Source organism: Diospyros lotus, chromosome 2 (genome assembly GCF_014633365.1).
Source record: "Diospyros lotus cultivar Yz01 chromosome 2, ASM1463336v1, whole genome shotgun sequence".
Taxonomy (NCBI): domain Eukaryota; kingdom Viridiplantae; phylum Streptophyta; class Magnoliopsida; order Ericales; family Ebenaceae; genus Diospyros; species Diospyros lotus.
The window spans coordinates 20,460,980-20,596,568 of NC_068339.1; the positions used below are offsets into that span (position 1 = coordinate 20,460,980).

The 135,589-nt window shown below is 36.8% G+C and overlaps 7 protein-coding genes across 14 annotated transcripts; 3 read left to right on the forward strand and 4 right to left on the reverse strand.

Annotated features, from left to right (window-relative positions):
* The first annotated feature begins 1,789 nt into the window (after positions 1 to 1,789).
* Positions 1,790 to 3,591, forward strand: LOC127794593 (stem-specific protein TSJT1-like). Its single transcript, XM_052325829.1, has 4 exons — positions 1,790 to 2,125; positions 2,356 to 2,593; positions 2,708 to 2,828; positions 3,188 to 3,591. The coding sequence occupies exons 1-4, from the start codon at positions 1,902 to 1,904 to the stop codon at positions 3,373 to 3,375; spliced, it is 771 nt and encodes a 256-aa protein (XP_052181789.1). The 5' UTR covers positions 1,790 to 1,901; the 3' UTR covers positions 3,376 to 3,591.
* Positions 3,592 to 3,879: 288 nt separating this feature from the next.
* On the reverse strand, positions 3,880 to 22,165 carry LOC127794592 (uncharacterized). The gene is made up of 12 exons (XM_052325828.1): positions 21,735 to 22,165; positions 21,555 to 21,639; positions 19,429 to 19,559; positions 19,181 to 19,283; positions 18,968 to 18,982; positions 18,075 to 18,220; positions 17,747 to 17,942; positions 7,619 to 7,693; positions 5,626 to 5,742; positions 5,157 to 5,201; positions 4,730 to 4,828; positions 3,880 to 4,469 (listed from the first exon to the last, which is right to left on the reverse strand). The coding sequence occupies exons 1-12, from the start codon at positions 22,037 to 22,039 to the stop codon at positions 4,449 to 4,451; spliced, it is 1,338 nt and encodes a 445-aa protein (XP_052181788.1). The 5' UTR covers positions 22,040 to 22,165; the 3' UTR covers positions 3,880 to 4,448.
* A 946-nt stretch (positions 22,166 to 23,111) lies between these two features.
* On the reverse strand, positions 23,112 to 67,167 carry LOC127794277 (mediator of RNA polymerase II transcription subunit 16). 8 transcript variants are annotated; one of them, XR_008021593.1, is made up of 19 exons: positions 66,683 to 67,167; positions 66,401 to 66,475; positions 55,211 to 55,279; positions 51,308 to 51,396; positions 47,044 to 47,156; positions 45,916 to 46,017; positions 45,747 to 45,831; positions 43,931 to 44,527; positions 42,648 to 43,248; positions 42,390 to 42,469; positions 34,327 to 34,409; positions 33,911 to 34,147; positions 33,603 to 33,774; positions 32,899 to 33,401; positions 32,484 to 32,660; positions 29,422 to 29,793; positions 27,338 to 27,511; positions 24,260 to 24,349; positions 23,112 to 23,451 (listed from the first exon to the last, which is right to left on the reverse strand). XR_008021593.1 is itself a non-coding variant. In XM_052325252.1 (18 exons), the coding sequence occupies exons 1-17, from the start codon at positions 66,958 to 66,960 to the stop codon at positions 27,365 to 27,367; spliced, it is 3,756 nt and encodes a 1,251-aa protein (XP_052181212.1). In that variant the 5' UTR covers positions 66,961 to 67,165; the 3' UTR covers positions 23,112 to 23,451; positions 27,338 to 27,364. The 8 variants fall into 8 exon arrangements, 6 of the variants coding, with proteins under 6 accessions (XP_052181212.1, XP_052181211.1, XP_052181217.1 ...); XR_008021592.1 differs by having other exon boundaries at positions 24,260 to 24,353; positions 66,683 to 67,166; XM_052325252.1 differs by lacking the exon at positions 24,260 to 24,349 and having other exon boundaries at positions 34,327 to 34,385; positions 66,683 to 67,165.
* Positions 67,168 to 86,172: 19,005 nt separating this feature from the next.
* LOC127794700 (uncharacterized) lies at positions 86,173 to 87,318 on the reverse strand. The gene has a single exon (XM_052325946.1). It carries the CDS (start codon positions 87,316 to 87,318, stop codon positions 86,173 to 86,175), a length of 1,146 nt encoding a protein of 381 aa, XP_052181906.1.
* Positions 87,319 to 96,640: 9,322 nt separating this feature from the next.
* LOC127795015 (putative serine/threonine-protein kinase) lies at positions 96,641 to 104,892 on the forward strand. The gene is made up of 7 exons (XM_052326412.1): positions 96,641 to 97,051; positions 97,691 to 97,818; positions 100,330 to 100,442; positions 102,539 to 102,749; positions 102,832 to 103,066; positions 103,507 to 103,657; positions 104,281 to 104,892. Exons 2-7 carry the CDS (start codon positions 97,743 to 97,745, stop codon positions 104,611 to 104,613), a joined length of 1,119 nt encoding a protein of 372 aa, XP_052182372.1. The 5' UTR covers positions 96,641 to 97,051; positions 97,691 to 97,742; the 3' UTR covers positions 104,614 to 104,892.
* A 1,123-nt stretch (positions 104,893 to 106,015) lies between these two features.
* On the reverse strand, positions 106,016 to 111,814 carry LOC127794701 (DNA-directed RNA polymerase III subunit rpc31-like). The gene is made up of 11 exons (XM_052325948.1): positions 111,672 to 111,814; positions 111,101 to 111,146; positions 110,448 to 110,560; positions 109,692 to 109,773; positions 108,973 to 109,096; positions 108,589 to 108,711; positions 108,409 to 108,462; positions 107,259 to 107,305; positions 106,976 to 107,089; positions 106,604 to 106,661; positions 106,016 to 106,514 (listed from the first exon to the last, which is right to left on the reverse strand). The coding sequence occupies exons 1-11, from the start codon at positions 111,812 to 111,814 to the stop codon at positions 106,498 to 106,500; spliced, it is 921 nt and encodes a 306-aa protein (XP_052181908.1). The 3' UTR covers positions 106,016 to 106,497.
* Positions 111,815 to 120,312: 8,498 nt separating this feature from the next.
* Positions 120,313 to 133,490, forward strand: LOC127795078 (wings apart-like protein 2). The gene is made up of 13 exons (XM_052326526.1): positions 120,313 to 120,983; positions 122,121 to 122,220; positions 122,600 to 122,936; positions 123,443 to 123,555; positions 124,116 to 124,244; positions 124,404 to 124,497; positions 124,633 to 124,743; positions 125,061 to 125,659; positions 126,184 to 126,461; positions 130,147 to 130,297; positions 132,103 to 132,200; positions 132,281 to 132,362; positions 133,048 to 133,490. The coding sequence occupies exons 1-13, from the start codon at positions 120,427 to 120,429 to the stop codon at positions 133,129 to 133,131; spliced, it is 2,733 nt and encodes a 910-aa protein (XP_052182486.1). The 5' UTR covers positions 120,313 to 120,426; the 3' UTR covers positions 133,132 to 133,490.
* The last annotated feature ends 2,099 nt before the right edge of the window (positions 133,491 to 135,589 follow it).

Sequence of the window (135,589 nt, forward strand, 5' to 3'; positions counted from 1 at the left end):
AAATTTTCTAATCTTTCTCTAATTAAAAACTAAAGATTAAAACTTAAAAAAAAAAAAAATGAAAGAACCGTTTTTGGGGGCTAAATTGTCACCGAGGAGAGAGAGAAGAATATATGTATTAAAAAGTTAATTATGAGATACAATTTTAGATGCTTAAAATTTGTTAGATAATTTTTTGAACTTGTAATTTTACCAATACTTTTTATTTAATATTAGGACATCAGACATTTTTTTTTCTTAAGTTAAAACGATTTTAAATTGTTTATTTAAAGTTAATAGAAAATTTAAAGAAATAAAATTTATCACCCATAAATCTCATATATATATATTTATAATTATTAAAAAACTAAATTATTTAAATATATGTTCCAAAGAATGTTAAAACATACTTGAGTAAAATTCTTCCTTCAAGATTAGAGTTGTAGTTTAGTGATAAGTATTGACTTTGATAAGTTTTAAGATCTTAAATTCAAGTTTCTTTGAGTCTTATTTCTCTATAAAATTATAAGTGGTATAAATCTTACTTGTAAAAAGGTGTAGAACTTTTTCTCACCCCATATTTATTTTATTAAAAAATCTTTATTGTTGCACAAACAAACAAGGATATTTACGAGTTGACTTGATGATACTGATCTAAAATTAAACTAATTTTCATCATGTTCATAAAATTCAAGATTGAATTAATCCAAAAACAAAATCCAACCAATTCAACGGCCCTAACGCCACCCAGCGGCCACTTTTTTTAATTTCATTGAACCCACCACTCCAGTGACTAATTTTTTTTCAATTTGTTGTTATTTTAGTTTAATTCTACTTCTTTTTTTTTTTTTGTTATCGTTCCAAGATAAAATTATGTCACTTTTAATTAATTTGTAATAGATCAGGAAACGTTGTAAGATTGATGGGAGAAGTGAGTTTATAGAAAATTACAAGTATAGGGATTTCAAAACCAATTCTAGAATACAGAAAACAAAACATGCATCATATCTGATGTATGTGCATCCAAAAGAGACCCTTTCAATCCTAATCCCATAAGGAGTAGAACTTTTTCTTTCTTCCACCCACACGCCATGTTAATCCCTTTTAAAGAATCATGATTTATTCTACAAACAAAGCAAAAAGCAAAGTTGTTGGGCAGACAGACTAGGAAATTGGGCGCCTCATTACATATATATATATTATATATATATTTTTTTAGGGTGTTTTGGACAAAATAGCAAATGGGTCCTGATTTGGTGAGGCCTGAGAGTGAGATTAAGGTAACAGGCAGTCACTCTCACCAGTGTTTGGAATTGGATATGATGGTGATGTGGTGATGATGATGATGAGCCTCTTTTTGACCCTTTCCAACTCTACCCGCCCACCGAAATTATTCCATTGTCATCCGCCCATCTCTTTACTAGAATTTTAATATAATATGACAACATAATTTCCCCACCCTCCCCTGTGTTAGACGACAGTTAAAATGAATGGTTAGGCATGCATGGAAATAAGATATATGTATGTTTACAGTAAGTAAATTGTGATATGATATGATATTGAATATATTATGTATCATCCCTTCCTTGTAATTATGAGAAAAGTCCTCTCTTTCTTCTTCTAACTTTGTTAATAAATGGGACACCAAAGCCCATAGATATATAAATTCACAGCCGCAGACAGATTTCTTATTATAGTGCTCTCTCTGACATATGATCCGCTAGTTTGGATAAGATTGCCACATCACCCCCCCCCCCCCCCCCCCCCCCCGCCCTCTCTCTCTATAAAAATGCCTGCCCGCTGCGGCCTTATATATTCTTCATCTGGATCGTGTCCGTTGGGGTACATTGGTTGTTTTTGTTTTAGATCTGGGATTAGTTTCTGGTTGAAGAGAAGAGAGGAATTGAGGAGGAACAAGAAAGATGTTGGCAATATTCAAGCAGGGATTGGCCGATCCGCCAAAGGAGCTGAACAGCCCAGCCTCCTTGCGATCTTCCAAGAAGCCAAAGCTTCCCCAAGACATTCTCAAGGATTTCTTGGCCAATTGCAAGTCCAAGGACGCTCTCTCCATTGCCTTCGCAAACAATGCCTTCCTCGCTTTTGCTCCTTCCGATAGCTCATCCTCCTCCACTGATCAACAACAGAGGTAACCCACCTCCCTCCCTCTCTTCCTCCCCATCTTTCTTATGATAATTATCAAATAGAGATCATCATCATGATGTAAGCAGCATATATGTGTGTCCAATTACCAAAAAGGCACATCATGTAATGATAAACACGCCTATTGGAGCTTTAATTTCATTCTTGGCCCTTGAAATTCTCTTTGCTTTGCTTTATTTGATCACCACCTAACAATACCATGCATAAGATTTGCAGGTTGTTTTGTGTTGTGGATGGGATATACTGCATCTTCATAGGGAGCTTAAATAACCTATGCAGCCTCAACAGGCAGTATGGGCTGGGCAAGGCCAATGAGGCCATGTTTGTGATAGAGGCCTACCGGACCCTCCGGGACCGAGGCCCGTACCCGGCCCACCAGGTCCTCAAAGAACTGGAGGGGAGCTTTGGGTTTGTGCTCTTTGATGTAAAGGCTGGAACTGTCTTTGTTGCACAGGCAAGCCTTCTTCCATCCTCTATAAAACAGAAGACAGTATTTAATTACATACATATTTTTGGCGTCATTTCCCTTCGAATTATCTGAAGTTTCTAGGAAAAAATTGGTGGGCAGGGTGCAAATGAAGCTGTGAAGTTCTACTGGGGGGTAGGAGCTGATGGGTCTGTTGTGATCTCTGATAACCAGAGGGCTATGAAGGATAGCTGCGCTAAATCGTTTGCCCCTTTCCCATCTGGTAATGTGATTTGCTTCTTTTGCTTGTATAATGTGCACGCCAATTCTAAACATGTTTAAAGACAATTAATTATGTCCAACCTTACTCATGTAAGAAAAATTCACTTTACAACATGAAGACACCAAGCCTTATTTGTTGAGAACCTATACAACTGAATAAACCAATAAAACCGGCCTGTCTTCGACTTATTTGACCAGTTTATACACATTCCGATCTGTTTTTCAAGCGGACCGGCTTGGTTCCGTAACTAACCAGATCTGGTTTTAGTAACTATAGAACCAAGACCAAGCCAATAGCCTATGTTACCAATGGATGCATGAAATTGGAATCTTAATTTTGGGTGTTGGTGAATGGTGCAGGGTGCATGTACCACACTGTGAGGGGCCTGATGAGCTTTGAGCACCCAATGAACAAGATGAAAGCCATGCCTAGGGTTGACAGTGAAGGCACCATGTGTGGGGCCTACTTCAAGGTGGATGCCTTTTCAAGGATGAGCAGCATGCCAAGGGTTGGAAGTGCAGCCAATTGGGCGACTTGGGGACCCTAAGCCTCAACTGGACTAATTAACATTGACCCAAGAGTCCAAGACTCGGCGCCTCTTCCTCCTTTTGCTGGCTGGCTTTGTTTTTTTGTTTTTTTGTTTTTTTTCAGATTTCTGCGATGCTCTCCTTTTGCTTGTTTCTCTTTCTGTAGCCGTTCCCCGGTGTAAATTTGGCTTGGCACTCTTTTTAACACATGCAAAAGCAGTGCTCCTTCTCATGCTTATTATTTTTCAACCATATCAACTCTATCCCTAATCAAAAAAATCTCACGAAATCATGAAAAACCCAATTAACAATTATAATTTAATTATTTTTAAAATATAATAGACAACTTTTAATTGAAATATGAAAATATAGTGATTTAGTTGACTCTTTTTAAAGTACAATAATCTATTTGACTCTTAAATTAAAATACAATTCTTTATTTGACACTTTATCTTTAACTGTCAGACCACACAAATAATAAGAATGCATGAACATGTGACAGGTTTCTGATAGATGAAATCAGGTGACAATAAAACGTTCATATAGATTGAGGCTATGATACAGAAGCACACATCAAGTTGGTCAGTTAAAATCTGTCTCATTTGTATACAAGTACACTAAAATTGGACTTAACTCCAAATGTACTCTCAGAGATGACACACCGGGAAAAAAGCAATCTGCCCATCCAGATAATACACCATTGTTCCGTCCATGGGAAAAAAAAAAAAAAAAAAAATTCTGATACCTAAGCAGGAAAAAATAAATAAATAAAACCATCAAGTTTCCGATAGGAACTTCAACAAGGAAGAATTTTGTCGGGCCTGCCTTTTATTGGAATGGTAGGTCTTTCCTTGAAAACAAGGGCCAAGAATCCGACTTCCTGGGGCAGTACATAATATCAAAAGAGAAAATGTTGCCCTAGACAACTTGCAGAGAATCTGGTTGATGGTTCCAATTTGTTTGAACAAATGAAGCTTTAGACAACAAATAGCCATATCATGACATCCAATGCTCATCCAAAGCAGCTATCCCCACCAGAAGAGCAACCAAAACTGCCTCCGCTCTGCCATCAATTGCTAGTCCACCAACTAAACTAATCCAAATTGACAAATATCTGCAGCATGTAAATACAACAAATCAGGATTTTATCACGAGTCTCGGAGAAAGCGAAAGCAATGGTCTTGAAACTGCACAGGAATCAGTCTGATGGAACTAGATGAGCATCCAACAATGTTAAAAGGGGGCAAACATTCTCATGGGAGATCCAGCTAGGGAGGAAACTGATTAAGTAGACTTTGCTGAACTGGTGTCAAGAACATCAACTTAAAGCAGTTACAGAACCCTGTTTGTTTACTACATAACAAGATTACTCACCTCCAAATCTGACAAAGAGTCATACGTTCTCTTCTCTTTTGTGTCAAACACTGTTATGCCAGCAATTTTCTGAACCCCTAGTTTCGTAGCAATTAGATTCTGCAGAAAAGCATGGTTAAGGAATCGCTTAGAAATGATGCAAAAAGCAGTTAATGGTAACTCAAAGATACATATTAGCAGTTTAGGCAGAAAATCACCACGATGCTACCGGGGTTCCAAGAAACTTTAGACAAGGAAAAATAGTGGGAGATGCAAATATCACACCAATTACTTAATTCACTCACGGCCTAACTCAAGAATTTCCACCACCCAGGCAATGAAGTATGTGGACTCTTACTGCTGTTTAATATATCTCACACAATACTTTTCCATATTAACCTTTCCCCCTCAATTTTATTAGCTTGGCAATTGAGCAAATTATTCTCACCATTCGGAAACTTGTAGAATTAAATGCTTCCACCTGAGGTAAAGCCTGCACATGGGTGTCAAAATTTACACATCAGTATCACACAATAACATTGTCAATGGGAGGATGACAGCGAGATGAATCTCCCATGTTTGAGCTTGGTCTGCTTTTTAAGCTTAAAGTTGATATCCTACAAAAATGTTAAGTTCATGACTTCCATTTTGGGTTTTGAATGAGAGCTAAGGTATATGTCAGAGCCTTCATTTTTTTTTTTTTGGCAATAATTATGCTTGAGAAGCTTGCCAGAGGAAAAAGAAAATGCTTGAGGCAAATGCAACATTGTGACTTAAGATAATTAGAAGTACACTAGAGAGTGGCATTTGGCATTACCAAGGCATGTGCCAAATAACATTCTCAATAGAATTTCCCTTTACCACAACTAGGAGGGATTAGCAAATAAGGAGGATGAAGAAAGCCTCAAATGTTTTACCAGTGTCTGAAGACCATTAACCATAACAACCTTCTCATTAGGTTCATCACTTTGTGATAACCAGACCTCAAAGGGACCCATCACCCTATCTGTCTGGTTTACAAGATTCAAGTGAACCTACAAAAGCATAAAGCAAATCAAGTTAATTGCATAACCTAAAAGATGATAATATTTTATTGGAGAATATTCATCAAAAAGAAAATGATTGGAGAATATAAGTAAAAGAGGTGAAATAAGATGAATATTTAGTTTTTATCATCACAATCAAAATTTTTAGCCAACTGCACCTAATGAGATTAAGGCTTGATACATTGTCATCAAAATTTTTAGCCAACCGCACACAATTTATGAACTCTTAACAAATAAAAGGTATACATTAAACAGTAAACATGTTAAAGAACAAGTTACCAGCACAATAAAGCAATAGTTTTTGCACAGAAGCAAACTGTTATTTACAGAGATCTCATTTACCAAAAGTAGTGTGAGCAACTCAGGGTGGCATGCCTATTGTGGAAATTACTTATCTTGTAACCTTGCAAGTGAATCATTTGAAAGATGTACCTATTCAAAAGCAAATTGTACTATTTCTTCTGCAAAGCAAATAAACAGTCTATTCCAATTAAATTATACAATAGACTATACTAGCTACAGTTCCTCCAAGGAAGTAGTCCTCTTGAATTTAAAGATGGATGCTAAGACTGTCTATGTAGACGCGGTATTTTATAGGTTACCAGTTCTGAAGTGACAACCAGATTGCATTCATAGATGCATAAACCAGATATGATTAATGCCCATTCAATACAAAAATAGTGGTAGGAAGTGGTTTTCGTCAACCACTGAATGCCTACACTATGTTTGTTAGTCTCAGTTCATCATACTTGTACCCACTTTCCAGCATTGAAGATAGTCCAACCTCCATGAGAACAAGGCCAAAACAGGACAACTACTCAAAAGGAACTGAAACACTGCTGGTTTTATAAAAACAAGACCAGAACTAGAATTTAGAGCTTGAATATGCTCTTCAGATAACCAAATGGGCGTCATCCAAATGATTGGACAACACATCATTAACAAAAAGGAAAATGATATACAACCAGGCTTGTCAAAAAGAAAATGACATACAACCAGAACTTCTACACAAACAGACTGTCCAAGATTGTGTGGCAGGTAATGAAATTTGAATTTGAGGTGAAGTGTAGAAGAAAGGACCATAGTAAGTCGCATCATTTTACATAGAGCTATTTTTAACGCAGAGAATGCGAACTTGAGCAACTCCTTTAAACAATCAAAAGTGGTGACTCAAATATTTTTAGTTAAAAGAATGTTAAACAAAGATGAAAACTATGAAATTTTTTATGTTTTCCCTGTCAGTACAGGATCTTTAGATATTAGAATGGAGGATCGGGTTTAACAGTTAGCAGAGTTTCATTAAAAGATTGCTACCATGGAAGATCACTATGGATTACGGCCCACATTCGTATGATAAAATATATTAGAATATGTATTTCAATGAAAGGAAAAGGTGTATATTCTGATAATTGTTCTGGATGCTGAAACAAAAAGGTTTTCAGGGAGAAGAGCTACTGGTGAGACACATATCAGCAAATTAGGGATTGAAGACGGCTAAAGGGGCTATCTCCATACTAGTAACAGGATAACTAGTTATTTAAATCCGTTCAACTTAAATTCCTTCCTCTGTTTTTTGGAATCTTTTCTTGACTAATCGAGAAGCTGCCTTACATCATTAACCTGCCATTTTTCTGTATATCATGCCACATCTAAGCCTGGTGAATCATTTTTTTCCCACAGGTGAGTCCAGTTAGGTATTGGTTTAGATCTTGCAAAATTACCTCAAGCTTAACAGTATTAGTTTGGCAACAAGCAACTGATACAATTGAAGGAGGAAGAATGATTCAAAATTACAAAGAACATTATGTCATTCTCATTGTAAACTCTGATGCATAACACATCACATAAACAAATAGAAGCTTACCAAAAAGGGCTTTTCCAGGATGATAACTGATGGCACTTCTACTATCTGTAGCTCGATCTCCTTGTATGTGATTGGCTGCAGAATAAAACCTTTTAGATGTAAAATTAAAAAGCATGTCCAGTATATAATGTTTAGCAAAAAAGTTACATGCTTTAAGTGAAATCAATGAAAATGTCCTAAATTGACACTGATAACCCAGCTATTGACTCCTTACAACTGGAAGACATGACAATTTAATTCTATACAAGTTTTCTTCCTCAATGATTACTGTAGAAACAGACTAAATTCTTTCATAAAATCGTATGAATGATACAGCCCCTATTAATAGAGAACTAGAGTACAACATAGGAAAGATTACATATACAAACAATAAGGAAAGCTAAGCTATACAAGATACAAAAGATCAAAGATACAAAGGATCTAGAATAGGAAAGTATTTAAATTTGGATGAATACTTTCCAAAACACTAAAGATTAGATCAGTGTAAAATCAAGAAAGAATTGACTAATTGATCATAGCCAATTATCTTGTGATCCAACACTCCCCCTCAAACTGGTGAATGATCTATCATTCTCAGCTTACCTATAAGCTCTTTGAATCTCTTGGTAGGCAGACCCTTTGTCAATATATCAACCAACTGATTTTCAGAAGAAACAAAAGGTATACAAATCAACCTAGCCTCCAATTTTTCCTTTATGAAATGCCAATCTATCTCAAGATGTTTTGTGCGATCATGTTGCACTAGATTATATGCACTGCTGATGGCTGACTGGTTGTCACAAAATAGCTTGATTGGACCATGACTAGGAATCCATAGATCATCCAAGACAATCTTTAGCCACAACAATTCACATAGACTAAGAGCCATAGCTCAAAATTCAGCTTTTGCACTGGATTTAGCCACTATACTTTGCTTTTTACTTCTCCAGGACACTAAATTTCCTCCTAAGAACACACAATAACATGTTGTAGACCTCCTATCCACAAGAGAACCCCCATAATTAGCGTCTGTATATCCAGTAACAGATAAGTTCTCTCCTAATTTGAATAGAAGGCCTTTTTTAGGTGTTACCTTTAGATATCACAAGATCCTTCTCACTGTCTACATGTGCTCTTTAGTTGGACTATGCATAAATTGACTCACCAAGCTGATGGCAAATGCAATGTTCGATCTTGTATAGGATAGGTAGATATTATAAAGGCCAATTTCAAGAAACTGCAATAAAAGACACTGAAAAGGACTGAGATTTTTCAGCACTTTAGAAGGAACCTGGTTAATAAGATAGGTGACAGTTAACACACACTCACCCCAAAAATATTTAAGAGCGTGATGGTGATGTAGAAGGGCTCGAGTAACATTAAGTAAATGTCTCATTTTCCTTTTAGCAACCCCTGTTGTAGAGTATCAACACAAGAACATTCATGGATGACACCTTCTTGTTGAAAGAACAAATGTAGATGTTGATTAAATTAATCTCTTGCATTATTCGCTCGGAATCTTCTAATAGAAACTCCAAATTGAGTGGAAATTGTCCTATGGAATAGTGGTAGGATTTTGCTAATGGTTGTCTTATCTTTTAATAGATACATTAAAGTTATTCGTGTGCAATTGTCAATAAATGAAATGAACCATCTAGCCCCAAAACAATTGGGAATTCTAGCTGGTCCCCAAACATCATAATGCACCAAGGAAAAGGGAATGGAAGAGAGTTTATTCCTAATAGAATAGGATACCCGATGATGTTTAGATAACTCACACACATCACAATGAAAATTAATAATATCTAAACTCTGAAATAGAGAAGGAAATATAGTCTTTAATAAGCTGAAAGGTGGATGTCTTAATCAAAAGTGCTAAAGCCAAGCATCTGTCTTGGTGGGAGTAGGTTGGGATGAACAAGCGAGAACAGATTTATCCCCTATAGAAAGCTCATACTCTCTCTGTAACTAGTACAGCCCATTCTGTTCCTTAGCAACACCAATCATCTTTCCCGAGTTCAAGTCTTGAAACACACAAGTATAAATAGAAAAAACCACATGGCAGTTAAGGTCTTAGTAAGCTAATGAACTGAGATTAAGTTGGTAGAAAGGTCAAGCATATGAAGCACATGCTGGACAGAAAGAGAAGAGTTCAAAAACACACTTCCCTATCCTGCTATAGGAACTATATGGCTATTAGCTACCGTTATTCTTTTGGAACTAGCTACTGGTTTATAGATTGCAAAAGCATTTAGGTCATAGGTCATGTGGTTAGTAGCTCTGAAATCCAAGATCCATAACTCATTCTTAACAGTGTGTGAGGCAATAGAAGACTCAATTGAAGTACATACCTGTTTGAGCTAGAAAGCATGGTCCACCTTGAATGGTTTTAAGAAAAGACTTTAGCTACTCTCAAGGCATAGGTCAAGTGGCGGACAAGTGATATGTTAGGGTTAATATCAGTAGATCACGAGTTCGATACTCGGCTTAGGCAAGGGGCAAGGGCCAAAGGCCCGCCTGCGATTTACCTCCTCTATCGAAATCAAGGGTACGAGCGGTGAGGGACAGCGCAAGGCCGGTAATCCCAAGAAAAGACTTTAACTTACTTATCTCTTCAGCATTCAATTCTCCCAGATCAGAAGTGGCAGTAGAATCAGCCTTTTCTGTAGTTTCCTCCTGCTTTTTAGTTGTAAGGTGAACCTTGGCTTGATTCCAAGACTGCAAGATTCTGAATCCTCCCATCTTATTCAAAACAATTTCTTTTGCATGCAACTTGAAGCATGTCTCTCTAGTATGCTACGACTTCTTGCAATATAAACACAATAAACCTTCTTTGTTATGCTGCTTAGATTGGAAAACATCCCTCCCTTGTTGTGATTTAGTCCAAGATCCTTGCATCGTGTTGGACACCATACTTGACCCCTTTGGTTTATGATCATTAAACATTGCTATCCTCCGATGTTCTTAACTGGGAATTATGAAGAACACCTCATTTAGAGATGACAATTTTTCTCAACTAAGAATCTATACCCTTACTTGATCATACTCAAGATTAAATCCTATCTCTTCCAAGCATGAAAGTCAAAATAACATCATATTCACTACACACCATTTTAATGTCCTGATAATGGTCTAACTCAAGCCAATATTCATTCATCCTATTGTAGTAATCAGTTACCAACAATGACCCTTGCTTAGTACTACTAATTTTTGTTTTAATCTCAAAGACAACATATGCATCTTGCATCTTAGAATAGGTTCTCTTAACTATCTCCCAAATACCCTTGGTTGTAGATAGAAACATATAATTCTAGCTTACCTCTGGTAGCATCAAACTTCAAAGCCATGACACTAGCATTGAATCCTCTATATCCCAAGCAGCAAATGCTGGATCAAAAGTCTTGGGTACTAGTCCAGTAAGGTGAGCTATTTTCCCACGACTCTTCAGGAATGTTCTCAAGAATTGAGACCTTGGAGGTAATTTCCATCATCTAGGTGGTATGAGTGATGCATCCTCGGTAATTCACCAGTGGGAGCCACTTGGTTGCTCAAACGGAATAGCATCTCCCACAGAGATGGGAGGAGTTGTTTCAAAGATTTATGACATGATATAGAACTATAAAAAAAATTGGCAAAGGAAAAACACAACAAAGGAAGACAATTGTGGCAATGAAGGCTCATAGTAGACGAATCGAAAGAACGATGTATAGCTTTGATACCATGTAAAAACAGACTGAAATTCTTTCATAAAATCGTATGAATAATTCAGCCCCTATTAATAGAGAACTAGAGTACAACATAGGAAAAATTACATATACAAACAATAAGGAAAGCTAAGTTGTACAAGAAACAAAAGATCAAAGACACAAAGGATCAAGAATAGGAAAGTATTTAAATCTGGATGAATACTTTCCAAAACACTGAAGATTAGATCAGTGTAAAATCAAGAAAGAATTGACTAATTAATCATAGCCAATTATCCCGTGATCCAACAATTACATTGCACACAACCCTCATCCCCACTTCCTTAGACTAAACCCATCGGAAAGAATCAAACTGGTTAGAGAAGGTTAAAGTAAGAAAGTAAAGAGACAGCCACATTTTGGTGAACATTTGTTATCGGGGGCAGTGGTTCAAGGTATATTTAGCATGGGATAAATGATAGAACTCTTCTCAAAATTTGATTGAACTTTCACTCAAAAACAGTAGGAATTCCTCACTTACAGTAGCTTCAACAATGGATGTAGCAAAAACAATGAAAGAAAAACCAAATAGGCCTATTCGAGAGGGCCTCTCTCTCCCACGACTTCTCTAACAGAATTTTCCACCCCTCTCTCTCCTTCTCTTCTCCCTTATATACTTACTCCTCCCACTCGTTCCAGCCACATGCTAGAATATTCTCTTCTAACTAACTTGTGACTTTTTTTTTTAGCCTTGGGTCATTTACTTGGTTGCCCCCCCCTTGTGGTCCCCCCCCCCCCCCCCACCCCTTTTCCCCTCCTCCTTTCTCCTCTGATACGTTTGTTTAATGGGAGTCCTAACAACACTCTCGCCCATAAGTCGCACCTTGTCCTCAAGGCGAAATTCTGGAAATTGAAGAAGAATCTGATGGTATGGCTCCCAGGTTGCTTAAAATGGGGGCAGCCCCTTCCATTGAATAAGGACATCAAGGTTCCTTAGATTTTCCTTTGTGCCTGGCCTTATTCCCAACAGAAATTCCGGAGACACTTTCATTTCCATCTCGGCTGAGAGCTGATCAGGGATTTCGAGGGTTTCCCTAATTGCTCCTTCCGCCTTGCGCAGCTGCGACACATGGAACACGGGATGGATAGCACTAGAAAGGGGTAAGGACAGCTTGTAGGCCACATTCCCGATCCTCTTCTCCACTGGAAAAGACCCATAGAACCTGGGTGATAACTTCTCATTCAATCTCTTAGCCAATCTCTTTTGTCAATAGGGCCGAATTTTTACATAAACCATATCTCCCACATCAAATTGCACATCTCGCTGCTTCCTATCAGCTAACTCTTTCATCCGAGCTTGAGCCTTCAACAGTTGGGACTTTAATTCATCAAGAATGGAGTCCCGCTCCAACAACTGCTGTTCGATTGCTGAAACTGTTGTAGTACCCCTCTCAAATCTCAATAATGGGGGAGGTTCACGCCCATATACAATCTGGAACGGAGTTAATTTTGAAGCTGTATGAAATGAAGTATTGTACCAATATTCAGCCCATGGCAACCAACTGCACCACGCTGTAGGTTTGGACGAGCAGAAACAGCAAAGATAAGTCTCCAACATGTGGTTTAGGACCTCTGTTTGACCATCAGACTGTGGGTGGTAGGAGCTGCTCCTGTTCAATTTAGTGCCTTGCAATCCAAACAACTCTTCCCAAAAGTGACTAACAAAAATTTTATCCCTATCGGAGACAATTGAGTTTGGAACCCCATGTAACCTGACAACCTCCTTCACAAAAATCCCTACTATGCTTGCTGCTGTGAAGGGATGTTTTACAGCAAGGAAATGTCCATATTTGCTTAATCGGTCAACCACCACCAATATTGTATCTTTCCCCCCTGACCTTGGCAGCCCTTCAATGAAATCCATAGACACATCCTCCCAGATTTGGCTTGGAACTGGAAGCGACTGCAACAACCCACCAAGTGATAATGCTTCGTATTTATTTTGTTGGCACACAGAGCAATCTCGAACATACTGTTGAATATCTCTCTTCATTCCCACCCAAAACATGTTCGAAGAGATCCTTGTAAAGGTCTTGAGAACCCCGAAGTGGCCTCCAATTCGACCATCATGCCCCTCCTTCAGTATTAATGGAATCAAGGTGGAGCCTTTACAGCTTCCCTTTGAACATCAAGTGCCCATCCACCAAGGTAAAACCCGACTTTCGCATGGGATCAGCCTTCACCTCCTTAACTATTAGTTGGAGTGGCACATCCTCCTCCACCTCCTTCTTAAGTTGGTCAAGTTGCACCACTCGAGGAACGATGAGAGTCAATAATGAAATGAAAGATTGGAGACGTGAAAGGGCATCCGCTGCCCGATTCTCCAACCCGGGTCGGTATTGAATCTCACACTCATATCCCATCAACTTCATGACCCATTTTTGGCACTCCGGACTGATCTCCCTTTGTTCCATTAAAAACTTTAAGCTTCGTTGATCTGTTCGAATAACAAATTTCCTCCCAATCAAATAATGTCTCCACTTCCTCACCGCAAATACCATGGCCATCAGCTCTCTCTCATACACAGACCTTTGTCGACCTTTGGGATTTAGGGAATGGCTGAAAAAAGCTATAGGTCGTTGCTCCTGCATCAAAATAGCCCCCAACCCATGCCTGGATGCATTAGTTTCTACCACAAACTCTTTGGAAAAATCTAGTAAGGCCAACACCGACAGTTTGGTCATCGCTCCTTTAAGAGATTGAAAGGCATGTTCTGCAAATTCATCCCAAAAAAAATTCCCCTTCCGAAGGCAGTCTGTCAATGGCCATGCTAGCTTCCCATAATTCTTCACAAACCTCCTATAATACCCCGTAAGGCCTAAGAATCCCCGAAGCTCCCGTAAGGACTTAGGACTAGGCTAGTCCACGACTGCCTTAATTTTTGAATCATCCGCAGCCACCCCTTCGTGAGAAATGACGTGTCCCAAGTACTCAATCTTTCGCTGCCCAAATTGACACTTCTTTGCATTGGCATACAGCTGATGCACTGCTAACAACCCCAAAACGCACTTCAAATGTTCCTTGTGCTCAGCCATATCCTTGCTATAAACCAAAATGTCATCAAAAAATACCAAAACAAATTGCCTCAGTTGTTCCTTAAAGATCTCATTCATCAAGGATTGAAATATGGCGGGGGCATTGGTTAACCCAAACGGCATAACCAAAAATTCATAATGTCCTTCATGTGTGCGAAAAGCGGTCTTAGGAATGTCCTTAGGACTGATTCGTATTTGATGATATCTCGATTTTAAGTCCAACTTGGAAAAAACAGAAGCCCCATTCAATTCATCCAACAATTCTTCAACAATTGGAATGGGAAATCTATCAGGAATTGTTACCTTATTTAAAGCTCGATAGTCAACGCAAAATCTCCAGCCACCATCCTTCTTCTTAACCAACAACACCGGGCTAGAAAATGGACTAACACTCGGCCGGATCAGCCCTGCTGCCAACATCTCCTTAACCAGCCTCTCGATCTCATTTTTTTGAAAGTGGGGATACCGATAAGGTCGAACATTCACTGGTGGTACGCCTGATTGCAGTGTAATCACATGGTCTCGCTTTCGATGCGAGGATAGACCCCCCGGCTCCCCAAACACATGTTTGAACTCCATGAGCAGCTTCTGCAAGCTGTCTGGAACTGCCCCTCCAGCCTTGTTTTCAGCAGCAATCAAGCTGCCCAATTCAAGTAACACCCCTTCCCCATTTTTCCTGAATGCCTTCATCATTGATTTCAAGGTTACCAAGGTCTTACTAAGACTGGGATCCCCATGCAGTGTCACAGTAGCTCCCCCTGCCTTAAATCTCATCACCAATGAGCCCCAATCAACTTGTGTCTCCCCTAAGGAAGCCAACCACTTCATTCCGAGGATCACATCTGAACTCCCTAGCTCCAATAGCAGAAAATCCTCCACTATTTCCATATTCTGCAGCCTTAAGACCACCCCCTTACACACCCCCGCCCCTTAAACAGCCATACCCGACCCCATAATCACCCCATAACCTTTTGTCTGTGTCCTGGTCAGCCCTAAATTCTGCACTAATTCAGCTGCTATAAAGTTATGAGAAGCCCCACTATCAATTAAGACCACCACCTTTTGTCCCCCCACTTCCCCTTTTACTTTCATGGTTTGCGGAGGGGTTAATCCCACAACCGAGTTAAGGGATAGCTCCACCACCTCCCTTAATTTGACCTGGTCTCCCCCTTCCCCTGATTCATCCCTTGTTTCAGTCTCCGGCACATCTTCTTCTTCCTCATCCCTTTCCTCCTCATAAATCACTATTACTTGCAGCTCCCTATTCTTGCATTTATGACCCACCGAATACTTATCGTCACAATGGAAACATAACCCCTTCGCCCGTTTGGCCTGCAACTCACTCTCACTCAACTTCTTGAAAGGAGGAGTGCTCCACTTACCTACGGCTGATAGCCGATGTGAGGTGGCAGTGCTGGTTGTCGCCCACTTCGGCTGAAGGTTGGTTGTTGGAATGTAAGGGGCTGATACCTGAGTTGGGTTTGATCCCAAGTAACCCCCACGGACCACCCGATTCCTCTCCTCAATCCGTTGGGCCAACTCCATCATCTGCTCCAATCCGTTTGGCCGCAATACCCTCATCTCCGCTCGAATGTCCGTCCTCAGGCCATTTATAAAGTGACCCTCAAGGAACGCGTCTGGCAGCTCTTCAAGGGACGAAGCCAACGTTTCAAAGCAGAGGCGATAGTCCTTGACGGACCCGGTCTGCCTAAGCGCGAGGAACCTCTCCTCCGCTGTGCCTTCTTGAGTCGATCAGAATCGACTTACCAGCAGCACCTTGAGCTCCTCCCAACTCCTCACTCGCCATCGCCTTTGCTCCCATTGAAACCAGGCGAGCGCGGCCCCTTCAAAATAGAGCGCGGCCGAGTCCAGTTTCTCTGGGTCGGCCAAACGATTCACAGCGAAGTAACGCTCCGCCCTAAAGACCCACCCATCAGGGTCGTCTCCCTCAAATAGGGGCATCTCCAAACTCCAGCCCCTAGTCTCCAGCCTTCCGAAGCCTTTGGTCACATCGCCTTCGTCTCTGGCCCGTTCTCTCACCCCCGGTGTCTCGTCCATGGTAAAAGAAGAACCCATGGGTACATTGTCCTCTCCTCGTTTCCCCTTTCTATCCTTCTCTTGCGACTCCCACTTCTCTATCAATAAGTTGAATTGGTCCAGCATCCTCGTCATGTTCTTCTCTATGTTATGCACCTTCTAGAATTCATTCCTCATAGAATCCAACCCGACTTGCAATCCCTCCATTCGTCCTTCTATCTGCCGTTGATAATTCTCCAACCTCCCCTCTAACTCGCCCACTCTCTCAGAAACGGATATCCCCATGAATCAACGCTCTGATACCAAATGATAGAACTCTTCTCAAAATTTGATTGAACTTTCACTCAAAAACAGTAGGAATTCCTTACTTACAGTAGCTTCAACAATGGATGTAGCAAAAACAATGAAAGAAAAACCAAATAGGCCTATTCGAGAAGGCCTCTCTCTCCCACAACTTCTCTAACAGAATTTTCCACCCCTCTCTCTCCTTCTCTTCTCCCTTATATACTTACTCCTCCCACTCGTTCCAGCCACATGCTAGAATATTCTCTTCTAACTAACTTGTGACTTTTTTTTTAGCCTTGGGTCATTTTACTTGGTTGCCCCCCCCTTGTGGTCCCCCCCACCCCTTTTCCCCTCCTTCTTTCTCCTCTGATACGTTTGTTTAATGGGAGTCCTAACAGATAAGTGCATCAATTCAAATGAAATAAATCCATCCAAACATAAACCTACTAGACTTGTCAACAAGATTGTAAAAGATCCTTAAAGAAAATCCTCTCTCATTAAGTTACCGGCTATTCCAAAAAATGTGAATCAATGTAACAGCCATTCCTTGGGCATGTCTATCCATGTGTTTGGAGGAGCACCGTGTGAGTTTCTAATATAGTATTTTCAGAAATCAATGCGGAGAAATTATTATAGATATGACAGCAGTGGGCAAAAAGGAACCCTCCTCTTTATTGTAGTGATCAACAGATTAGGAGATAGCAGAAAGCAGTTGAAGTTGTTTCAACTGCAATTATTACAATTACAATAGTTGGTAACAATCCACTACAACTAATATAAGTTGTTAGTAGAATCAGTTACAAATGTAACCAATTAACCGCTGAGGATAGCCATATTTAAGGCAATAACACCTTGTACTGAGATATTATGAATGAATTGATTTCAAGATCTATCATTTTTTCTGTATCCATTCTCTATTTCCGTCTATTTTTCTCTCTGTTGTCTCCCTAATTTCTCTCATTTCTTCTTCCACGACTGCCAACTAGAAACCCTAGATTCAAAACCTAGGGTCCTAACATTTACATCTGCAGTTCAGAATATTCACTTACACTGCCAAGAATCTGCTGTGTCTGCAGACGCCCTGGTTCACCCAAATTGGTGCGCCATGTAATCTGAAGTTTTCCAAGCACATTGCTTCCATCAACTTTCATTTGAGCAGGCCCTTGAGAAGATGACTTCAATTGGTACAGATAGTAGTGAATTCCTCCCCCGGATTTTATGAGAATGGGAGGCTTGAATATCTCTCTGCCGGACCAATATAACATGAAAAGGTCAGGGTAAACAACAATGCAAGTAGATAAAAATGAAGTCACAATACGGCTACAATGAAATATTGCAAGAGAACATGTAATGGTCTTTCAATAAATTAGTCACCACCTAGTCAAAGCACTTTTCTCTGACTCATGATCATCAGCTTTAAGGACTGTTGCACTCCATTGTTGAGCTGGCTCAAAGTCAACTTGGTCCATATAAAGGTTTGATTTTGTATGATTTTCAAAGCAAGCCTCCAAAAATGTAGTTTCCTGTGATTCAAGGGATGTGGCTATGATAGAAAGGATTAATATTAAACAAAAATTTCTTAACATGGATTGGACCTCTTATTACCAAAAAAGAAGAAAAGATTCATTTACTTCATGGCCTAAAATGAATAAAAGGACATCCCCAATGCATGAGGCTCCTATCTTTGCAAGGGTTGGGAGAGGGTCATTTCTCTGCACAACCTTGCCCTTGCTTTTTGCAAAGGGCTATTTTCATGACTCAAACCTATGACCTTTCAGTCACAAAGGAGAAACCATATATTGCTCCCAAGGATTGCCCTCATGCTCTAAAAAGAGCAAAGAAACAAACTAAGCATATTATCCCAATCAACGTAGAAAGAGCTAGACAATGACTAAAAACATTGAAATGGAGGCCATATGACCGCCCGATTATTCTATTGGCCATAAGATGCTTAAAAGGAGTTAGAACATCACATCTCATCAATGTGAAAAGTTTCAAAAAGAAACAAAATGATTTAGATGATAGAAACCGAAAAAAATCATGTGTCGCCTACTAGTTTGGTTCCAAAGTCTAATCATAACCTAAGAAACTGAAGCTGGCATCAGACAGAAACCCCACCAATCCTGTGGTCAATAATGAAAGGACAGATGTGAACACACACCCCAATCAAATCTGAACTGCTTAGTTTCATAACTTCACACTCATAAGCTAATAACTAGCTAGATATGATCATTGACTCACACTAAAGTTTTCAATTGATATCAACATACCTTGACAATGCGGACCTGCATAGGTAAAATAAAAATTAATTATGTTTCAGAAAATAAACAAGATACATAACAAAGACAAGGATCACTTGTGTCAAACCAGCATTCCAATCAGAAAGCATCTCCCAAAATTTGTTAAGCATAGCCATTTCTATCAAAATGAATTTGATTGACATAAAAAATACTTTGGCCAGTGTGGAGGTCATGAGGTGATACCTTTGTCCTAACTGAAAGCGGATTTGAAACTATGAACTTAAAGAACTGCGGAAGATATTTACGCTCACCATCACCATCATTGTACATGGCAGTGCAGACAAGCCTGAACAAAATGGAGCAACATTAGACAGTCAGACTAAAATACAGCCAAAATAGAATGCCAAACCTTAAACCCTAAACTTCACAACCAAGACAGAATGATAAGCAAATAGCAAAAAGATGGGTCATGTTAGCAAGTTACATCTTACGTGTGTGCACCAAGTTCTTTCACATCATGTTCCACGATGAAATCATAATGGCCTCCAGCACGTATTGATTCAACAGGTGATTTTGATGTATCTAAAAGCAATATTCTCTGCCTTTCTGTTTGAATTTCAGCCTGCAACCAATTAAATATGAGAATTTCAGACACTACTCATATAGAATTGTCTAAGATTCAGCTAGAAAATTCATAAACAACAAAGTAATTGTTTTCCAACTAAGTGCCAACCCATGTTCTCCAAGAAATTATTCGAAGGTTTTCTCCCTAGTTTCTTGTGACCAGTGTTTTGAAAAGCGCTAAGCGCACTTGAGCGCAAAAGACCTACAGAGCTTAAGCACAAAACAGCAAAGTGAAGTGCATGCTTAAGCAAAGTGAAGCGAATATAAATAAAATAAAGAGTACAAAATTTTATAAGCAAAAAAAATTTATATTTTATAAAAACGAGGGTTGCAAACTTAACAAAAGGTGAGATACTATTTTTCATTTATATTTTATACTAGTTTACAAGTTCATGCAAGCAACCATAGCAAAAACACATGGGGGAGATATAAAAGAATACAATCTAGCTAGTTACTTGTCCTGATGGAACTTGGAAGACAAATTGGTTTGAACTCTAAGTTGAAAGGATCTGAATATGCTAAGGCTTCTTTTTTAATTTTTTATTTTTGATTTTGTTGAGTCTTCTTTTGTTTTTTGTAAAAGTTTGGCAAAAAAAAACCATTCTATTTCATTAACGTGATTTATACAGAGGATTAAATAGAAGGATAAGGAAAAAAAAATCATCCCTAATTTACAACAATTAGGAATCAATCATCAATCGCTAATTTACACCTAATTACATGTTTCCTTCAATATTTGATACTTGGTAAATACAGCTGAGTTTCCTTTTTTTTTATTAAAAAAATTTATATATGATTTTGTTTAGATCTTTCTAAGATTTGATAATAGCTTTTTTGGGGTACAGTTTCCATACAAGCAGCCATGCTATTGCAAAATTTAAACAAATCAACCATTCATATTGTGTGATAAGAAAAACCAAGCATATTTCTAAAGCGCTCTTTATTGTGCTTTGGAGCTCAAGTAAAAGCGCAACTTAAGCATGCTTTGCCCTTAGCTAAAGTTGCTGAGATTCACAACAAAAAAGGCCCAAGCATGCTGCGCTTAAAGCGCACTTTTTTAAACACAGCTTGCAGCTATAGAAGATTAGTAAAATGTACATAACAGGATGCATATTTGAACTCAGGACAATCTCAAAAGATCCTCTCATTTAATGGGGTATTGAATTTAACACCTATTCTCAATTTTAGACTGACAATTTTGAAACAAACATTTTCTGAAAGTTTAATCAATATGAAAATCAAAAATCATTGCAAAAGGCATACAATCTACTCATCAAAAGAATGTGCAAGAAACACAACAAGAGGCACTGGAAGGTAGAAACCAGGTGGAATAGGATCAACTTGCTGTTCATCCATACAATCCTTTCACAAATTTCATATTTCACCACCAAGAAGGAAAGATGGGGGCGGGGGAACGTCTTTTCTCAGTGATTGAGATTCTTAAATTCATTATTACATCCATTTACTTTCTAGATAAAAAAGAGGAAAAATCAGATGGAAAAAACAACACATACATCTGTTAACTAAAAAAGCAATAATCAATAACCACGAGCGAAGCTCAATGATTAAACAATAAGCATCAGCATGATGAGCGGATCAGTAATCAGAAACAAACAGGGCAATGAATTATCTTCGATGCTCCATCATGACCAATGGTATCATGAAATACATACAGATATGTATACTGCACGGGTCATCTGAAATGAGTTTGCTAAGAAGAGTCATTTATATGTATTTACCACTTCTGAAAATGTATGAATTATATTATCCAAACAGGTTATCAGGCAGTTGGCATTGCACTATTTTCTGAAGGCGACAAACTTACAATGATAGGCTTTCCACTTTGCAAGATATTCACAATCTAATTAAAGTAGTAACCACGCCATAGTTGTGCCACTGCAGACACTCTTTTCTTTTGTCAGACAACCACAATTACTACTAGACTATAATCCGCAAAGTCATTGTTTAGTACACGATTCAGGAGAGCGACCACCTTAATTACAACGTCCCTGACTTCGAAATTGGAACTGTTGTTGATACTGATGTAACTGCAGAAAGTCTCTCCCAGGTAAATTGCCCTGCCAATTCAAATCGCATCATCAAAAATCGAAATCTCAGGGTCTCCAATCCATCAATACATAATACACATAGAGAGAGGGAGGGAGAATGAGACCCGAAGGCCTGGGGGAGGACGAGGAGGCCGGGGAGGCCCATGGCGTCGGAGGGGTGGTGGAGGAGGAATCGGGAGCGGTAGGTGAGATCGCCGGAGGCGTCGGAGGGCTTGGCAGCAGTCGAGAGGGTGGGGTTAGAGAGAAGGCGAGGGAGGTGAGAAGCGGCGGCGGGGTCGTCGAAGAGGTCTTCGCCGGCGATGAGATCGCAGGGATCGAACCGGAGGGGGTTGTCGACCTGGAGTGAAGGCCGGCACAGCCTCATCACTCGGAACGCTAGCGAGTGCTGTACCTGCCTGTTACTGCTCATCTCTCTCTCTCTCTCTCTCGCTCTATGTGTGTGCGTATATATATGTAATGAAGTAGTAGTGATGAAGGTACAAAACCCAAATGGATGGAGAGAGAGAGAGAGAGAGAGAGAGAGAGAGAGACGTGTGATGTTATGAGGTTCCATGATTCGGAGGGTTTTGGTAAGGCTGTGTTTGGGAGGGACTCGGAAACAAAGAAAATATGTTTCTATCCCATTTCATTTTCATCCAATCCAATTTCATTACTTTTCCAGCTTTAAAGGAGAAGAATAGTGGAATTATATAGATTTTTTTTTTGTTTTAAATTTGAGAGAAGGGAATGAAAGTAATAAAAAAAAAAATACTTTCATAGAGTTATGAAAAATGTATACTGTTCCGTTATTTTTTTTTGTTTTTTATTTTTTAAATTTGAGAGAAGGGAATGAAAGTAATAAAAAAAAAAAATACTTTCATAGAGTTATGAAAAATGTATACTGTTCCATTATTATGCAACAAAGGTTAATTATATATATATATATATAAATTTATAAAAGTATATATTCCTATTTACTTTTTTTTCGATTTAACTCTCTTTAATTTACAGAGGTAAAAAAAATGTTATTTAAAGGAAAACACATTTCCATTTAAACAGTGAACCTCTATGAGTTTGAACCCAACAAATCCATTCCACCTTTTTTTTTCTTTCTTTCAGTTTTTTACCATTACCCTCTCTCCAAATGATAGAGGGAAGCAATGTCTATAAAATCATAACTATCATGTTGATAAAAAGGAAGAATGAAAAAACACAGGTAACCCTAGACTAGACGTGACCTGAATCTTGAATTGTTCATCTAATTTTGAATTTGATAAAATTATACAATCAAATGAGAATGCTATGACTGAGAACCACAGTTCCAATTGAATGAAAAAAAAAAAAAAAAATTTAAGTTAGATTTGATTAGGGCCATTTGCCCAAATCATTTCTACTTCTCATTTGAAAATTAAAATTTATTACTTAGTTATTGAAAACATTAGAATTTAGATTCAAATTTAAACCTAAAAAAAGATTTAAAATGATACCCTACGAAAGTATAGTTTAATATGAAAAAACTTAAAATATAAACACTTCAAATGACAAAATTCTAAATAACATTATTCAAGGTTTCTACATCCAAATGCTATATCTACACATTCATCTTGCACCGCTCAAGTATTTACATTTCCAAATGCTCTCATCTTCTAAGTTTAGTTAAGCTTTAGCTCAAAACCCGTGTTTGATCCCAAATAATAAAAAGGCGCAGCAAATGGAATAACAACAAGGCCTTGGCTCTCCTTCGAATTTGAACTAGCCAGCCAGCCAGCCTGGCCAGAGATCGATCACAGCGACCACGTAATCGGCTTTTCTTTGAAGTTTACAGTCAAAAGGATATACAACCTGCACCAGTTAGAACAAAGAGTTTTAGAGGAAGGCATGACTTTCATTTGACAAGTTTTGACGACTGGAATCTGAAAACAGAGATGTAAGTACGAGCTTTTAGGACAGCCCGAATAATTTGCACGATTACATTGTAGATCTTCATATATATATATCAAATCCTTTTGATATTTATGGGATCAAAAAGTAAGATAAAAATTATGAATTTTCGTCCTGCCACATGTTGTTTCAGCTTAAAACCACTCTTTTCATCCTTAAAAATTAACATCCTCAAAGTCATTCCAACTTTCTGTTGTGCCTCAGAAGCTTGATCCGAGATCCCTTGGTGAGATGCAGGGATGTCTCTGAGTTTGCGCTTAACTAAGCCACTAAACGCTCGTTATGACCGGAATGAACTGCCCTCCATAATCCATTTGGAATGATCACAGTACACCAAATTATGGAATGAGGTTGTAAGAAAAAAAATAATAATCTATTTAAAGTTGAACAAAAGAATAGCACAGTAAGAAAGCATCTCACAAGGTCGGCCAGAACAACTCTTTGGTGAACTCCAACGGGTAAAGTTAGGTTGGTCTGGGTTTGATTACAGGACCCAAGCATCAACCAAAAAGTAGGCGATTACTAATTTTCCAGCTATGCGGCGATGCCGTGAACGGGCAGATTCTTGGAACTAATACACCCACTTCAACAAATACTTAGGTCTGGCCTATGCTCTATTTGTTGGGGTTCTAAAATCCTAACATGAAGTAATTGTCCAGAAAGAAGAATGAAGCAAAATAGGAGATGTCCTCCAATGTCAGTCTATCACCTGAACGGATTGAAATATCCCTTCGATTTGCTATTTCAATTAGCTCGAAAACAGAAATGTCTCAGAGATGAGATTTGCAGAAAGATAAACCTGCCTAGAACAAAAGAAGACAAGATAGCAAGACAAAACTTAATTTTAATATAATCTCTAAAATCAAACTGAATCTAAATATAATCAAAGAGTATCCCTATCATGCATCTTTCTACATTAAAGTTTAAACAGTAAATTGAACCCATGTCAAATTCATTGTATGAATAACAAATACTACTTCTATATATGAAAAAGATTCCAAGTTTATAAAATTTATGAAAATTATAAGATTATTTATGATATGGTTTGTAAACACATGCTACAAAATTTCAATATTCTATTTACAGAATAAAAAAATTCAATATTCTAGAGGTATTTGGTGAAGTGACAACAATAGTTTCATTTACAATGCAATAAGAATAAATTTTGATGAAGCGGGGATTGCTTTAGATAGCTAACAGTCAGGTATAACTCATTCAAGCAAACATGACATATGACAAAAAAGCGTCAAAGCAAAAGTTCCAAATCAAAACGTGTCTTGTAGTGAAATGAAGAGGTACAAGAAAAATAAGCAAATAAAACTTAGAGAGTTAGCAACAAGACTTTACACAAATGCTGTAATGAAGAAGATCTAAAGTGGTATATTTTCGCTAAAAAAAAGGCAAGGAAAATAAGCTAGTGAAGTTCATACTGACTTGACACAAAAAAAAAGAAAAGAGATATCTACTAGCTAGGACTTTACACAAAACAAATTTGCTACAAGACGCTACATAAATGCCATAATTAAGAAACCCTAAAGTGGCAAATTTTTGCTAAAAAGCAAGTAAGGAAGACAGCTAGTGAAGCAAAGTCAAAAGCTAAAATTTATACTGACTAGAAAATGGGAAGGAAATACAAGACATTTGAGCCAAGTGAAATGCATAAAAGAGGAAAACTAAAATGTACTAGTAAATGAGGGGGTGATCAAGAAGAGAAGCAAATGTATGTTTCTCTAAGTTATTCAATGAAGGTGGAGAAACAAGTGTCATGTTGGGGCATCATAGTAAATCTGAAGAAAATAGGATATATGTCCAAACAAAATAAAGGAAACATTGAAAAATAGGATGAATAGTAAAGCTGTTGGACCATATAATATCATGATAGAAGGATGGAAATGCATGGAAGGAGAGGGCATTTTTCAGTTAACAATTATTTAATCTGATACTTAAATCAAGAAAGATGCATGATGAGTGGAGAAAGAGCACTTTAATGCCTATTTATAAGAATATAAAGGTTCAAAGTTGCAAAAATTATAGAAAAAATTTGAGCTAAATCAGCCACACAATGAAACTTTGGGAGAGTGATAGTGCAACGATTAAGATGAGGAACCAAGGTGTTTGAAAACCAATTTGGTCTCATGTCTAGCAGGTAGGTCAACAATGGAAACTATATACGTGCCAATGTGCCTAATGAAAAAGATACAGAGAAAAACAAAATGACAAATGATGTTTATAAACTTAGGAAAACCTTAAGATGATGTTCTTAGAGAAGTCTCATTAAGGGTCTTAGAAAAGAAAGAAATCTGAATTGCTTATTTACAGGTTAATGGGGGCATGTATCATGGAGCTGAGGCCTTTCTAATTAAAATTGGATTACATCAAGGATTTGTGCACTAAGCCCTTTTCTCTTTGGCCTAGTAATGGATGAACTCACTAAACATATCCAGGCAAAAGTGCCACGGTGTATGCTAATTGCAAATGGCATTGTTTTAGTGGATGAGACAAAAGAATGTGCGAATCTTAAACTCAAGATATGGATGATCACTCCAGAATCTAGAGGTTTAAAGTCAAGCAGATTGAAAATCAAATATATAGAATGTAAGTTTTGTAAAAATACAAACGTGGATGATATTGCAGTAGAACTTGAAGATCAAGTAATCCCAAGAAAAGATCAATTTAAATATATTGGATCGATCAAACAAAAAGATGAGGAGATTAATGAATGTAACCTGTAGATTTAAAAAAAAAAATAGTTAAAATAGAAAAGTGTATCTATGTTTTATGTGATATAAGACTCCATTAAAACTAAAAGGAAAATTTTATAAGATCAACTTTGTTGTATGGCACAAAATGTTGGGCAATAAAGCACCCAGATGTGCAAAATATAAAGCAGAATAGAAATAAAGATGTCATACTAGATGCATTACCATAAAAGAAAAGATTAAATTAGAAATGAGATTATTCATAATAAAATTAAAGTGGTTTCTAATGAAGATAAGATGTGTGAGAGATGATCAAGATGACTTCGTTGTGTGAGAAGGAGATCAATAAAGGATCCTATGAGAAGAATGGACAGAATGAAACAAATCTTTAACACAACAACTAGAGGAAAACGGATAAAAACCTGGTGGGAGCATCCTATGTATGATATGAATTGTAAGAACCTTACAAAAGATAAGGCCATTGATAGAAATGATTGGTGAGCCGAATTCATGTGGCTGGCACCATATAGTGTTATCAAGGCACGATATGTTTTTGTTGGAGGTTAATGAATACTAAAAGCTTGGAATCAAAAATGTATTTGATTTGTCATGGAACAATGTTCACAAAATATCCTAGATTATAAGTTGTAGTGCAACACAAGGGGCAGTGAGAGGAACTAATGATAACATTTGTATAGAAAATGTATCTACTCATAATAACAAAGAATAAGAAACATAACAGAGAAAAAAAAAATCTATAAGTTGCAGCAGGAAGCAGGAAAACTGATGATAACATTTGTATAGAAAAAAATGTATCTACCTGAAATAACAACATATAATGCCGAATTCATGTAATGGAAGCAAGTCATTCTGTCAAAATGTTTTCTAATGCTTTGGTGAGTTTCAGTATGTTTCATAATATTTCGTCAGAAATATTGGAAATATCATTTTTTGGGTAAAGTTTCATGTCATTCTCTTAGGAAATGGAATTCGTCTGTTTCAATGGAAATTAATCAAAATTTACCTCCTTCATCAACCAGTATATCTAACTCAGCCTTTCTAAATCACAAGGGAGAGCAGGGACGCACCTGATAAAAGAAATGGTACTTTAAAGACTATACAACTCGAACCCAAGTCCCACCGCACATTGGACATCCATAAGCCCAGCGGCTGATCCACCACATTTCTCTCTCATTCTGATTAGGTGAATTGCTGGAACCTGGAGAGGCAAAAGCTGATGTCTGCCGCAAGCATCTTATACACTGTATATGAGGGAAAAGAGTAGTTTCAGATCACAGTTTTTTTTTTTTTTTTTGAGAGGGGGGGGGGAGAGAAATTTTAAAGATGTTAAGAATTCAGAAATAAGAACTCATGCGGTAGCTTGTATCAATGCCTCAAAAAGGAACAAGTTAGGAGGTCTTGTTCAGTGGCAGAGCCAGGATTTTGCTGCAGTCTGGCCAATTAAGAGTGCATAATTTGGTCGAAATCACTAAACCAAATTGAATCAATTAGTTTGGTTGAAATTTTTTAAAACACAACTTAGTTTGTAAATTTTGGGAAATAGGGTTTACCATTTCAGTTAGTGTTACAAAAAGCCTTAAACAGAATCATAATATATATTAGATAATATTTATTATATATTTATCTAAAAATATATATCTAGTAGCAAAAATATTTTAATGATAAAAATTTTAGACATCTTTTAAATATTTGTATTAAATTAGACAAATATAATTTTTATTATAACTTCTCATACAAACTTATATAAAATGACTTGATTCACTTTAAAATATATGCAAACAGAAAATTATAGTTTGGTTTCTAAATTCTTCCAAACCAGACCGTGCACATCCCCAAGGTTAATTAAGCATAACTACCAAATAAAATGAAGTAATCATAAATAAATCTATACTTCTAAAAATATACTCTTAAAACAGTTCCCAATGAGTTTCCTTATTGAAAGCATTGTATAATTATTTCATTATTAACATTGTTAATCATAAAATTTAAATAATCTAAATGTAATAATAGGTATCCAAAAACATCAATTCAATACAAATCAAATCATAAGTAGCACAATCTCTATTGTGTTTGTTTCTCGAGCAATTGATTATTTTTTTTGAAAACCAAAGCTAAAAATTTCTAAAGTTAGGGATGTAATAATTGATATGCCTCAATTATAAAACAAAATCACATTAAAAGTTAAAATTCCATCTCTCTTCCTCCATATCTTCTTCTCCATTACTCTCCTATTTTATCTCTTTATTTCTCTCATCCTCTCTACTTGTAAAAGAGAAAGTGGGGCTTATGTTATTTAAAAGAAGATGGGCAAAAAGTAGAAGGATAAAAGGTTGCCTTGATCTTGAAGATCAGCGCCACTGGTCTGTAAAATAGACAAAAGTTATAAAATATATTAACTTACTAAATTCTATTGTTACACCAATTTAGTTTCACAAACGTACACTACTTAACAAATGATTTTTTTATTTTCTACAAGGGTCAAATGTCAATTTTTTAATTAATTTTTGTAATTTTCTAATAAGTTGGGTCAATTAAAGTTTTATTTTTGCAATGGGACCAATTAAATTTTTTTCATTTTCTTAGTGGGTTCAAAGTAGAATTACTTAAGCTGAAATTTTACCTACCGATAATAAAGGAACCAAAAAGTTTGGTGGGGTCAATTGATCCCACTAAAACCATGGTAGATCCCCCCTGCCTGTTCACTTAACAAAGCCACCACCAGTACATAATCCACTTTAGCTTTCATGAGATCAACTGCTGAACTTATCATAGCATGCCTCCAAAACACCAACAACCTAAAAGAGGCTCCCCATTTTGCTCATTTGGGCTATTACTTAGATAGTTCATACTAAAGAGGTAAAAGCCAAATGCATTGAGAATTGCATTGTTTTTGGTCATTTAAAAAAATTTCTAAGCCAAGCCCACCTAGTGGGATTGATGCTTGAGATGATGATAGAATCACTGTGGTTCCTACAATTTGTTTCACCTGGTAAGTATTGGCCCCTAATATCCCGAAGAACAGATTTTGGAACATTTTGCTAATCTGGAAAGTTTTAAACAGCAATCCTAGAATAAAGATATGAACACAAAACAAAAAAAGATAAAAAAAAGATTAACATACAAAAGAAGAAAGTGGGAAATTTTACTGAACCTTGTACCATACTCCTTCAAGACCAGTCTTCCACACAGCAGTTACAACATCTCTTCGAGATCCCATTATACCCAGATAAGCACCCAGGCCCACAGAAGTGTTTAAGCCAAAAGCTGCATCTCTTTCTGACATTCTGCGCTTTCTTGGCCACAAGACATTAGCCCCATTGTAAATACCTTCCAGTGAATTCAGCTTCAGTGGGTCAGCTGAAATGCTGAGTTTGGAAGGATCATCAGCAGGACCCATATCCTCTGGATCAGACCAGGGGCCACCATACATATTTCTCCTGTGCCATTCTTCAGCAGGAGGATGGAGTTCTAACTCTCGGAGTAACAGGCCAGCAGCATCTGCACCTCGAGGCCGAGGCATATTCTACATACAAAGCCCAGCAAAGTGACAAATTATAAAGCAATCCATATCAATATAACTTTGATTTCAAATTTCAGACAGTTTTGCATAGATCACATTAGGAAAATCATTAGGCAATATCAATCCAAACTAATTATATTAGACCCAGATATTGCCTAACATTTGTACAGTAAAATCCAAACAAAATATAGATCCCCATTATATTTTCATAAAAGGAGCAGGTAGTATATTTCTTTTCCTTCAGCATCTTAGGTTGTATTTATGGATTCCACCTCATGCTTCTGCACATGTGTAGGTGTTTATTTTAACCTTTTTTCTCCTTTGTCTGGGGGACAAGAAGGGATAATGTTTAGCTGAAGCAGTTCTTTAGGGAAAGAATTTTCAATATAGAATAGCTTAATTGAGATGAACTTCCATGGATCAGCTTTGAAACATGTACAAATTCTCAATCCATGAATAGAGGAAATATAAATTTGTAACCCAAAAAGTCAATGAATGCAGTCTATAAGTATATTGGCTAAAGAAAATATCATTGCAGACTTGGATAATATAACAAACATTCATGGTGGAAATAGAAGGATGAGTAATGGGCTTCAAGGTGTTTGTCTTCTTTGTTTTTTTTTGGGGGGGGGAAGGGGGGGGGCATCTCTTTTGCTGATCAGGACTAAGAGGAGGTAAGGCATATCGTTCAGTATGCTTTGAAAATATTTTTTGGTCTCCACATTAACTGGGTAACAGTGAAGTTATCCTTGCTATTGTTGAGAAACCGGCATCCTTGTTGTGCAGGGAGGGACGGATCGATGCCCACAATCTATTTGGTCCCCCTCTTGGGTCAGTCTTTACAGAGAAGCAATTTGAAATGAAATTGTGGAGAAGTTAATAAAAATTAAAGACTGGCATCTTAGAAAAGGCAGTGCTTGTCAAAAGGGGTAAATTACTTAAGAGAACATTGTCCAGCGTTCCCACTTCTATGAAATCCTTGTTCAAGATTCCAGTCTCTAGCTGTTGATGAAGATGCAGTCTTGCAGAGGAACTTTACATGAAGGATGCTTTGATAATGAGTTCAAATTCCACCAAATTAAGGTGAGTTAAGGTCTTACCTTTAAATGTGGATAGGTTGAGTATCCAGAAATTTGGGCTTTTCAACAAATTTCTTTTGGGTAAATGATTATGGTGAATTGCTCCATAAGTTGATCGCCTTTAGAGGAAAGTAGTAGTCAATAAACATGAGTGTCTAGATGGAGGTTGGTCCACTGATCGTATTAGCTCTCCACTAGGGGTTTTGGTTCTGGAAATGGATATGAGAGTATGATAAGAGTTTTTAATTTCAATCTTTTTAATACAGGGAATGTGGTAGGGTGAAGTTCAGCATGTGTGGGTGCACAGGTTCATTCTTTTTTGGAGATACTGCTTTGTGAGGTTTTTCCTCATCTTCATAGGTTGGCCCAGGATAGGGATGTGTTCATGAGTGACTGTATAGTCACAACATCAGATGGACTCAATTAATTTGAATGAATGAGGAAAATTCTCCCAAATTAAAAGACCTACTCTAGGATGGCAGACCACCCTTAGCATACTTCATGAGCACCTCAAGACAAGAATGGCCCCTCACCCAACCAAGTTATATAACCCAATTAATTAACTCAACTTCATTAAAACGTAACCCAAGGCTATTCTTTCTTAACTCACTTAGACATTTCCAAGAGTTAACTTACAATTATAGTTCATTTCTTTAATTAACTCAGGATCGTGCTAAATTACTCCACACCTTGAATTAAGAGAGTTGAGTTAATTAACTGGGCTAAGTAACTCAAGTGAGCCAGGGAAGAATAATAGGATTGCATCTGTCAAAAGGATTTTTGTCAGTTTGCTCGTTTTATCATGCTCTTGCTAATCAGTGAAGGGGAAAGAAAGTTTCTTTCAAACAAGTGCTGGAATTCAAGAGGCGTCCCGAGCTGGCCTTTTTTTGTCTGGACAATAGACCCTTGCTTCTCATCATAGATAATTTGTGAAAGTGCAGACACATTATCACGGACAACATTGTAGATCATCTACTCATAGCACAATGGCCTAAAAAGTGTGGAGTAATTTTGGGTCTATTTTTTGGATACAATGCTAATTCTGGCCTGACTCAGGCTTTCTGTAAGCATGGGGTTGAAGGTGCCATGCAGGAGTGCAAAACATGCTGTCTTTAGAAAGGGGATCAGAGGATTCAAGGTAGTGGAGTACTTTATTCACTGTCTGAAGGGTAACATTCTAGTTCTCCAGTTTGTTGCAGGTGATAGGAATATCCTCTTAGCCGTTCTTCATTTGCTTGCTTTCATGATGAGCTTTCTTCAGATGTTAATGTTTAGTTTGTTTTCAATTGCACAGGGTTATGCCTCTTAAGGCGATTTTCTCTGATATAATTTCTTTGATTATCCATCAAAAATACTTTCAAACAAGGCTGTGAAAGTAATAAAATAGCATATAGGAAAATCATATGTGAACAACCTGTGAACCATACAATTTTGACATCAGGCAATGCAGGTTTTCAATTTAAATAACTTATGACTCATAATATGGTTGACATTAGCCAATATAAGAGTAACTTTTGGCAGTGAAAGAGACGGGCAGCATCACAATAAAATTAATACAACTCCCTAGCATAAGTACCTTTAAAGAAAATTGTGTCACATATGCACACAACTAACCTGCATATGTGGACCAAGGGATGCTTCTACAACTTCCGGCAAGACGGTGTAGTTCCCGTCAATATAATGCAGGCGCACCTGTATGTTGCTGCTTCCCACTTGAGAAACTGGTAAGGGGTGTGCCAGACCAGATGTTCGCCGGCAAAGATCCATGAGTATGAGGAAGAGGACCTTAACCTATGTGTCAGAAACAAAATTATAAGAATTCAAGGAATAAATGGCCATTCCCCAATGATCCCTTCAAGGAATAAATGGCCAGAATCATCAAGCATGAGGCAGAGGTGATTGTTTAATCTTAAAAATTGTGAAACATAGCAAGTTTTCTCAGATCATTGATTAAAGAAATCTATTCCACATAATGACACCAAAAGCAAGCTAAATCTTGAATATGAAATATACTAGGCTACTCTTTTACCTCTTCAAATGTGTAACCTTGTCCAGCATTTCCAGAGCCTAATCTTGACCGGTTAGCTGGACCTTCTTCAGATCCCTTTGCTCCAGGAATGACTTGTCCAGCCCGAGCTGCCTGCATTTCTGCTGATGGTTTTGCAGGTAGGGAGTTCACCTCTTCAACCTTCGCTGTCGCACCAGGCTGAGGCTTTTGCATATTGGCATCGGTGTTTCTCTGAGCAGCACCTATAAAGCGAGGCAGTTGTGTTCGTCGAAAGAAAAAACAGAACAGCAAAAGTTGGCACAACCTATGAAGGAAATGGCAGTCCCCAATGAGCCTAACTGCTGGAGTTCCAGGAAAAGTTCCCGTGTTGATACTTATTGGCATAAAGGATGAAGGACCACTTGTGGGATTTGGAGTGGAACTTGGAACTCCATCTGCGGTGCTACTAATTTTAGCAATAGCTCCTTGCACCCAAGCTTGCATCTGAGTGCTTCCAGTAGAAGTAGCAGTACCACCTTGGCCACCTGGCAAAAGAGGAAGTTACATTTATGCAGAATGGTGTGCCAGTCAAAACCAAACACACACACACAGAGGAAGATAGATGAAAGGATAGCAAATAGAAGTGGAATATTCCGCCAGCTACATAGCAGTTTCTACAATTTTCACATTAAAATGGAACCAGAACAATGAAACAAGCCTTAAATATCATAGAATTAGAAGATGACCCTGGCTTGTAGCAGGAGGATTAGAAGTTTGGGTAGGACTAGCCACCATACTCCGATTTCCCCCAGTGCCTGCTGTAACTGCATGAGTTGCCAAGGTACGGCAGAAACTAGCGTAACGTCGCAACCGTGTAATGAAATGTGATGCAAGGTCAAGGACTGCATCAACATAGGCCTACATCATTAAAATTAGAGAAGCAAATCAAGAAGACATAATGGAGTAATCACATTTAAAATAAATAAATAAATTAATTAATAATAATAATAAGATCCCAGTAAACCAAAGAAAAAGAAAAGAACAAGAAACAAACCTGAATGCTTAAAACTAATGCTGGTTCAACAGCCATTGATTCAGGGTCAATACTAGATAACTTCTCACCAGATTCTTGCCAGGGCTCAGAAACCAAAGCTGAAGGGTTAATCAGGGCTGATTCAATTCCTTTCCCTAGCATATCCAGCAACAGCCTTGCTTGCATATCTAAAACCATTGCCCTCACTTCTTGAGCATTTGTACCTTCCAGTAGCCTGCATTTTATTCTGTCTAGACTCTGTATCATACAAAAATAAATGCAATTACAGCAAGAAAGGAATCACATCACTAAGTGGACTTTATAAAATGTTACCTTTTCCCCATGTTTCATACTTGACTCACAGGAAAGTCAAGCCAGTAAATAAATAAAATAAGTAAATTGGTTGGGAGAACTAAACTAGGAATGCCATGACATACAGGGCCATACTGTTGTCTATGCTGAGTCGAAGGAAGAGAGTGGAAGTCTGCATCCAGCACTGCAATAACACTGTTCAATGAGACTGAAAAGGAAAAAAAAAAAATGCATCAACTGTCAATAACAAATAAAAGCCCATCATACCACATTGAGATATGTACAAGAAAAAAAATGCTTAATCATGATATTTAATTTATATAAGCTCTTAGATTCAGCACTCGTAAGATGCAACCATTAAATTCTGCATTGATCACCATTCCAAAGACATAAGAAAGCAAAACAAACATAATTGAGACCCCAACTCACCCCAAATGTTATCCCTACTGAATGGGAATAAATTTAACTCATAGGTGTCAAAGGCACACAGAGGCGCAGCTCTGTGCACCTCATCACCCCTGATGCACAGCACCATTCTTGAGGCACTGCCTAGGTAGATAAGGTGCCAGGCCTCATGCAAGGCACAAGACACATGCCTTGTATATGTAAGTACATTAAAACCCCATTTCTTGTCCATTTGTCATCTTAGATCTTATTTCTTCTTGATTTCATTGCATATTCTTGTATATCAATGAGAGGCAAACCTAGCAATGTAAGCCAAAAATGGCGGATCTCCCACTTGCCGAGATCCCTTGGCAGTGATGTTCACTTGCTGGAAAAGTACTCCAATCTGCATTCTGCTTCATTTTTCTTTCTTTCTTCTAATTTCTTTTGCAATTTAGAAGAAACTAACTCTGTGTTGTAATTGTTTTTTTTTTCTGTGTTCTACTCTTTAACTTTCTTCTAATTTCTATTGCAATTTAGGAGAAACTAATTGTTAAGAAATAAATGTTTTCACTATGTGTTGTACTGAATTTTTTTTCTCTTATAATTTCTTTCGCAAATTAAAATAAACTAATTGTTTTTCTATAACTGTTTTTGCCGTGTGTTCTGTTATAATTTTTCTTTCTTTCTTTTAATGTCAAAAGAAATTAGAAGAAATTAACTGTTTTTTTATAGTATGTTTTGCTATAATTTCTTCCTTCCTCTGATCTTTTTCACAGTTAGAAAAAAACTAATTGTTATTCTACAACAACATTCATTGTTATGACAGGGTTGGTTATTTGTCATTTATGATTTTGAGTTTGCATGAACCTCCTTATAGATACATATTGAAAAGAATAGTGTATAAGTACTTTATAAGCATTTTGAATAAATGTGCACCTCGTGTGCCTAAGGCTAGGGAGATTGAGAGAATTCAAGAGAGGGAAATGAGAGATTTTATTCAACAATTCAAAAACATGATTCTCCTCCTATAGCAGGGCCTATTTATAGCCTCACATCCATTGCACCCATGTGCAATACAACCACCCATGTGCAATACAACTATAATCCTAACAGTATTATATTCTTATTACAATATTACCCTCTATTGCTCCTAGAGACATGATAGGCTCGCATTTCACCTTGTGCCTAGGCCCCAAGCACTAATTTGTGTATTAGCGCGCCTTGCGCCTTTGACAACTATGATTGAATTAAAAGCCAAGGGAATTTAGAATGGTACAACTAATAGGAGGTTTAGCTGATGCAGTTGTCAGGATAGCAATATTTTATGGCTTATTAGGGTTAATTATAGGCCAAATGTGAGAAAAGCCTGGGGAATGTGATTGAGCTTGGCAGGACAAAGTTGAACCTAAAAGGAAATTTTGCAGCTGCATAATCCAAAAAATAAACCGTAGTTCTCTAATTTTATATTGTATTAATAATTAGTCTTTGATGAATTGAAGGCCAGGGAATTCTAAATTTGAAAGCAGTATTCAAACAATCTTGAGTCGTTTGACTGCAGACCAATTAAAGTAGTTTAAAATAACACTCAGTAAAATTAATGAAAGGCAACATTGTTAAAGGCGTCAAATCAACACACAAGAGATGTTGACACCATAGAAACCAGAGAGAGAAGTGAAAGAGAAGAATAGATCCAGGGAAAGAAAGGCAATCCTGAAAGTGGGAGGAACACATAGTATGGCCAAAGATGAGAAAACAGAAGGTAAAAGAAGATATTAAGAAGAAAGAATAGTAAACTGTAAGGTCAAAAACAAAAAAGAAAGAAAATTTTGTGCAGAAGGTAAGAGAATGAGAAGAAGGAACGAAGTGGCAGCAGAAGGGAATCATAAGTAGAAGAAGAATAAGAACAAAGAAGGAGATGCAACAGCAGCAGGAGGTATATGCAGAACAGAGAAGAATAGCAGAGGAGAGAGGAGGAAAGAAGAAGGAGAATGATTAGCATAGCGGCTCCAAGAATCCCACATCAGAAGGATACAAAACTACACTGCCTTGGGAGTGCTACAATAAAACCAAATTGCCTTTAATTGTAACACACACCTTTAAGAATGTATTTGCATACCATAAATACGTTTTTCTTGGAATCTTTTCTCTAATTGAGGTGGCCTCTCAAGGTGATCATTTGGCCAAAATATTAGTCAATGAGAGATTATTAACCTCACCAAGATCAGCATCCTTTAAGATGTCCCTATGTTAGTTGGAAGGTAGAATTACTGCAGCATCTATTGCATCAGTGCATAGTCAGTGACACATTATACACCAATCAATCCCGCATCATTGCCCACTAGCATCAAATACTAACACCATCAATTTTGAGCCTACAGAGTTATTTTTTGAACTTTGTGCCCTCATACTCCACTTTTTTGGGGTGTTTTGATAATCCCTTTGCTGACCATTTCATTGATGAAGATGCACCTCGACCAAGTCAATGCAACATTCGCTGCTGGCCTCCTCCTGTCAGGATCCTAGGTTTTGAATCTAGGACTTCTAGTTGACAGTTATAAAAGAAGGAAGAACGAGAGGGAGAAATGATAGAATTTAGGGAGAAAACAAAGTGAAGAACAGAGGGAAACAGAGAATAGAGAGAAATGAGAGAATTTAGGGACAAAATAGAGAGAAGAACAAAGAGTAAATTGAGAGAAAAGTGAGATAACTTCAATATAATTGCTTGATTATCTCGGCACACTATAGTATAGCATTATATAAGGCTATCCTAGCAATTATTTACAGCAGTTACCACTATTACACAAGCAGTTACCACTATTACACAACTGTAAAATAACACTCCTCTACACACAACTGCTCTGTTTATTTCCTAATTCTCTAATGCCTGACATTTCCTTTCCCTTCAAAATTTTTCTTGTTCCCAAGAAAATCAAAGAAACTAGAGACTCGGAAATTCGATTGAGCAAATCAATACAGTGTGGAATTCCATGCAATTTCCCATAATTTCACACCAAAGTTGTATACATCTAACTCCTCGTTGGATGGTTCATCACAGAGAACTTCTGGAGCCATCCATTCAAGAGTTCCTAAATAAACACCAAAGGAACCTGCACCGATTCTCTTTTTCAAATCCAGATCACTCCATGGGATATCCAAATCTCCCACCTCATGTAAAAGTTCTTAGAGTTGGTTTAATTGGAACAATTTGACCTTCCTTGATAAACCTAAAACCACCTTGGACTATAATGTCCTTTGGATCCAAAATGCCTACAAGTGGCTGAACTTCTCCAGTGAGATGCTTTAAAGGGAGAGGATCTTTGACTGTGTTCATTGAGCTTGTGATGGAGCCAAGGTCACATGATTTGAACAGATTCAAATCCCAATCATGAATATCTTCAATGTTGTTTGAACTAAGCACCTTGCTCTGTTCATCCTTAGATTGCTTAGGACATGTCACGTCAGTAGCATCACCATCAATACCTTCTAGAATTGGATCAGCATTCTCCTTCAATAATTTGCAAAATTCTATGAATCACTCCATTTCCTGGCAGGAGTGAATCTGATCTTTCTTTAGGAGGAAAATCAGAAGGAAGACTTACTTGAGGCAATTTCGAGAACATTAACATAAATCCATCTAGCCTTCTCGCTAAGCCACCCATAGATGTCTCAAACTTCTGATCCAAAGAAAGGATCGCCTCATGGTTTTTGCTGTATCCAGATTCCAGAGAATCCACTAAAGCCTACAGATCTGAAACTTTCACATTCACCTGCTGCAATTGAGATTCAAATTGCTTCATGCGTGTACCATCAGCCATAGTTCCAAAACTTGTAGATGCAGGTTGCTGTGAATAGCAATCCAAGAACCGACTGCTTTGCTACCAATTGTCAGGATCCTAGGTTTTGAATCTAGGATTTCTAGTTGACAGTCATAAAAGAAGGAAGAAAGAGGGAGAAAAACGATAGAATTTAGGGAGAAAACAAAGTGAAGAACAGAGGGAAACAGAGAATAGAGAGAAATGAAAGAATTTAGAGAGAAAATAGAGAAGAACAGAGAGTAGATAGAAAGAAAAATGAGATAACTTTAATATAATTGCTTGATTATCTTGGCACACTGTAGTATAACTTTATATAAAGGCTATCCCAGCAGTTACCAATACTACACAACTGTAAAATAACACTTCTCCAAACTTGGGGATCAAGGTTGATATTCCTAAATTTGAGGGAAGAATGCAACCTGATGATTTCATTGGTTGGCATCATTCTCTTGAACATGTTTCTAACTTAAGAAGATTCCATATGACAAGCGAGTTAAAATTTGGCCATTAAGCTTTGGAAACATATCTCAATCTGGTGGGAGAATCTCAAGAAACAAAAGGTCGAAGCAAGATAAAAAGTTGGGTTAAGATACGTCTAGAGATCAAAAGATGGGTAATACAAAATTATAATTGTGGAGATGAATAAAACTTAAATATTTTGTAAGAGCTTGAGCGCTCTTGCCCTCCCTTCTCCCCCTCCCTCTCATAGGTTGCAGTCCCTTTTTGTGTGATGCAATACCCATAGCATGAGAATAATAGAAAAACTTTTGCAGGAATTGAGCATAATACTTCATGACAATAATTGATGATGGTGTATTGTAGTTTAATGATGAAGATTGTGCCTTGATTGTTCCTGATATTGCTGAAGGCCCCAATGACATATTATGATGGCTGTGATGTTCTGCCATATGGATGCTGTTGGTGTGCTATTGCTATAAGTTTCTTGACAGTTGTGGTGTTTATAGCTCCTAAGGCATAAGTTCTACAAATTTCTGATACCAAGTTCCTATTTTTTGAACTTGAAGAAAGTTGTGGCCTGAAGGGTACTGCTTGAATGTGGTCAATTGATGATGGAAAATGAGGCTGCTGTAGCTGAAAGTTTCTTTGGTTGCTGGAACAGTGGAAACTGATGGAATTGTTATGTTGCGGGAAATTGAGGGATGCTTAGAATGGGTGTTTGCTCTGATACCAAATTTGATGCAGGAAAGCAAGGGAAAATTGCAGAAAAGAGAAGGAAAGAAGGGAAGAAGAAGAAGATGATGACGACGATGACGACGACAATAATGATGATGGTGGTGGTGATGATGAATTCATCTGGGGAAGATAGGGAAGACATCTGAACAATATTCCAGATCAATCAATCCCCATTGCATCCATACTGCATACTTATATGATACAGATAAATTAGCATACCAAAAATAAAAGCTAATCAAAACATTCTGAACAAAAAAAAGCAAAAATATGAAGTCTAAATCATTATTAGAACAAATAATAATAAAAAACAAAATCAAAATCGTGACAATATCACTGAATGACCACAACTACTACCCTACACCCTTATCAGATCACGTACCCAGGAAAAATGCAATAGAAAGAAGGGGAAACAATAAGCTATTGAACAATTGTGGGGGGCAAGAAGTCTACACATTATAACTTAAAGGTACGTTAATAACTAGGCCAATTAGACTGTTTTATCCCAAACTTAGGGTCATTTTTCAATTTTATCCAGTTTTGACCTTTGTTTCAATTTAATAATTGAACTTTAACTTTTGTTTCAATTTTATCCTCAATTGGCCAAGCGTGTGCCACAACATACGTGGCGTTGAGGTGATGTATTGATGTGTCCAATAATGGACACATCAGCAAAACGGTGTCGTTTTGCTGTGATGTTGTTGCAATGTACAAGACAAAACGATGTTGTTTTGGCTTGTGCATTTTGAAACCCCAAGTAATGGGTTAAGTTGACATTGATTCAGATTTGACCCAGTGGGTCAACCCAACACTTGATGGGTCAAAACTCATCTTCTTCCCCAAATCACCTAGGGCTTTTGCCTACACCTTGTGTCACTGCCCTTTTTGCCTTTACCGCCACCAACCGCCTCTTTCTTCCTCACTCTTCATCGCTAGCGGCCTTGCTTCCATTAATGGCGAACACAAAGCCAACCGATCAGAAAAAGAAGAGAGAAAGGAGAAGACCAAAGGGCCGAAAGCAAAGGGCTGCGGCCATGGCGAACACATCAAGCCATGGCTGTCGGTGATGCGACCAATAGATACCTAGATCCGCTGCCTCCGACCACCATCAGATGCCGACCATGTTGCCATAGTGACAGCCAGCTCTCGCATGCCTTCACCGACTGCTCACGAAAGCCGTCGTCATCGACTCCTCGACAGCCTCTGATCTATCGGCTGAGCCTTCATCGTTGGCCTCCTTTGCCTCTAAGTTCGATCGGCCAATCTCGCTCCAGCTATCAGCCCTTGCCTTGTCAGCTTCTCCAACCACTTCACCATCGTCGGTCATCGTGCCGGCCTTCGTTGAAGCTCCCTCACCCTTGTTTCTGCCATTAACAACAAGCTTCAGCCAACCCAGATCTGGGTTGACCCAACCCACCATTCATATTTTGTGATTTTGGGTTTGTGTATTTGGTTATTAATTTTGGGTTTATGATTTTGGGTATCGATTATTGATTATGTGTATGTGTGTATTTGATTATTTTGTGTACTTGATTATTGATTTTGTGTATATGTATTTGATTATTTTGTGTATTTGATTATTAATTTGTGTATTTAGTTATTAATTTTGTGTATTTGATTATTGATGTTATGTTTGCCTCGAGATAGATGATAGGAGAACAGTGCAAGCTTTGAAGATTTATCGGCTAGATTTATTTTAGGCAGTTAGAGTTTTATTTGGTCTAACTATAATATTCCATATTTGATTAGTTATATGGGGGTTCCGCCTCTTTTATAAATAAGAGGGCAAGGCAGCAATCGAAAGAGAGTTAATATTCTTTCAAGCTCTCAATTGCTATTGTGAGTACATGTTGTTCTAGAGAAAGTGAGGCTTATGTATGAGTTATTGGACTTTCTTGGAGTGAATGAGGGATTGTACTTGAGCGATAGGATTGTATGAGAGCTTGGATTTTGTACGGATCAATTTCTACTAAATAAAGGTTGCTCGATTGAGGGTGTTGGAATACTGGATGTAGAGCCAATTCAATTGGCTTGAACAAAAATAAAGGCTACGTCTCATGTGATTTGATGTTTCTTTCTTATTCTGTTTTTATGCCTTTAAATTCTGTTCTTTATTATCTGATGTGTTGTGGTTTGTTGGCCGGTGAGTTGTGAGTGTGTTGAGTGGTGTTTAATTGGTTTCTTGGGTGTGTTTAAAGGCTGCCAATGCTCCCAATTTATAACAATTGATTATTGGGTTTGTACATTTGATTATTAATTTTTACCAAAACGACGTCGTTTTGCCTTATGTATTTTGGCAAGAGTAAGGCAAAACGATGTTATTTTGCTAGTGTGTCCATTATTGGACACATCAGCACACCACATCAGCCGTAAGCTGAGGCACACGATTAGCCGATTGAGAATAAAATTGAAACAAAAGTTAAAGTTTGATGACCAAAACTGAAGCAAGGTCAAAACTAGATAAAATTGAAAATTGAGTCAAAGTTCATGATATATTAATCTATTCGGCCTAATAACTACTATGGTAAAGAGAGAATGAGAAACGACTTAACCTTTTAGAGATAAAGAGATAAATGATCTCAACAGTTAAAACACTTTTCTTTGTTGTCTATTCATAGTAGCCACTTAATTCAAGAGGAAAGGAATCCTATGCTCAAAGGGGAAGGCACTTTGAACTCTAAACAGTTTGATCTCTATTCTACTCAGTTTCAGAGGCGCATTTAAGGTCTACCAGATAAATCCTCAAGTAATTTATCATTATCACATTAGCATATTGAATACTTTAAACATTATACCGATGCCATCCTCTGCTGCACTCTGTGTACAGCCAACAGCATCCCACCAATCAACTCCTACCAACAGGCTCCACCAAAACCTGCTCCAACAAAACAAGACCCTGTTTATATTCATTCCAGACGCAAAGCATTTCCTGTGGTAGACTAACTCTTAATACCACATGCATTTAAAAACATTGACAGAGCAGCATCAAAAGCATGACTCTCTCCCATACCAAAGCTATTTCTAAGAGGTATAAACAACCATTTGTAAGGTACCTTTCCGCAATAGCACGCTCCCAGGTTGATGAGTTTGCTTTCACTTGACTACTTGGTACAGCAGGAGGAAGAACACGAATTATCTTCAACATAGTACAATCCTTGCTGGTATCATGCCACACTGATGCTGAACAGCAGCTTGTAGATGAAAAGGCAGGAGCAGCAATTGTGGAACCAACATTGATCTGGTAGTTATCAACAGGTGCAAAGCTTGCACCAGAAAAAATGTGAACGCCGCCTCGTAGAAAAGCAACAGCAATCTCCCCCCCATGAGCAGAGTACACAATTCGAGCAAGAGTTCTAACATCACTTGGAAGATCAAATGGATCAAAACAGACCCTTTTCGTCTTCTCAATGCCAGTATCAGATGTGTTTCTTACATCAGCTGCTTGATGAATTTTGAAATCACTGGTTGGTGGAATGCATTTGTTTACTGTGGTTACCCACACTGTCTGCATGGGAGCCTGACCACCAAAACTGGAGGTTGGGTTTCCAAAAATCTGGTGAAGGACAACAGGCTTAAGAGATGATTCCCAGCGTTGAACTCTCCAACCTGTAATTGAAGGACCCTCATCTGGATCATAAGGGGACATGTATTGCCCTGCAAAAATTCAAAATAAGATTTGATTAGTTTTGAACCCCAAGAAAAACAAGGATTCAGATGTAACTAACAGAAGTAATTGATAATTGTTTAGTTAACATTTAGCACTGAACAACAAATATTATATGCCTTTCTATTTGGTGAACAGAAAAACAAGCTTATGGCACAGAACAATAGAAACTGTAAGATAATATAAATTCATGAAAATGTAACCAATGAACATAGACAAGATCTGTCTTAAAGCAAAAGAACAGTACCATTCAAAACAACAACAATAACATATCCAGCCTTTAACAGTACCATTCAAACTTGAAAGAAAAATAAAGAACATGCCACATTTCCTATTTCTTTTTTGCTAAGAGAAATATGCATGTTTTACTATAAATAAAAGTAACCACAAGTATCCAAACCGGGAACATGTGCCAAATGCTCGTGAAAGTGATCCTCGGTTAATGAATTTTGTCAACTAAATGATGGAAGCATTTAAAAAGCTTTGATTACTCATTTACAAGAGGTGAAGGACTGCACACGGATATACTACAGCTAAGGTGCATAACGTTTCACCAGCAAAGTTCAACACTATACAACAGAGTGCCCCCTCAGAATGATAAAGAATAAGTAGAAAGGAGAAACAAGAATGCAAAAGAGGAGTTCAATTTAAAAGCAAGACATAAGTCAGTACCCTCAACAATCACTACAGCTATTACGGAACCACCACGGGTCGGGTCAAAGGCGACTGCAGTAACTCCAGAGCCCCATGTAGTGGTTGCTGCTGTTTGAGCTGCAGCCTCAGGACTCACATATGCAGAAAAATTTGAGACTGGGGAACAATGAAGTGATACCATATCACTATAATCTTGATCTGAATGCTTTTTCCCTTGCTTTGCTTCCAATAGGAAATATTCTTGCCAGCTAAATAAATAAGCAGCCAAAGGGGCAAAACCATCCCAAGAAGGAGGGTTAAGTGAGGGAGGGACACCAGTGCTTGTACTTGCTTTTGGAGTCGCTTGAAATCCATTTCCGGGGCCAGGTGTGACCTCCCAAACAACAACAGTTGATGGGTTCACAATTGGAACACCTGCCACATGCATGGCACCAGCATCTGTTATAATAGCATCAGCAGCCATAATCCCACTAGGCCCAGCTCCCAAAAGCCCTTTGCTTGTGCAAAACCATTTTGATGCAGCACCACTCTGATTAGGAGGCCACTGCGACCAGTGAAGTTGAACCGAACCTGATGAGAAAACAGAGCACACACACAGAAAATTTGGCCACCCAGCTGAAACACAAGGGAAAATATTGCATTAGAGCAAGAGATTTAATAAGCTGTTCAAATTTGGCAGCATTAAATAAATTGATCAACAGATAAAATTAATTTAAGTTCTAGCAGGCACTTGTTCCATGCCAAACATATTTTCAACTCCAACTCATGTTGGCAACTCCAATGCCAGTAAGTTCATCAAGATATCTCCATCCAATATTTTAATTTTTAGGTCCAGACAAGCTTTGGTGAAATATGCATCCATCATGAGGGCAAACATGTTTACTGAAGAAACATTATCTCTTCAGACTAGACACATCAATTACATTACAAGTTGATAGAAAACAAATTAGAATTCAGTAATAAGACAAAATTGTGGTTAGGTACAATGTGACTTTTAGAGTTTTTAATTTTAGAATTCTAAAACCAAAATTTCAAGATGACTGTAGATTTCAAAAGGAATTGTGATGCTGGATGGAGAATAGAATCTCAGAGAATTAAAAGATAAAAGAGGAAAATCTGAGAGAGAAAATCAGGGGGAGGGGAGAGAAGAAATCTTGGAAAGGGGAAGAAGAAATAGAGAGGGAAAGGGAGACCCGTGAGAGAGAGAGCGAGAGCAACCAATTTTTATTCTACTAATCAACTATATCATTCATTTACATGACTAAAGACTATTACAATATATTTTCAAATTACAATATCCAAACAAATCTTAAAAGACAAAACTATTAAATGTATACCACAAGATTTAAACAAAATCTAAATCCTGGTACAAATAACTAAAATAATTCAAATTTCTTATCAGACTCTACTCACTTCTTTACAATAAAAATTTTTTAATTTACATAACAGAAATGTATTTTGTGGTAAGAAAAATACAGAAATAGTAATCATATCCATGTGTATATATGTATGCATACATCAATTTATTTGTAGATTAAGGCATGATATTTTTAAATTCATTACAGGCATATCTCCCTGCCATCCTGAAGCTGTGTTCATGCTTCATGTGCCAGGATGGCACACCCATTGTGAATTTAATTAACATGTTTCAAACTATCATTATGAAAGTAAAGGGTACTTTAGTATCTTGAGAAACAATAAATTGATCAATAGTTCCCCATAACAAAGGGAAAAACAAGCAATAGTAATCATAAAATAAGAGCTTTCATATCAGGAAAAAAATAAACAAACAGACAAGCAAACTTAATAAGAACAAAGAAGATAAAGAACTAACCTGGAGCTTGAGGCTGCTGTGAAAGAAATTTTTCCTCAAAAGTGGAGTTTGCAGAACTACTAGATCTAGAGGAAAGCCACCTATACTGGTTTTAAGAAATATGACATAATAATCAAATATTCAGTGGTTTATAAAATCAAATAACAAGAAGAGATAAAATTGTTCTTACTGGAGGCACCCCAGAAAGCCACTTTGTAACAACAGCAATATCTTGCCTCCATTCATGCTCCCGCTGCCAACAACTTGCATCTCTGACCAGATTAGGCAAGCCCTGAATTGTCAAATGTGAAGTGAGCTCAAAAATCACTTCAACATTCATTTAAAATAAAGGAGGAATCGGATTATCAATACCATTCACTCATCAGAATGGAGGGCAAAAAGACCCAACAGAAGAGGGGAGATCATTTTATTAGCCAATAGCTATCTTGTGGCTAAATGCAAAGACATCACTTTTACAACAAAAGGCAATTTCTTCAGTTTACCAGTGCTATGCACATATCAAGAACAATAACGGGTGGAGGGTATGAAGAACCAAAGAGAGAGAGATATCAGGTTATTTGCCAATGTATTTCTTGCCCTAAATGCAAAAGGAGTTATGTTTACATTTGCTGCCACAAGAGTATGACTTGAAACAGAGAGAGAGACCAACACTTACTCTTGTTTGGGTCGGGGGTAGGGAGGGAGGCAAAGCTCTTTCCCTTATTTGGGAGAGAATCTCATAGTACATGATACACCCACCCCCCACCCCCCCCCCCCCCCCCCCCCCACCCAATTTTCCTTACACCACAATTTGGGGTGTAGGGAGGGGGAAGGGAAAGCATTAATTGAACACTTTTATTAACTTCACTATTTTACCCTTACTATTTTTGTAAACACTCAAGATCATCCTTTAACCCAAATAAAATCCTATAGTTACTCTTTCATAATTTAAAACATGATGGATTGCAAAGTCCTCCAGTAATATTCATCAGCAGTGGATTCTATCTCTATCACAAGTTAAATGCCTAATTTATATTAGTATAATAATTTAACTGTACGATGGACAGACACTTTGTTTTTATTACTTCACCATTCTGTCCCCTTTAATCCCTTATACAAACAAAGTGAAGATATATTAGTATTAATCTCCTTTACATTCCATTCTTTCCAAAACAAGAGAAGTATAACAACCTTTCTTTACTTCCTTTACCCTTCTGTTCTGTAACCACCCCCAGCCCCACCCCCCCCAAAAAAAAGGCCCTCTCCTAAACCAAGCAATAAAATATGCATACAATTATTTCAAACATTCTTAGCTTACTTGAGATGGTTGCGTCCATATCGTTATTCGACCATGAAAATTAGCTATTAGCAAGGCACGATGACAAGAGGTAGGTGACCATTCCATGAACTGAACAGAATCACGAGGAGAATCTGCAGGAAGCAACTGATAATTTGATTAATTCACAGAATACAATCTCAATACAAGAGAAACAACCAATCCCTGAGCAAGACAAATAACAGATCCAAATGAGAAACTATGGGGCTGTTTAGTTGTGGAAAACAGCCCCAATTTTCAAGAAAATGGGAAATTATAGAACTTGTTCAAATATAAAAGTTCTCCAAATAAAGAAAGGAGATTTTGAAAATGTGGTTCTCCAAAATTGTACTAAACTTGCAGAACTCCTAAAATGAGTTTTCCAAATTTTCCTTTCTAATTTGAAGAATTGGAAAAGTCAGTTCATAAAATTTACCCAAATCATCTCCATCTCATTCTCTAATATAAATTACAATTTTTTTTCAAATCTCCCCATCTTTTTCGAACATATGCTCCAATTTTTTAGATTTGAATTTAATTTTCTGTCTGTACTTCTAACATTTGAACACATTTTCCAAATTTTCTATAAAAAATGAAAACTAGAATTTATAGAAAATTGGCGATAGAAAACTAGAAATCATCTTCCACAACTAAACACCCCCCTAAATCTTCCATGTATTCACTACAACAGAGGTGTCATAACTGATGATGATAACGATAAATGTGATGATACGATGATGGTGATGACAAAAATGGAAGCTGGGTTCATAAATATCCAAACAAACAAAATCCTCATATGACTCTGTTTTTCTATTGGCACATTCATAAACAAAACAAGTTGTATCTTAGCCAATTTCATGTATGGCCTTTTTTGTAATTTACTTAGGATTTTGGCAGAAATAGCCTGGTGGTAAATGTATGTCAGGGCCTCTGTCCTGACAAGGAAATTTCTCCTCTTGTGAGGAAATTAGGGCTAGGAAGAAGGGAAAAAAGGGGGAAGAACGAGAGAGAGAGGGAGAGACAACAGGGAGTGGGAGTTGCAAGAGAGAGAATTGGAAGGGAGAACAGAATATTAGTTTTGTTATGAAGTTCATTAGTTGTCTTTATTGAATTGGGAGCCTTATATAGCCCTCTTTCCGCCACCCTCTGGTGGTTACAATCTTTAACAGCTTGGTTGTTACACATTTCAACCTTGTTAACAGTTTCCTACAACCTCCTGCTACAGCCCCTTCAGCAGGTTTACATACTCGGTGACAGTCTTTTCTCCTTGCTTTGTTGACATAGTTTTGATCCGCAACTCATGTGGGCTGCATCCTTGACTTTGGAATAAGTTTGTCAGATGGACTCCCAGACCTCCCTTGCAGTTGGTAGGAACATACATGTGTCACTTATTTCTGGTGACATAGAACTCCAGAGCCAAGCCATAATCATCGAATCCTGCTCATCCCATGGGACAAAACTGGGATCTCCTTCCTCAGGACCTGTTACGATGACATGATTGAGTTTGCCTTTGCCATTTAAAATGGTTTTGATCAGCTGTGACCATTAAAGAAAGTTCTTCCCAGTGAACTGGTATGCAGCACTGATTTGCTGCAGTTCGCCGGAGACTGGGTTTGCCGATACTTCTCCGGTGCAGTGAGAGACAACTTTGGCAAAGGTGGTTGACATCCTTTCGGGATGCTGAAAAATTTAGGGCAACTAGTGATAGGGAGATGAAGGCTGGAAACTGAACAGCAATGAAGGCTAGAGGTAAGGCCGGAAAACTGAATCGCAATGAAGGCTGGAGGATAGGAGGATAATCGGCAATGAAGACTAGAGAAGGGTTGCCCACGGAGAGTTCCCTAAAGCACTGATACCATGTTAGGAATTAGGGAGAAGGCTTAATCATATTATTCATTCTGTCCAGAATAGTATATATACAGAAACTTAGCTAATCTATCATAGGAAACTCTCAATTTAGGAATTTCCTCTAATGGAGATGATCTCTAATTGATTTACAGAACCTACCAAATCTGTACACCTAACCTTCCAATTATGTACTAGGAAATAATTCAAAAAAGATAGCTTGATTGACAGCCCTTAAAATTGTCATGTGCCAAGGGTAGCTATTGTAATTTTGCCTTTTCTTTCTGCTATATTTCTATTATAGAGAATTGTCCAGTAGCTAGAGGCGGTTATGTTTCTGCTGTACTGCACATGGGTGCATCCGGATGGCTGTGAGGCTATATAAAGAGCCACTGCCTGAGGATGGGATTCAGGAATGGATTACTTGAATCTCTCTCTCTCTCTCTCAATTTCTCTTCCAGCAATTTCCATTAATTTCTGGAAAATTACCTCCAGAACCCTTTGTCAGATCCATTGATCTGTCAAAAATCTGCAATCACTAGCTTGATTGACAGCCCTTAAAATCTGCAATCACTTTTTATGATCTTCGACACACCAAAATTCCAACAATTCCTTAGTTAAGCCTCAAATAAGTTGATAAAATAAGCATTGCAAGTGAAAGCTTCACATCACTAGCACTTTTGGCCTAGAGAGATAAAAAGTTATTGGATGAGTTATCATGTGTTAATCATAAGCAAATTGTTTTTCTACAAAATTGCACCTGACAGTATATAAATGAAAGGATTCAGGAAATATCTGTGAAGTAAGATAGTGAATCTCTGTTTTGCAGAAATTACTGCACATTAAAAGGCAATCACCTCTATTCACCCTTATAGAGACTTAAAAACCAAAGATAAGCTGATTATACTATAACTTTCACCCTATAAAAAGTTGCCAAACTTTAATGCAAAATTAATTGGGCCAATTTCCTTTCTTGATAAGGACAATGTGAACCTTGCAAATTTCAAGGTCAACTAGTTAAGAAACTCCGGTCTGCAGAATCTAAGGGATTAGAAAGTCCTTTGGTAACAAATTCAAATTAGTTTGTGGCATTTTCAGAACCCAACAAGAGGATTCATCAATATAGGATCAGCAGTCAGCAATTTGAACAAAGCTCAAGGAGGTTCATGTCAAGACCTTGGGTGTATACTTACAAGAGAGTAGTGGTTGTAGCAGATTAATTCTCAAGGGAATAACAGTTAGCAGTTATTTTTGTTACTACTGAAAAACTGTATAAGGAGTAGCTATAGATATGACATAGCAGAAAGCAGTTGAAGTTGTTTCAACTGCAATCATTACAGATACAGTAGTTGGTAACAAACCACTGCAACTGTCATAAGCTGTTAGTAGAATCAATTACAAATGTAACCAATTAACTGCTGAGAATAGCCATGTATAAGGCTATACCACCTTGTACTGAGACATTATGAATCAAGACTTAAATTCAGTTTCTCATTTCTCTCTCAATTCTCTCTCTGTTTTCTCTTTGTTTCTCCCTAATTTCTCTCTGTTTTCTCCCTCTTATTTCTCTTTCCCTATCTCCTTCTACATCAAACCCTAAGGACAGCATCCTGACAGCTCCTTTAGCCCATCAACAAAAAAGAAGAAAAAAGCAGATAGCTGACTAATAGCATGAGATAGGAAACAATGCACTCATTCTTTGCGAAGACCATGTGTAGATAGACACTAGCAATTAAATTATTTATACAATTAAAGAAACTGTATTTGAATACAAATGTTTTCTGGGAAACGAGGAACCTTTCATATCCAATAATATATAACATGAGCTATTGATCATTGCAAGCAGAAAAATCAAATTGACCAAGTTGGCTTTCTCTAAATAACTGAACCATAACTACAAAGAGTTGGTGGTTCACAAACCAGTTGAGACTTGAACACCTTTTTGCAAACCTTTTTCCTCCATTTACCTATAGATGAGCACCACCAGACCATCCTCTGAAATCAGTTGATGCAGCTCTAAAAACAATTTTCTAATTATTTTGCAGAAGGATACAAAGGTTGACTGCTTTGTTTGAAACAATCCTATGCTATACAACTGATCATCAGAAAATTGAGAAGTTTAGGTGAAATTCCTGTGTTTCCAGAACACCTTAAACCCCAAAAGATCTGAAGCTACAACAGTAATGCAACCACTAACCAGTTAAGAGAACATCGCTTCATCACTTCACAAAAAGTTTCCTTCAGTGCCAACATATCAAGTATTCTTAGTTTTAACTTTTAAGTGATTAAATTGCAGCTAACCACACCAGAGTAATATCAAAGCACACTAACAATTGACTATAGATTTCAACACAAAATTGATACCATGAAATGTTTTTTTTTTTTTACAACCCAATGATGTATGCAAGCTGGAGGTACAAACCTGCTATGACATTGAACACTGCACACTCTGTAGGCCGTTCTGGGATCACAATATGAATAGGGATCCAAAATGGTGGGTTTGCATTAGAACTACAAGAAGAAAAGAAAAGATAAAATATACAAATCAAGGAAAATGTTAATATACCAAATAATTTCAGAAATATAATTAACCGCCTTCCCCACTGACAAAAGTCAGGCAGCTGAATATGAACAAGATTATCTAGTGACAGCCAAGAAATTTTATCATTTGAACATATTAAAGTATGGATGTGCAGTGCAGCAAGACTACCATGGCAAAGATTTTAATTTTCTAAGTATCCTTTCAGCCAATTGTGAAGTATCAGATTGAAAATAGTTTTAACTCAAAGATATCAAGATAAACTAGGAAGCTAGGAAAAAATAATCTTCTCTAAAGCTTAATTCATAAGACTAAATGTTTGGAAGCTCTTAACAGGTAAGATTATTGGAATAACTAAAGATGTTTAACAGTTTTTTGCATAGTAAGTCCGCAGCAATTTTTTGTAACAACTAGAATGGAATGTGACGTAGGCAAAATTTTTGTAGAACTTTAGAAGTGCAAACTTACATCTCAAAAAAGGAAAATGACAGCTGTAACCAAATTTATCACAAAAGCCTTTGTACAACTAAATTTATGAAAAACCTCTTAAACATGACATAGGATATGATTGTTAACCACCATCTAAGCTAAAAGCTTAAGCTATTAAACAGAGGGTTAACTTTATCTTTTACTATATCATTTTTACTCTCAACATGCTCCTCAAATGTGGCCAAACTACACTGTATAACTTGTCTAAAAACATGCAACTATTTAAATATTGGGTCAACTTTAAACTCGTGACTTATGTTGAATTGTTAACCACTAGCTTATCTAAATTAACTATATGTCAACAAGATATAATTGTCTTACAGAGGATATAACCATGGATAAAAATGATTGGAGGACTAATCATGTAGCCAACCCCACCTAGTGGGATTAAGGCTTGTGAGTGTTCTGCTTTTGTACAACCAAATTTATCACAAATGCCTTCAGAATAATAATACTTATGTGTCAAAACAACAATAACAACAACTTACCAAGCCTTTACACAGCTGTGAGGAATACTTGTACGTCAAACTCAACGAAAATACAACAAGCATTCAATATATGTAGACATAGGTAATCATTTTTAATGAATTCCAAAACTTAAATTATACTGTAATTGGCACATACAAATAAGTATTATGATTCTCCAAACCTTTCACAATTGAAAGTTTACTTGCTAGAAGTATTTCACAATGCCAAATGGTTCACAATTTGACTTACTTATTGTGATTTAGGTGTATACGTAGATACATATAGGTGCCTTCAAGTCTTTATCTGCAAGGAAGATTCCACTTGCACAAACATGAAGAGATATGCAATGGAACTGTAGGGCACCCACCCATGAGCAGATGATATCACGGTTAGACCGTTTAGGCAGTTTCACTCTTATAGTAGATGTTTTAAATGTATTTTTGGTACTATTTTACATTTGAACCTTCTTAACATTTGAACCTTCTTAGAGTTTAGGAAGGAATCCCCATATTACCAACAACAACAACAACAACATATCCAGCCTTTATCCCACTATGTGGGGTCGGCTACATGAATTCTAGACTTCCATGTATTTCTGTCTTTTGTCATATCCTCATTTAGATCCATATATTTCATATCAAATTTTAATGTCTTTCCCAAAGTCTTCTTGGGTCTACCTCTACCTCTTTTTGTGACTAATTGTTCCATTTCATCAACTCTCCTCACAGGAGCGTCTCTTAGTCTCCTTCTCACATGATCAAACCATCTTAGTCTAGTCTCTCTCATCTTCTCCTCGATTGGCACTACTCCTACCTTATTACGAATAACTTCATTTCTAATTTTATCCTTTCTTGTATGTCCGCACATCCATCTTAACATCATCATCTCCGCTACACTCGTCTTTTGCTCATGTTAGTATTTGACTGTCCAACATTCTGAGTCATACAACAAGACTGGTCTTATAGCTGTCCTATAAAATTTTCCTTTCAACTTTAATGGGATTTTACCATCACATAATACCCCCGATGCATTTCTCCATTTTAGCCAACCTGCCTTAATTTTACGTGCAACATCCTCGTGGATTTCTCCATCTTTTTGAATCACTGATCTCAAATATCGAAAATGGTCTTTTCTTTGTAAGATTTGGTCTTCTAATTTTATTATAACATCATCCACTCTTGCATTTTTACTAAATTTGCATTCCATATATTCTGTTTTCTTTCTACTTAATTTAAATCCCTTAGATTCTAAATTGTTTCTCTACAACTCAAGCTTAGTGTTCACTCCTCCTTTTGTTTCATCCACCAACACTATGTCATCTGCAAATAGCATACACCATGGCACATCTGTCTGAATATCTTTAGTGAGTTCATCCATTACTAGGGCAAATAAGTATGGACTTAGTGCAGAACCTTGATGCAGTCCTATTGTAGTTGTAAATGGTTCAGTATCCCCTCCGCATGTTCTGACCCTTGTCTCTACACCATGATACATGTCCTTAAGGGCTTGTATATAGGCTATTTTGACTCATTTCTTCTCTAAAACCCTCCATAATACTTCTCTAGGGACCCTATCATAGGCCTTTTCTAGATCTATAAACACCATATGTAGGTCCTTCTGATGATCTCGATACCTTTCCATTAGACGCCTCAGTAAATATATAGCTTCCATTGTTGACCTACCAGGCATGAAACCAAACTAATTTTCTGACACCTTTGTTTCCTTTCTGAACCTCTGCTCTATTACTCTCTCCCAGAGTTTCATGGTATGACTCATTAACTTAATTCCTCTATAATTTTCACAGTTTTGAACATCTCTTTCGTTCTTGTATATAGGAACCAAAGTACTCTTCCTCCACTCATCTGGCATCTTTTTTTATTTAAGGATGGCATTAAATAGTTGCGTTAGCCAGGAGATGGTGGATAAATTTTGGATGGATAGAACCAGCCCCCAGAAGAAGAATAAGATATGAAGAACAGGTAAAAAAAATATTTGGAACAATGTGGCTCTAATGGAGGGCATAAAAGCAAATATTTTGGAAAATATTACTCTTAAGTGCAAATGTAAGAATTAGCATTTATTTTATTTATTTTCTAATTAATCTTTGAGTTATTATGTTCATTAGTGTCCTAACTACAGCATGACCAGATGCCTATATAAAATCCTTTCATCGTATGTTGGAAACAGCTTGGATATTGACTTGATACTCTTTGATTAAATGATCATTTCTTTTGAATTTGTTCAATGCCAATCTGTTGCTTCTGCATCACTCCCTAGTCTCCTCCCTCCACCTCTTATCTTCCTTAGTAAATACAATGAAATGTTCTAAAATGAAAATCATTTTTGCATCTTCTTCTTCAAGTTGTGTCCTTTCACTGATTTTTTTTTCCTCCCTTAGTCTGTAAAAAGATTGAAAGCACCACGCAGAGGCCTATCTTCCAGTTTCAACAAACCTAAGGAATGATGTACCCTATAAGAATCAGAGTGATACACATATGTGGCCAATTTGAAAAAGCTTCTAATCCTTCAGTGTTTTAGACTTTCCATTAAACATAACATTTTTCATGCTTAACCAAAAAATTATATTTAGATCATCAAAAGGCTTCCATCCATGTTCGAAAGAGAATAAAAAGACAATAAGCACTCAGTACTACATCCAAGTTTCTGAACAGATTTGCAGTTCCTGTAAATAACATAGGCATCAGAACCAGAAAAGAGAAATGCTCAGGTACAAAGTTCTCCTCAATTACCAACTTTTCAAAAAAGTGCAGCATATGTTTTTTATAAATGTTGCAAAAGAACAAAAACAGTTCAATATGATAAACAAACCTTGGAATTCTTGCACAAGTTTCTGATGCACATGCGATAGCATTTAGCTTGCCACACCAAGCAACAGCACTGGAAAGAGGAGAAGAAAGATATCAGCACGGGAAAGGACTCATGGTGCAACAAATTGGAAATGATGAATCCCACAATGAGAAAAGACATTGTCCAATTTCGAGGCTGGAGTGACCTAGGGGTGTTCGAATTCCGGTCTAGACAGAAAGACTGGACCAGACCAAGAAACCAGTCTTCAGCCCAAACATTTGAAGAAAAGCAGTCCCAATTCTGGACTGCAATCCAAGGATTTTTAAAATACCATTTCCAGTCCAGTCTGGTCTAGACCAGATGAACACCCCATGGACATCAAATGTGGTCCAGAAGCTATTGATAAATACATTTTACAGATATCAAGCGAGGCACTAAGCCTTTTCTAGGCTACACCTTACTAAGCCATATTTGTTTTTGGAGATATGGAGCAGGGTTTGGATTCCATCCCCCTTATGCCCCACAAACCCAATTGGGCCCAGAGAAGTGCAGGGATTTCACATCCAGACAAGATGAAGGTCCAAGTGGGGGAATATAGATCCCTTATCTTATTTCTTTCTTCTACTTCTTTTCTTCTTTTTTTTTTGGTGTGTGTGTGTGTGTGCACGCGCATGGTTGGTGGTGGTGGTGGTGGTGGTGGTGGGGAGGGGGACATTCCATATACCAATTGACTCATAATCTCAGCCTAGCCCCCTTAAAATTCGACCAAACAAAGATAAATCTCACTCGCTTATCCCATTCCTACTTCCAACCCAACTGAACATGGTATAAAGAATCACAATCCAATTCCAGCAGTACATAGTCAGAGATGAAGAAGCAGCACAGTAATATAAGTGCAAAATTTGGCTAACAGTGTAAGATCAAAGCTAGAATGATGATGTGAAAGTCAGGGTTTAAGAAAACCTCAAAAGTTGAATGAAAGTAAAAATAGCTCCCTAGAAAGTGTCTTGAAGACTATTTATACTAGGATTACAGTAGTAATAAAGCCCAGCTGTTGATCACAAAAGAATCCTTCTAATCCCACCCATTCATCTATAGTAAAAAGTCATATGACTAGTTATTAAAGATAATAATATACCAACCAATAAGCTAAACGAACAAGAAAATAAAAAAATAATAATGCAAAGAATGTGCTCCTGCATCAGAATACTAAGATACTACTACTCCCACACAATCACACCCATAAATCTGCGGTATAACTTATCCTCCATCATCGCCCATGATTGAAAGAATGTAGCTACTGCTTATTTTGATCCAACCAAATCTGCTTAACTACTAAGTTATCAGCTTGTTTTTGTTAGTAATAGACTAATACTCCAGGCTTCACTTAGAAATTAGAATATGAAGTAAGAATACATTTTTCTTATCAAGGGAAGGAACTAATAGAAACTATGATGAGGACTACTTGATACAACTACATGTAAAGGAGATAAAGACAAGATGAGAAAATGTGGATAGGATTGCAGATGTTAGAAATACTTGTGAATAAGATTGCAGATGTGAAGGGGAAAATGTGAATAAGATTGAAGACGTGAAAAGATGCTGCAATTATAAGTGCACAGAACTTTCTTATAAAATTCACTACAACCGATGCAAAATTAATATTGATTTACCAAGGATTATAAGTTGAACTAGAGAAGTACAAAAACAGGGTGGAAGGAAAGATCAGCTATACCAAGAAAGAAACTCATCAGAATAGAGTATCCAACAGAAAAAACCAACAAGTAAACGCACACGCAAACAATTCTAGGAAGATAAATGGCCTAAAAATTATTGAAATCTATAATCAGACAGCTCTAAGCCCTGTTACATCAAATAAAATGGTGTACTCTAAATTGTGTGAACCAAAGGAAGTGCCTATAACTCTCCAAACTGAAAATTTTTCCAATGATGATGATAAGTACTTGTGGCCCAACACCAAAACCTGACCAACGTAACCAGACTAGAGTTACTGGGATGATTGAGGGCCAAACAAAAAATGAAATGCAAAAAATAAATGCCAAAGTAGGCTATAGAAAAGAATAGAGCTTTTTTCACTAGAAAAAACTTCTAACAATATGCTCTTTCTTACAAATACATGTTTACTGTTGAAGACTTGAAGGAAGAAAATACGAAAAATACTTGCGGCTGAAAGGAGATAGGATGATAAGAAGAGTTTGAAAGGATTTGAAATTAAAGAAAGCTGAGATGATAAAGAAGGGATAAGAAGTTATAGATAAAGTAGTCCCATAAAGATAGGATAGAATTATTACTTAAATTTAAATCCTATCTTATCTGTTGTACAATATTTGAATTTGTATTTTGTATCCCTGTATTCTAGGAGCAAACCTAGGCCTGCTCATGTATAAATACCTCATCTAAGTTCAATACAAGTTGAGAAACAATTTGTTTGTTCATCTCCAATTATACCTAAGGTATTCCTACTTAGGTTCTTTTGTTTTGTTCATATACAAAATATACCACTTTTTTTCCTGATAAACTTACTAACCACATAACATTTCCAAGATGCCAAAAATACTTTTCCCAATGAGGCTAAGTCAAAAAGAGCTAGATAGGTACAACCCTAAATAATACGGGATTTATCTTTTAGAACAAAAACTATAACAAAACAAACCAAGAGCACAAAGCTATAAATTCCTTATGTCTCCATATTATATGTAAAATTCAAAAAATGACCTAATTGGCTTTAACAAGCCAAAAGGCAAACTAAACAGAACAGACCAAGAGTAAGTTTCAACGGGAATAAAAAGCCTCTCCTCTCCATGAAAAGTGCTCTATGGCTGTATATATAAGCCACACCACGGAGATAATGGCTAGAAACAGGCCTTAGACAAAAATATTGCTGAAAATTTAGTCGCTTGAGCAATGAAGAAGTAAAGAGAAACAAATTCTACTTAACAAAAACAAGGAGAAAAACATTCTGCATCAGCAAAGGATGAACAATTCACATTAATTTGTTGTATCTTGATCAACTTGTTGAAATTCAGAATATTCTTTTAAAAGACACAACATTCTTGAAATGGGACCTTCATAGCCACTCCAGAAGGCCAACTCATGACTGAAAATTATTTGCCATGTCCATCATTGGAAACTATCAATCAAATATCATATTATGCCTTCCAAAACCCCCCAAATTAAAAATACTGCCTGAAGGAACTTTGGAAGCTTGGCAAACATCACAACCGTTCTGAGTCATATGTTCCAAAATAGTAGACCTTTTGCTCACAAGGAAGATGTTGCAACTGAAGCTTTCAAGCATAAACATTTCTTCCAGTCTCACATTTTTAAGACTTTTTATGCCAAAATTCTCCCCATAGACCCACCTAAAGTTGCACGATTCATTAAGAGTTGTCCTACTATTAACTTAGGGATCACTGAATTGAATCTTTAGACAGAATTAAAGCCTCTCACAACCACACACACTCACGGATTGATTGCCAATAAAAACTGAAACATAAACAACAGAATATAGAATTAAAATAGAGACAAAATTAGAGATGCAAACCAACAAGAACACCAGATTTTATCCCGGTTCAGATCATTCTTGGAACGATCCTACGTCCAGCCTTAATACCTCCCACCGAGAGCAGTTCTTCTAATTGAGAATGATCAGTATAGCCTTACCCCAAGTACAATCTTTTGACTCACCCAAGATTACAAAGACTACCACAGAATTTACAGTCTCTAGCCTTTTCTCTCTACCACATAGAATGTACTCACAGTAAGAATAGAATGCCCAAGCGTCTACCCCTTGACCCTTATTTATAGAATAAGTGGTGGACATCCCTATATAACTAATTGATATAGATATTACCAGTTTACCCCTCAACTTAATAACAAATTACAATTGAGTCACAAAAACCGCCTATCTAAAGAAGACACTTGACACTTGTTGTTTCCACCGATCATTAGACTCTCTACTCGAGGCAAACCTTCAACACCTACCATTCCAAACTTCCATAATGCCCTCCAACAAGTCAATTGTGCAGGTCGAGATCACCCAATCACCTCACAAAGATCCATGCCTTGTTGCCGCATTACATAAACTTTTCCATTTCCCCATAATGCCCTCCAACAAGTCAATTGTGCAGGTTGAGATCACCCAATCACCTCACAAAGATCCATGCCTTACTACTGTGTTACATGAACTTTTCCATTCCCCCTTGCATACCCAGCTCACCCAATGTGACAAAAGTAAACGAATGGTATATGGGATCAGTACCTGTATCGAAGTTGGGCACTTGGATCCTTTGATTTCTAATGATATTTTTGGGGGATAGGGAGTAAAAACAATAAATTAAAAATAGTTAGCTTTTGTACCATGGAGAAGTTCCAAAATCATAGCACAGATAAAAGAGAGGTGCATTTTTCCTCTAAACTTCATTTAATTTGTAAAAACATTTCTAAATAATAATATCATACTCTATTTGAAGCAAGTCTTAGAAAGATTAAAGACTTGAATAAATTAATGGAACTCACGAGAGGAGTTTATATACAGCTTAGGATCATATTCTTCCTCCTAGAAAATAGGAGAAGATTTAGAATATCTATCTCCTAAAAAATAGAAAAGCTATCTCCTAAAACTTAGGAATTAAATCCAACTTTACAACAAGATTTACACTATATAAATTTAATATTATCTACTCTAATTTATCTATATCTACTAGACTCCTTCTTTAGCTGAAAGTCTTCTTGTCTTCGATTTCTTAATTCCGTCCAACACTCCCCCTTAAGCTGGTAAATAGATGCACATCATTCCCAGCTTGTCAATTAATTCTTCAAAGCTCGGTCTTGCAACTACCTTTGTGAGAACATCGGCTATCTGGTTTTTTGTAGGAATATAGAACAAACTAATCCCTCCTTCTTCTATCTCTCTCTTTATAAAACTTTGGTCTATCCTAACGTGCTTCATCCGGTCATGTTGTACTAGATTCTTTACAATGCTGATAGCTGATTTGCTATCACTATAAACCTTGGTTGGTTGAGTTAAGGGTATCCCTAAATCTTCCATCAATCTTTCCAACCAAATTACTTCACAAATTCCATGAGTTATGGCTCGAAATTCAGCTTCAGCACTGCTGCGAGCCACCACTGATTGTTTTTTGCTCCTCCATGTCACCACATTCCCCCATAGCTTAGTACAATAGCCTGAGGTTGACCAATTATCCTCACGAGATCTTGCCCAATCAGCATCCACAAAGCCTTCTATCCCTCTTTCATTGGTCTTCCAGAATAATAGGCCCTTTCCAGGTGTTCCTTTTAAATACCTAAGAACATGAAACACTGCTTGTAAATGTTTTTGAGTAGGAGAATGCATATACTGATTTACCACACTAACTGCAGAGGCTATGTTGGGTCTTGTTAGTGACAAATATATCAGCCTTCCAACCAATCTTTGGTACCTTTCCTTGTCTACAAGAATATCCTTTCCTTCCTCATCATTTTTCCAGCCCTTCTCTAAGGGAGTTCCAGCTGGCCTACATCCCATCATACCTGTATCCTTTAGTAAATCTAAAATATACTTTCGTTGTGAGATGAAAAAACCTTCCTTGCTCCTAGCAACCTCCATTCCTAGGAAATATCTCATGATTCCTAGGTCTTTTACCTCAAATTCTGCCCTTAATTGCTGTTTTAAGCTCTCAATTTCCTGCAAATCATCTCCTGTCACAATAATATCATCAACATACACAATTAATATAACTTTCTTTCCTCTTGCCGTGTGTTTTATAAACAAGGTATGATCAGCTTGCCATTGCTTATATCCTATCCAGTTTAGAATCATACTAAACTTCTTGAACCATGCTCGTGGGGATTGTTTAAGTCCATACAAAAATTTCTTCAGCTTGCACACTGTATCATAACCAGCACCTTGTTCAAAACCAGGAGGCATCTTCATGTAAATATCCTCATCCAAGTCACCATTTAAAAAGGTATTTTTAATGTCAAATTGAAACAAGGGCTAGTCCAAATTAACAGCAAGAGAAATTAGTACCTGAATAGAGTTAAGCTTTGCCACTGGAGCAAAGGTTTCTTCATAGTCAATCCCATTGGTTTGTGTGAAACCTTTAGCTACCAACCTGGCCTTGTATCGTTCCACACTTCCATCAGCATTATGTTTTACTGAAAAAACCCATCTACATCCTACTACTTTCTGGTTAGCAGGTAATGTAACAATGTCCCAAGTATTATTTTTTATAAGAGCATTCATTTCCTCCATAACAGCATTCTTCCATTTGGGATCACTCATAGCTTCTTGAACATTTTTTGGTACTCGGATCCTGTCAATTTGTGCCACAAAACCTTTGAACTGGGGAGACAATTTAGAATAAGACAGATGATTAATCATGAGGTACTTTACACATGATCTTACTCCCTTCCTTAGAGCAATTGGCATAGCCCAATCAAGATCATCTTGGCCACTGGCAGGCTGGTCACTGGCCGACTAGTTAGTTTCTGTCTCATCCTTTTTTAAGTTGTCCTCTGATGAACCAGCTTCTTGACCAGCTTCTAGAAGTGATGACTGGCAATGTTTAGGCTGAGGACATCTTGAGTACACCAATAAAGGATCATCAGCCCTTAAGCTAGGCAGTGGATTATCAGCACTAGAACAGGACATGGGTTTAGGAAAGATGGTTGCATTCGGCATAAGGGAAGAGGAGGAAGAAAGGGAAGAAGATTGAGATTGTTCTGCCAGTATGTTCTCAGGTGGTAATTCTCCCCCTTGAGAGCATACTGGCAGCAGATGATCAATGGAGAGTAAGTGGGAAGGAGAGGGTTGATTGACAGTAGGATGACCAGATGATTGGTAAAAGGAGAGATCTTCATAAAATGTAGCATCGGTGGTCACAAAGATCTTCCGAGTGTTAGGACAATAACACTTATAACCTTTTTGGGAAGGAGAATACCCAATAAAAATGCATTTTATAGCCTTTGGGCCAAGTTTGGTACAGGAAGGACTGTGGTTGTGTATATACACAACACAGCCAAAGATCTTAGGAGAAATAGAATTAGGGAACACAGTATTTGGGAAGGACTGACAAAGAAGATTAAGAGGAGTCTTAAAACCCAAGGGTTTGGAGGGAGGCGATTAATTAAATAAGCTATTGTAAGCACAGCTTCTCCCCAGTAAAAATAAGGAACATTTGTAGTAAACATCATTGCTCGGGCCACTTCTAAGATGTGCCTATTTTTTCTTTCTGCAATGCCATTCTATTGTGGCGTATAAGGACATGAGCTTTGATGATAAATACCATGTTTAGAGAGATAGTTTGTAAGGGCATAAGAGAAATATTCCTGATCATTATCTGTTCAAAGGATGTGAATGGAGGTTTGAAACATATTCCAGATCAGTTTATGAAATTTCTTGAAGATAAAACTGGTTTCTGATTTTTTTTGCATTAGGTAGACCCAACAAGTCCTAGTGTGATCATCAATGAACGTAATAAACCATCAAGAATCAGAAATATTTGGGTGTTTAGATGGTCTCCAAATATCGCTGTGAATTAAATGGAAAGGAGTAGATGGTTTATAGGATTGAATAGGATGAGAGGCCCAGGTTTATTTAGCAAGGGTGCACTGCTCACATGCAAAATTCTGATTTTTATTGATGAAAAACTGAGGGCACAAAAACTATAAGTAGGGAAAACTTGGATGTCCTAATCTTTTATGCCATAAAAGAATTTCGGCATTAGTAGTGACTGTTAAACAAACCTTATTTGCTACAGAAACTGAGGTATCCTCTACGAAGTAGTATAAGCCGTCTCTTGCCCAAGCATTGCCAATCATCCTCCCCGAGGCTTGGTCCTGAAACAAGCAATAGGAAGGAAAGAAAGTGACATATTAGTTCATATCTCAAGTAATCTTATGGACTCATAATAAATTACATTGTAAACCCGGGACATGCAGAGCTGATTTCAACTTTAGTCCAGAAATACAAATAGTCCCAAACCTCATAACAGGAGAAGTAGTTCCATCGGCCATAGAGATCTCAATAGAGGTAGTACATGGTATATATTCTATCATGTAAGAAGCTGAACTAGCCATATGATCGGATGCACCAGTGTCTACTATCCAAACATTCTTAAGAAGCCTTTTTAAAACTAAAGAGTGGAAAAAATTACCTTGAATTGCAGTAGATGCCTTAGGAAGACTGGAGGATGTTGTACCTTGGTTAAGGAGCCTATACAAGGCTTGAATCTGATCCTAGGTCAGATTTAAATTGGTATTTTTCCCAGCTTCTATTGGTACTTCTGCCACATAAGCTGATCGTGCAGACTCCTCCTTGTTTCGTGGCTTCCAATTGGCTGGTTTGCCATGGAGTTTCCAGCAAGTCTCTTTGGTATGGTAAGGCTTCTTGCAGTGGTCACACCACTATTTGTCCCTCCAGATTCTTTGGTAGAGATTCCTCCTATGTAAATGTAGCAAGAGCTGACTTTTGGTTGGTCATAGCAACTTCACTTTGCTGATTTAACATCACCCTGTGTCTGCTCTCTTCCCTTCTTACTTCCGAAAAAGCCTCCTTGAGGGAGGGAGGGCAAGGGCTTTGTCCCCAATATTCTCCCTCTAACTTCATCCAATTCCGGATTCAACCCATGGAGAAAATCAAACACCCTATCCTTTTCAATCATTTTATTGTATAGATCACTATCTTCTGAGCACTTCCAATTAACAATGATCCATCTCATTCCATAGCTCAATCAAAAGATTAAAATAATCAACAACAGTTAAAGTACCTTAGCGGGTTGTTCTAATGGCAAATCAGATCTCAAAACATTGAGATGAATTCTCCAAGTCTGAGTACATCTCTTGGACCGAATCCCACACCTCTTTTGCAGTTTTATAAAATAGATAAGCCCAACCAATCTTAGGCTCCATTGAGTTTATTAACCAGGCCATTATGGTGGAGTTTTCAGCCTCCCAAACACCATATGTGGTTGTTGTCGTTGATGGAGAAGGAATAGACCCAGTTAAGTAACAAGATTTTCCTTTCCCTTTGATAACCAACATCATAGATTGAGACCACTCCCTAAAGTTACTCCCATTTAGTTTATGGTGAGTGATTTGTAGTGGATGATGATCAATCGGACTGTTGGAATAACTCGTTGTAGAAGGAAGATGAGGAAGAACACTCAGAGAGCTTGTGGCCGATGCCTCAGTTAGAGTAGGATTCTGATGATGATCTTCCATGTTCTCGACTGCAGCTAATGAAATACTGATTATAGAAAATCAGAACAAGGCTCTGATACCATGAAGCAAGTCTTAGAAAGATAAAAGATTTAATAAATTAATGGAACTCACGAAAGGAGTTTATATACAGCTTAGGATCATATTCTTCCTCCTAGAAAATAGGAGAAGATTTAGAATATCTATCTCCTAAAAAATAGAAAAGCTATCTCCTAAAAATTAGGAATTAAATCCAGCTTTTCAACAAGATTTACACTATATAAATTTAATATTATCTACTCTAATTTATCTATATCTACTAGACTCCTTCTTTAGCTGAAAGTCTTCTTGTCTTCGACTTCTTAATTCCATCCAACACTATTTTAAAATATTAAGCAATGCACTTTCTATTAATTTTTCACAACATTCCCACATATCCATTATCCACATTCAACTGCCAGATATACATCCAGTATGCTAAAATTAAGCGTTTAAGAAGATTTGGGATGTGAAACATGCTCACACTTGATACTCATGCCTAAGTTCATGAAACATAGCTTTGCCACCACAACCTTTTCAAAAATATCTATCCCTCCCCCACATCTCCCCATCAATCTCCAAACATTAAAATTATTTCAACCTCTTAATCCACATGGATGCCATATCTCAATCCACTAAATGAGAATAACCACCACTTAGCCATCTCTCCCATATCCCCTAACCGCCAACAAAAAAAATTCATGATATTTGATCTAATGAGTTTTAAGCTATCAATTAGCTACCTAACACAACCCCCCTCTTTTATCTAGGCCTTAGAGCTGGCTATAAATAGGACAAATACCTTCATTACTACAAGTGTTGAAAGGGTTACTCAATCCACAAGAGGAGATTCGTATCTCTTTACGATGACCATTATTTTAAATATTTTCTTTTCCCCTTTGGGATAAGGAAATTTTTGTTAGAAGAAAGACAAACTAAATAGGAGGAAAGACCTTGCACACAAGATAAATTCAAAACAAAATTGGTTCGGCTGATTCAAGCATTTTCTCTCTTAAAAAACAAAAAAAAAAAAAAAGATGCATTCAAAACAAAATGTGTCCCCTAAATATCTAAAAGGCTAAGTTAAACAAGCCCTCCAAAAATATCTATTAAAGAAGTAAAAGAATCCTAGTCCTTTAGCCAAACAAAAACCTAATAAATCATTTTATTTCTCTCCTCTAATCTTCAACCTAATCCTCGCATCAAAAGATTCTGCCATCTACGCATCACACCTAAATCTCTCCAGTCTCCACTACAGGCCTTTAATAGTTGAATAATCAGTTCTAACTTGTTAGGCCCCTCTTCTCAACAACAATTCACTAACTACTCCTTCAAATACAAATTTCACAAGCTAAGTTTTCATAGACTTAAATATTGCTAATGAGAAAATTGCCCTATTTCTAATGAGAAATTCATGCTGATGACCAAATGTGGCTGTAAAGAGGTAAAAAGCCAATCGATGCAATAGGAATATGAGTTTGGTCTTGCTATAGGTGGCCATTCACCCTGGGAATACAAGCTATACTAAGATGCACGTAGGGGACTAGATAAAGACAGCCAGTTTACAAAATAGGACTTACAGGCTTGAGAAGGGAACATGATTGTATATGCTATTGGGAAAAGAAAAAAATCACCCAAAAAAAAAAGAATTCCATCCAAAATGATTTACGAAACTGGTTCCTTTTTTGATAAATAAAGAATAAGATGATTACAATTTTATAAGACTTTGATTTTTTGTTGCTACAAGTACATAAACATATTAATTAGAAATGAAGTCTGAGACAAATAACAGTATTAAATTCAAAAGCAATGCTATAACAATTAACAGAAAACAAGCTCAAAACTAAAGGAGTGAAAAATACAAGTCCATTAGCAATTTAGCACCAGGCTACTCAACTACGAATTTGGCTTTGAACCACATTTGAATGCATCAATTTGGTTTCCACCTACCAAATTTGATAGCCATCTCTCTCTCTCTCTCTCTTGTTCCACTGTGTCTTTCTCACTATCCAATTTGGTTTCCACCTACCAACCAGCAACCAAAACTAACTAAATTCCATCCGGGACAAAGGAATTCACATATAACAAGGCCGTGAGACCGGTCCTGAGCATTCTAGAGTAACTAAAACCACACGTTTCCTAAAAAGAATTAAGAAACAACTAAAATGCCGAAATTAATCAAAACAAACTGAATTTTCCTCCTCGTCCAGGAAGGGAAACACAACTGATTACCTGAAATTGCGACAGAGCTCGGGAACACTCATTTTGTGCATCAAATTGGACCTCGGCTGCTTGAGCCTAATACAGAACACAGTCGCGGGATTGACCGCGTCCTCCTCCATCGGATCCTCCGCCTTCTCCGCCACCTCCTCTTCGCCGCCGCCGCCTCCTGCCGCTTCTGCCTTCTCAGGCCCGTTGGCCGCCTCAAGAACCGAAGAGGAAGAGGAAGTAGTGACAGTAGGCGACTCTTCCTCAGAGTCCTTATTGGCAACGGAAGAGGATTGATTCATCTGACCAATAGCAACCAAAACCCTAATTTATATATATATATAAAGAGAGAGACAGAGACAGAGACAGAGAGAGCGTGTGTGAGGGGGGGGGCAAGAAAGTCGCAATTGAAGGCGACACAAAGCACCGTATAGAGAGAGAGAGAGAGAGACAGAGCGAGGGATCTTTTTAGTGGAGATTTTTGGCTTTCTGCCAATTAGGGTTTTGCGTTTGGTTGTGGGGACGCATGCGAGATTCCAGGTGTTGGAAGAGGCTTTCCATTTCTAATCAACTGGCTATTTCCTTGCTGATGCGTTTGCTTTATCAGAGCACTCCAATTTAATAAGGGTTTTTATTTAAAAGGCACGATATAATAATATTTCGTTATTAAAAAAATAAATAAATATAATTAGTTTTTAATATTTAAAAATTATTTTAAATTTTAAAACTACCTTACTTATTTTTATTTTGTAACTATCATACTCTACCTAGATATACTCTATTACTGAACCACTCTTGAACAATTAAAAAAATTTAATAAGACTACTATATAGAACACGGAGTAAATGAAATAACTATAAAAAAAATTTATAAAAAATCTTCACATAATATTTAAAAAATACTTATTTATTTTGGATATGTGCAAATATATTGAATAAAATGTATCTCAAAAAATAAAATGACAAATTGGAATTTGAATGATAAATTTTGGTATAAATTTCCCTATTTTTTTCTACATATAAATTGCTCTGTTTTCTTTCATCTAGTTTGTCGCTAATGGCTTATGTCTACAAGTGGAGGGTTATAAAGATATTGGATAAATTTAATTATTTAAAAACTAAGTAAAAAAAATATTTAGATATTTTAAAACTAAATAAAGTTATTATTAGTTTATTTAGTTAACAAAATAGTATTTTAGAAGGTAAAATATAACAACCCGTCTCTCAAAGCCCCCGTGCACAAAGAAGATCCGTGAAAGAGTCATTATTTGTAATGATATCGAACAATAACACAAGTCAAACTCACACGCAATCCTTATTAAAACCATAATCTTTTTGTCATATGATGCTTAATAATTATTCTTACATAACTATACACAATGTACAACCATTCGAGATTACATAGCATATATCGATTTCCAAAAATGTAACACGGTAACCTGACAACACCACATCAAAACCCCACCCAAGACCCTAGTTTTGAAAAAACTCTGTACTTGCTATCACAACTCGAAAATCTGAGCTCAAATCCGCTAGACATTCATGCCAACACTGGCCTCTCCTCTACCTGGAATGATGGTCAAACAAATGGTGAGTCACAAGATTTAGTAAGCATAATAAGAAACAAGGCTGGTTAGCAGAAGATCACACCCCAAACCACCCGCACGAGCAAAACAAGCAACAACCCGCACCCCCGTGCCCAAGACATACACATGCACAATATGAACCACAAGTCAAATGAAAACCGCATAGATAAACATGCATATAATGGTTCTTGGGGTCTACATAGAAGACACCGGCACCCAAGTCCCTGACAAACCTGTCGCTACCACGAACTGGCAAGCATGAAACCACGAGCTAAATATAATCAATATAACCTCAGGTCGATACTCCCGCTTGAAACGGAATAGTACTTCCGTTTGTAATGTCAACCTCATGTCGGTACTCCCGCCTGAAACAGTACGATCCTCTCGTCCGTGATAATAATGCCAACCTCAAGTCGGTACTCCCGCCTGAAACAGTACGATTCTCCCTCCAGTGATAATAGCCTCAGATCGGTACTCTCACCCAAAAGATGTATATCAAGAAATTAAAGCCACCACGGGCATAAAACCATGCAATGCAACACATAAAAAATGCAATGACTTCTGCAGTATAAACGTGATGACAAGACCCCCATAAACCAACCATCAGGCCATGCTACGCCCACATAGGAATACACACGTGTGAAATGCTCTAATTACATACTCGACCAAGTGGCAGCCGCTGGGCTGCACTGGAAGGCCACCGCCTTTAGGCTGAAACGCCCCATTGGCTAAATAAAATCAGCATTTTTCTTCTCATGCGTGCACCTCTCCTCGCTCGAACCCATGACCCCTACCACCGCACTCGCGCGCGCGACCAGCTAGGCTGGCTACCTCATTCAATATATAAACAAACCTAATTTGTTTTAAGGTGATCCTAAACCTGTAACATCCCACATCGAGCAATAGGAAGTACTGGAATAACTTACCCTGATGGGCCTACGCAAACTTCCCAAGGGGGTCACCCATAATTGGATTACCCCAGGTCAAGCACGCTTAACTTAGGAGTTCTTTGCCAACATTCAGCCCAAAAGGTATCCAACTGGTATTATTTCCTTCTTTACTTATTCTCGATATATACTATTCTCCTCTGGGCTCTCGGGGTATTACATTCTCCCCCCCCCTTAAGCACATGACGTCTCCGTCATGTGACCTTACAACTAGGCCTAGATCTTATCCCATTGGGGGCTGCCATTCTAGAAGTCTGTCAGAAGCTGCTCCTTGTACAGGCCCTCAAGCCCCAGCGCCATTCCCCGCCCTCATCGAACCGCCTTCGCCAAGGGTCGGCTTTGATACCACTTGTAACATCCCGCATCGAGCGATAGGAGGGACCGGAACAACTTACCCTGATGGGCCTACGCGAACTTCCCAGGGGTCACCTATCCTTAGATTACCCCAGGTCAAGCACGTTTAAGTTGGGAGTTCTTCGCCAACATTCAGCCCAAAAGGTATCCAGCTGGTGTTGTTTCATTCCTTACTTATCCTCGATATATACTATTCTCCTCTGGGCTCTCGGGGTATTACAAAACCCATTTCCTAAATTTGCACCAGTACCCCAAAACTTTCAAAATTCATACACACAGCTTACTTCCCATGTCTCTTTATTACACTTATACCCCGAACATTCCCAAAAATTCACCAATTTAATTCTATTATTATTTCCATAAATACTCCTAAATAATTTAATTAATTACCTTAATTTCGCATTTCCTCAAAATAACACAAATTAATATTTTCTCTTAAATTCTCAAATACTTAATGATGATATCAAACATCAAAATTAATAACTATTATTTATTTCTAAAATTTCAAGATGTTACATAAAATCACTAAGAGTGCATTTGATAGGGGTGAAAAATGGGGATAGAATTATTTTCCATCTAAATTCCAGAAATTTCCATCAATTTTTTTTTTTTTTTATGGAATTCAATTTTCATCTTAGTTCAAAAAGTAAATTTTTTTCTTAAAATCAAAAAATTGAAATTCCTAGGTGATGGGGTGAGAATTAAAATTTCATGGTATTGAAATTTTGCCCCACTTTTCACCCCAATGTCATTATTGTAAAGAAAAATGACATTGTTCTCACGATAAGCCACAAAAATATGACTTATGTCCTCTTATCTGGTCAACAGCTAAAGGATAAACTCACAAAATCTAGCTACCAAATATTAATCTTAAAGCCCAACTCCAATCAATACAGCCTAAGGTATTCGACCCATAGAGATAACTTAAGAGTATCCCAGCTTATTTTGTCTCTTAAGAACTTGAACCTAGCACCATCTCTATTTGACATGACTACCTTCAATAAAGAACATAACACTCACATATAAAACAATAAACTCATAGTATTATTTATCTATTTATTGTTTATTTATTATATTAACTTGAAAATCAAATATTTTACTGGGGGAGCCAAACTTGCCTTTTCTTATAGGTGTTGTCATGGAGACATTATTTGATGATTGGTCCCAAGAACCATTATCATTATTTGTATTTATGTGGACAACAATACACTTACTTTATTTTTAGTCTTATTTTAATCATTATTTTATAAATAAATTGCAAAGAATACTAATGAGATTTGACAAAAATTGCAAGAAACTTCCTAATATTTGAGAAAAAACAATAACCATCATTGTTTATAAATAAAGGATGAAATGTCCAATTTACCTTTTTATTCTATCTCCAACGTCATTTAATTGAAAAATAAAATAAAATAATAAATTAACATTAACACATAACCCACTAAATTCATCATTTCCATTGGGGCCTAGTGATAAACTCAAATCTAAGTTTGAAGAAAATAGAGAATAAGAAGAATCAGGGTTCATTGGTATGTGAATTCGACTAGGTTCCATCAAACCAGAAATAAAGAAAAATATAAAAAATAAAGAGAAAAAAATATGAAGAATGGTTCAAGAAAACCCATATTTGTTTGGGTTATATCATACCTAAAATAGAGAAAAAGATAGAAAAGAAGCATGATATGAATAATGAAAAGAAGAATAAGTGTTTGTCAAGCCCAAATTTATCTAGGTTCAATGAAACTTAAAATAAAAAAATAGAGATAAAGAAGAAAAATAAGACAACGACGAAGGGGTTGATGAGACCTAGATTCATCTAAGTTCAATCAAACCCCGCAAAAAAAATATAGTGAAAAGAAGAAGAATAAATTTATTTAGGTTCTATCAAACCTATAATAGATAGAAGAAAATATGAAGACAAGAAGAGAGAGATATAATACGAGGAAGAAACTTATTGAGAAATAGTGTTAATCAACAATGGAAAATGAAGGTTGGTGGTGGTTGACGATGAAGGTAGGCTAGCAATGAAAGTAGTAGTCGTAATACCTCATTTTTTTAGATGTGTTATAATCTTTAAATTTGTTTATTCAATCACACTTTAACCCCGAGGTTTCTCAAAGTTTCCCTTTTTACCCCCTTAACATAGCAACATAAAATAAATAAGTTTAAGGCAGATAATCAAAGTCTAGTATAGAATGTAGCCTGGATTGAATCTAAAATAAAGCATAAAATTTATATATATATATACATCCGAGTTGATTTCAAATAGTAATATAAATTCGTTAAAGATATAACAAAATAAGAGTACAAATTTGAAAACGTTGAATTATAAGCACGTTGTTGAATATGAAAGTCTAAGAACCAAATTTGCTATATTTATTTCTTGTCTATCAGACCATACTTTTTCTACTAACCATCCATCAAATCCAAACACACACACATATATATCTATATCTATATAATAAGACAACAGTTTTTGAAAATATCTCTCAAATGTATGGCTGTGATGAATCTATCAATGGTTGAGATCAATTGTTTTTCTCGCCTAATAATTCTTCTTCAATTAATGTGATTGATGTCTGCGGCCTAAAGTTCACACTCCCACTCTCTTTCTGCCTTATTCACTGACTTTCTCTTTCTCTTTTTCCCACTTTCTCTGCCTCTCACTCTCATTTTCTCTTCTTCTCTTTCCTTCCCACCTACCCACTTCATCGTCGACTCCCCTATCGCCTTACGCTGCTGCCGGCCCGCCCCTTTGCCATGTGGTAGTCGTCGCCCTTCCCTCCACTGTTCGTTGTATGTGTGTGTATATATATTATGTATGTATATATTATGTGTGTGTTGTGTGACGGTAAAAATGGGTGGGTATGTGTGTGTGCGTGTGTATGTGTGAATATGGCTATGTATATACATGTATATGTGTGTGACATGTGTGTGCGTTTATATACTAACTGTGTGTATGTATATATATGTATGTGTGTGTATGTAGATATTATGTCGCCCCTCCCTCCGTTGTTCGTTGTATGTGTGTATATATATTATGTATACATATTGTGTGATTGTAAAAATGAGTGTGTGTGTGTGTGTGTGTGTGAATATGGTTGTGTATATACATATATATGTGTGCGACGTGTGTGTTTATATACCAACTACATGTATGCATATATATGTATGTGTGTGTGTATTATATATGTAGATATTATGTATATGTGTGTGTTATGTGACGATAAAAATGGGTGGGTATATACATGTGTTGTGTGTGTATATGTGTATATATACATATTATGTCTGTGTATGTGTGTGTGTGAATATGGCTATGTATATACATATTATGCCTACGTTCCTCGACCACCCATGGACCAGCTTGGGGTTTGTGATTTATTGTATTAATTGAGGGATATTTGTGGTTTGTGATTTTTCTGTATTATTTGTATATATTTATCTTTTTTTTTTAGATTCTTAATAGATTGATGCTTTTATTCTGTATTTTTAATAAATTGTGTTCTACTGTTAACAACATAGGTGCATAGAGGGTGAGGAATGTATGTATCAACTTGAAAACCTGTTGTGAAATGAGAGACCTTAATGGGTGAGTTTTTCTTTAGACACATTATCTTTAAACAAATTACCAATTTTTGGTAATGATATCATACAATCTTATTTGTCTATTTAAATTCATGGTCCATTTCATACCATCTATGAGTTTATATTGTAATGGTATCATCCTAAATTGTAACTGATTTGATTATTTTCTTACATGTATTTGTGCTTTTACCTTGACTGACTCGCTAGAACCCTACTGCGACTCTTAATCCTTGCATGAAGAGCTTGCCCATGATAGAAATAAACCCCTTATTAATGACTTTATGTAACAACAAAAACTATGCTAGCGAATCTTAATTATTAACTGTTTGGTGAATTTTATCAAAAGATTGTACCTTCTGTATATATAGTAAACATTTCCTATATTTTCCATTTATATCATCTCAACTTTATATCTTCTCTTTCAGTTATATAGTATTCTCATATCTTTGGTTCTCACCATAGAGAAGGGTTTTTGAAAATATATAAAATGTATCAGAGATACATTTCATTTGTTTGGCTGGTCGGGGGCTCCAAGGGCCCAGATAGTGGCTGATCAGGGGCTCGAGGAGCCATGTGTGTTTGTGTGTGTGTGTATATATATAGGTGTGTTTGCGTGTATATATATATATAGGCGTGTAAAGTTTTAATCCATTATTTTGGTATATGATAATATAATATATTTTTTTATCTAGTTATAATTTGATATCAATAGCACTATTTGGTATGCATTTTAATTTTAATTTCTTTTAGATTGCAAAGTACTGGTTGTTATGCATTATTTGATATTTAATTTTTTTTATATATTTGATTTGTTTGAAATTGTAGAATACAAACTGGTATTTAATTGTAGAATATAGCCTGGTAGAACACTTACTGATATACTTTATTATATAGATTTAGTAATTTTTATTTTCTTTTTATTATAAAACGTTAACAAGTATACAATAATTTTAATATCTTATTTTGTTAAGTGTTTACAAATTTTTTTATTTGCTCTTATATTTTGTTTTGCAATATTAGTGAACATGATATATCTTATATGTTTGTTTCTTATTTGAATTTTGTAGAGCGTTTAATACAAGCAAAATTATTATAAGTTTTTCATAATATTTATAAATTATAATTGCATTTTAGTCTTAATATTATTTACCATTATTTATACTGTGCATTTAGGTACGGGTATATGCTAGTACATTTTATAAAAGAAAATATATTTTGGGGTGAACTATACATTTAAAATCATTTTTGCACAAAATTTATGACATGAATAACAAATTTCAGCAATGGATAGCATCAAAATATCATAGATTGTACATTCAAGTGAACTTTTCAAAAATAGACTGACATGTGTAAGACTATATTTTTCACTATTTATTTCATATTATCTAACATGATACCATGCAATCACATATTTTATGTTAAGTATGCAATTAAAATGCTCACATCTTTGCATTGATTTCGTTTGGAGAAAATAAAAAAAAAATTATGTTGATGTCTACTTCCAACTTATTGTTTGTTTGTAGTCTCAATACGCTCGAATTTATTTTCTCAAGCCTTGAAATATTTTTTCCGATCACTTTGTATATTTCTAAATGTTTATTTATTTATTTTTTATTTTTTTTATTTTTAATTTTTTTTTTCTTAACATGGAAACCTCATGCATGTGACCTCTTTGTGCCTTACCTAGTACATCAGTTGCATATGCCCAACACTTGTCATCGTCTTTGGTCATCATGTCCAGCCTCTCATCATCAGGGCCGACTCAAGGCTATCGGCCCTAGGCATATTAGTTTAGTGATCTTTTAAAAAATAATAAAAATTATTAAAAATTTATTTTTTTATTTATTAAGATATAAATTACTAATTAAATTTTTATATTTTAATTTAAAAAATAAATCTTTTTTAATTGATAATATAATCAAATTACTTACTCTTTCTTGGACATACTTGAATGTAAATTTTTTTTATTAATTTTAATTTAAAAAAATTTCTTTATATTCAAATTATAGTAACAAAAATGATTAATAATAGTCTATAAGTTATTTATATATTTGGAAAAGAATTTACTTTTTTTATAAAATTTATTATCTCAACTAATGTTTTGATTGTTATGATTATAATTTCTTTTAAATTTTTAATTATAAAAATAAATTTAAACCATCAATATCATATAGCATATCATGTTTTAGAACATTTTTAAGATTTAATTTTTTTTTTCAAATTATCCTCATCAAACAATTTTAACTTTTTTACATTATAAAGCAAATCAAAATTTTCTTCATAAATTTTAAATTATTTCAAAAAAATTTAAAAAGAAGAAATAGCATAATCAACTAAATATGTAAAATAATTAATTCTAGAAATTTCTTCAATACATAATTTCTCTTTTATTTTTATTCTCATCAATATTTTATAAAAAATATAATTTACGATTTATAAGTAAATTTCTTTCTGTTATTCAATTTTCAAAGAAAGATAACTCATGACTGAATTTTGTAAATTGAAAAGCTATAATAGGAGTTATAGCATGAGGCTTATCACCTTCCTTATTCTATTTTTAATTTTTTATCATTTCGTGATTTTCTTTCTCTTTCTTTCTAATGTCAAAAGTCAATTTAATATAAAAATATTAGAAAGAAAAATGCTATTAGTATACCTTTGTGTATACCTTGGACTACACAAAGGTGTATCAATGACAAAAAAATCCCTTATGAGATGCATAGAGACGTGTGAGACATATGGAGATGAGGAGTATTTTAGTCATAATATTCTTTTGTGTAGCTTAAGATGTACAAAAATGATGTACATATAACATAATTATATTAAAAAGTCAAATCACACCTCTTATTTCTCTCTCATATTCTCAAAGAGCAGCAGTGAGACGACTCTTTCTCTTTCTCATAGTAGCAGAGCAATGTAGTGGCTGAAGCAGTGAAGTGCTTCTTGCTGCTACAATTTTGGGCCTCCTTGTTTTTGGGGGCCTTAGACCTATGCCTTGAGTCGGCCTGCTTATCATCATCGACAACCCTCAATTCTCATTTTTTTTCTTATTTTCATTTTTTCCCCTCATTTCTTTTTCTATCCTTCTATTATTTCCTCTATCTTTTCCAATGGAAATAAGCTTGAGTTTGTTGATTATCCCTTTGCCAGATTGGTTTTTCTAACCAGTGGTCAACTTTTTAACAATTCAAAGATTCAATCCAAGCTTCATCATTTTTGTACCAAAATCTATCCCGAAACCACCTTTAACATCTTTATGATATTCTTTACCTGAATATATCTTTCAACAACCCAAAAATGTCCAAGAATGCACCTATGAACCCAGAAACTGACCAATTTTCCCAGCAATATATCGATTTTTCAACCAAGTCATATCTCTTTCAATTCTACACAAAATTTCCTCAAATTGATGCCAACAAAATCCACTTCAATGCAAAAACAAAAACCTCTTATCAAATCCCTTCAAAACCAATCGAAACATAATCGATTTGTCTCTCAAATTTTGTCCAAACCTTACATTTTTTTTTGTAGCAAATCTCCATCGTCCACACTACCTAATCCCTTAAATCCCAACTATTCATCACCCATTTTTATCATCCTGTGCCTCAAGATTCAACCATAGCTGGTGGCAGAGCAAATTGGTCGACAAGTTGCATAAGTTTTGAAATTTACACTTTTGCTTCGTCAGTTTTCTAAATTCTAGTTTAGCCCTTTGTTTTTCCCTATACTTTTGATATATTACACTTATGATTTCTGTAAATTATACTTAAACTCATTGCAATTTAAACTTTTACTTAACCCTTGGAAATTTTCAAGAATTATGCAAAAACCTCAACAATATTTGAAAATTTACACTAAGGAGCCATACTTTGAAAAATTACATCATATGAAACGTCTTAACAAATTACCCAAAATACCATCAAATTGACACGAATTTTCCATTAAGGCTATTTTGTTTATCTGAAATGGCAAATCATAATTTCTCAATATATTTTAAAAATTTGGGGTATTACAACAATTAAGGTTGCAATCAAGTCGAGTCGAGCTGAGACGACCTTCACTAAGCTCGAATCATCTCAATAAATTTGAGCTCAGGCTTGAGCTCAGGCTCACCACCATGCCTGAGCTTGCCAAATCCTGGTGAGCCTAAGGCCGAGCTTGAGCTCAGGCTCAATAAACTTCAGGCGAGCCCTAGTTCGAGCCTAAGTTCAATTTTGTCAAACTTTTGTTTAAAAAACCCTAATAATCTAATATGCAATAAGAATATCCACAAATATAACTTTAAATCAAATAAACATGATAGTCAACAAATATAACATCAATATGATAATCAAGTAATAATAATTTCACAAATTACAATAAACACAATATCGTTCACTATGCAATAAGATAATCAAATTACTTGTCTATTTGTTTTCAAAATATAAATATAATTAGAATTACAACCCAACAAATATGTTTTCAATTTAACTTCAAACTAGTTGCTCAAAATATAAACTTACAATTTGAAATTGTAATATTAAACAGTAATGATGATGGTTTTTGGGACCAACCACCACGTGCCACCTCTACGACTGGACCTCAGGAATGGAACCTCGGACTTGGGGATGTCGGACCTCGGGTGTAGAACCTGCAAAACAATGGAGGGCCGGGGCTTGGATCCCCCGGGGTAGACTCCGACGCTCAAATCAGTAGAGTAAATGCAAGTAGTAGTAAAGGAGGGAGTTGTGGAGCTTGAATGTACTTGACGAGAGTCATTTTCTTTTATAGGCGAACCCGTTTTGGGGTACCCGAGATGAGTGGGCACGACTCCCAAGAATCTCGATCAAGTTGGAACGGGTCTTGCGGTTCGGCCCGAATTTCCCGGGCTCCGCTCCGGAGTGTTGACTTGCCACGTGTCGGTCTCTCAGGTGATCCACGTGGCAGGTGAAACTATCAGCGCGTAGGGGTATTCTAGTAATTTTAGTTGGTGCCACATCACTTGCCCCCCACTCCTCGAGCCGAGCTGAAAATCATGCTGGGTCGAGGAGTAGGTTACCTAACTGTTGATTTTTACCAAGACACACGAGAGTGTTTTTAAAGTTGAGATTAGTGCTTAAAAACCTCATTTACTACCCTGAAATTATAGGGATGAGTTTTGGTTGGAGGGAAGAGTTCGTTTGGAGGGAAACATTGCCATTTTGAAATTTTTTTCCTTTGGGTCCCCTCTATATAAGCCCTAAGGCCCAACCCCATAATTATTATTTCAAGACAAGCATTCATCTCCTTGAGGTTAGTCTTTCCCATCCTCATTTGCTTTTATTTTTCGTTATTTGTTATTTATTTACTTTTTACCTTTGCTTCCACTTTGCTTTTTTTGTTTTTTTTTTTAAAATCAAACTTTCCCTCGGCCAGGCGCCTCTGCCTGGCCGAGGTCGACCTGGCCACCGTGCTCGGCCTCACCAAGGCGAGGCCAAGCTTCCTCGGCCATGGCCGAGCTCGGCCATGGCCGACATGGCGGAGCTTTGGCTCAGCCATGCTCGGCCTCGCCAGATCTCGGCGAGGCCGAGCCCCTCGGCCACGGACGAGCGCTTGGCTCGGCCTGGCTGAGGTCGGCCAGGGCTGGGGGACTCGGCCCTAGCCGAATCGGCCATGGCCGACCCCCCTCCTACTTCTTCTTTCTGCAATTTTTTTTTTACATCTAATATATATATATATATACATATATACCTACATAGATATATGGGCGTCCTTGGTTCGGACTTTTGCCCCTTTTTTTTAATTAATTATTTATTATCATTATTTTTTATTCCTTGGGTCAGCCATGGCCGACCCTTGGGCTTCTCCTTTGTTAATAATAACAAAACGATCTTTAAAACAAGGCTTAACTTCACTAACCTGTTTCCTTGGCTCTTCTTTTTCGCAGGCGTGACTCGAGATTTTCCCAAGCTAAATCACGCCTACTGGGCTCTCCGAGGCTCTAGCCCAGTCGTGGTTGTTTTTTCCTGACGTCGGCCTTTACTCTCCTGGTCAATGACCTTCTCTTAACTGCTTCTGCTCATTTTTTAGCATGTCTTCTTCTTCTTCTTCCTCTGATTTCGAAAACTCTAGTACCAGCTCTAGTAATGAGGAATCACACACCGAGTTATCCAGCCCCTCCCATGGCCCCCTTCGTAGGCCCGGGAAACTTAGGAGGCCTAAAAGAATTTCACTTCATCCTACTTCAGAGTCTCATGTGAGTAGTGATCCCAACTTAGGAAGCTTACCCGAGAATCTAACCACGGACCATTCTACCATAACCGAGAGGGAGTTATTTCCCCTCCTCCGAAAATACCACCTCATTCATGATGAGTATTGGTATAGTGAACCCCGAGGTCTGAAAGCTCACCAGGCCCCCTATGGCTGTATCACCGTCTACGAGCAGGCCTTGGCTGCCGGCCTTAGATTCCTTCTCGCGACTCCTGTAGTTGAGGTGTTCGCTATTATGAGGTTATGCCCCTCTCAGTTGACTCCCAATGGCTGGAGGTGCCTATCTACCTTCGTTCTCTGCTGTCGAGCTCGGGACCTTGAGCCCATTGCTCAACTTTTCTTTAGGATGTTCAAGGTAATCTCCATTAGCAAAACTGAACCTCGATTCGCCTTTTCCACCCTCAACCAGCGTCAGTTCGTAGTCGATAACCCCACATCGGTAAAACGATGGAATAGTAGATTTTTTTTTGCTGGCTTGAAAGACCGGAGGGTCAGCTTCGGGGTGCCAGTTGAGTGGGCTTTCTAGCACTCAAAGGTCCGTAGTCGCAAGATCACGTAGGACGAGCTTCATAATATTCAGATCTTGAGGGAGTTGAACCCTATCAGCGCTCGGGTCCTGATATGTGATCGCACCTTGTACCTGGGGGGTTTATCCACTCACACTTGCTTCGAGCCTGATGTCACTTTGGGTAGTCATTTTTCCACTATTTTCATACTTGTCTAACTTGCTTTTCTTGCCCTTAATATCTTGTTTTCGCATTTGCAGCTGAGATGGTGAGCACAACTTTCATCTGGGGGAAGAACAAACGGAGACCCACGGAGGACGAGGGCGCCCCAACTCTCACGAGGGGAAAGGCTGCTTTGAATGCTCCTCCTGCTGAGGAAGGAGAGCCTAGTCGTGCTAAGAGGAAGAGGACTTCCCATCCTCCGAGAGAGCTCATGCCAGCCCCGGAGTCTCCTCCCCACAGTCCAGACCATGTTCCCGATTGGGGAGTAAAGGCAAGCGATCTCAGCCGGAACACTCAGGTGGCAAGACGTATGATTCACCACTTTGCCACTCCCGCCGATCGTCAGGTGTTGGCCGAGCAGTCCTCGGAGGCCATAGAAGCCGTATTGTGCAAGTATCTGGCCCAGGTAATCACTTATTCTTGATCAACATCCTCCAGTCTCATCTATGTTGTCCTTACTTGTCTTGCCCATTGCAGGTGGTCACACTCGTTTCAGACTTTTCTGGACGTTTCTCTCAAGCTTCCAAGAAGACCTTGGAGCTAGACACCCAGCTGCAGGAGAGGGACGAGTTACTGGAGAGCCACAGGAAGGACTTGGATGAGTTGTCCTCCCAGCGGCAGGTTTCAGACCTACGTATTCAGGAGCTAGAGGCAGAGCTATCTCGGACGAGCTCCAAGCTATCCCGGGCGAACTCAGTCATTCGCCAATATGAGCTCAAGTATGCCGAGCCTATCAAGCTTCCTGAGGTAGAAGAGTTCCTCCAGAAAAACCCGCAGGACGCTTGGACAAAGGGATTCCAAGCTCATGCGACTGAGGTATTACGAGCTCATCCAGACTTGGACATGTCTAATGTTCGGTCTATTGCGGAGATTGTGGCCGGGATGGAGGACTCGGAGATGGTCGGCGATGATGATGCGCCTCCTGATGCTTGAGCTTGTCTTCTTTTTCTAGCTGGGGCCTTTTGTACTTCCTCTATTATCATGTATTGGACCATCTCGCTTTTATACAATGCCGTTTCATTTTGACTGTTCATCTTTTGCTTGTGAACATATGGTCTGAGACTAGTTGAACTTCGATCCCTTCCATAGTTGACGAGGGTGAATCTGACCCTTGGTTCTCCCTAAGTCAACAATCAGGAGGGTGCTGTGTTGTAATTTTTCCTTGGCCATTAGTCCACCTTTGGGGGACAGTCGAGGGCTCGTGACCCATGAATGAATCTTTTCATTGCCATCAGTCCACCATTGGGGACAGCCTAGGGCTCGTGACCCTTGGATTTTAGCCACTCCTACGCGAAGGAGAGTGTTAGCCAGAGTTTCTCCATGGCCCTTAGTCCATTTTTTAGGACGGCCTAGGGCTCGTGACCCTTGGATTTTACCCACTCCCATGCAAAGGAGGGTGTTGGCTAGAGTTTTTCCGTGGCCCTTAGTCCATTTTTGAGGACGGCCTAGGGCTCATGACCCTTGAATTTTAGCCACTCCCACGCGAAGGAGGGTGTTAGCCAGAGTTTTTCCGTGGCCCTTAGTCCATTTTTAGGACGGCCTAAGGCTCGTGACACTTGGATTTTTGTCACTCCCATGCGAAGGAGGGTGTTGGCTAGAGTTTTTTCGTGGCCCTTAGTCCATTTTTGAAGACGGCCTAGGGCTCGTGACCCTTGAATTTTAGCCACTCCCACGCGAAGGAGGGTGTTGGCTAGAGTTTTTCCGTGGCCCTTATTCCATTTTTAGGACGGCCTAGGGCTCGTGACCCTTGGATTTTTCTTCGACGAAGTATAATCCTTTGTACAATTGTTATTAGATGAAGAGAATACGAAGCCTTGCCATTAGTCGTAAAGAAAAAGAATACAAAGAGATTCAGGGAATTCCCCTGCTCATTGATAAAACTTCCTTAAGTTCTGCACATTCCAAGTATGCTTCAGGGGCTTGCCTTCCATGTCTTCTAGTCGATATGCCCCCAGACTTAGGGATTCCACCACCCGGTACGGTCCTTCCCAATTCGGTGTTAGTTTATTCATGTCCCGAGGATGACTCACGTCGAACCGTCGTAGTACAAGATCTCCTGGCATGAAGCTCCTAGCGTGGACTCGTCGATTGTAGTACCTAGCAATGCGCCGGTTATATGCAGCTTGTCGAATTCATGCCAGGTCTCGGAGCTCATCCATCAAATCCAAGTTGCATCTTAGCCCTTGCTCGTTAATCTCAGGATCGAAATGCTCCACTCGGTAGCTCCTCACCCCAATCTCGACAGGGATGAGAGCCTCCGAGCCATAACACAATGTGAGAGGGCATTCTCCTGTAACCGTTCGTGGTGTGGTTCGATAAGACCATAGTATACTGGGGAGCTCATCTACCCATTGACCGTCCGCCTTCTCAACCCGAGCTCGGAGTCCTTGCAGAATGGTCCTGTTCATAAGCTCTACCTGCCCATTAGCTTGAGGATGGGCGACCGAGGTAAAATGTTGCTTAATCCCCAACTCTCGGCACCATTCTTGCACTGATCGGTCTTCGAATTGGGTGCCATTGTCAGTTATTAGCACCCTTGGAATACCAAACCGACAGACGATGGATTTCCAAAGGAATTGTTTTACCCTTCGGCCTGTAATAGTTGCCACAGGCTCGGCCTCCACCCATTTAGTGAAGTAGTCGATGGCCGCTATCAAGTATTTGTTCTGTCCAGCCGCTAGTGGAAAAGGCCCGAGGATGTCGACTCCCCACTTGGCAAACGGACAAGGCGAAGCCAGGTGGGTGAGTTCAGCTGCCGGGGTGTGAACCAGGTTGGAAGTTTTTTGGCATCTCTCACAAGTTTGGACCAAATGCCCAGCGTCGCTCATCATTGTTGGCTAGTAATACCCCTGCCGAAGTGCCTTCTGGGAGAGAGACCGAGCTCCGATGTGACTGCCGCAAATCCCTTCGTGGATTTCCCTTAGGATGTAGTCGGCCTCGACCGGTCCCACACACTTCAGCAGCGGCTGAGTGAAGGATTTCTTATAAAGTTCTGATCCCACCAGTAGAAACTTGGCAGCCTGGCGCTTGAGTTTTTGACTTTCCTGTTCCTCCTCGGGTAGCCATCCCTTGGTTAGATGTGCTATGATGGGATCCATCCAGCTTTTAACCCCTTCCACGCAAAGCTGCTTTGCCTCAGTCTCTATGCTCCTCTGGGGCAACGACTCCATGTAAACAGCTCGGGAATTCCTAGGGAAGGAAGAAGCAGCTATCCTCGAGAGAGCATCCGCCACTGCATTCTGTGCCCGTGGGACATGATTGATTTTCACTGTCCGAAATCTTGCCATAAGATCATTGGCTATCGCCAAGTATTGGGCCATGACGTCCTCTCGGGCCTCGAACTCCCTTGTAACCTGCTGCACAATTAAATTCAAGTCAGAATATACCTCCGGATCCCTGACTCCCATCTGTTCCTCTTGTCTAAGCCCGGCAATGAGCACCTCATACTCGGCCTCATTGTTAGAGGCATTGAACTCGAAGTGGAGGGCATACGGCCAAGCCTGGCCATCAGGGCCCTGGAGTGGTAATCCAGGGCCACTGCCTCCGACACTGGAGCTGCCATCCACAGAGAGAGTCCAAGTCTGGGAAATCCCTTCGTTTGCTTCCTCTGGTAGGGTACCCTCTACGATGAAGTCGGCAAGAGCTTGCGCCTTGATGGCCGGCCGAGGTCGATAGTCGATGTCGAAAGCACTCAGCTCTACTGCCCATTTGAGCATCCTCCCAGACAAGTCCGGCTTTCCCAGCACATGCCTCAGCGGCTGACTTGATAGGACGATAATGTGGTGTGCCTCAAAGTAAGGCCTCAACTTTCGAGCGAAGATGACTAGGGCATAGGCCAACTTTTCTGTTGGAGTGTAACGAATCTCAGCTCCGGCCAACCTTTTGCTCACATAATAAACCGGCTTTTGAATTTTGTCCTCCTCCGGTACTAAAACGGAACTGACAGCCTCATCCGAGGCAGCCAGATAAATATATAGTGACTCTCCCAGCTGTGGTTTTACCAGGACTGGGGGGAGACTAGACACTGTTTCAAGTGCTCAAATGCCTCCTGACATTCCTCTGTCCATGCAAAATTCTAGACTCGAGTCAAGGCCTTAAAGAATGGCAATTGTCTTTCCGCAGATCTTGACAAGAACCTCCCTAATGCTGCTATCCTCCCGGTTAGCCTCTGCACCTCCTTGATACTTCGAGGGGGAGGCATCTCAAGTATGGCCTTTATCTTCGAGGGGTTAGCCTCAATTCCCCGGTAATGCACCATGAACCCCAAGAATTTACCACCTGTAACCCCGAAGGCACACTTGGCCGGGTTGAGCTTCATCTGATATTGACGTAAGGTTCTGAGGCACTCCTCCAAGTCGTCCGGATGCTGTTCAACCAATAGACTCTTGACTAACATGTCATCCATGTAAGCCTCCATGTTTCGACCGAGTTGAGCTTTGAACAGTTTGTTGATCAACCTCTGATATGTAGCTCCAGCGTTCTTCAGCCCGAAGGGCATAACTTGGTAACAATAGGTAGCCTTATCCGTGATGAAGGCGATCTTTTCCTGATCTTCAGGGTGTAGTGGGATTTGGTGGTACCCCTGGAAGGCATCCAGGAAACTCATTAGCTGACACCCCGCTGTTCCGTCAATCAACGCATCAATCCTGGGCAGAGGGTAACTGTCTTTCGGGCAAGCCTTGTTAAGATCTTTAAAATCAATACAAAGCCTCCATTTTCCCGATCCCTTGGAGACAAGAACCACGTTGGCTAACCACTCTGGGTAGTTAACTTCCCGAATATGATTAGCCTCCATAAGCTTTTCCACCTCCGCCTCTATAGCTTTAGCCCGCTCCGGGGCAAACTTCCTCTTCCTTTGTCTTACCGGCACACAATCCGGGTAAAGCCCCAAGCGATGTGTCATGATCGCTGGGTCTATCCTCGGCATATCCAGGGTAAACCATGCAAACACATCTTGATATCGACGTAGGAGTGAAAGGATCTCGGACCTCAAGAGCTCCTGTAACTTGGCACTGATTCGCACTGTCCGATCGAGCTGTTCCCCCAGTGGGACTTCCTCGAGCTCATCCACGGGCTCTGAAGTCTTAGGCTCTTCCGGACCTTCCAAGATGAAACTAGTAACCACAGTGGGAGGGGCAGTGGAATTCTGTCCCTCCTCCCTTACTGACCTCTGACCTGCTCCTATACTTGGGTCTCTCACCTGTTCCATCTCCATCTGGCCCTGACCAGCTTGAGGTAGACATGGCCACGGTTCATGAACCGCCGGTTCCGGTTCATGAACCGCCGGTTCCGGTTCAAGAAATCTTTGAACCTGAACCGAACCGCCCAAGGGCGGTTTGGGACGGTTCGGTTCCGGTTCCGGTTCGTGCCGGTTCGGTCAACGGTTTGGACCGGTTCGGTCAACGGTTTGAGCCGGTTCGGTCAACGGTTCCGGTTCCGGTTCAAACCGAATTTTTTTAATTTTTTTTAAATATTGTTGTATTCAATTTTGGTCCTTGTTCCGTTGTTCGGTTCGGTTTGGTTTCGATTTTTAATTGTTAAATGTAATTGTAAATATAAATATTCTCAACCATATTTTTAATAAAAAAACACTACTAAAAATTGAAGAAATATAAGTAATAATTTCATTAAAAATAATTAAAACAACTAAACAAGTATGTAATAATGTAATACAAGTAATTAATTTTTACAAATGTGAAAAATAAAAAATAAAAAATAGAATTAGACTTAATTTCATTAAAAAATAATTACAACAAAAATGTAATACAAGAAATTAATTTTTACAAATGTGAAAAAAAATGAGTGGAGGAGGGAGGGGTATATATAGATAAGAATTATAAAATTAAAAAAAATTAATAAAATTAGCTTGGGGGGGTTTTTTTCCGGTTCCGTGGAACCGGAACCGGAACCGGAACCGGCGGTTCCGGTTCCGGTTCCGCGGAACCGCCGGTTCCGGTTCCCCGGAACCTTGAACCGGAACCGAACCGAATTTCGCCGGTTCAGTCCGGTTCCGGTTCCGGTTCCGGTTCGGCCGGTTCCGGGTCCGGTTCCGACCAGTCCGGTTCCGGTTCGAACCGCCGGTTCGGTTCAATTTTGGCCATGTCTGGCTTGAGGGACCGCCTCCTGATTCGGTCCTGAGTCTAACTCTGACCCCTTGGCCATAGTGGCACTCAAGGAGGCCACGTAGCATTCCCTAGCCTGCCGCTGGTCTCCTCTTACCTTGCCAATCCCTCCCGAAGTAGGGAATTTCAACACCATGTGATACGTACTCGGTACTGCCCTCAGAGCACTAAGCCCAGACCTACCAAGGATCATATTGTACGCCGAGGGCACATCTGCCACCAAAAAATCCAACATTACCCGGGATTTATGAGGACCACTACCGACCATCAAGGGCAACCGGATCAAACCTTCAGAATGGATCACCATTCCATCAAAACCCACTAATGGGACACGAACTGGCCTCAGCTGATTGAGCGTGAACCCCATCCCTAGGAATGCCCTCTTATAGAGAATCTCTGAAGAGCTACCTGGATCCACGAGGATTCGCCTCATCTCCCACTCTCCCACTTGAGCAGTGATCACCAAAGGGTCCGAATAGTTGGGATAACTTGGAAGATCCTCCTCAGAGAAAGTGATGATCACCCCTACCTTTACCGTGCTTTTGGGAGCAGTTGAGTGGGACCCTGGAACTGTCCTTGCCGCCAGCGTGTACAAGATAAACTTCTGTCCCCCCTCCTCGGCGAGCTGCTTTCCTTCTCTCCAAGGCGGTGTTCGGCTTCGCTCTCGAAAGCAATCTCGAGTAGGAGACCTTCCTCGATGCTCCAGCTTGGATTCTACCCTGCCCGAGCTCGTACCTCCTCGACCCACGAAATCCCGGAGGTATCCTCGGTTGATAAGCTCTTGTATTTCTTCTTTCAGTTGGATGCAATCTTCAGTATCATGGCCGTGGTCGCGGTGAAAACGACAATACTTCTTTTTGCTTCGAGTGTTGGGTGGAGATTTCAGCGGGGGAGGACGCCGTAAATAATTCTTATCCTCCAATGCCAGGAGAATCTCTGCTCGACTTGTATTGAGGGGGGTGTAATTCACCGGGCTTCCACGTGCACCCTTAAAACCCGGGCGATCAGGAGCTCGGGAGGGGCGATAGTCCGTCTTCTGCTCTGCCACCGGCTTTTTCTTCTCCTTTTCTCTTTCCTTCCTGTCAGGTTGTTCCGCCCGCTTCACCTTCATCACTTCTTCAGCGTTGATGTACTTATTAGCCCGGGCTAGGGCCTCTGTGAAAGTACGAGGCGGAGTCTTGGCCAAGGACTGAGCAAATGGCCCAGCTCTCAAGCCATTTTGAAGAGCCACCATTGCGATTCGCTGGTCAAACTCATCGATACTTAACGCCTCTTCGTTGAACCTAGCCACGAAATCCCTTAGGGATTCACCCTGGTTCTGCTTGATGTTCACCAGAGCCATGGAAGACTTTCGGTGGCGCTTCAAGGGAGCGTAGTGAGCTAAGAAACAAGTCTTCAGCTCTTCCCAGCGGTTGATGGAACGATGGGGAAGGCAGGAGTACCAGGTCCGGGCATGTTCTCCCAAAGTAGCCAAAAATGCCCGGCACCACATCGCTTCTGACCCCGATTGCACCAGCATGTGAGAGGAGAAAAGCTCGACGTGGTCATAGGGATCTTTACTTTCGTCATAGAGCTTGATGGAGGGGATACGAAACCTTTCCGGTGGAACCTCTGCCATGATGCCCTTGCTCAAGGGTTGGTTAGAGCCGAGGTGGAGCAGCTCTTCCTTTCCCTTCTTGAGTTCCTGGACTTGCTTCTCTAGGAAACGCAATCATCTCTCATGCGAAGTCCCTCTTTTTGTGAGGGGGCAGAAGTGGATCTTGCCGCCTCAGATGAGTGGATTTCCTGACCCGTCTGGCAGGATTGACGAGGCTCCCGAGCAGTAGGAGGTGACTGATGCTCCGCCCGCTGAGAGGGTACATGCGAACGATGCTGTTCAGTCTGGTGTAGATAACCAGTCAACAACTCAGTTAGCTGTTGGACCTGGTTTTCCAACCTGGTGAGTCGGTCCTCCGGCATGGGATTGGCTGGAGGTGATGGATTCTCTCCTTGTTGCGGGGCTTCTAGATTGGCTCCGACCTGGCTGCGAGTCACATCTTTTCGGGGAGCCATGTGGTTAGTTATGACAAGGAGAGAAAGTCGTTTGACACTCGCGGAAAGACCGAGATCCGAGGTGAGGAGTTAAAGTCCGAAGCGCGCGGTAGGGAATGAAGAGGCTAGCGAGTATGGACGTCGGCCCCACGATGGGCGCCAAATGATGATGGTTTTTGGGACCGACCACCACGTGCCACCTCTGCGACTGGACCTCGGGAATGGAACCTCGGACTTGGGGATGTCGGACCTCGGGTGTAGAACCTGCAAAACAATGGAAGGCCGGGGCTTGGATCCCCCGGGGTAGACTCCGACGCTCAAATCAGTAGAGTAAATGCAAGTAGTAGTAAATGAGGGAGCTGTGGAGCTTGAATGTACCTGACGAGAGTCCTTGTCTTTTATAGGCGAACCCATTTTGGGGTACCTGAGATAAGTGGGCACGACTCCCGAGAATCCCGGTCAAGTTGGAACGGGTCTTACGGTTCGGCCCGAATTTCCCGGGCTCCACTCCGGAGTGTTGACTTGCCACGTGTCGGTCTCTCAGGTGATCCGCGTGGCAGGTGAAACTATCAGCGCGTAGGGGTATTCTAGTAATTTCAATTGGTGCCACATCAAGTAATCACAATTATATATCAAATCATAAAATATGCATAACTGATGATATCAAATTTAATATGTGTATCGAAAGATAAATTAATTATCTTCTTACCAAAGTTTTGAATACACTTGCAATCATATTTCCTTTCATTATACCAGTAATGTAAGATGTGTATTCAAAAGACAGATTAATTAATTATACCATACTCAAAAAATAGAAGCTATAATAATTAATAAATATGTATTCAAGAATATAACCACTAAAAGATGAAGCTATGAGGCGACGGTAACAGAAGGTCAACGGTAGAAATGGAAGATGTAGCAATGATTGACAGCGAGAGATGTGAGGTAACGACAAGAAAGTCGACGACAAGAAGTAAGAGGGCGAAGCGATAGAAACCCCGACAATAGGTGGCAGCAGCAATGGGCCTCTAGTCTTTTCGTTTCTTCATCATAGTAGGTTGCAATTGTAATTCAAATGAAATCAAATAGGGTTTACAAGTGTTATAATACTATTTATATCATATAAATTATAAACTAATTTCACATACACCCCTATATATTTCATTGCAACCCTTATAGTTTTAGCTATCTTTCACATAGACCCATATCTATTTTACTTTTTAAGTATTTCCTATTCTATGATTTTTTTTTTCAAAAAATATAACAATAACCAAGGACAATGATTATAACATATTAAGGTGTTCAAGAGGAAAATTTAGTTAAACGAGAAACATGCACATAGATGGTGGATTATAATATATAGTTTGGTTGATTTGGTCACTTTGATTGATTAATTGTTTTTTATGATCCATATATATGGTTAACAAGCATTAAATATATATTTTTTAATAATATATTTATTATAATAAAACCAATTAACAATAAATAGTTATACTTAAAAAATAAGATATAATAAATTTATATGTATTGTCTAGAAATTAATGTACAGAGTGTTTTGTAACATATAATATATAAAATAAAAAAAATATTCTACATATTACTCATAATATGTACAAAATTTCATATCTTTTAAATAATTACTATATTTTCACGACAATATTACTTATGTATATATTGATATAATATTACATAATTCACAATAGTCTTATTTAAAATTAATAATAATTCTAATTACCATTATGAATTATTATTAATTTTTGGTAGACTATTACAAACTATTATTGATTTTAGATAAAACTATTATAAATTTTACAATGTGTCTTGCTAGTTTATAAATTTTGTTTGTGGGTAAAATACTTGAAATTTGCATTTGATATTGTTTGTAATGATTAATTTTTTGAAATTTAATATAATATTAGTTGATTGAACTACGTATTACTCAATTGAGATATGCAGTTATTCGAGTAAGTCTCTTTGATACTCGAGTAAAATTTAATTGTACTTGATTAATATTTATTCTTAATTGATTAATGATACAAGTATAGAGACTTGTCATTTTAACCCAGATTTATTTTCTCAGTTAAATGTTATAGTTAATTCACTAATGTACCACTTAGTCTATTAATTATCTGGTTGTTCAAATAATGTTATTCCATCATATATTCAAGTAAAACAAGTATATAACTAATTAATTCCTTAAATGTTTAGATTTTACTTTATTAAAAGAAAAAAAATCATTCGAATACAATACTTGTTAATTGTTACTCAACTAAACATTTTCTTACTCGATTAAAATGAAAATTACTCTATTAAGTTCATACATTAGTTGATTAATTTTTAAGTTACAATATATTTTATTATCAACGCATTCTATTAATGATATTATTATAATAATTTAAAGTTTGATACTTTTATGTTAAATAATATATTTATAAAATTATTAATAAATTTATTAATATATTTATAAATAAACCTATTCACGAGCTGCTCACGAGCCAATAATTGAGCATGCTCGCAAGCCTCCAAACAATTCAGTTTGTGATTTATCTAGTCAAGTTTTACTGAGATCAAATTCGACTCGTTTACAATTCGAGTTTTAAAGTTAAACTCAAGTTTGACTTATTTACCCTAACAAATTAAATCGAACGAGGTTTTAACGATTCAAGCACCAAGCCACTCGAGAATGGCCTGCTCGACTCATTTATGACCCTAACAACAATAATGAAATATAGAAAAAAGACAAGAAACAAGGGAGAAGAAATGAGAGAAGAAAAATAAAGAAGATTTTATATATAAAGGTCATTTAATAATTTTTATAATATTTAGTAAGTTAATTACCGTAAAAGGAAATTTGCAACATAATATTAAATTTCATGGGTACTCATTGTATTTTTTCAAATATCATGAATAATTTTTGTAATTATTTAAAACCTTAATGATACCGCCTGTAATTTTTTCTTATGTTATTTAATTTTGTGAAATGTATCATGAAGATTAACAAATCGTAACAAAGTGCTAAAACTCGTAAACATTAAATAGTTTTAACCATAAAGATTGAGACAAATTAAAATTTAGTACTAAACGTGAAATTAATATTTAAGGTCATGTTATACATTAATATAATATATATTTGTGATTAAATAACAAGTCGAGTCACCAACTAATGTCAAGTGTGTGTTAGGTTAAAGGGGTGTTAAATAAGTCACTTTGTTTTTAAATTTGGAGCTACATTAGTCATTATGATAGATTTTTTTTAACATCATTTAAAGATACCTTAATTTCATCTCTTGCTATAATTTTTTTTTATATTATCAATTTGTCTATTACTCTTTGAGTAATCCTATATAATTTTTGGACCATCTTAGCCCAATTTCAGCCCATCTCTCACGGCCTAGCTGTAACACCCCGCTCTCCCATAAAGGCATTACGTAACGTAAGATTTCGGGGATATAATTTTTTTTTTCAAATAAACAATAGAAACCCAACACAAATACTATTCCCCGAAAATCCCGTTACACATTCTTAGTATATTAATTATGAACTATCAATAAACTAAGACAAGTTCATCAACTCAAATGCGGAAGTTAGATCGAAACCTTAACATGTCATAACTGAAACCACTTTATTTATAATATAAAGTTGCACCAACATTTATATGATATTTTCAAAATAAACAACATAACTAAAAGGACATAATATAAAACATTCTCTAATCGCCGTCACTCCTCGGCAATTCCTTTTCCCTTCGCACTGCTGCTTTCACTTGGAACGTTTGAATATTCCAAGGACATAGTCCAAATTAGATGATGAATCATCTAAGTGAGAGTTCAAAATCACATTTTTTATGAATGAATGCAAGACATGAAATAAACCAATACACCCGGTAAACCTTAGCCTAAGAGAATCCTCAACGCTTAACTCTACCACGAGAAAAGAGCAATCTCTCTAAAAGCTATGCCACCATACTGACTCGACGACACGACGTGATTCTAGCTTAAATGGGGCTGCCAATGCATCTCACCAGAATACGTTCCCACCTTAAGCATCCAGGAACTACCATACAATCCCAACTCCAAAATTTCACATGGACCATCTAGTCATCCTAGTGCAACTTCCTTGTCCAAACGACCTGGCACGAAAATCAAGGCGGTTATCCTTACATGCACACCAATATCAGATACCTCTATTATTCCGTCATGCCCTTGGAGAATTACGGCTACACTATCCAGACAACATCCTAGGCTGACATCCCACATGAACAACACAGTATGAACCACCTAGTCGTCCTAGTGCAACTTCCCTGACCAAACGGTCTAGCACGAAAACCAAGGCGGCTATCCTGATATGCACACCAGCATCAGATACCCCTATTATTCCGTCACGCCCTTGGAGAATTATGGCTACACTATCTAGATAATATTCGAGGCTGACATTCCATACGTACACACAAAAACGCAAGACAATGCCACATTTCATTGTTCAATGCATCATATAAACAACATTTTATAGAATGCAATGCACAAGTTCAAAACGTTTAGGGACGAACCTCCCTCATAAAATCAACCATCATCGATTATCATTTGCATGCAACAAAACCATTTTGCATGAATTCTTAACACGTTCAGATAAACAAGCACAATAAATCAAGTTTTGGGGACAAACACTCACAACTTAAAACCAAGTTTTCAGGTAGAACACTCACCTCGACGTATTTGGATCGCCTCGATCCTCGTGCATAACATCGTTTTACGTGCCAAAATACAAGTATTCGAACTTACAGTCAACCTCGAACCACAACACTTCCTAAACACCATATTTAATTAAGGAAGTATTAAAATCCATTTTCCTCAAATTTTCCTTAATTTCCTCTATTTTGTCCCATTTTTCACCTTGATAATTCCAAAATAATTATTTTCTCAACCATTTTTCAAAATATTTCAACACATAAAATCCTAAAATAATTAAATAAAAATTCTGGAAGTTAAATTACCAAAAAGTCCATGCTCACGCGCCCCCACTCGCTTGGCGCGTGTGTGAGGGTGAAAGCTGGTGCATGGCTGCACGCGCCACCGTCTTATCTAAAGATTCGGTCGCTAGCGGTTGCTCCGATGGCCACAAAACCGATACCCTCTTAAAGCCCTTCTTCAGTCGATCACAACCCCACAAAAATCAAGCCGAAAGGCCACCGAAAAAGGCCTTGAAAGTCAAGTTGCAGGTCGGGCAAGGTGGACCGCCACCCGATTTTCGGCCTTGCTCAAACAGCCCTCAAATGCTCACCAAAATGCTTCAAAACATTCCCAGAATGATCCTTGATGCCTCGAGACCAAAAGCCATCTATCCAAGCTCCCAAAATCATCCAAAAACGCGTTCGATTTGTGCTTCAAAAACTCGAAACCCTCGGCCTCTATTTATACCAAAAAATCGGCCAATCACCGGCCAATCCTTGCTCCCCAAGACTCTTACGGCCATATACGACCTTCCCCAAGCCACCCTGGGCCGTCCCATCACCGAAAACGACGGCCACGTGCGGTGGCAGTGCGGCGACCGACTTCCCCTTCATGTTCACACTGCTCCATTTTTACTAAATTGCATTTTCACCCCTGATTTCTTTAATTGACATGTCTACCCTTTTCCTTGAGCCCCTAATCTTTCTAACACCATCACTAAAGTCCACAAGACTTGTACTTTTCATTTGGTCCTCGAAACTTTTGAAAGATTACCGTTTTTACCTCCTTGGGCAAAATTAAAAAATTGCACTTAGGTCCGACTGATCGTTTTAACCTTAAATCTATTTATTTTAACCCGAAATCACTTAAGGGTTGTTTTATATATAAAATATAGGTCCTTGACACTCTCTGTTGACTTTTCGAACGTCTCCTACATCGATTCGATTTTCTCAGCGCGGTCAACAGTTGTACCGAAAACTGTTCCCTATCTAATTTCTTTCATCACTAAAAATCATAATTTAAATCACTCGTCGATACTATACCATTCTCCTTAATCATCTAGGGTCCGAGGTACTCCCTTCGACTAATTTGGTCGTCCAAAGCTGCGTTAGTGTACCCTAAAGTCTAATTTTTTCAAAAATTCCAATTATACCCTTCATTAAATACCATTTATATCCTCATACCATTCCCAGGTATTACACTAGCCCTGACCTTGCACCAGCGTACAACAACATCATTACTGCCCCGCATTGGGTGTCTACATGCCTGCTCAAATCTCATTCTTATTTATGGCAGATCTCATCCTTATTAATGGCGAATTCCATTCACATTAATGAGGATCCCGTCGATACCATACTACCACCTGAGAATCTCCATTGGCATCGGATACTCAGTTCTATCACTTACAAATACACGATGCATGCAGGAGAACTTCTTCTCATTTTATATGAATTTGCTATTTTCAGAGTCAATGTATGTTCTTCTCTCTGAGTCACTGATATTCTGTCACTTTCTACTCCTTTACTTACTCGAGTGTCGGAGTGTTTGCAGGTACCACCCGCTCCCGACCGACCAGTCACAAAAATCTGTCTCTCAGCGAGTTCGCCTCCAAATGCGCTTTTTGTTAGGAATGAACAATTTTCTATCAAAACCTTCATTGGAAATTGGACCATACGATGTAAACAAGACCATGCAACCCCGTGACCTTTCCAAGCTACTAGAATTGGAATTCGACTCTGGACTTGGACTGTGCTCAGGTTATTCAAATTTTATCATATAACATGTTGATTGGAGAACAACCGCTCTCCGTTAATAAAAAAAATAATTTATTTTTCATTATTCTTTAAGGAATTCAAGTGGTGGCCCCATCCTTCATAGTCAACAGGAAATCCTAAATTCAATATTCTCGTACCGTTTGGTGTGAACACTTATTATAATTTTGTACGTATAAGAAAAACAATATTCTATATAAACCATCGCATTCTTGTTACCTCAGATGCAACTTCCCTAGATGCATTACAACCTTCTTTTAAAGAGAAAGGAAAATTATTTATAGGATCCTTTAAAAATATTTGACAAAATTCATAAATTCCTAATCTCGATATTATTTGTTTCAAACATACGAGCATATAATTTCATTTTATTTTTACATTTTCACATAATTTGTTTTAAATACATTATTTATCTTTATTCTTATTTTTCGTTTATATTTTCTCTCTTTAGTATTCTTGACAATCAACAATGACCAACGGTTATATTTTCTTTACAATTTTTTCTTTCTCTCTTCCATTATCTCTCATGTCACCGGTCATCAACGTATTACATAACAATAGAATTTCTTCCCAACACTATTGCGTTGATTCGCAGTTTCTAAATATCAATGGGACAAAATACCATTCCCTCCTTACTAATCTTCCACAATGTCTTATGGTGATATTATTTGTCTTATTCTTTAGTCATCATAATTTATAACATTATTAAGCAAATGTTTCCTAAACCCACAAAATATTTTTTAGATTAATTAATAATATATATATATATATCAAAATTCCCGATTAAAAATCACAACAAAGACTAAATTGATTATACATGTCTTGAACTTTGACTATTTAGATTATACACTCCTTAAACTTTAAAATTCGCCCAATCAATTCATAAAATTCTCAAAAAATAGCCACGACATCCCTTTCATATACTCAAAACACTATTTTTTATTTTTTTTTTACCAAATCATTCTTTGAACATTTCCGAAAAGTTAAGATTGATTAGGCAAAATATAAAAGTTTGGGGAATTTTAAGGTCAAAGTCAAAGTTTAGGCGCCACATGGTTTAGGGTACACAATAAAGGTACGTACTTAATACTTTTAGTAATGCAGGGTGTTGTAGCTAATTTAAAATTAATTAAGTTAATTTTAAAGTTTAAAAAGTGTTTTGAGTCAAATAAGCAAAGATCCTGAGTAAATTACTTCTTGACCACAAAATATTTTGAATCTTGCTTCCTTTTATTTTCATAACTTAATTTAACTTTATTTATATATTCATAAAACACAATATAACACGAAAGAAATAATTTATATAAATATATTTTAATATTTATTTATATATATATAACATGAAAAAATTATAAATTTATCTCAGTCTCACAAGAATAAAAATCTATTCTCATTATAACTCTCAATACCGTGACGTGTTTAATAGGGGGTAAATAATATGTAATGCAAACATACTTGCATTCACTACTCACATATATCAATAAATCAACATAAATAAATTTAAAAAATATTATAAAAACGGCCGACAGACGCTTTAGCACTGGAATTGAATTGAATTGATGCTTGGTGGCACTCAAAACTCATTTATTTATTTATTTTTTGTATTCTGTTATGTGAAAGGGGGCTTCCCACACGCTGCCGATTGCCAAATGCGCAGAATTTATTGACTGTGAAATTTGGATCATAAAGCACGGGCAAAGATGGGGCCAATTTGGCTTCCTCATCTAGAGTAGAAGGGCTGGACCCACTTTCCCGAGCAGTTTTTCCGGAGGTTTTCAAACTTCGGAGTTGCGAGTTGAAAATTGGGAGCCCTGTGGCTTGCGATTCGTGCCGCGGTCGGTTTCAACCTTCGACTAGTACTAGTAGGAGGGCCAACTAACGGTGCCTGCAAATTCCTCAAAAAATGGTCGCTTTCAATCCCCATGGTCAGCGAGCTTTGTATCGCGACCTTTTCTCAGCCACCTAAATAGCCAACGACGACGAGAATTTATTCAGTAACGACGGTCTCAGAGCTCCAAAGAAAAGAAGGAAAAAGAAGAAGAGGAGGAGGAGGAGCGAGGTTATTATCTGAAGCCTTGATTGCTGCAAAACGAAAGTAAGTTGTCGCAATTACTCGAATTTGCCAATATCGAACTGGAAGAGAGGACCGATTTGGACGATTATTGACCTAATTCTTTAAGTCCTTGCTCTAACTATGAAAAGTGAAGTTCATTGATTTCTGAATTTGTATATACCTGTTTTTAGGATCGGTATGAGAAGTGCAGACTCCTATGGTCCAAATACATGAACAAAGATTACTTAAATGATTCATTTGGTACTGGGCGGTAGATATTTTGTTGGTCTAATTCATTGACTTTTCATCAATGAAATGGAGGAATTATAGTTCTGTCATATCGCGTAGAGATATCTCTATTGGAGTTGAAATTCAATCTGAACAAGGGTTAAAATACTAAATGTGGCTAAAATTTGCTGAATTGAGTGTTGTTAACCTTGCACTCTGATCCAGCCACATCTGTGTGTGATTTCCTCTTCTCTAGTTGTCTTGAGTGATGAGAAATGGAATTTTGTACATGTTGCTATAAATGAAGACAAGTGTATTCTGGTTTTAATAAGGTATACACACAGCATATTGAATACTATCTGATGGGTATATGTGCACGCGTGTGTGTCTGGGGTTTAGGGTTGATTACTAAGGGGGATATTTTTGGTGGTATTTTGTTTCATGTTTGGAAAGGTGCAATTGTAAGAAGAGAACTCAGAAGATTAGACAATAACTGCCAAGTGACATGAGCTGTAGCTGCTTTGGTGCCTCAGTTGCACGCCGGAAACGGAGAGATCCTCACGATCATCAAGACTTAGAAGGTAAGGATTTAATGTAACATAAGTTCCTAGACAATACTACATGTTGAAATTCATGTTAGCCAATTTACCACAAGAACTCATGTTTCCTTCAGATTATTGAATACTTATTTTTAGCTCCTGGTTGCTAGTAGGATCCCAAGTACCTTAAAATGTGCGGGCTATGTAGATTTCCTACAGAATCTGAATGAACCTGTAATTTTCCTCATTGAGCTTGAGATTACTGAAATTTAAATATAATATATATGACATCTGTATGCGCACACTCAGAGCCACTAACTTGGAAAAAAATCATATTAGCTTAAATCCATATCTGCACGATTCTGCCCTGTTCAGCTAAACAATAATTAAAAGAATTTGCTAAAGAGTACATTTTTGGATTCACAATAGGTCTTGATGGCATTGGGAATTCCTGCTCGCAGTCAAGCTAGGATAACTAGATTTTGAACTCGGTGCTTTGGTATCCCTGGAATATGAAGGGTGGACCCACCAAGGCCGAGTGGGGTCAACTGCCCCCATTTAAAAAATAGTTAATTTGGTTATTTTCATAAATTAGTAAATTATTATATCTATCAATGTCTTCTTATATTAGAAGTTACAACTTGACCGAGTGGTCTTAGTGCCGAATGTTGATTCTTGTTTGAAATGTTTAGGGTTCAAATCCCGTTGCTCCACAATAAGTTTTTTTTTCTTATTTACATAATTGTTGGCCAAATTTAGATTGAGCTTTTCTTCTTATTATTGAATTTGTTATAATAGATATAAATTGTTATAATGTAAATGTTTGCTTAAGTCACATGCATACTTATCATGCATTGTTCATACATTAAATAATTTAACATTCCAATTTTCACCATGTGAATAAGTTCAGCTGTTTAAACCTTAAGGGTTTTAAATGCTTTTTACTTGTAGGGTTTTAGTTAAAGATTTGATCTATCAAAGATGGCTTTATGAAGTTAGTTTCCATCACAATTTTTTATTTTTCCTTGTTCTCCCCATTTTCATCATCTCTTTCAAGCTTCAATCTTAAAGATTTATTGTTTACCAGCTAAAATTTTTATTTTTAGTCTTGAGACAAATTTTATATGTTTATGCCTTCATATAATTATATTGCTTGTTTCAATTGAGATTTGAGAATCTTAGATGATTTATTATACAAGTTATTATTATTATTATTATTATTATTATTATTTTTGGATTGGATATACATGTTAAGTTAGTTTGGGATTTTAACCTATTTTCCCAATAGGGCTTATGGTTCTTAGCACTTAACTTGAAAACTACATTGCCGATGTTTCCTCAAATTTTGATTTTTCTACAATATCAGGGATTGGAGAATTTGCTCAAAAAATTGTGAATACAAGGAACTAAGGAAGGACATAATTTATCCTTTAGTGTTTTTGCTTGTGAAGTTAGCACTAAAATTATTGGTTTCAAGTTTCAACAAGTGTGGAAAAGAGTTTTTCCTGCAATAAATATCATCAAGACTTCAATGTACCAAATGAGAGAGAATTGGATAATAAAGAGATATATTTTACCCGTCAATTTCCCAATAAACTTAGTTGCTTGGATGAATATGTTACACCTGGCATTTATGCCAAATATATTTCCTCTTTTTTGTTTTCATTGGATTAAGATTTAGCATTATTACCGATGGTTCTTCATTTTCTCATTCCTCCATGTGATTGCTGTACATTCTTTGTCCACAAGTTCCAACACTACTAAAAAAGACAGCTTCAGTATCAAACCCTGAATTTGATTGGGATGGAAGGTTACAACAACGTTTATAATCTTATTTTTATTATAATTATATATATATATATTTTATCATATACATTATTAATTTATTATAGCAATACATCTGCAACAGTGCTTGGAATCGTCTGGTACCAGCATTGTACAATACCAATGATAAATTCAGTGCCTTGTTCAGTATGGAATTGATAACTATGTTGTAAAGGACAAAATAGGGGAGTTAGCTAGGGGATCTATTGATAAAGTTCATGTCCCGATGATATGGAAGGGTAGTTTTCTTGATGCTTTCCTTAATTCAGCTATCAATCTCATTCTCAATTGATTTGCATAAGCATATTCATAGATAACTGTGACAATGCCAGAGAGTTTACAATCTATGCAAGCTAGAAGAGAAAGAGCTTTTGTTTTGGTTGCTATAGCTGTTTCTAGCATCTATTCGCAAAAGAAAAAAACATAAGAGGCTGATCCTGCTTAATCTAGGTCTCTTGTGTTGTACCCCGTGCCAATTTTTGAGTTAATTGAATGATGCCTGTGGAAAACCATAGATTTGTAATAGTCTTTGTGCATTTATAATTCCTGTTTTGCCTAAGGCTCACGTAAAATAGGTTATTGAGGCTGGTTAGGTTTGTTCTCTAGTCTTGTGCATTACTTTCATAACTGAAAATGGTGTAACGTTTTTTAAGTCACATGTTACTGTAACAAGCTTTGATTTAATTTCTTTGCATGTACTTGAATTTCTTTCATCTTCTTATTTCCCAGGGCAACCATTTGAGAACATAAAGACTTTCTCATACAATGAATTGGGAACTGCAACTGATAATTTTCATCCAAGGAATAAGATAGGTAGAGGAGGTTTTGGAACAGTTTACAAGGTAAGCAAATTTTTGAAGTTTTTTCTTTTATTATATTTTCCCTCGACTATCCAACTTTACTATATATTTCTTTTCCTGTGCCTTAGTGATGATATTTGCTTCATGGGAGAGGTGAACTTTTTATTTTAATAGGATTGTTGAGCTTTTCTTGATCATTTTTGGAGGACAATTATATGACTCTGTTGATTGTGTCTCAATTAACACATTCTTTGTCACTGGAATGGACTTTTTTTATTTCTAAGGCAAGGCTAAAATGCTTTACTCCATTTTGCTCATTTACTAATGAGACCCATGTCATAAGTTGGATGAATAGTAACAGTGTAAACCTGATTGGTAGTGATCCAAACTGTTCAAGCTTTCGTGTGTTAGTCTGATGATCCTGTGTATGATCAAATCTTTCACTTTTCACTGTAAAGGGTTCCCCTAGTACATGACTGTCTGCACTTGCAAGTGTTGGGGAGGGACATTTTCATATTCAGCCTTACTCTTGCTTCACAAAGAGGTTGTTTCACAACTCAAACCTGTGAAACTCCAGTCACAAAGGAGCAACCTCACCATTGCTACCAAGGCTCACCCTTTCACTTGTCATTGTAAACAACATATTTTAATTACACTCTGGAAGGTTAAATTGGTTTACTCCATTTTGTTTATTGGCTAGCAAGGACCTGCCTTACGAGTTGTGCTGATGAGAAAATGATAGTAAAAACCTGACTCATGGTGATTCAAACTATTTAAACTTCAATATCCCAAAATCTAGTGAATGATGGGAGCATTCAGATTTACATGATTACAACTCTTGGTTCCTCTTTTGCTAGACTTGATGTAATGTGCTTGTGCAATAGATGAATGTACAAAATATTTCCGCCCATCTCTTACACCAGCCAACCATGAATTTACAAAAAATACTAAATAAATGGTAGAAGAATATGAAGATGAAGATGAAGAAGAAGAAATGAGGAAAAATGGAGAAGAAGAAGAGGGGATGGTCAGATCAATTAATCTCTCTCTCTCTCTCTTTCAGCTTCGGCGAACCACCAGACCTTTAGCCAACCAACCCTGATGAATAAATTTTGTGTAAAAGACTCAACAAATAGTAGAAGAAGAATATGAAGAAGTTAAAAAATAGAAGAGTTGCCAATCCTTAACCTTCTTCGCCTTCTTCTTCTTATTGTTGACTAGGCCAAACCTAGATCTGGCTGTGTGATGGGGGTTGAGTGGTGTTGGTGATGACTGAGTATCGACGGCTGGATTTTAATTGTTTGGCCAGCGTGAGTAGTTTTGGCCAAAGGAAAAGAAGATGATGAACATAACAACTAAATTAAAAGCTTGGTTGACTGAACAAGGAAAAGTAAACCAGGAAATGAAATAAAATTGGACTCTGAAGAAGACAATTTCTGTTAGTTGACTAGTGGTCATCCAATGGTAGAGGTTATTTGTTACAAAAGTCTCGAAGCAAGGAAAGCTGTAATAATTTATAAAAAAGCCACGGCTATTGACAGTATTTGGGGCATATCTTAGGGTACTGGGTGTAATAAACATAACTTTCTCAATGGCATGATGTATCTAATTAAGATAAATATGTTGAAAGAGTAATCAGCTGAACTATTAATTAGATTGCAAGACATTCTATGATTCTAATTTGGTTAGGTTTTCAACTTGGGGTGTATTTTGATGGCAGACTAAATTTCATCTATAATCAGGACTAGATATATAAAGAACCTCGTCATCATCATCAATTGCACCTTAACCTAATCACATTGATTCTCAGCAAAAGAAAAAAGTCACATTCACAGTACAAATTCATGCAACAGAACAATGTGGCAAAATTTTATGCTGGATGCCCTTCTTGATGCAACCCTCTAACAACGAAATGATGAGACAACGTTCCAACACCATCTTCATATAGAAAAGTTTTATGAGATAGTAGTGAATAAAGATAATCAATACGGTCTTTTTTCATCACATAGTTAATATTGTGAAACAAATTTGTACAACATGGAAATACAGCTCTAGATATATAAAGAACCTAATTGTAGAATTTGTTAATCCCATATTTGTAATTGTGTCTTCTTACTTATTCTAGCATGGTTTTGCAGGGAATCCTCAAAGATGGCAGAGAAGTTGCAGTGAAAACACTTTCGGCTGAATCAAAGCAGGGCCTGCGCGAGTTTTTGGCGGAGATAACTACAATATCAAATGTTAAACATCCAAATCTTGTTGAGTTAATTGGATGCTGTGCTCAAGGAACTAATCGAGCTTTAGTGTATGAATATCTAGAAAATAACAGCCTTGATCATGCATTATTAGGTAATTTGATCAAGTGTGGAACATGAACAGTTAGAATTTGCACACACAGGAGCCCTGAGGTACATCTTATTGGCGCTTGCAGGTTCAAAGAGAAATGCACAACTGGACTGGAGAATAAGATCTGCTATCTGTATAGGCGCTGCTAGGGGTCTTGCTTATCTTCATGAAGAACTTCTGCCCCATATAGTGCATAGGGACATCAAAGCTAGCAATATACTTCTTGATCAAGATTTCACTCCAAAAATTGGGGATTTTGGGTTGGCTAAACTTTTCCCAGATAATGTCACACATATTAGCACAAAAATAGCGGGAACAACGTAAATTACCATTTCAAACCCCCACTTGAAGTGATTGCCTCTTATCTTTTGTTTGATGCATCATCTATTTTCATCTTTACTTCAAAACCAACAAGTTTTTGTGCATCACTCAATAATTTAGTCCTTATATCTTTAATATGGGTTCTACTGTTTCATACTTGGCCTATTACTCTTTTGCTTGTTTAATATGCTTGCCTTTTCTAGTTTCTGCAATTAATGTATATGTTTCCCCTTGAAGGCTGAATGGTCTGAAAATCTGATGTGTGTCGCAATTCTGCCTTTCTTGTTCTTATACTACAAATTTTAATAGTATTTTTTTAGTGTCATTATATGGACTAAATATTACACCATTCAGTTTCTTCTTTGAAATTCATAATTGTTTTCTTGGAATTGATGAAAAGGAAAATTCCTCACTTTTGCCTTCGGTTTCTTCCATGCAGTGGTTATCTAGCGCCTGAGTATGTATTGGGTGGTCAATTAACAATGAAGGCAGATGTTTACAGTTTTGGTATCCTCATTCTTGAAATAGTAAGTGGCAAAAGCAGTTCAAAGGCAAATTGTGGAGGAATGGAAAAATTTCTACTAGAATGGGTATGTTAAGTTTTTCTTTTCCAATTTCTGGAAACAAAAAGTCTTGCCAGCTTTAGATTTCCTATCAGGTCATCAATGTCATGGCTTCTCTCTCTCTCTGTTTGGTCAACTTGACTTGTGAATTGTGATCATTGAATTATTTCTTCTATCTGCCAATTCTGCTCATAAATAGTACACCATATTGATCGATTTTTTTTTTTTTTTTGTCTTTTTGCTGGAAGGGTGTTTGTATTGTTAAATACATTGATGTGCAATTTTTGGCCCGTTTGTTAGCAATATAAACTTGGCTAATTGTTTCTAAGCATTTGGTTCTGTGAATTATGTTTATTCATTTTCCATTCCAAAGGGTAAAAGAGGTGTTGGTGGTTGTTTGTTTGGGTGGGTGGGACGGGGGGGTGTTGCAGTGGAGGTGCGGTGGGGATGGAGAGTTCTATGTATATTGTTGGCTTCAGTTCTTAACAGCTTTAATGTTTGGGACAATTGATGAGTTTTAAGCTACTCAAAGCGGAAAGAAGTTAAATTCACAGATCAAGCTTATCGCATTCACATAATTTACTATGCTTTTTATGTCATTTTGTTCAAGCAACTTCTTTCATGTAGATCAAAAAGATTTTCTTTAACAGGCATGGCAGCTTTATGAAGAAGGGAAACTCTTAGAGCTAGTGGACCCGGAGCTGGATGATTTTCCCAAGGAAGAAGTCCTTAAGTACATGAAGGTAGCCTTTTTCTGCGCACAAGCAGCAGCCAACCAAAGGCCAATGATGAGCCAGGTTGTTGACATGCTTTCAAGAGACATCCGGCTCAATGAGAAGCAACTTAAAGCCCCAGGTTTCTTCCGAGATTCTGGCGGGCTAAGCGCTTTTCCTTCTTCAAATATAAATAAGTCACATGAAAGCTCTAGTACCTATCAAATGAGTTCTGTTCCCACCACTATCACAGAGGTGATCCCTCGATGAAACTTGGTCGGTCTATGTTTCCGGGCGGCCCTACAAATATTATGCCTCACTTCAACAGCAAGACAGCTAAAAGCCATGAGAAAAGAGCAAGGCTTGTTTCTTTTCTTCACCTTCCCCCTCATATTTTGTTTCGCCGTTTTCTTCTTTTTGAGTTTTGAGATTTTTGGTAGGAATTTTTTAGGTGATTGGCATGTAGCATTCTTGGGGAAGAAATTCCTATTTATTGCTTCAAGATACAATAGAGACAAAAAAATGAGAAATGATCATTGGATTGGCAGACTCTCTCTGTTGAGTTATATTCTGTCTAGCTGAATTTATTTTAGGTCCATAATAATCATCCAGGTGCTAAATGATCCTTCAGTTATTTTACATATTTGAGTACTGACCAGATCAATTTGGGGATTGATTGATAAGCCTATTAAAATGTCAGACTTTGCTGTGCAGCCTTGGTTCAAAATATTTTATTTTACCACTACCTTTCTCCCTCACAAACACTCATAAAAATGTCTACAATGCAAAATAACAATTTTATAAGAACCGTTTTCAAGTAAAATCTATTTAGTGCTTGGTTAAATCATCTAAGAAAAGTTTTTAGTGATGTTATATGTGTTTGGTTAGTAATTGAAAAAACAAGTATAGTAACAAGAATACCATATATCAAGGGTATTGATAAAATTGTTCATGCGATTAGCGCTACTTGAAATGTGTAATGTTTATAATTTTAAACGTGACTGGGCATAATTTGTTTAGAAATAATTTTATTTTCTGCTGCTTTTACTTCAGAGTAGAAAAATAGCTTTTGGGTCCAACACTACGAAAAAACTCACAAAAGTTATTCTAATAAAATAAAAATACTTTTTTGACTCTTCACAGCACAGCCAAAAAGAGACCCTAATTCTTCTTTTTTTTTTCTGGTTAGACTGAGTTCAAGAAGAATCATCATTGCAAATCAATGGCCTAATAAAAAAGAAACTTTGGACCCAACCTAATTTCACCACAAAAGTGACCGAGTCAACAACCTAACTGGAAAGGGATACAACCATCAAGTATCACAGAAGATCTGAGCCCCCTTTGGTTGCTCTATTCTCACTTCAAATCATATCATATCAGGTAAAGGGTAAGGGAGTGGGTAGCGAATTAAGAAAACAAAAGAAAGAAGAAAAAAGAAGAGAAACATGTATGGTTTCTCTCTCTCTCTCTGCTGAATAATCCTATAGTTTATTTCATTTCTTATTTATTCGTTACCTGAAAAAGAAAGGTACCGGTAATTTCATTCCCCTTTTCCTCATTCCATTCGACAATGAATTTGAGATTGCATAGTTGTATGGCATTTTATTCTGCTGGACGAATATTCAAAATTGTCAAAATGGAACACAACAATGCAGCCACAGGACGCCAAGTGTATTCAATTATCACCCCAATCAGAAATCTGGCATATAAAAGATTTCATGATACATGTGGGAAAAAAAAATTAAAAAGACAAAGCGAGATCACAAAAGGAACAAGGAAATATAAGAGAGGCAAGCCCACTTATACCAGAGAGACTACGTATAATAAGCAGAAAACTACAAGTTAGTCACAGTTGCCATCAATCATTTTTAGAGTCCCTACTTATACCAGATACTATGTATAATGTGAACAAACAACAAAGTTGCATGATTTCCCACCAGACTTTGCCTACTATATCTGTCAGAAGAATGCCCAAGATCATTTCAGCTAAATATCATCAAAGGCAGCCATTACCAGATTCGATTTTGTGATCTTTGATCAAATTTGCCATATCTGAGGAGAACTTTGTGATCTCAACAAATGAATGCTCCCCATTCTGCAGAAACTTGTAATGAGCTCAAGGACCACAACAGAAGTATTCTCATAAGCAGAATTCTAGTATATGCCTTCATCTGCAACAATTATGAAATTATTAGCATACATATTTCAATTGCAAAACCTTTGACAAATTGCAAGTAAAAGTGCTGGTGAGATACAGTACCACCATCACGATCATCATCCATGTTAAAGTCATCCTCATCATCATCAAAATCAATATTCTGTAAGATAGATCAATGAACAATGAGGACGAGTTATTTTTCACTTGTAATGAACTTACAATCGCATACGGAAAAAAACTAACTTAAGAAATTTGAAAGAAATAGTAGCTGTCATATTAAGTTGAAAACTATTCATCTAAGAAGAAACAATTCCACAGATACAGCAATAACGTGCCTTCAGATATAACAAGTGTAGGTGTTATAAGTAGCAACTTGACTAAAAGTAAAGCTAAATCCAAGGTATTCATATTTAGCAACAAAGTTATCTTACTTACTAGAAAAAAAGAAAAAAGAATGAACTTATTCCTACAAACCTGATTATAATCACCATCGTCACTGAATTCCTCATCCTCCTCTTCAATTCTGTCATCATCTTCTTCCTCATTTTCACCTTCTTGCTTTTCCTTTCCACCTTTCTCGCCTTGGCCCTAGTTATTTGAAATAAACAGGAAAAATATTGCAAAATGAGGAAATCCAGGACAAAGTCAAGAAATATAAAAAGTAAACAACAAATAAATCGCAAGATTCTTGGAATTATGCAGTTGACATGATCTTTAAAAGAAGCATAAGGGCGCAATTGAATTAGACATTAGTAACCTGATACTTCTCTTCGAGCTTCTCAAAAACATCTAATTTCTGTAGGTCTGTCACATAAATATATTAATCAGTTTTGAAATAATAATCAGTAGCATTATTAAAATGGAATAATTTCCTAAATAAATGGATCATTGATCAACAGTTCCATAGGAAATCGGAAAAATATAATGTACAAACTTCACCATATACAGAGAAGAGACAGTAACTCCAAGTAAAACCCCTGTAAGTTTGGGGTTTTATGGAGTTGGAAGCTTAAACTAAAAATTGGGGTAACACAAGAAGATAATGAAAATGCCACAAAAAATTGAATAATCTAAATGTCATCCAGAATGATTAAGCCAGCCTCACATGCAAAGATTACTGACTCTTGAATCAACCATCCTTTAGATGAATCGAAACCAGATCCTAGTAATATGCATCAATTACACAAACAACCATAAACTAGTATTACATTTTACTGAATACTATGAGTAATAGTAGCTCCTCGAATGGTTATTTGAGCCAAAAGGTTGAAAATTACTATCCTTCCACCTAACACTTTAATGACTTTACAACACAAGATTTTCCCCCAAAGTAATTGTGGCATAGCAGTTTCTGAATGCCACTCAGAGTTTTGTAAAGGATCAATATAATTTAATTGGTTATGTTTGTCCGTCCTCTATGTAAAACATTCTATGGTGCCAGTGAGACAGTCGGCAGAGAAGGTTTAATGATATATCAGCAAACTGCATACCTCAGCTAGCATAAAGACATGTTCATATGCTTAAAACCACGATAAGAATGAACAGGCTCGGCAATGTCAGAAATAAAAGAACAAGAATGGGCAAAATTTATTGTGAATCCACCTTACAACGAATAGTATACAGTAAAAAGATAAAATAATAGCAGACACAGTTTAACCTGTGTTAGGGTCCTACATACACCTGCTTTGACTAAAAAATTATGTCCTGAAATACAGATACCTCAACAACTACGAATTCCATGCCCTAGTAAGAAAAATTAAACAAATGGGCCAGGTTCCAAAACAGTAAAATTTATCAATAACAGGCAGATTTTCAGCAAGAATACAGGCTTGGTTCCAGCAAAACTATTACAAACCCAAAACAGGTGTAAGAGAAATGAATGCAAAGCATTGGAATCTTTTGCAGACCTGACTCTTGATTCCATCTCACTTTCCTTCGACCGTATCGCTCTGGTTTTGAATCTGAATTTCATTTATTAACACGAGACATCATCCAGCAATGTTAAAAGACATTGAAGAGCAGAAAAACTTATATGCAATATGTATTGATATTTACTTCAACTAGGATGATTAGGAGTTACTACAAACCTTGAGCTAGTTCTGCAGGAACGTATTCAATACTACACTTTACAAAGTCGGAAAGTTTATGCTTTCGTTCAATCCCTTGCTTCCCCCTGTCAGAGAACCTTTCTATATCTATCCTTTCCTCTTCTGTGGCCACAATTTAGGAATGCAAATAAGATCTTGATATTGAAATCAATAACATGTTTATGCAACTAACCATTCATGAACTATCAATAAACAAATGTTTTAAAAACGATATAAGCCAGACAACAGAATATAAATTGAACCTGCAATTAAACCCACCAAGCAATGCCAACATTCCTAACGCAAAGAATTGTCATGTATCTATTTCTGTTTTTTTCCTTATGAATATGGACATATATAAATTTTAAACTATTGAGTGCTTACTCTTTGGCCCTTCATCCTTAAGATAATAAGGAGAGGAATTCCAAAACTTCTGCAATTTTGAACTCCAAACAGCCAAGGCTGTTTCTTCAGTCACGTCCCTGGTGCTGGGGAAATTTTCAATAACCTGAAACTCCTCAGTGAGGGCATTCAGATTACAACTTTACCATAGAATATATGACAATATTGGATTATTCGTGGAACTATAAACAGATGAATTCATAATTAGTAAACATCCATCATTCATGGCATACTGCTTGTGGTTTTAAAGCACAGTGGAAGTACACAAAACACTTTACCTTGCCGCGAATCAAAATGTTCCCTCCCCTCCTTTGGACTCAGTCAGAGACCTGTCTCTGTGCTACTTCAACTGACCATTTTTGCGGTATATGACGAAAATAAATTCAACAATGCAGCTGTATTTTCATTCTCATTTGAAAGAAAAGCGCAGCCAAAAACATTGTAGAGCAGAGAAGGATATTGTTTCTACAATTTAATCTATTGCTTGATACTTAAATAGTTAACACTAAAAACAGGGCAGAAACCGAAAGGTTTAAACAAGCTTCCAGCTAACTTCATTTAATTTTTGAGTAGACAATAATAATTGAAGAATATGTGTATAACACCTCTAAATCACACGTTTCGGTAGCAGTGGACACGCATAGAATCAGATAAAATCGCAATGAAAATAAAAATAAAAAAGACAGGAGACTCAATCTTACCGGGAAAAGTACGAAGGGCTCCTGCTTCGCAGCACCAAAACCGCCACCGTGGCCATATCCACCACGCCCACGTCCCCGACCTCTAAACGCCATCAGCAAAGACACGAAACTGATCAAATATAGAGATTTAGACCTTTCTCTACCTACGAATCCAGAAGACAAACAAAGAATTACATCTCAACTTTGACAATGAAACTAATCAAGATCGTTGTACAAAAGTATGCAGGCTTTGACCAAGAGAGACTGCGACTGAATTCACCGGAATGCTCCGATGATGATGGCGGCGGCGGTGGCCAATTTGTATTCTAATTTTTAAATAAATTAGCTAAACATCAGTAGGGTTGTAATTGAGCCGAGCCAAGCTTTGATAAGCTCAGCTCGGGCTTGGCTCATCAATTCGGTTGATGAGTTGAGCTCGGGCTCGCCATCACTAATCTGTGTAACTGAAATCTACCCGTAAAATTGAGCCATATATTACCACAGTTTTGAAGTGAGAATATGAAACTACACAAAATGTGATAACCTAATAAAGCAATCTAGCTAGCATTGTTAACCCGGTTTCTGTAGTATCATGAATTGAGACTTAAAAGACCGAACATTTGAAGCCAAAAATAAAAAAGAGAGCAAAAGAGCTTTGAATAACACCGCAAATTTCAAACTTTGGATAGTAACCCACTCATTAATCATAGACCAAATCATGTGACTGATAGTCTACAGATGTTTACAACAAATGTATACAGAGAGAGAGAGAGGTGCCTTTTCACGACCAAAGTGACGATTGAATCAGAGAACGTGAGAATCTGATAGAGAAATTGGTGGGCTTTGAATGTCTGATCTGGTCTTAAGAGGAGGCTGTGCGCAGGGCAGAGCTAGAATTTTTTACTTTGGGGGGCTTCAAAAAATTTTCCCAACCGTAAGCTTCACCAATAGGAGAAAAACAAAAGGACAAAAATGAGAGCTTATCGAGCTTTACATGCAAATTTAATATAATTCATTAATTAAAAGGAGAAAGCAAAAAATAAAAAAAAATACCAAAAAAGTGCAATACAAATACCTTATAAAACTACACAATTAATAGACCTGTATATCACAAATAACAAATCACAGTTAACAAAATCCCAGCCAGGACAATTCAAATATTCAATCACAATTAACAATCCCAGCCAAGACAATTCAAATATTCAATCACAATTAATAATCCCAACAATTCAAATATTCAATCACAATTAACAAATCCCGCTTAGGGAAATTCCTAACTAAATGCAGTAGTCAAATAACAATTAGCAAAAGGCCAAATGCAGTTGTTAAACCCTAAAGTCCTAATTCCTAAACCCATCATAGGTGTTAAATTAGCCAAAACAAAATAGAAATACACATTAAATAAAACATAATCAAATAAATTAACTTACCTCTAGTCTCTTAGTCTCTAGAGTATGAAGGGTGCCCACTGCCTGCCTGCCAAGAGCAAGAACACAACACCAAAGATTGAACCAAACCTCAAAAGATTGAACCAAAGTGTCCCAATGGCAATGCAGAAAGGCGAGCGACCCAGCGAGAGCAAGAGAGCCACAGAGGCGACCTCCCCAACTACCGGCCGAGAGCGAGAGAGAGGCAGCGAGCGAGAGCTAGCGAGCGATATTTTTTAAAAAAATTGGGTGGGCACCTGTGCCATACCTAAGATTTTGGGGCCCTGAATAGAAATGTAAAAATGGGCCCCCAGACAGGGGCGGAGCCAGAAAAAATTTTCAGTGAGGGCGTCGTTACTGCTCACTGATTACGTGAAGCAAGGGTTTTGGCGAGGCGAGCGACGGAGAGTCGGAGGGGCGAGTGACGGAGCGAGAGAGTCGAGAAAGGCAGGAAGCAAGAGCGAGGCGATGGCTGGCGAGGGCGAGCCAGCAAGGGCGAGGGCGGGGGCGAGGCGGCGAGCGACGAAGCGACCGAGGAAGGCGAGCGAGTAAGCGACCTCAGCGACGGTCCGACAGAGGCACGGAGGCTGGAGCGAGTGAGAGCGAGAGACAGGCAGCCCACAGCCGGCAGCGAGCGAGAGCGAGAGAGGGAGAAGGGCAGGGGTGGGCGGCGGCGCTTGAGCGAGGGAGGGACTGAGGGAGAGCTTTCACTTTCATGGGCCTGAGTGTAGGCCAAAATTAATATCGGGCCAAGGCCCACTGGGCCTACACTGGCTCCGTGCCTGCCCCAAATCACAGTCTACATTCATTTTTTTATTTTTTCATAATAAAATATTAAATAAATAAATAAATATTCATACCATATCAAATAATAAAATAAAATAAAAATTAAATTATACCGTATGCCAAGGAATGAGGCTGCAAAATAACTCTAAAATAAATAAACAGGGATGAAATAATTAAAGCTCAAATACAAGGAAAAGATTTATTTTAATCATCCCTTGAATCGCAAATTTGAAGCTAATTCATAAAAAATTCAGATTAAAAATAATGAACAGAAAACAAAAGTGAAGAACGCAATTAAATCAAGAACAAATAATGGAAATTATGTAATTAGAGGAAGAACTAATTGATATAGCTATTTTTTTTATTATCAATGTAATTAATGAGAATACGATCATTGGAAAAGTAGCCAGTCGATGTGCTAGGAAAATTGAATCCATATGGTTCGTTGAGGCGGCGAATGGTTTGGGACAATTGCTAGTGTCAGCATAGGAGTCTCCGAACACAAAAAGCTTCACAACGCCATGGCAGTGGCAGCAATATCGCTTCTCGCATGTGGCTTTTGATACGAAGAGAGAGAGAAAGGCAACGAGCGAGAGCCAATGCGAATGAAAGAGGGAGAAGGGTTTGCAGAGGGGGTGGGTGCTAAAGCCCACCTTGCCCATGGGTTAGATCCACGCCTGCTGGGCTGAGCGAAAGTGAAGGAAGGGTTTCCATATTTATGGGCCCCCTAAAATAATATAATTTTGGGCCTTGATACAACCATCTCTTGGGTTTGTAGGTTCGGGCCTAGTGGGCACCTTGCCCATGGGCTCGATCAACCCCTACTATGCGGCGACAACAGTAGATGAATGGTTGTACAGTGGCGGCAGAGATGAAAGATGCAGCGGCAATTGGTAATGAGAAGATAGGTGGCGAGAAGCAAGATGACAAAGATAGGCGCAATGGCGATGAGAAACAAGTGACGAAGGGAAAGAAATAAGAGAGGAAGAAGAAAAATGGGTGGGTATATTGGGTAGAGAGAAAGAAGAAAATATATATAATGATGATATATATGTATATAATTATTAAATAATAAATTTATAAAATATATAATTTAATAAAGATATAATGATGTATGTATGTATATATGTTAAATAATATATTTATAAAATTATGAATACATTTATAAATGAGTATATTTTCATGAGTTAATCACAAACTTCTAATGAGATTTACTTGTAAACCTCTAATCAAGTAAGTTTGCAAGCTAATGAGTCGATTTTTACTGAATTCAAACTTAACTCATTTATAAATTGAGTTTCAAAATTAGGTTCAAACTCGCGTCGTTTATTTTAACGAACGAACATCAAATTGCTCATGAACGACTTGACTAATTTTGACCCTAAACATCAATGTTGTGCTGATTTGTATTTTAATATTTAATTTTGTTTACTATTTGTTAAAATAAATAAAATCAAATCAAATTTAATAATTTTAACTCTAGACTAATACTTCAAGTAACTATATCTTAAATAAAAATGAAACTAATATTAATTATAAGAACACGAAAAAGTTATTTAAAAATCATAAATTTATATATAACACATCATCCAAAAAATAAAATGAAAAAAAAAATTATAAAATGACTATTTACAATTTTATATTTGTGTAATGTATATTATTTTTTTATATGGTAAATATAAGATTGTTTCATTTAAAATTCTTAATATTTTTATAGAACATATTTAGAAAAGTTAATTTCATATGATATCATTTTGAATATTTTAAATTGAATTTTTTTTATCATATTAGAAATATTTAAATTTCAAATTTATTTATCAAAATAATTCACTTTTAAATGTAAAAATATCAAATAGAATAATTTCAAATGAAAAATATTATAAGATATATTTTTATATGTTAATTTGAATTGATATCTTTTAGAAAAAAATTAATTTCAAGTAGTTAGACGTCATGTAAGAGGGTTAATTACACTAATAATCACTCAACTTTACATTTTGTTATTGTTTGGTCACCGAATTTTAAAATGTTATTCATTAGTCACTGATATTTCAAATCTGTTACTAGTTAATCACTGAACTTTAAAATATTATCTGTTAGTCACTAATATTTCAAAATTGATTCTCATCCGTCACTTGTAAATTTAAAGTTTAGTAACTAACGAGTGATGGGTGAAAAACTATTTTGAAATATTAATGACTAGCAGGAAATATTTTAAAATTCAATGACTAAATAGTAACAATTTTGAAATATCAGTGACTAACAAGTAGTATTTTAAAGTTTAATGACTAAACAGTAATAAAATATAAAATTATGTAATTATTGATATAATTAACTCTTAAGACACAAAGTTAGTTAACTTAATTTAATTTAATTCAAGCTGTTGCTTAGGTAGGGTGCTTTGACCATTTCATAAAAATTTAGGGACTAATTTGCAAAAATAAAGATTTAGGTGGCATGTAGTCAATTTATTTAATATTGTTAGTAATAAATGGTATGTCATGTCTAATTTTGAAAAATTTAAGAAATATTTGTACTAAATAATCAAAGTTAAAAAGAGGGTGTATGGTCAATTTATCTCATAAAATGATATTATTTATAATAAGTTTAGAATTGTTCAAAGATGGGCAAATAGAAAAAAAAAATCTTTTTGTGAATTTATAAATTTATTTAAATATTTCAATTTTGATAATTGTATTCTAATTAACTTAATTGGGTATAATTTTATCCAGTACCTGAAATTAATTTATAAGATATGTGTCATTACTGATGTGGCATATTATGTGTCATAAAAAAAAATATGAGTAGAACTCACATGTACATACATGAAATAAAATAAAAAATAAAATTATACATACGGGTCCCACTCTTATTTTTTTTAATAACAGATGATTTGACACGTCAGCAATGACATACGTCTCCTAAATTGATTTTAGATGTTAGATAAAATTGCACCCAATTGAGATATAATTATCAAAATTGAAACATAAATTTAAAAATTTGCAGAAAAAGGTTTAAATTTTTTTTTTAACTATATTTGACTAATAAAAGAGTAATAAAATGAACAATTATTTTATAAGTGGCCGAGGAAGATAAAAAAGAAAAAGAAAACTTAGCAGAAAAACAATTATATCTTATATTAATTATATGAGTGTTGCCAGTCAAAAAAAATCATACGACTCTTACTAAAAGTAACATTGTGATATAATTAAATAAAATAACTAAAATTTATAAAATCAACTTGATAGTTATATTTGTCGATCTTGTGTAAGAACTGAAAATTTGAGAATTGTGTAGAAAAGAAGCGCAATTAAATCAGAATTAGACAAAATTCCCATTACCAAAAAGTTAAAATTACATTATTTAAATGCAATCTTTTGTTAATTAATCTAAATAAGAATTTTAGTGTACAATAAAGTTTAGTTGTTTTTACAATTAAAATAATAAGGTACAAGCCTATTCTTGAGACTAACAAGGGGAAATGTGTTGGGTTTGTTCAGACAATTATCTCATTAGTCTCTAATTGTGATTGTTGACGATGCATGTAAGGCTATTTCTATTAAGTCAAACGAGCCAAATGAGGTCAGGTTGTTAATAGAGAATAGATTTGGTTATCTTTCGAAAGAAAATATGGAAATTTACTCTCTTCCAATGGAGGGATGATGTATTGATGAGATAGATATGGATATAAAAAGTCAGAGGCGGATCCAAGAATTTAGGTCGGGGGTTGAAATTTAAAAAGTTAATGTAATAAAATTTTTATATAACCAAAGACTCAGTACAACAAATTCTTATACAATCTTAAAGTGCTAGTAACTGGACAGCTATAACTGAAGCCCTTAGGCGCAAACGATATTTTTGAGATTCTTCTTTTATTTGTGCATGAATTACCCTTTCAATATGGTAAGATGGATTCATTAAATCTTCAGCTATTCTCAAATAATTCAAGTGGGGTGATGAAAGTGCAGAACCAATATGAGTAAGAAAAACACACTTATTTTCTTGGTTAACCCTCTTCCAATTATCAAATCGCACAGTAACTAACGTTGAAATATTTGATGAATGACTATTATTCAGAAATAGAAAATAGTATAAACAATATGCTTTATTTTCTGAAGGTGAATATTTCAACCACTTAAATTGATTGAACCAATTTTTTTTTTTTGAAAACTGCAACGTTGATTTCCAAAAGTGGTCTTTTTGTGATTCAAAAGTGATGGTTGATATGGCCCAACTAATAGATATGCCCGTCTAATCTCATTATGTGCATTAATGAGATATTCACAAATTTGTTTTCTTTTTTTCGGATCCCGTTCAATACAAGAAAACCATTGACATTCAGCATTTGATGGTGGAGAAACTTCAATTTCAAGAGATAAATTTGAAAGAATTAATGTAAATTCACTAGATTGATTTTGCGCACTATGAATTGAAGTACTTTCACTAGTATGATCTCTATTTTTTAAAAAAGATAACAATGTTTTTCCTTTCTTCGCAAAAGATTATTGTTCCATCCTAAATTCTAAGATACACAAACAAAAAATAGCACAATTCAATAATCGAACAATTAAAATATTTTAACTCGAGATTTGAGGCAAATGCAAGGCCAATACAACAACTGTATTTCTAGAGTTTGAGAACGCAAAACTATGGTCGAGTCAAATATTCAAATCAAATATTCAATAACAGATTCACAATAACAAATTTCAGGCTTCTAGCCACGCCAATTCTTAAGTTCCTAACTAAATGCAGTAGTCAAATAGGCAAGTGGACACAAAGTTAATACAAAATCACTTACTTAAAATTTGCTGAAAAAAGGCAGCGATTTCAACAACAAATCAAGCATAAACAAGTAAAAAACATATGGGCGAAAAATAGAAAAATTATCTAGATTTAGTTGTCCATCGAGAGAATCAAAGAACTGAAAGAAGATAAAACATACCTGGGCTCGAATGAAGCAAATTTGGAAGTTTGGCGGGGGTAAAACGAATACCTGAATCAGATGTAGGGTAGCTAGTAAGAGGGCGAGGCCAACTGGCAGAGCGAGCGTGGGGGCGAGGGCGAGCGAGAGCAAGAGAGAGGCAGCCAGACAGAGAGCGAGGGCGAGAGGCAGCAAGGGCGAGTAAGAGCAAGAGGGGTCGAGCCCGAGCGAGAGCAAGAGAGAGCCAGCAAGGGCGAACACGAGCAAGAGGGGCAAAGCCCGAGCGAGAGCAAGAGAGAGCCAGCGAGGGTGAGCGATGGTGAGAGCAAGAGAAATGCATCGAGAGCAAGAGAGAGAGGCAAAGAGCGAGGGCGAGAAGCAGCGAGGGTAAGATGAGCCGAGCCCAAGCGAGAGCAAGAGAGAGGCAGAGAACGAGGGCAAGTGCGAGTGAACGAGCAACTGAAAATGAGGCAGATAACGAGATGCAACGAGGGTGAGCCGTGAGCGAGAGCGAGGTCGAGAGAGGAAGGATAAGAGAAATGTTTGAGAGCAAGTGGGTTGGGATGGGAAAAATTAGGGTGGGCTAGACTAAGTTTAAGCTAGGTTAATTTTAAATAATTAAAAAAATTATTTTATAAATTTAATTTTTGTTGTGAGCTATTATGGGCTTTAGCTCAAGGCAGCTCACACATAGATTTGCCCTTATAAAAGAATAAAAATATAAGAAATTGTGTACAAGGGAAAGATTCTACATTTGATAGGACAAATAATATAAGTTTTATGTGTATTCATGTTAAATTTAAGTCCCAACTAAAGCAATAGATGAAAAAGATAAATGCGATCGAGAAAGAAAAATTCACGTCTGGTGATTACAGATCTAATTTGATGGTGCTACATGCTAGTCTTTTGCATATTTTGTGTTTTTTTTTTCTGCGTGTTCGAGGTATGCCATAGCATAAATTATAATAATAATAAGGTACACTCGTTGGAGGGTAAATGATAAAAAAAAAAAAAAACAATTTCTAATGTGTATTTTAGATTTAGTATCCTTTCCATGATCGATACAGCTAGTATAACACGTGATGAATACCAAACTACATTTTGAACTATTTGTCCAAATTTAAAATTTAGCATTCAAGGTCATTATGGGGTTTTTTTTGCATTGGAATAATTCAATTGGGCCAAGGTTTCGTATGATTTAGGTTTAGGTTTAGCTTTAAATATATCCTTGCCATATAGATTTAATTTTTTGGATACTTCATTTAATTTCGATTTGAAGTCTAAAACTTATTAAAAACAATAATATTTTAAGAACGATGCAAATGTATTTTTATTAAACTTTTTTTTTAAATTTGACATAATTTTATTATTTAAAAAAATATTTTAACATTTGATATATTTATTTCACGTAGTTAGGATTACTTTTATTTTGATAATTTTATTAATGGCAGTTGAACTTCAAATTAAGGAAAGGTGTTTCATGTCACCGTAGGATTGCAATTGAGTTGAATTGAATAAGGCTTCGCTAAGCTTAGCTTAGCTCAGGCTCGGCTTATCAATTTAGTTGACAAGCCAAGGTTGTGCTCAGGCTCAACAAGTTTCTGGCGAGAACAAAGCATGCAACAATGAGGTAAGAGTGGATGATGCAGCTTTTGGCCATACCTTAGAATAAAGAAAGCGAGGCGACAGTGAGAGTGAATGATGCTACAGTGGTTGGCAAAAGAGGTGAAGCAATGTGTTAGCGTCAAGAGAGGTGGGGTAGATGATGCAGTGATAGTCGACGGTGAGAGAAGCAAGACAACAAAATAAATAAAGGATGTAATGGCACTTGACAGCAAGCAATGAGGTGGATTAGAGGCAAAAGCAACATACACTTTGACGAGGCAGCGATAAGTCTCTCTGCTCCAAACCTTGAGAAGGTTGATGAAATTGCTTTGCAATTTAGAGTTTACAACTCATAACTTTATTTATATCATATAAATTATAAAGTAACCCAATATTCACCCTTATTTTTTAATTCCACTTCTTATAGTTTTGACTAATTTTCACATATATATCTTATTTATTTTACTTTCAAAGAATTTTTTATTCTATAATTTATTTTTTTCATAAAATATAATAATAACCAATAACACTGATTATAACATCATATTAAGGTGCTTAAGAAAAAAATTTACTTAAATAATAAACATGTATGTAAATGGCGGATTATAATATATAGTTTGATTGACTTAATTCTTTTGATTGATCAATTCATTTTTATGATCTATATATATGGTTAACAAGTATTAAATATATCTTTTTCGATACTACATTTATTATAATAAAATTAATTAATAATAAATAGTTAGACTTAAAAAATGAGATATAATAAATATATATTATATGAAAATTAATATATGGTGTTGATGTGTTTTGCAGAATATAGTATATAAAATAAAAAAAATTTAATTCTACATATTACTCAAAATATGTACAAATTTTCACATCTTTTAAATAATTACTATATTTTTCATGATAATATTATTTATATATATTGGTGTAATATTACACAATTCATAATAGTCTTATTTAAAATTATTAATCACAATTATAAATTATTATTAATTTTTTGTAGAATTATTGTGAGCTAAATATTATTCGAGTGAGATATATAGTTATTCGAGTAAGTCTTTTTGATACTTGAGTAAATTATAATTTTATTAGAATAATATTTATTCATAATCAATTAATTATACAAGTATAAAGACTTGTCTTTTTAATCCAGATTTATTACTCAGTTAAATATTATAATTACTCATCTAATATATCACTTAATCAATTAATTATTTGATTATTCAATTAATGTTATTCTATTATATATTTGAATAAAACTAATATAATCAATTAATCCATTAAATGTTTAGATCTTACTTGATTAAAAAAAAAATTTAACTGAGTAATAAATCCATCTTTAGAAAGTTTCACAAAAGGATATTTTTGTAATTTTTTCAGAGCCAAAATACTATCCATCAATATAATTATTTGTGATTATTTAAGATTAATTGTGACGTTACGATCAATTTTTTGATATGTAAATCTAATTTTTGTTAGCAACAAAATAATGTTAACGGGGATTCTTTCCAAATTATAATTTTTTGAGAAGATTTAGTAGATTTTAGCGAAATTTATTTGACACAGAAATATAATCTATTTAGATTTAGTATCTTGTTTTTAATATTCAAATAATTAATGGAATAGTAACAAAAATATTATATTTAAAAATATTTTATCAATTAATAAATTATTATTCTAAAGATTAAGTACAATGTACAATATATATATTTTATTTAAACACAAGGTATAACTGAACCATTGCCTCGATCGGCATTCCCCTAAAGTTATGAAGAAGACCCTAATCATAATGCAAAAACCCTAGAGCAAACAGTTGAGTTTGACCCGTGAACCGAATTGAACCGTCCAGTGTCCGGTTTGGTCCAAATTACTATGTTTTCTTTATCGTCTTAGATTTCGTAACCCCCCCCCCCCCCCCCCCCCCTCTCTCTCTCAGTTCATTACGATTCAACTCTTCAAATCTCGATTCTTTTTTGTTCGCTGCACATGAGAGATTTGAATTCGCAGCATGATCGTTAGAACGTACGGTCGTCGGAATCGGAGCTTAGCAAGAGGCCATTCGAGTTCCGGCGGCTGCGACGACGTCGCATCGGACGTCTTCGGAGACTCTCTGTCCGAAGAAGCCCCTCAAGATATCTACAGTTTCGGGTTTTCGTCCCAAGATTCGTCTCACTGGTCCTTCGATTCGGAGCCCTACGGCCCAAGTTCGTCCCAAGATCGGCGTGAATTGCCGTTTCTTCCCCCAAGGAAGCACGATTTCGGCGGCGATTTCGAGGACGGAGATGGGGCTTATCGGAAACCTAAGAAGGGCAGGAACGGGAAGGGGGGGTTAGATGTGTCCAAGAAGGTGAAATCAAAAGGGGGGAAATCGGTGTCGGTGTCGGTGACGGCGACGTTAATGGAGACTCAGGAGTTTGGGGAGATGATGGAGCACGTGGATGAGGTGAATTTTGCGTTGGATGGGTTGAGGAAAGGTCAGCCGGTTCGGATTCGACGGGCTAGTTTGTTGTCTTTGTTGTCGATTTGTGGTGCGGCGCAGCAGCGGCGGCTTCTAAGAAGTCATGGGTACGTTAATTATACAATTTTATGTCAGGGGTGTTTGACCTCCGGTTTGAATTTTTATTAGAGTGATCCAAATTTGTAATTCACTGAAAACCAATTTATAATCCAGTTGTTTGTGCTGATTTGGGTAATTTTTCATATAGATTTCCTAGACACAGGTCGGACTGTATACTAATGGCGCGGTGAATTGTCAAACGCGTATTTATGGAGCTCTTATATTTTGTATAGTTCCATGTTTGTCGAGCCAATTATAGGCTCTGAGCAGAAAATTGAAGGGCGGCATACAAGCTGAGCAAGTTATAATGTGTTGAAATAAGTTGAACACTAGTAATATGTACATTCATTTTTGGTAAACATGCTACGAAGATATAGCTTGTAAAAAGTTTAGCATTTTTGAAATTAACTGTGTCAATTACTCCTGGTATAGTTGAGATTACCATAGATAGTCAATGTGGTTAAGCTAGATTTAGATAGGAAGAAACATCAATATAATTTGGGAAAGTATTGAGTACCTCAAGTGATACGATCAGCTTGTGCAGCTTTGGTAATTCAACCAATATAATTTCAAGTACCTTTTTATCTTTTATTTTTTTGGGTAAATGGCTGCAACCTTGTTGATGCTTTTTCATGAGTGGTGGCATCAATAAATACAATTGCTTTAGCTATAACATAAAAAGTGCAGAACATCTCAGATATTTGAGATCTTATCCTGCTTTTCAACATTTATGTCTCTATTGATTAAAGATATTGGCTTTCTGAGGCTGTTTTGGTCTAATTCTTTAAGGTACTATTTAGTCATGTAGTGAGATATATATTCTGTACATGCTGTTGTCATAGCCTACACTAGGGGAACACCATGTAATGCTGATAATGATTTAGTTATCTGATTTTCCAAACTTTTGCCTCCTGGTTTGTCAAGGCAATTTAATTGCTCTCTGGGGATCAATGAGGTGGACAAGGTTGGGATGTGGAGTTGCTTTCATGTTTTAATTGGACAGTTAGATTTCTTTTCTTCATAAGACATATATGTATTCATCTATAGAATAGGTGCATATTTACTGTTCTTTTATTATTGGAGAACAAATCTGTTTTATTTTGCTTACCTCTTAGTACCTTAGCTTCCCAAGATCTTCTTTTCAGGATGGCAAAAACAATTATAGATGCTGTTTTGGGACTTACATTTGAAGATTCACCTAGTAATTTGGCTGCTGCGGCTCTCTTTTATGTTTTGACTAGTGAGGTAAGTTGTTGATTCTCTCTGTAACTCATCTATATTTTTAAGGATGAAGAACAATTTGAATGACTTATTATAGTATTTGAGGCCAATATCTATGACCTTTTCGTAGAGTTGTTTATGAACAATAGAAGGTCATGATAGCTCCTTTTATAAACTTTGTACTTGTGCTTTGGAGAAAAATCCAGCTTTAGTATGTTTTCATTATCTCACAGGCTCAAAACTGCACCAAGCTATTGACTATTGTTTCTTCATATACTTAAGAAAAATCCTATTTGTTGGTCTACTTTCATGTACTTCTGTTTATGTGTTTTCTTTTACCAAGCAGCACAAAATTTGCTGCCTTCTACTAGAGACCTAAGTCTTTCAAATTTCATTACTACAGGGTCAAGATGATCATGTTTTGGATTCTTCAAGTTCCATCCGCTTTCTAATTAAATTGTTGAAACCACTCACCTCTAATATCAATAAAGAGAAGGCATCAACTATCAGCTCTAAGCTTCTAGCATTTCGTAAGGATGATGTTGTACAAGATATGAATAAAGGAATAGATTCCACCTCAGCTGCAATTATGACCAAAGTTCAGGAAATTCTTGTGAATTTTAAGGACATGAAGTCAGGTGATATAACTGAAGATGCACCCAGGAGGCCAGAGTTGACCCCAAAGTGGATAGCTTTGTTGACGATGGAGAAAGCTTGCTTATCTACCATTTCTCTTGAAGGTAGTATTCCTATATCATATGAAGTTAACTCCTTATAATTTAGTTGCTCATTTATGATATTCTTGTCACTATTGGATGGAAGAATTGACTGCTGGATGTATACAATAACTTTGGCCTTGTTTCAACTTACTAACTTTTTTTCTTATCAATTCATGAGTTGAGAACTGTCAATTCCTACTTTTGACATTTTTGGATCAGAAGTTCATGATTTGTTCCTTAATCAAGTTACTTTGATGTTTTCCTTGTAAAATTGTTTACTTTATGTGGGATATAATGGTTGGAGTGAAGCATTAACTAATTTACATGTGAGAAATGGCAAGCTTCCTGGATCCCCATTTGTCTTACTGAGCAGTAATTTGAATTTGAATTTGACACTGGAAAATCGATTTTATTTTGATTGAATTTACTTGGCTTTTATTCCTTGATCATCTGGATTTTCCATTTGTTTTTGTCCCTATGTGATTGCCTTTCGGTCTGATTTTTCTTTTTGGTTGACATTGATTCAGACACCTCTGGTACTGTAAGGAAGACAGGAGGCAACTTCAAGGAAAAGTTACGGGAGCTTGGAGGTCTTGATGCAGTTTTTGGCGTCATCCGGAGTTGTCATTCCGTTGTGGAGGTGGTAGCCTGTATGTTTGTTGGTTTCAGTTTTTGATTAAACATTAACTTACTGAAAAAATTATAAGGATTAATAGTTCATCTTGTTTTGAATATAATTAATTTTAATATATCTCAAAAAGGTTTCTTTAAATTTTTTTTGAATTGAACTTTCACTAATGTGTGAATGATCTAAATTGAGAAGTCATAAACCTGTTCTTTGTAGGAAGGCTAAAAGATAGTCATATCGCTCAATAAAATAAGTTGAGAATGATTATTAATTAATCAAAGGAAAAAAGTTGAAGTAGTATATTGTATAAAAATTTAAAAGAGTTGAATTGATATATTATTGGAATGAATATGCATGTTTTGAGTGTTATTTTCTTATATACTGATTTCACATGTTATTGCCCTGGTACATTAGCTATGATTCATCAATTCTTAGGTAGGTTGAAAAACCAACCTAGTTGGAGCTTCTTTTTCTAGATACTGCTTGCGCCATTTTTCAGTGATCTTAAGTCTACATGATTGCATTATTTGTTCTTCGCTCCCTCACAAATGTTCTTTGGTTGGTGTTTGCAGAAATGGTTGCAACAAAGTTCCTTCTTAATTCAGGAGTCAAAAGAGGGTGTGAATCTAGAAAGTCTGGTGCTGTTATTAAAATGTTTGAAAATCATGGAAAATGCTACATTCCTTAGTAAGGACAATCAGGTGAACTTAATACATCCCTCCAAATCCTGAAGCAAAACAGAAAATTAAAAAGCAGAAAGGATTCTTGTAGAAAAACATAGAGATTTAAGTCACGATAAAGTAAGACTGCTGCTTATTTTTGGATTAGTAGTTATTTTGAGTTTGGTATAATTTTGGCAGGATCATTTACTCCAAATGAAAGGGAGCTTTGATCATCAGGGTACTCCCCGTTCATTCACAAAAGTCATTATAAGTGTCATCAAGATTCTCTCAGGTATCAAATAGTGCTAGATGTTACATTTTTGAGATTTCTTGGCTAGTTCCTTATTGTTGACAATAATGTTGGATGCATCATCCCATTTTTTACTTATGGGTTTATATTCTGATGATTTGTGACATCAATGTCCAGGTCTATCTTTATCTAAAAGTTCTTCAGGTAATTTGGAGGATGAAAAGTTTTGTCATGTTTCTAATGGGACTGATCATGCCTCTGACTTGCCTTCATCAACTGGCCATACAGGTACACTTAGTGTGAGACATTAGTTTTTCCTGTTGTTGTTATAACTAAGGCGTGGATGAGAGGTCTGACATAACTTTTACTTTGCACTGTGCTGTCTTCCTAATTCTTATATCTGTAATCTGGAGAGGGAGAGAGGCTCATGTTCAATGATTTTTATAATTGTACATATGTAAACAAATAGTCTAACCTTGAACTTCTAACTTGAAGTACTTCATATTTAGCTAAACATATTATAGCTCCCATCCATAAAAAATTGTCAAGCTGAATTTTCAGTATTATTAACTAAATTAGGTTATGTTTTCTTTCTAAATCTGCAGTGGACAGAGATGGGATTATATCCATCAGTTCGTCCGTTAGGTGCCAGAGTACAGAGGGGACCTCTTCTCTGAAGAGCTTCAGCATATCCCAGAATAGTCAATGGTTGTCTGCTGCCAGCCGTTCAGCAATTTCTAAGTCAACTTCTGAAAATTCCTCTGCAGCTGCATCTGATACTTGCCTTTTGAAGATGAGAGTCAATTCTTCTGCTTCAAGCTCAAGTAGTGGAGTGCCAAGGAATTCATGCAGTGGAACACCTGGCAATGGCAATGTTTCAACATTGAACTCTGGCCTTGGAAAGATGTTGAGAGTTGTTGAAGAACCCAACATTGAATTTCTTGAAGACAGTCAGGATCCTTTTGCATTTCATGAAGATGAATTTGAGCCCTCCAAGTGGGACTTGCTATCTGGGAGAAAGAGAATTTCTAGGCACAGAGGTGCAAGATATGAAGAACATGAAGATGGGTATCAATCTAAGTCGATTCTGAGCCAAGAAGAGTCAAGTAATTTGGGAAATCAGCATTCTGATGCCCCTTGTTCATCCTCTCTTGATGAAGAAAAATCCAATCTTCTATCAGACTGTCTGCTTACAGCTGTTAAGGTGTGACATAAATTTTATAACTACAATCTTTTAAAACTCTTTTTTCTTCTTTGTTGCATACGGTTTCAAATTTGTATGGAGTTAGGGTTTTTCTAATTCTGTCTTGGTGGGACCTTACGTTTTATCCCTTAATTAGAGTATGCTTCTCATGGAGGGATGGGCATATTCTTGACCTTGCATTCTAAGATCTTCAAGCCTAACTTACTACGTGGTCCAGTAAAAAAGCCTCTCATAGGATTTCTTCTCAAATATGATTATTGGGTTATTGATTGCCCTTAACTGATATCCTAGCTCGTAGGAGGGATGTAGTAATAAGTTATTAATATGGTTTCTGGTTCATTCTCTGATGGAGGATGCATGTTCCATGAAGAAATCTGTTCAAGTTTATTTTTATTTTTATTTTTGTGATATTTGTCAAGTTTAAGAAATCTGTTCAAGTTTATTAATATGGTGCCTGGATATGTTGTTGTTGTTGTCAACCATTAACCAACTTTTCAAAGTTTACATCATTGTTCCTGGGGCAGGTACTTATGAACTTAACAAATGATAACCCTGTGGGCTGTCAGCAAATTGCTGCCTGCGGAGGACTGGAGACCTTGTCTTCTTTGATTGCTGGCCACTTTCCATCATTCAATTCCTCTTCACCTCCAATCAGCCAGACGAGACTGGATTCCTCACCATCCAAGTCAAGCCTTGAGGTTGACCATCAAAATGAAAATCATCTGTCTGATCAAGAATTAGATTTTCTTGTTTCTATTCTGGGCTTGCTTGTCAACCTGGTAGAGAAAGATAGTGACAATAGGTAAAAATTTCTTTTAGTATATATGCTAAGCTTGCTATCCTATGTTTTATTGTCAATGATTAGATAGTGATATTTCTAACTGATTTTTTCATGCATGCGCTTTGATTGATATGCCAAGGATAGTTATCTCTTATCTGCTTGAGTTATTTGCTTAAGGGACAATAGTCAGATCATTTATACAGGCACTTCAATATCTCCCCATATGAGATGGACATGAATTTCTGCAGCATCTGAGACTGCAGAAATTGTATATAGAACTCCTTAAAGAGGTGGACCTTGTACGATACAAAGAGAGTAGATTTTTGAGAGCTAGCGACCAGCCAAAATGACAAAAGGCTATATGTCTAGTGTCACAAGGGAAAGAAAAGGTAAAATTCCCCCTTGCAGATGGGGAAAAAAAAGGGAAATGAGGATTGTCTTGAAAACAGCCAAAGAATGCTTTGTCACTATTTTTCTCCCAACACCAAAAATACCTTTCTCAAATTGGAACGAACAACCTCTGCAAAGTCTTTCTCAGGGCACCTCCAACCTGAGGAGTGCATGAAAGCCATTACCAAGGTTGTTATCATGCACTAGAATCTAGATCCTGATGGTGGAGTATATCTTGGTCCATCCAAGAAAGTGTACAATAAAAATATCTCTGTTAGATGCAAGGATGGGATGATGTGTGGCATAATATAAGTTAAACTATATCTGAGGATACTGCAATACGTATCTAACTGACCTTCTCCTTGATTAAATTACTGGCAATATCCATGTACCTTCAAGGTACTCTGGCAAATCCTAACTTGGATGTACAAAAAAGAAGTGACCTGATAAGCCATGAAAAAGGGTGTACTCCTTGCAACCTATAAAATTAGATAACTAACTTAAACATAAGTTTCTTCAACTTACATAGCTGCATCCAGCCCCTTGGGAGATTTTCCTGTTGTGCTTTTCCTGAGCGCAAAGATGTCTGCACCTTAAACATTATTATCAGCTCCAAATTACTCTCCAGTGATCTGTATGCCAACTAACTAAAAAGGGATATAATCTGTGGAGTTCAATATTTCAATGCAGCAATGGGTGATTGGCGAACAACCGTGCTTTCCTAATTTTGTTACTGTTTTTGTAAGAGTTCTACCCAATTTTTCACTCAGTCGATAGTGGTCAGCATTGATTTGATTGCTGACCATAAATAAAACATAAAGAAAAGCAATGAACAAGCAGTCTTCCATGCCAAATGCCAGAATACGGAGAACTTACAGTACTATTGCTAGACAGCACCTTGTAGGATGGCATGGATGGATGACCCTCACCTGAAGATATTGCCTTGAGTTGATCAAAGTACTAACTAGATTGCACAGTAAATCATTCTCAGCAAACTTTTTTAGTCTTCCACACCTTCTCGTCCCTTCAATTGCAAATGGAGAAATTTGATAGAAGCTACTTGACCCTCACCTGAACACTAGCTCATGAGCTTAGTGTTCCCCACAAAAAATCAGTAACTTCTAAGTTCCCCTAATCCCTTCGGACACTCTTCCACAACTTTCTCGTGAAAATTTAGCTCATGTTTGGTTGGACGGAATGGAGGCCATGGGAATGGGATTCATGTGAAATGTTGTTTGGTTGCTACGAGGGAATGGATCCCTCAAATTGATGGAAAGGCTTTCCATCACAAAATGGATGGAAAGCCTTCCATTCCATGGAATGGGTGTTACGATTACAATTTTAGCTTCAAATTTGGTTTGAAGAATCCCTCTAAAGTAGATCCAACCACAATCGCCAAAGAAAGACTCCTCTCCTTTGTTGTCGACTCCATTACCACCTGCCCCCCTCTCTTATGCCATCGTAGATCCTCAGAAACTACCGTGACCTTTCATCTACTCCACAACAGATCTGACTGAACCAGTGTTATTAAAGGTGTGCCTAGGCGCAAGGTGCATCTGTTGTGCCTGGAATGGTCCCAGGTGGGCACAAGCAAGCACGGTGCGCCCAGGCGCAACCTTGGGCTTAGGCGCACCTGGCTTTTTTTAAAAAAAAAATATTTGTATTGTTTTAACTTTTTAAGTGTTTATTGCTATAATTTTTAATGAAATCCTAATAGGAAAAATGAAACTTTTTGGATTCCAATTCCAATTATAACTAAATACTAATTGAAATTGATATTTTATTTATTACTGTGATTTTTAATAGAATCCAATCCTAATAGAAAAATAAAACCTTTTAAATTTCACTTCCAATTATAACTAAATTTTAATTGGAATTGATATTTTGTTTATTGTCGTGATTTTTAATAGAATCCAATCCTAATAAGAAAATGAAACTTTTTAGATTTCAATTTCAATTATAACTAAATATTAATTGAAATTAGTATTTACTTATTGGTATTTACTTTTCATATTATAATTCCAATTATAGCTAAATACTAAATGAACAATAAATCAAAAGAGATTCTCAAATCAAAGAGACCTATAAATTGTTTGATCTTGATGGTGAGGATGATTTTTAGATTATTTAAAATTCATAATTAGTTAATCTTAATTAGGATTTAAGACCTATAAATTGTTTAAAATTTAATTTAAGTTGACTTAAAAACTTTTCTTATAGATTTTTTTTAACTTTTGTGATGCTTATATGCCGGTTGTTGAAATATGATGGGATTTGCTTAGCTGAAATTTACAAGTATGTAACTTGCTTTAATATTTTTCTTAGTTAGTATATGTTGATTTTTTTTAATTTTTTTAATAACATGCTTGTGAATATATTATTAGGAGTTAAGACTTATTTTATATCTTATTCTTCAACTATGACATGTATTTTTTTTTTTTTTTTTAATTAGCATGTGCCTAGTTCCACCAGGAGCGTGCCTCAGTTTGCATCTCAGGCTCTAACACTCTTGTGTGCCTTAATGCGCCTTGGGCCTTTAATAACATTGAACTGAACTTAATTTTTTTAACATATATTTGATAATTATATGATTTTTTTGAAATTAAATATTATTTTTATAAAATTTTCCATTTTTTATAATTTAAAGGGCATTTTTGTCAATTTATTATTTTTACCATTCTATTCCATCAAAATCAAGGTGTACCAAACATAGCAATGGAATCCTATCTGTACCAAACACGGGTGGAATGGAATAGTCATTCCATTCCTATTCCCATTCCTTTTCACTTTCCATTCAAAATCATTCCGTTCAAACAAATGTGACCTTGTTACCTTGATGGAAGGAAAGTTACACCTACCCTTCTGTAATACATTGCCACCACTATCCCTCTAGTTAGTGCATCATAAAGTTGAAAATATAAGTGTCAAGGGGTGTTGAGTCATATTCTTATAACCTAACTTTCTTGAATGAATGAATGAAAAGGAGGTAAAAGAAGAGAATTCTCCTTGACCTGGACATGCCGTTATTGAAGATTATGTGCTGGTGGAAAATGTTATCAGTCACCTAGGTATTTATGCATTCACGTGCTTTTTAAGTTTTTTAACTGTAAAATTTTAGCGATATTGAAGATTGTGTGCTGGTGGTAAAATGTCATCAGTCACCTATGTATTTATGTATTCAAGTGCTTTTTATATGTAGAATTTTATTAATTGTGGATTGCAACTTTTTTGTTTATGATCGCTGAAAGTTCTAAACTACTACTTCTGAAAAGTTAATATCATGTTCTCCACTCATTAAATCAATGGCTTGCTGTAGATCTCGGCTTGCAGCAGCAAATGTCTCATTGCCTAGTTTGGAAGGGCTAGAGGAGGGGAGGATTCAAGATGTTATTCCATTATTATGCTCCATCTTTTTGGCGAACCAAGGGGCAGTTGATGCAACTGGAGAGGGAAAGGTCCTCTCCTGGGTAAGTTGGTTTTGTTGTTTCCTTAATGGATTTACTGTATTATTTGACTTCTTGTTAAAAGCTTATTATCATATGGTAGTTTAACAATTAATGGAGACAAAATGTCATGACAATATAGTCATCATATGTTGTTTGTGAAAATCTAACCCTTGTATTTGTTTTGTTCCCCAAGAAGGCATAATAAGTGATTGCCAATGTTGAAAAAAAGGTCACAGTTTTCTTCCTCGCTAAGTGTGCTTTGCTGGGATGGCAAAATGTCAACATGTTTTCTGTTCAGATAATTATCCTTGTATTTCAGAAACTTCGGCTATTCTGTTGTGGAAAATGTTTTCCAGTTTTCTATCTCCAATGTTCTAAAAAGTATCTATTTTTCATTTTCCTCAAAATTTGAAAAAGGTGACCAAAAGTTAGAAGTACACGAAGCTAGTTCCCAATCTAGAAAATCGGAACACATGTTAAGAAAATTTTGTGGAAAACTATACTTTCAAAATATCCAAATTTTTTAAGGAAAATGTGGAAAACTCATTTTAGGAGTTTCCCAAGTTCAGTTCAATTTTGAGAACTATGTTTTCTAAATCTCCATTTTCTACCTGTTCAGTTTTAGAAAACATTTTCTAGGTTTCAACTCCAATTTTAAAACTAAACATTTTATGTTTCAAAAAGTCATAGCTGTCCCCCAAGTATCCCCAAGGATATATTAGTAAATATAATAGTAGTTAGTTTAAATGCATTTACTGTGTTGTACTCTAGGTTGCTGTCCATGTTTGTACGTTTCAGTTAGATAGGTTGGAACAGCCTATAAACAGGCTGTATCACTTAGAGAATGTCATGTTTGAATGATAAGTGATTTCCAGATTTCCCTCTCATCAATTCTCTCTCAATTCCCTCTCTGATTTCTCTGTTTCCTCTCCCGATCCCTCTGATTTCTCTCTCTTTCTCTGTTCCTGTCTGCATTTCCCCATGTATTCTTGCTATATTTCCCTTTCTTTCAGTCTGATTCCCCCCTCAGTTCCTTCCAAATTCCTATTCAAACCCTAGGTACATGACAATAGCATTCATTTTCTGAAAATTTAGAAAATATAAAAAATAATGTTTTCTAATTCATAGTATAAAGTTGAAAAATTATAAAGCTGAGTTTTCTATTTTCTATTGGGAGATTCAATTATTCAATAGAAAATTGTAGTTAGAAAACAGAAAATGTTTTCTACAACTGAACAGACCCTTTGTATTTGAACAAAATTTCTGATTTTCCATAGTCTGTGGAGTACTATTTTCCAGAAAACTGGGGCTGTTTTGCACAACTGAACATTCCACAACTGAACAACCCCGAAGTTCCTTGCTTTTCAGTTTGCATGCTTCATCTCCTAAATGTTTCTGCATCAAATTAATGAGGCCTTCACCAGAAATACTTACTAATGAATGATTTATCTCTGTAAAATTACTTCCACAAAAGATATGCAATTTTTGATAGGTGCACTAATGTGTAGCATCGGTTTTTGGCAATGAAAATTTGTAAGGTTTATTTCATTTAATAGTAAACTTTACACTGGGTGCTTATTGGAAATGACTTGTGGCCTAAAGATTGGAATTGCACGCAAGATTCCTATCTGGAGCTATGCAAGGCAAAGGTCCTGTTTAAAATTTTTTAGTTCTGTTAAGACTGTATAGGCTGGTTACTATATGTAGAATGTTGAAGATAATAGGTCAAACAAAATATCTTAAACTATGTAGAAACTAGGAAGAGGCATGCTCCAGGTATTTATTTATATTAAAATTTCTAATCCATGACATCTTGCATTATGCAGGACGATGAGGCAGCTTTATTGCAGGGAGAGAAAGAAGCTGAGAAGATGATTATAGAAGCTTATGCGGCTCTTCTTCTTGCATTCCTTTCAACCGAAAGGTTTGTGTGCTTCGGATTTTGGTTGTGTTAGATAGTTTCTCTGCGTATTTCTTTAAAATTCTCTTCTTTTGCATATGCAGCAAGACCATACGTGGTGCAATCGCCCAATGTCTCCCGGATCACAGCCTGGCAATTCTTGTTCCTGTGTTGGAAAGATTTGTGGTATGTGTGAGGAAGCTAAGAGCAGTTAAAACAGGAAAAAAAGCAAATAACAATTCCCTCCTTTGTCCTTATAGGCTGACCTAACATATCTTGAGATTGACAACCACAAGTACCAAGAGGGAGGGGTTTAAACAGAGCTTCCTGGGTGGTTGAAACACTGTAGTAGATGCCCTAGTTGTTTTCATCCCTCACCTATAAACTAAATAATTACCACCAAGGATGGTAGCCTACTGGAATGGGTGTAACCGTGTAAGAACCTTTGACATGGCTGTGAATTCAGTCCATACCCTTTTCTCTCTCAAATGGCCAGAGGGATGAAATTGCTTGAGGTGGTGGATACTTGTCAGTATCCAGACAGTTTTGAGCACCTGGTCTGCTTGTATCCCTCAATTGATGTTAGGCATAGTGGCATACAGCTATGGCTCATTTGATTCTCTTGGAGCCTGGCAGGTGTAGGATCAGCTCATGCCCTGACAAAGAACTACCATAGTTGGCCCCTCCTTACCCCCTTCTGTTCAAAAATAAAATAAATAAACAAACCGAGCAATCCACCGAACTGCCCTTGCATTGGCTGACATGGCAATGGCAATTTTTGACCGTCTCCTGGCATGCTCGACTCTAGTTTACTTGCTGTAACTACTTTTGCATTTTGATGTTATACAATATTATGATCATTGCCCTGCAGGAATTTCATCTGACACTGAACATGATCTCGCCGGAGACCCACAAAACTGTGCTAGAAGTAATCGAATCGTGCAGGATGGCGTGAAAAACATTAGCGATGGAGAATTTGTACAGTCTTGACCTTTCTTTCCAATCGATATCGATTCTCTGTTACAAAATGGCCTTAGGGGCAGGGATTGTTGCTGCCCAACTCTCTGTGTGTGTGTCAAATTAGCAGTAGGCCTCTCCTTATATTGTAGCCTGAAGAATGAAGAATGATCTTTTTGGTTTGGAACTTTCCCTTTTCATGTGCATTTTTTCCCTACTTTCTCTATCCTTTTTTTCACCATATTTGGTGTCGGCCTGAGAATGCTTTGTGTATACTAGAGTCATAGTTGCTTTGTGAACTTGATGATTTGTAGCTTGCATTATTTTATAGTAGCTTCCTTGTGTTGTCATTGGTCACACTGCTGACTGCTTGGTAAGAAACTGACCCACCCAGGAGTTCATTTCTCTCATAGGCTGTTTCTAACTCTTTTTTAAGATTGTGGGCACACATTAACTTTTTGAAGACCTTAGAGGAAAATAATCCCAAGTGTTCCATGCAAGGAAAAACTCAAAAAATATTGCAAAAATATTTTTATACAAGACAAGTATCAGATAAATGCTTGTTATGAAAGAGATAAGATGCTCAAAAAAAAAAAAAAAAACCAAAGTCGGATGCATGGAGGTATGACAACAAATGCCCTTTCTTTGTATTAATTTATGCTACATATTGTTAATACTAAACAAAAATATTTTCGGTAGGTAATGTTAAGTTAAGGCGCCATTAATGTATTTTGTTTTTAGACAAATAAATTTATTATCTTTTATTTTTAATGTGTGAACGCTCTTGTTGATTGGTGATGTTTGATAAACAAAGTATATTTATCATTAATCAATAAAAATATAAAAATAATAAAATTAAAATATAATTAGTACACATTATTTAGAAATAAAATATGTTTATTATACCTTAAGTACTGTTTTATGAGAACATATGAGTTTTTGAAATTTTGTTATATATGTGGTATGGTGTAATTTCAATGATATTAGCTCAAATCATGTTTATTACAAATTATTTATATTTATGCATTTAGAAAATTCATTAAAATGAGTTATAATTACAGAATTATATCTTTTGATATAAAAGCTCTATAACAATAGCATTTTCATTACAGCTGATACTTTCATTAAATTTGAATGGTTTTTCCAGATATTTTATTTTAACAAAAAATTTTAAAAAAATGACCAAAAAAAAATCAATTTATAAACATTTTGTATGGGTGTCTCTGTTGTGAACGGTGGAATCTCAAAATTTGTCCAATACCTAGAGCAGACTGTTTTACATCAATGGTTGCAATCATGGGAGGGGAGAGAGGTGGATATTTTGACCTAAACTGATGGTATTTTTTTGGGCAATTCATTAGCAATTTTGATAACATTATCGTTTTTAGTTAAATAATACAAATGATTATCAAGATAATATAATATTAACTTAGGATTAACTATTAAACAAGTCACCAAATTTTTATGTTAAGGTTAATTTGATCACTATAGTTTTAGGAAGGCGAAATAAGTCAATACTTTTTAGATTCGAAATTAATTTAATCATTATGCTTCAATAAGTGTCAAATAAGTTATTGTATTTGACACTTTTAAATTCAAGGCCATATTAACTATTATGATAAATATATTTTTAACGTGATTCAATAATTTAACATTAACTTTATCTTTAATCAAAATAATCCTTATATAACCCTCACAGAACCCAGCGGTTTGAGGCGTGTACAAAAGGCTTTCCGCACTCACATTTGCAGTATGCCCATGTTCGACTGTTGGCCACTACGGACTCTCTAGTTTATCTCCTCTACCATTTCTTGAAACTAGGCGATAGTAACGCTCACAATAGTGTCATCCCAAAATAATCCTTATATAACTAGAAATTCAAATTTGAAGAAGCTATTTTCATAAATGTAGTGGTCAATTTAATCCAAGACCAAAATACAGTGTTTTTTTTTTACACTTCATCCTATAATTTATAAACAATATAGGTATTTAAAATAATTCTAAAAAGCTAAAAAAATATTCCATATTTCCACATCGAATAATCTTGTCGAGGAAAAGATCTCATTGTTAATGTAAGGCAGTCTAGAATAGTCCCAAACCTATAAATCTTAAGCCCCAAAGTGCATTGAAATGTAGCCAAACTCTCGTATCACTTTCGGTAACCATTTGAGTCGATTCAAATGCATCTAATTAGGCAATCAAATTAACTCCAGAAAACATTTAGTAAAGCAAAGGTAAGGATCCCTTCCTTTTTATCTAATGATAATATGCATTTAGGTACTATACCTTGTTCTCAGTTATAAAATAATTTTATTAGTGGATGATAAATTTATAATATTTTAACAACCAACCAGAGTGTTTCGTAACTAATAATAAAGTGTAATAAATATACCTTATCTTAAAACCTTATCTTAGTGTCTTTCTAAGTTATTTTATATATTTATAACAGAACAGTA

Excerpts from the sequence above, each read along its gene's own strand:
- LOC127794593 (XM_052325829.1), top strand. The coding sequence starts at position 1,902 with ATGTTGGCAATATTCAAGCAGGGATTGGCCGATCCGCCAAAGGAGCTG. Across the intron at positions 2,594-2,707 it reads GAACTGTCTTTGTTGCACAG|GGTGCAAATGAAGCTGTGAA; the intron begins GCAAGCCTTCTT and ends ATTGGTGGGCAG. Across the intron at positions 2,829-3,187 it reads GTTTGCCCCTTTCCCATCTG|GGTGCATGTACCACACTGTG; the intron begins GTAATGTGATTT and ends TGAATGGTGCAG.
- LOC127794592 (XM_052325828.1), bottom strand. The coding sequence starts at position 22,039 with ATGAGCAGTAACAGGCAGGTACAGCACTCGCTAGCGTTCCGAGTGATG. Across the intron at positions 17,943-18,074 it reads GAGAAAAGTGCTTTGACTAG|AGAGATATTCAAGCCTCCCA; the intron begins GTGGTGACTAAT and ends TTGGTCCGGCAG. Across the intron at positions 4,829-5,156 it reads ATTCTACAAGTTTCCGAATG|AATCTAATTGCTACGAAACT; the intron begins GTGAGAATAATT and ends GCTTTTCTGCAG.
- LOC127794277 (XM_052325251.1), bottom strand. The coding sequence starts at position 66,960 with ATGAATCAATCCTCTTCCGTTGCCAATAAGGACTCTGAGGAAGAGTCG. Across the intron at positions 34,410-42,389 it reads TGCAGCAGAGGATGGCATCG|TCTCATTGAACAGTGTTATT; the intron begins GTATAATGTTTA and ends TTTCCTTTTCAG. Across the intron at positions 33,775-33,910 it reads CATTAGTTTTAAGCATTCAG|GCCTATGTTGATGCAGTCCT; the intron begins GTTTGTTTCTTG and ends TTAATGATGTAG.
- LOC127794700 (XM_052325946.1), bottom strand. The coding sequence starts at position 87,318 with ATGAAGGTGAAGCGGGCGGAACAACCTGACAGGAAGGAAAGAGAAAAG.
- LOC127795015 (XM_052326412.1), top strand. The coding sequence starts at position 97,743 with ATGAGCTGTAGCTGCTTTGGTGCCTCAGTTGCACGCCGGAAACGGAGA. Across the intron at positions 100,443-102,538 it reads GTTTTGGAACAGTTTACAAG|GGAATCCTCAAAGATGGCAG; the intron begins GTAAGCAAATTT and ends ATGGTTTTGCAG. Across the intron at positions 103,067-103,506 it reads ACAAAAATAGCGGGAACAAC|TGGTTATCTAGCGCCTGAGT; the intron begins GTAAATTACCAT and ends TCTTCCATGCAG.
- LOC127794701 (XM_052325948.1), bottom strand. The coding sequence starts at position 111,814 with ATGAAAGTGAAAGCTCTCCCTCAGTCCCTCCCTCGCTCAAGCGCCGCC. Across the intron at positions 107,306-108,408 it reads GAGATGGAATCAAGAGTCAG|ACCTACAGAAATTAGATGTT; the intron begins GTCTGCAAAAGA and ends TTTATGTGACAG. Across the intron at positions 106,662-106,975 it reads ACGATGGTGATTATAATCAG|AATATTGATTTTGATGATGA; the intron begins GTTTGTAGGAAT and ends TCTATCTTACAG.
- LOC127795078 (XM_052326526.1), top strand. The coding sequence starts at position 120,427 with ATGATCGTTAGAACGTACGGTCGTCGGAATCGGAGCTTAGCAAGAGGC. Across the intron at positions 124,744-125,060 it reads TTCATCAACTGGCCATACAG|TGGACAGAGATGGGATTATA; the intron begins GTACACTTAGTG and ends CTAAATCTGCAG. Across the intron at positions 130,298-132,102 it reads AGGGAAAGGTCCTCTCCTGG|GACGATGAGGCAGCTTTATT; the intron begins GTAAGTTGGTTT and ends TGCATTATGCAG.